Source organism: Lithobates pipiens, unplaced genomic scaffold (genome assembly GCF_037356315.1).
Source record: "Lithobates pipiens isolate NorthernLeopardFrog02 unplaced genomic scaffold, aLitPip1_a1.2 Scaffold_18, whole genome shotgun sequence".
In the NCBI taxonomy this organism is placed as follows: Eukaryota; Metazoa; Chordata; class Amphibia; order Anura; family Ranidae; genus Lithobates; species Lithobates pipiens.
In genome coordinates this window covers 376,746,330-376,890,508 of record NW_027507758.1, presented here as the reverse complement: position 1 = coordinate 376,890,508, position 144,179 = coordinate 376,746,330, and the positions used below count along the sequence as shown (strand labels likewise).

The 144,179-nt window shown below is 43.8% G+C and overlaps 1 protein-coding gene across 4 annotated transcripts; it reads left to right on the top strand.

The window, feature by feature from the left end:
• Positions 1–35,963: 35,963 nt before the first annotated feature.
• Positions 35,964–141,761, top strand: EIF4G1 (eukaryotic translation initiation factor 4 gamma 1). 4 transcript variants are annotated; one of them, XM_077487753.1, is made up of 33 exons: positions 36,055–36,075; positions 65,819–65,972; positions 82,315–82,411; positions 93,849–93,929; positions 100,624–100,644; positions 102,834–103,004; positions 103,096–103,192; positions 104,052–104,149; positions 106,580–106,672; positions 107,513–107,582; positions 108,261–109,127; positions 110,170–110,258; positions 111,148–111,328; positions 112,961–113,094; positions 113,176–113,295; positions 113,582–113,755; positions 114,054–114,251; positions 117,614–117,760; positions 117,872–118,108; positions 119,388–119,492; positions 119,690–119,950; positions 120,051–120,150; positions 120,233–120,329; positions 124,343–124,587; positions 124,699–124,826; positions 124,917–125,089; positions 126,468–126,593; positions 126,684–126,765; positions 126,855–126,953; positions 135,607–135,744; positions 135,840–135,921; positions 139,350–139,490; positions 140,376–141,761. In XM_077487753.1, the coding sequence occupies exons 2-33, from the start codon at positions 65,869–65,871 to the stop codon at positions 140,564–140,566; spliced, it is 4,947 nt and encodes a 1,648-aa protein (XP_077343879.1). In that variant the 5' UTR covers positions 36,055–36,075; positions 65,819–65,868; the 3' UTR covers positions 140,567–141,761. The 4 variants fall into 4 exon arrangements, with proteins under 4 accessions (XP_077343881.1, XP_077343879.1, XP_077343878.1 ...); XM_077487752.1 differs by having other exon boundaries at positions 36,056–36,075; positions 104,049–104,149; XM_077487755.1 differs by lacking the exon at positions 65,819–65,972 and having other exon boundaries at positions 35,964–36,075; positions 104,049–104,149.
• The last annotated feature ends 2,418 nt before the right edge of the window (positions 141,762–144,179 follow it).

The following is a 144,179-nucleotide window of genomic DNA, read 5'->3' as shown; positions in this document are numbered from 1 at the left end:
GTAAGGGAGAGTTGAAGTATCTAGGGATAAAATTGACCCCACAGAGACAAGGTCTCTATGAGGCAAATTACATCCCGCTTCTAAATAAAATTAAAAAAATAATGAATAACATGAGGTATAAAGCAGTATCCTGGATGGGTAGAGTAAATGTAATAAAAATGATTATCCTCCCTATTATAAATTATACATTTCAAATGATTCCTGTTCCGATCCCAATGTGTTTCTTTAGGAAATTAAAAACGTTAATGATGACTTTTGTATGGCCCCCTGAAACGAGCGCGTATACCATATAAAGTCTTAGTAAAGGGAAAAGACAAGGGGGAGTAGCATTACCAGATGCTAAGAAATATTACGAGGCAATAATAGTAGCTAGAGTTGTAGATTGGATATATAACCAGAAGGAAAAGGGTTGGGTAAACTTGGAAATGAGACTGAGTGGAGTCCCGCTAGAAAAAATGGTATGGATACCATCTGATCAGCGGAATTTAGGAGAAAACACGAGTAGTTTAACGAGACACACATTAAGAGTATGGGATAGTATTAATAGGGCGCATAAATGGACTCACAATTCACCGTTAATGTCACTTTTGGACACAGATTATTTTTTACCAGGGAAAGAGGAACGTTTATATTTTAGTAGATGGGCAAGTAAAGAGGAAATAAAATTAGGAGAAATTATTAAAGGAAATAGGTTGTACACGTATATGGAACTCATACAAGAGTGGGGACAAAAACCATTGGATAAATGGAGGTATACTCAAATCTCACATTTTGCACAGAGTTTACCAGGCCCACTGCGGGGATTAGAGTCTTTGAGACCTTTGGAGAATTTACTGAAGGACAATAAGTGTTTGGTTGGAAAAGTATCAAAAATTTATAAAATATTAAGACAAGAAAATGACTTAGAATTTCTGAGATTTATAGGGAAATGGGAAGAAGATTTAGGGGCACTAAGGAATGATGAACATAGGATAAAAATATGTAAGCTCACCCACACATTAACAAGAGAAGTCCGTATGATAGAGATGTCGTATAAATTACTATCAAGATGGTATATGACTCCAAAAAGCATGCAGAGGTTTACAGGGGCACGGCAGGCATTGTGTTGGAGGGAGTGTTCGGAAGAGGGCTCCCTCTCACATATATGGTGGAGTTGCCCCAAAATATCCCCGTTCTGGGATAAAATTGTAGAAATTATAAACCTGGTGGCACAAAAGAAATTAAAGAAAAACCCCTGGACATGTCTCTTTCACGACACCGAACTAGGAGTAATACAATATAGGAATACGATAGTCCCACACCTCCTCAATGCCGCCAAGATATTGATTCCTCGTTATTGGAAATCTAAACAAATCCCAAGAATTACGGAATGGGTTCAGAGGGTTGAACAAACGAGGAAAATGGAGGAATCATTACATAAACTACAAAACACAGAGGAAAAAGATCATGGGGAGTGGCAACACTGGCTGGCATTGTTGGAGAGGGAGGACTGTCGCGAAATGTTTGAGGGTTAAGGGGACAGAGAGGGAGAGGACAGGGTTTTTTTTTTTTTTTTTGTTTTTTTTTGGGGGGGGGGAGGGGGGGTAAAAGAAATTTAGGGAGTGTAAGTAATTGTCAGTAGTGTACTTATATGTGAATAAATGTATAATTGTTTATTAAATGAGAAAGATAAAGGAAAGGTAAAAGAAAAATTTTGCCACAATGATGTCAAAAGGATTTAGCGGAGACATGAACAGTGAGTTGATTATACTCCGCAAGGATAAAGTATTGGACTGAGATGGCAATAAAAAAAATAAAATAAAAAAAATAATAATATTTTAAAGAAAAAAAATTACCTTTGGTAACACTTTATTATACATAATATCCAATCGGGTTATATTATAATGGGTGCCAAGTCATCGTGAAAGCAGTGGAATCAGAACAGTAGGGCTGATTTATTATGGCAAATAGACTGCGCACTGTTCAAGTGCAGATGCTCCAGAAAATAGTAAATAGGGTGAAGCTTCACTTAGCAAAGCATACACAATCACATGCAAGGAAAATAAAAAACAGCAAGCATTTTTGCGTGCACATGATTGGATGATGGAACTCAACAGAGCCATCCCCTTAGTGATGTAGCACCCTGTAGCTTGGGCAGGGAGCTCCTCACAAATTTACTTGCCAGGAGTAGTTACATAGTTAGTAAGGTTGAATAAAGACACCAGTCCATCCAGTCAGGGCCGGTACAAGGCAGGGGCGGAAGAGGCGGATGCCCTGGGTGGTACGATCTTCTATAGGAGGGGGGGCTTAGGTGAAGTCCTGTGTCATTATACACACTAGCCAGTGCCGCTGTATCCAAAAATGTGTCTGTAAGTGTGCCAAGTGCGCTCCTGCATCTGGCACAACAAGCCCTGGCTTCACCTCCCTTCCATGTCAGCTTCACTGTTCACACCCCCTACGTAGGAGCCTCGTAGTCCTGGCCAGCGGCGTGAGGAGGCAGGGTGGGAGGACTCAGGGGAGCACAGAGAGCTGTGACTGCGCTGCAACCTAGAGGAGTCGAGGAGCCTGGCTCTAGCTGGAAGTGGAGGGCAGTGTGGGTGGGAGGTGGGCATCTCCGAGCGGTGATCCTGATCCCCTTCAGCAGCGGTAACTCCACCGCTAGCTGCCGCACAGGCAAGTTTAGAAATTGGCTCCTCCTCAGCTCTGACAGGACAACATGAGGAGGAACATCAGAAGATGGGCATCACAGAGCAATGTGCTGCACTGCATCTGAGGTCTGCGTGGAAAGCTGATGCCAAGCTGAGGGAAGGGAGAGCTGCACTGAGGACACAAGGGGAGGAATGAGAGTATTTGTAGGGAGAACATGATTTCTTCTAGGTGGGATTGATGTGGGGGAGGGGTGTATTTGTGCTAGGAAGGGAATTCTGGGGGTGTTCTGCTGGGATGGGGAATTTGAGGGGTGCTGGGATAAGATTTTTTGTAGTAGGGGTACAGGGAGAACATGAAAACTCCAGGTAGGTAGTGTCATGGTTGGGATTTGAACCAGCAACCCTTTTTACTGCTAGGTGAGAGTGCTAAGCACTACACCACTGTGCCGCCCTGGTTATCCTGGTTGATTGATAGAAATCCACTGATTTCTCCCTAAGTCTGGCCTTGTTGCACTTTTCTCTTCTACCACTAGGTGGCCGGGTACTTGATACAAGATATGAGAAGGGCAACCCAAGGTCAGGTTATGGGTATATGGGGTATCTCAGTCAATGGGCAGAGGTTTCCTTGAATTCCTTGGAATGCTGGGAGCACCTATATATTTGGGTGGAGTCAGGTGATCTACATTCTGTGCCACCTGGATGGCTGTCTGAGTGGACTAGTGTCATGTGCCCCGGGCTGCTAGGCCAGAGATTGGGCCTCTCCCGGGGTATATGGTGACCAGGCTGTGTGAGGGCCTATCCAGAAGTAAGAGGGCAGCACTGGGTTGGGATTGCAACTTGCAGTCCAAGCAAAAAGGGATGGTTCTGCCAGCGGAGAACCTGTCGTTGTCAGAGGCTGTCGCCACTAAGGGACCAACCACCTTTACCGGGTACCACAGTGAGCAACTGAAGCAGGTACAGGAGCAGTATTCTCACCGAATGGACATGGTGGAGAATCGGAAAACTTCAGGTGGTGATCAAGTCAGGGACCCAACCAGCAAAGGTGACACTTGCAGAGCAGCCTTGTGTGTCAAGCCAGGGACCGAGCCGGTCAGAAGGGGTGAAGCTTGAGAAGTATCTGGAGTGCCAAGCTAGGGATCCAGCAGGAAGAGTGGGTGACGCTTGAGGGAGATACCACTGCAAAGATTGGAGGAGCTCAAGGGATTCAGAGACAGTGAATCAGAGGGTCTAGTGAGAAACTGGGAGCTCAGTGTTGAAGAACTACAAGAAGCAGTTGTACTGAAGCTGAAGGAACTGTTACATTTGAGTTAGGAACTGTTAAAGACTGTTGCCATAGGAGACAGCATTCCTGCATGTGCAGATGTGACGCCTTGCTGGGGGCCTTTCTCTGCATGGCTGTCCTCTTATTGAAGTCTCTGAGTCTGCCACTTGAATCTACAACTACTTAAGGGTGTCCTGACTCTTTCTCCCAAAAATACAAAAAGGACTGTTAAGAGAAATAAAGCCTCTTTTACAAGAAGTATCTGGCGCCCAATGACTTTCACCATCTTTGCACCCACTATGCCTCACAACCCACTACATATTGAAGGATGTCAGCTATCTTTGGACATATAGATCCTCATTAGACTGGAAGAGGCTAAAGACTTTGCAAGGGCAGTTGTTCCAGAGCTTAGTAAATGTAGCAAAGTACAAAGTCTATTTGCCTTTAGTAAATTAGCCCCAGCATCTATGCAGGAATCTAATTTATAGTGCATTTGGTTAACTTAACTTGCATAGAGAATAGTTAGAAATGTTTAGAGGCTTATTCAGAAGCAATTTAATACCTATAAGTTTACAGCACGGAGGAAATAGAGCACAAAACACAGCAGAGCAGAAAACACAGGAGATGTACTCTCACGTTGCCCTTTAGCAAGGACAGATTTGTCACAGCCTAGGGCACCATTGCAGCTTAGTTTTTCTTGTGGGAGCTAGGACACTGAAGAGTAGTAGTAGGGGCCCTGTGTTGGAAAATTGTATTCCAGAACCAGGCATTGCTTGAATGGGCATAACTGGGAGTCATTCGAAATCAATGTATCTACTAAGCTGTACAGCTTTGCAGCCTTACACAGAACTCCTGTCATTAGGGAAGCCTATTGAAGTGTGAAGGCAAACCTATTATATTATATGACCAGGGAGACAGAATGAAAGGGAAGTAAGTGCCCTTCTCCACACGTCACTTTAATGTGTGTGTGTGTGTGTGTGTGTGTGTGTATGTGTGTTTTGAGGAGAGTAGCACAAAGTAGCTGGCCTAGCCTTAAAAAATTATAATTCTGACTCGTTATGGGGATAAATATATTGTGTTAATGCTAGTGACAGACTGAACATAGGAACCCACTTTGGAGCTTTCAGGGACAACTACGACTATTTACCTCTCTGTAACTGGTCAATTTGCTCAGACTTTCTCCTATGCTTCCAGTCTAAAAGGCATTGTTACAGAAAGTGTTCTCTCATAGTTTCATAGTTTCATAGTTAGTAAGGTTGAATAAAGGCACCAGTCCATCCAGTTCAACCTGAGTGAGCATCTACAATTGCCCCTATCCCTGTACATTGCACACTCATATTGGTCCCTACCCTCAAGAAGCCCACAATCCAAGGTCCCCATTCATGTACTAGGGCCAATTTTGGACGTAAGCCAATTAACCTACTTGCATGTCTCCTTCTACTAATAAATAGCCTGTTGGACGTAGATCGGCCGGTGTCTTCTGAGCTGTAGATGTGGTATCTGCAGCACACTCCTTTAAGGCAGAATCCCTTCCAGCAATAAGAAGCAATTGACAGCTTTCTCCTCATAAAGAAAAGTGAAGGTTTTACTGTAGGTCTCACGCAGGCTGTAGTTGAAACTTTTAGGTTGAAGGATCCATTTGTTCCTTCTTCCAACAAGGCAGCTGCTCTGGGCTCCTAAAATCTAAACGTTGTGCGAAGGTTTTCCTTTTTTATCCTGAGTTTAATGATCACTTGTGCAAGGAGTGGAGGCAACCTGTATTTTTCCTTGACGTATTTACCCATTTGTGGAAAATTTGCCCCCAAAAAAAGAGCTATGCCCCCCTCCCCCATTTCTCTCCTGAACTGTCATTCCCATCAAAATGCCCCTTCTTTCCAAGGATCCAACAGATAATATATCAGAATCCTATTCCAGATCCATGTATTTGATTACTGTTTCCTTTATGCATCATGTACTGGCTTTGATTTTGTTGTTGCAAATCTCTGAAACAGGACCTGATCAAGAAGAATACACTGCACTGCAAATCGGCCATGCGTATGGTGCAGGCACTCAAACACTTGTATGCTGCATCACTGGATTCCAGCTATCAGCGGTCTGATGTCTCAAATTATCACAACCTCTGTCTTGAAGAAGTGTTATATAGCTTGAATTCACATCAGCTAATAAAGTATCTAGAAAAGGCCATACTTCAATAAAAGTCAGTCTTTTTAGTGCTACCTTGAATGACAACATCCAAAAATATAGTAGAGGAAGGAGAACTCATTCTTTGTCTTGCAAACCCAAGACCCCTCAATGCATGAGTGCACAATCATTTTCAGAATTTAAGCAGTTCTTTTATTCGCAAGAAATTTCATACAAAGTGACTCATACCTCTAAATTGGTCACCTTGTGTGGCTCCAGCAGCCTAGGCAAGCTAAAAATTCTAAGTCAAATCCACCTCAGCATGAAAACCAACCCCACCTGGTGATCATAAAGTGGGGAGCATCTTAACCATCACAGACTGTGGGCTCTTGCACATCTCAGATGCTTGGGTATAACTGGTAGTGGCCATGAACTAATGGATGGAGTTCAAGTCCATACCTCCCAAAAAAAGAAATAAAAAATCTTCTTTAAATCCCCCTATTTGCTTGTGGAGTTCTGTAGACCTCTTACAAGCCATAAAAGGCTTGGTGTCACAGGGTCATTGTTTTCAATTTTTGCTCAGGTTTGAGAACTATTCAAGGGCATCTATTCATGTTCCCAAGAGGAGTTGAATTCATTCAGTCTTGGTTGAAAAGGCCCTAAGTGCTTCTGTGAGGTCTTATAGGTTCTGTATGAAGTTGGTTTGCTTGATGGTTGTCTCACTCTCGCTGAGCGGCTCGCTGAGAGGCTGAACCAGGTGTCAGTCCAGGGATCTGGCGGATGTGGTTATGATGAGCCTGGACTGACAGCAGTGATGTCAGCAGAGAGCAGACTTCAGCCCGCTTTCTTCTGAAAACGGGTCACAGGAGTGCAAAACGAACTGCACTCCTGCGATCCATAGGAGAACTACAGCCAAACAAGCTTTGGGTGGACTTCTCCTTTAACCTCCCTGGCGGTAATCCCAAGTGTAGCTCAAGGTTCATTTTCATTACCATTAGCAGTAACCCCAGAGGCACTCTCCCCAGGAACCTGCGATGTTCCCCCACTGTGTCCCCTGCCGGATCCTCTGTCTGATGCTCTGTGTTCCGGGTTCCGTTGCCTGCGAGCGTTGCGAGGCATGGGGGCATAGCCTGGTGGCAAATTCAGAAAGTACAAAAAACATAACACATACAGTACACTGTAATCTTACAGATTACATTACTGTATCAAATCATTTCACCTCCATTTTGTCCCTAGTGCTTTGTCCAGTGCCCTGCCTGCACTTTTATATTATATATACTGTTCTTTCTGCCTGGAAACTTGAGAATGTCCATGGCAACCAAAAAGTGCCCCTTTATGTCAAAAGCTGTTTTAGACCAGCTAGGAAACAGCGATAGTAAATTAGAACACTTGCAGAATTGAGCGATAGGGATTAGTGGGGAAATTAATGTTATTATTATTTATAGTTATTTATTTTAGTTATTTATTATTAGAATTTATGATTTGTGTTTTAAAAGTTATCATACCCATGATGTCTACTAGACGTTTGTTTGGACAGATTTAAGTGAGTTACTCCTAAGAATTACAGATCTACAATAAAACGCCCAATTTCTATGCAAAACAATATACTGCTTTGAGATTCAAAAATCTGACATATTCATACTGCCAGGGAGGCTACGACAAACAAAATTACTCTTATGCTAATCATACAGTATAGAACAGAGGCAAAGTACTCATAGACTCTGTGCCATCCCTGAGCAATGAATGAGAAGGGTGGGCAACAACTAGGCAAACAGAACATCCACCTGGTAGAACCTTGAGACCATATGAACAGAGGACCAGGTCTGGTGGAATATTCACATACTGTAAAAGCATACAAGGAGATTTGGCTTTGAAAATTTAAGCTCTAGCAATCAGATTTCTAATCCCTTTCAGGATGGGGGACTTGTAAGCAGGGAATTAGCGTGAATTAGTGCTAAAGCGGTATTCACTATAGTGCTGGTGACAAAATACTCCCAAAATCTAATTTATTATAGTTTCCTGAAACTAAATAGGGCCCAAATCCTTACTCTGCTAAAAGCTGGAGAATTGCACATGGAAATAATGTTTAGAGTATGATATAATTGCCTAAATATTACTGAAATATGTGGTATATTATTTAAAGATAATCTGCTTTTAAACTGTGTGAAAAAGTAATTTCTACACTGGAATATCTTTAAACGTCTGAGAAAAGATAAATTCTCAGTTTTTGTACAACTAGGTGCCATCACAACTGAGCATGCTCAGATCTACAAATAGCTCTCATTTTAGCTCCAGTGTCTTTTTTACCAGGCGCTATAGTAAATACCAAAATTAGCACTTGGCTAAAATGCGTTTTTGAGAATAGAAATCTGTGCTATTATAGTCGAATACAAGATTCAGCCATTGATTCTAATGGTACAATAAATAAATACTTTTAAAGCGGAGGTTCACACAAAAATGTAACCTCTACTTTTCGGAACCCTTCCCCCCTCCAGTGTCACATTTGGCACCTTTCAGGGAGAAACGGGGTGCAGATATAATACAGGTATCTGCACCCACTTCCTGGCCCCTTCACGTCATGCCTCTTCATGTCCCCCCCCAGCCCCCCCCCCCCCCTGCGCTGTGTTCTGAGAACCACAGGTCCCAGAACACAGCGGGACCAGTTAGGATGTGCAGAGCGTCTCGGGCATGCGCAGTAGGGAAACGTGAAGCGAAGCCGCATTGCTTCACATCCTGATTCCCTCACCGAGGATGACGGCGGCAGCAGCTGAGAGCCGAATGATTGATCGGCTTCGGCTGCTGACATCGCGGGCACCCTGGACAGGTGAGTGTCCATTTATTACAAATTAGCAGCTGCAGTATTTGTAGCTGCTGGCTTTTAATATTTTTATTTTTTTGAGCAGATCCCCGCTTTAATGTTGAAATGAAATGTCTCTTTCTCTGATCTAAATGTTCCTTGCAACAATGTTGCTGCTTCTATTTTGTTTTAAAGAATACTAGAATGTGTAATGTTTTGATGTTTCGGTAAAATAGATTTTTCTTTATCACTTTCACTTGTTACTCTCCATATAACAACAATCTTTATCCACACTCACACAGGTGTCTTTACAATCCACAAACAATACCATTGCTGATGCAAATGTAACCACTTCAATACCAGGCCCTTATACACCTTCCTGCCCAAGCCAAATTTCATCTTTCAATGACGGGCACTGATATGGCTGCACTGATGGACACCGATTAAGTGGCACTAATGGACGGATGAGATGGCACCAATGAGTTGGCACTGATAGGTGGCACTGGTATACGGCACTGATGGGCACTCGTAGGCAGCATTGATGGGTGCTTATTGGGTGGCACTGATAGGTGGCATGGATGGGCACTGATACATGGGTACTGATGGGCACGGATGGGCACTGATAGGTGGCACTGATGGACATTGATGGGTGGCATTGCTGGGCATCATTCATTTTTGTGCCATAGAGGTGCCAGTCAGTGCCCATTTGTGGATACTGATTGGCATATATTTGGCATTGATTTTCACATGTGGATGGCCATGGGGGATGTACCTGGCCATCCACATGTTAGGAGCTATCCTGGTGGTCCTAGTAGCTTCCCTGGTGGTCTAGTGTGGGCATCCGAGGGGAGGCTGCACTGATAAACAATCAGCGTAGACCCCCCCTCCGTCAGGAGAGCCGCCAATCGGCTCTCCTCTACTTACGTCTGTCAGATGCGAGTGGGGAAAAGCCGATCACCGGCTCTTCCTGTTTACAACATGATCAGCCGTGATTGGACACCGCTGATCACGTTGTAATTAACCTCCACTGGAGGCTCTTTACCAAGCTCGGTGTAGCGGTGTGTCAGACTGGCACACCGCACCACCGATCGCCGTGATGCGCACCCCCGGTGGCTGTTATGCTGCAGGGCGTCATATGACTCCCAGTCAGGATAACTAAACCACTGCCCGGCCGTCATTCTGCTATAGGCCAGGCGGGAAGTGGTTAAAATTTGTAAAAAAAAATTGTGCTTTTTATTATTTCCAAATAATCATAATTTGAGCCCAAAAAATGTGATATGTGTAAAAAATAGATAATCAAAATGTAATTCCCAAAAATTTGAGAATAATATCACTATTCACTGCTAATATACTATACACTCATCCACAAAGAACCACCAAATATCACAGAAAAAATCAAGAATAACTCTTGTGTAATGTAATTCTATCACCTGTATGTCTAAAGAAATGCAGTATTAGGCTGGGTTCACACCGCTGCGGGGGGAGAACCGGATGTGATTCGCACAGCAAATCACATCCGATCTCCGTAGCACTGCGAGTTCAGCCATACAGATAGTATGGCTGAACTCGCAGCTGTCCCGCAGCAAACTCGCACAGGACCCTTTTTTGGGTCCGCAACGGAATCGGATCGCATGGGGGTTCACACCATGCGATCCGATTCCTGTGCGAGTCGGCAGATCGCACTGCGATATGCCGACGGATCTGGGGGTGTCATTAACATAACATTGACACCCCCAGCCGTCCGCATAGGGCAGTGTGAACTGCCGGCGGGAGGTGAGCGATGCGGGAAAACGCCGCGGATTCGCGGCGTTCCCGCATCGCAATAGTGTGAACCTAGCCTTAATGTGTATTTATGTGTAGGAGATTCTCACATGTGTCAGCTCTGTGGTTTAGAGGTTAGAACTTCTGCTGAGTGTCTGGGTTCAAATCCCAAACATGCTGCTTCATGTAGAGAAGTTGTCTCACCGGTGTGCTGAGCAACACCAAAAGACCCGGAAGACCACAGAAAACAACTGTGGTGGATGACCGAAGAATTCTTTCCCTGGTGAATAAAACACACTTCACAACAGTTGGCCAGATCAAGAACACTCTCCAGGAGGTAGGTGTATGCAGGGCCGTCTTTAATTTGGATTGGTCCCTGGGCAAACATTTTCTTGCCCCCCCCCCCTCCATTCTGAGGCATACAAAAAATAGCAGGTAGACTCAAAATCAATTTACTGCAGCAGATCACGCAGTGATTGCAATTGTTTGCCAGAGGTTACAGCCTATCCTTACTGCTCGCTGGCTGGTTGCTAGAGGTTACAACACATAATTTTTGCTTGCCGATTGGTTGCTAGAGGTTAATGCACATCATTACCACTTACTGATTGGCTACTAGAAAAAGCAGATCACTACTGTTTGCTGATTGGTTGCTACAGGTTAATGCACATCATTACCTCTCACTGAGCAGTGGAGCAATCCTAAATAATTGAGCAAGTAAAGGGGCACATTAATACACACACATACTACAGGAGAGTGTAAGAGAGTGCAGACATATTACAGGAGAGGTTCAGAGACTGCAGACATACTGCAGGAGACAATCAGAGACTGGGGACATACTACAAGAGACAATCAGAGACTGCGGACATACTGCAGGAGATTACCAAAGACTGGGGACATACTGCAGGAGACAATCAGAGACTGGCGACATACTGCAGGAGACAATCAGAGACTGTGGAAATACTACAGGAGACAATAAGAGACTGTGGAAATACTACAGGAGACAATAAGAGACTGCGGACATACTGCAGGAGACAATCAAAGACTGCGGACATACTGCAGGAGACAATCAAAGACTGCGGACATACTGCAGGAGACAATCAGAGACTGGCGATATACTGCAGGAGACAATCAGAGACTGGCGACATACTGCAGGAGACAATCAGAGACTGGCGACATACTGCAGGAGACAATCAAAGACTGCGGACATACTGCAGGAGACAATCAGAGACTGGCGACATACTGCAGGAGACAATCAGAGACTGGCAACATACTGCAGGAGACAATCAGAGACTGGCGACATACTGCAGGAGACAATCAGAGACTGGCGACATACTGCAGGAGACAATCAAAGACAGCGGACATACTGCAGGAGACAATAAGAGACTGCGGACATACTGCAGGAGACAATCAGAGACTGCGGACATACTGCAGGAGACAATCAGAGACTGCGGACATACTGCAGGAGACAATCAGAGACTGCAGACATACTGCGGGAGACAATCAGAGACTGCGGACATACTGAGGGAGACAATCAGAGACTGCGGACATACTGCAGGAGACAATCAGAGACTGCGGACATACTGCAGGAGACAATCAGAGACTGCAGACATACTGCGGGAGACAATCAGAGACTGCGGACATACTGAGGGAGACAATCAGAGACTGCGGACATACCGCAGGAGACAATCAGAGACTGCGGACATACTGCAGGAGACAATCAGAGACTGCGGACATGCTACAGGAGATGGTCAGAGAATTTTCAGCAATGCACAGCTTGACAGTTGAATAACACAGCTCAAGGTTTAAGCAGTCAGGCATTTTATGGGTGCAAGGACATACCTGGGCAGCCAAACTCACTACATACATTTAGAGGGATTCCATTCTCTGCTCTCACTACAACAGCTGGGGGCTCCACTGATGCTTTGTAGGGGGGCCCCGTTACCTCTGAATTGGGGCCCCAATTAAGGTTTTGCAGAGTGCACAGAGGACAAGAGGACTGGAGGCTGTATTCCCGCGCTAGCCAGCTGAGAGGGGGCAGGGCCGGGAGCTCCACTGATGCTCTGACCCCGCCCCCGTGCAGCCTGTATGCTCGGAACAGAGCGGCTGTAGTGAGAGCCAGTGCTCGGAGTGGAAGCGTCAGTGGAGCTTCCCGGCCCCGCCCCCTCTATACTGGCTGGGGAATACAGAGGTCCGGGGGTGGGGCCGGGAGCTCCACTGACGCTCCCACTCCGAGCACTGGCTCTCACTACAGCCGCTCTGTTCCGAGCATACAGGCTGCATGGGGGCGGGGTCAGAGCCTCAGTGGAGCTCCCGGCCCCCCCCCCCCCTCTCAGCTGGCTAGCACAGGAATACAGCCTCCCGTGTCCTCCCGTGTCCTCTGTACACTCTGCAAAAGCTTCATCGGGGGCCACAATTCGCGGGTAGCAGACAAAGCCCCCCTACAAACATTGGGCCCATGGCAGGTGCCCCATTTTCCCTGTGCTAAAGACGGCCCTGGGTGTATGTGTGTCAAAGTCAACAATCAAGAGAAGACTTCACCAGAGTGAATATGGAGGGTTCACCTCAAGATGTAAACTATTGGTGAGCCTCAAAAACAGGAAGGCCAGATTAGAGTTTGCCAAACAACATCTAAAAAATCCTTCACAGTTCTGGAACATCCTATGGACAGATGAGACCAAGATCAACTTGTACCAGAGTGATTGGAAGAGAAGAGTATGGAGAAGGAAAGAAACTGCTCATGATCCAAAGCATACCACCTCATCAGTGAAGCATGGTGGTGGTAGTGTCATGGCATGGGCATGTGTGGCTGCCAATGGAACTGGTTCTCTTGTATTTATTGATGATGTGACTGCTGACAAAAGCAGCAGGATGAATTCTGAAGTGTTTCGGGCAATATTATCTGCTCATATACAGCAAAATGATTCAGGACCCATTGGATGGCGCTTCACAGTTCAGATGGACAATGACCCAAAGCATACTGCAAAAGCAACCAAAGAGTTTTTAAGGGAAAGAAGTGGAACGTTATGCAATGGCCAAGTCAATCACCTGACCTGAATCCGATTGAGCATGCATTTCACTTGCTGAAGACAAAATTTAAGGGAAAATGCCCCAAGAACAAGCAGGAACTGAAGACAGTTGCAGTAGAGGCCTAGAAGAGCATCACCAGGGATGAAACCCAACGTCTGGTGATGTCTATGCGTTCCAGACTTCAGGCTGTAATTGACTGCAAAGTATTTGCAACCAAGCATTAAAAAGTGAAAGTTTGATGGATGATTTTAATCTGTCCCATTACTTTTGGTCCCTTAAAAAGTGGGAGGCACATATACAAATTGTTGTAATTCCTACACCGTTCACCTTATTTGGATGTAAATACCCTCAAATTAAAGCTGAAAGTTTGCAATTAAAGCACATCTTGTTTCATTTCAAATCCATTGTGGTGGTGTATAGAGCCAAAAAGATTAGAATTGTGTCATATTCCCAATATTTATGGACCTGACTGTAACAGCTGTGGAGAATTGCACAGCTGGTGGATAGGCAGTGTTGTATGTGTCAGCTCTGGCTCACATTGGTGCGATTTAACATGTCAAATCAGTGGCAATTGCACCTTTCTAATTGGTGTGATCAATTCTAATTGATAGTGCAGAAACCTGCACAGATGACTCTGATATTGCCCCATAGTTGGGACTGACATGTGGGAATGAAATTGTGTGAGTTCAGCTGAACGTTTTCCTCCCGCTGTCAGTGTGAACCAGGGCTCAAACTGGGCCTTTGTCTTTGTAATTCACCTTCTGCTATCCCAGGCGCACAATTTCTTATTGAACTGCCTTCAGTTTACCTTCAAATATCATATGTAGGAATACAGATTTGCATCTCTGCAAATAAACAAAAATATTAATCGTGGTTGCGATCAAAAGATTGTGGTTTCACCTTCTGACCTGCAAATGAGTCATTGAAATCACCCGGAAGTTCCTGTGCTGGTCAGGATCTCCATCTAGGTGGACATGATGAGGTCCCGCTTTAGCAAAGAGGAGGTGCTGCTGATTTGCCGGGTAAGTGTAGGCTATGTACTTGTGCTTACTCAATGTGGAGGTGGATGTGGTAGTTAGATATGGTGTGGGTGGGGTTCATTGATTTGTTTGGCATCACCACACCACACCACCTGTCCCATGTGCACACATCTCTTCTGCATCTGCTGTGTCCTTCCGCACCATTGGTTACCCTCTAATAAAAAAAATCCGCTCTTCTTCTGTGGTGGTCTTCCTCCGCTGTGTTGTCACCCGCTGTGTAGCATCTCTTACATAGCCATGGAGCGGACTCTCCGGATGACATTATCGGATGGCCACAGAAGAGCGGCTTTTTTTGTTAGCGGGTAACCGACTTCCGGAAGAACACAACAGGAGAGACAACTTGGGGACAAGACAGCTCTGGGAGAAGAAACATCAAACACTAGTAGTAAATGTATTTTCTATGTATGATTGTGCTACGCCCAATAGGCTAGTGGTCAGCAGTTCTACCTTGAAAAACTCAGGCTTTGAAGGACTCATGGGTTCAAATCCCACAGAGAGATACTAAAAGATTGAATTGATGAAAAAAGGCAAATGACTATTAGCCAAAGCAGCATATGCTGAAAATAGGTGACTGTCTATTAGCGAACGCACTTTAATTTGGCTGATTCTATTATATTAACTCTTCAAATGAATGCAATGTTATGTAAGTATTCCATAATATTATGGTGTGAAATTCCAAATACCACACACTAGCTAACGGCAGTTTACATTTCTTTGTTTATTTTAATTCGCTTGTGCACTGAAAAAATAAACACAGCTGGTGGATGCTAGGTTGGCTGGTACCGTAAGTGCTGTGGAGACATCTGAGCAGACCACTAAGCCATTGTGCGAAGTACAAGACCTGCATAATAGTGTAGTATGACTAAAGTGGTTGTAAACCCTTACAAACCACTTTGACCTACAGGTAAGCCTAGATTAAGGCTTACCTGTAGGTCCAAGAAATATCTCCTAAACCTATACGGTTTAGGAGATATTTACCCAAAGACAGCCACCGCTGTCTACGGTGCATGCGCCGTAGACAGCGGCACGCAGGTGCACTGGGCAGGCCGCAGATCGCGGCGATATGCCACGAGTGTCGGCTCCCGTTTGCATGCGCGGGAGTGACGTCATCGTGGCTCTGGCTAATCACAGCGCCGGAGCAGCGAGACCTGGAAGTCGCTCCGGGATACATGGCAGCGGCGAAGAGGAAAACGGAGGACCGCTTTGGGGGCTTCTTTCTCAGGTAAGTTATTCATAATGAGCTAGTATGCTATGCATACTAGCTCATTATGCCTTTGCCTTACAGGGTAAGTTTTTTATTTTTTATTTTTTTTGCCTTTACTTCCTCTTTAAAGAACATAATTACCACTTTATAGTCACCTAAATAAAAAAATTAAAAATTAAAAAACATGAAAAAAACAACATACACCAAATAGGTAACCTAAATGTTTATACATGTAACTTTACAGAATAGCAGACATTACTATGTAATAATCATTCATAACTGCATTCGTTAGCAAAAGAAGGAAAAAAACTAGGTATACTAATTGCAATATACATCAATAGATGCACACGAGGTCGAGCACATCTCACATAAAAATGTTTCTTTCACATACATGGATCATGGATACAGTGCAGTGCTATATAATAACTTAGTAGAAATTGGCATTTGCATGCGGAATCACTAATTACCGCTGATTTAAAATTTACTAGTGCTTGTTCGCCACTAATAGTGCTCTTTTTCGCACATTCGCCTGCTGAATTTTTAATTAGCTAAAATGGGTGCTATTATTTACAATAGTGCCCAGTACTTCCTGGTACTATAGTAAATAACCCCCCAGGGTGTCCCTTGTGAGGAGCTGAGAACAGAACAAATATGGAATACACCTGTTTGATATAAACTGTAGCTTTGAGGAAGACTCTAATGACACTAACTACATCCAGGCAATAAAGAGAGATTACTTTAGGATGCTTTGGAGTAGGGCATAAGGTAGGGGGACTGATATGTCATCATTTAGGTGGAAAACCAAGCTACTTTTCAGCAGAGTATTTCTAATGGGATACCGCTGATGGGTTCAAAGGATGATTTCTGCAGGGCTGAGAGAACCAAGTTGAGATGCCAAGGAGGGATTGATACAAGATACACCTTGAAACATTTTTTTTAAAAGGGAGATAGAGGCCAGAGGTCTTTGAAGGCGAAAGGGCAAGTTTAAGATCAGTCCTTTCAGAGTGCTTAAATGAGAAGTAAGGTTTTGAAGATTCTTTCCCCTTTTTTTACTTACCTAGCTGGATGCAGCACCGGTCCGATGCTGCATCTGTCCCCTGCCACCTCTGCACTGAGAACCGAATGATCGAACACCGCAGATGTCTATCCAAGATCCCCAAGCGGGGAGCTGCTGACTGTCAATCAGCAGCTCTCCTCTCTGCTCCTCCATGCTCAGTGGAGCGCTGAGCTGTGGAGGGGCAGGGAATGGCTGTCTTAGGCTCTCAGAGGCTGAGAAAGGCATCACTTCACTGATTCCAGTGATGTCAGCTGAGGGCAGACTTCAGACCGATTTCTGCTGAAAACGGGTCACAGGAGTGCAAAATGAATTGCACTCCTGTGACCCATAGGCATGCACAACCTATTAAATTATGGTGTGCACCCCAAAGTTCAAACACACATGCGAGTGTGTTTGTGTCTATATATGGCCCTGGCACATTGATCTCCCTGCTGGCACAGTGAAAGAGGAGTGTGTAAACACTTCTCTTATAGCAGAGCCTGTAAGAGGGAGATCTTTCCCATCTCCCCGCTGCTACACAGAGTGATAATGCTAATGCACACTAGGTGATTAGGGTGTGCCCAGGCACACCCGGCACACCCTGTGTGCACGCCTATGACCATAGGAGAAGCCCAGTAAAACGAGCTCAGGCTGGACTTCTCCTTTAAGGCTAAGTTTGGGTCAAGACCTGTTTGTAGAAGTCTGAGTGTATGTGTGTAGCAGGCCCTTCTGGGTTAGTTTGGTGCTAAAAGAATCACTGATTTGCTCTCTTGCTCTATCTCTTTGAGCAGACGAGGCAGAATTAGCACTTGAGGGAAGGCCTATATTAGACCGAGCTGAGATCAGAGAATTATTAAAATGCACTATTCCTGTAGTAATGGCTTTGTGTATAAGTGGGTGCTGAAGCGACCACCAGCTGGAACCGTGAATAGTCAGAGTGAGAAATGTCAACAGCACACCATGAATCACCAGAACGGGTCCAAAGCTTTATTCAGTGTTGACATCGTTACAGCAAATAGCAAAGTTTCAGAGCCTTGCAGGACCCCTTCATCAGGCATTTGTCATACCATACATACAGTATCTCGCAAAAATGAGTACACCCCTCACATTTTTGTAAATATTTTATTATATCTTTTCATGTGACAACATTGAAGAAATTACACTTTGTTACAATGTAAAGTAGTGAGTGTACAGCTTGTATAACAGTGTAAATTAGCTGTCCCCTCAAAATAACTCAACACACAGCAATTAATGTCTAAAACGCTGGCAACAAAAGTGAATACACCCTAAGTGAAAATGTACAAATTGGGCCAAAAGTGTCAATATTATGTGTGGCCACCATTATTTTCCAGCACTGCCTTAACTCCCTTGGGCATGGAGTTCACCAGAGCTTCACAGGTTGCCACTGGAGTCCTATTCCACTCCTCCATGACGACATCACGAAGTCGATGGATGTTAGAGACCTTGTGCTCTCCCACCTTCTGTTTGAGCATACCCCACAGATACTCAATAATTTTTAGGTCTGGAGATATGCTTGGCCAGTCCATCACCTTTACCATCAGCTTCTTTAGCAAGACAGTGGTTGTCTTGGAGGTGTGTTTGGGGTCATTATCATGTTGGAATAAGGCCCTCTGGCCCAGTCTCTGGAGGGAGGGGCTCATGCTCTGCTTCAGTATGTCACAGTACGTGTTGACATCCATGGTTCCCTCAATTAACTATAGCTCCCCAGTCCCGGCAGCACTAATGCAGCAACAGACCATGACACTCCCACCACCACGCTTGACTGTAGGCAAGACACACTTGTCTTTGTACTCCTCACCTGGCCACCACACATGCTTGACACCATCTGAACCAAATAAATTTATCTTGGTCTCATCAGACCACAGGACATGGTTCCGGTAATCCATGTCCTTAGTCTGCTTGTCTTCAGCAAACTGTTTGTGGACTTTCTTGTGCATCATCTTTTCAAAGAGGCTTCCTTCTGGGATGACAGCCATGCAGACCAATTTGATTCAGTGTGCAAGGCCTATCCTGAATGGAACCTGTCCTGTTAAATCGCTGTATGGTCTTGGCCACCATGCTGCAGCTCAGTTTCAGGGTCTTGGCAATCTTCTCATAGCTTAGGCCATCTTTATGTACAGTAACAATTGTTTTTTTCATATCCTTAGAGAGTTCTTTGTCATGTGGTGCCATGTTGAACTTACAGTGACCAGTATGAGTGAGAGCGATAACACCAAATTTACCACACCTGCTCAGCATTCACACCTGAGACCTTGTAACGCCAACAAGTCACATGACACCGGGGAGGAAAAATTGAAAATGTATCACAATTTAAGTTGTACACTCACTACATTGTAGCAAAGTGTAATTTCTTCAGTGTTGTCACATGAAAAGATATAATACAATATTTACAAAAATTTGAGGGGTATACTCACTTTTGTGATATACTGTACATCCATCCATCTACATTTGGCCGGCCTATAATTTATCATAGTATGAGGTTTAATCAAGATCAACTAGTGGCCCCCGAAGCCCTCTGATGTGGCCCGCGATCTCCTGTTCTGGGATGGTGGGTTGGCAAACCCAAATCGCGGGTTGCTGACCCACCATCCCAGAGCATCAGTGTTGTGACTGAAGCCAGCGGTAAAGGAAGCAAGCGGCTGCGAAAGAGAGCTGCATAAACCAATGCTTCCTGTATAGTGTTGGCTCCTGTCAGAGGTGGAGTGATACCAAATGCACTGGGACAGCAGCAACAGGTAATACCTGAATGGAAGATTGTTATTAAAGGGAAGTTTATTACTAAAATCACAGTGTATATTTGGGCATATCTGTTCTGCAGTGGTTACTGGGCTGCTTTCATACTGATCCGCAGGTGCAGCGCAGTGTGCCTGCGGGTTAACTGCACTGAGCCATAAGCATCTGTTATACCCTGCATGTGTGATGTGCTTTTGGAAAGTGCACCACAGCTACAGGATATAATAGAATTCTATGGCAAAGTGCAGCTAACTTGCAGGAAAGCCACAGGTGCACTGCATTGCACCTACAGTGTGGGTAGGGTTGCCACCTTTTCTTAAAGCAAAACCCGAACACTTTTGCCGCGCACAGCAATTTTTTGTAGTACACGCTATTGGATTGTAAAATACCTTGGGTTACCCAAAGAGAGTAGTAATGAGGTGTGCTACGGAGAACAGTGGTTGTGGTCAAATTGCATTAACAGTGGGGGGGGGGGGGGGGGGGACTTAAAGGGGCATGGTTAAATAAAACAAAAGCATTAGTGTACCCATAAAATATGATTCGCTTTAATAAAAGAAATGGCAGTTAAAATATGAAAATATTTAAAAGTGGACACTGTCAGCCAGTAGAGCAGTGTACGGTGTCAGAAGATCAGTGGATGGCGTCAGCAGAGCAGAGGACTGGGCAGTGGTTGGTGTCAGTAAAGCAATGGATGGTGTCAGTAGAGCAGTGGATGGTGTCAGCTGTGGATGCAGTGGATGGTTCAGTAGAGCAGTGGACGATGTGGATGGTGTCAGTAGAGCAGTGAACAGTGTCAGTAGGGCAGTGGACAGTGTCAGTAGGGCAGTGGATGCCGTCAGTAGGGCAGTGGACGGTGTCAGTAGAGCAGTGGATGGTGTCAGTAGGGCAGTGGACGCAGTGGATGGTGTCAGTAGAGCAGTGGATGGTGTCAGTAGAGCAGGGACGATGTGGATGGTGTCAGTAGAGCAGTGAATGGTGTCAGTAGAGCAGTGAATGGTGTCAGTAGAGCAGTGGACAATGTCAGTAGAGCAGTGGATGGTGTCAGTAGGGCAGTAGATGGTGTCAGTAGGGCAGTGGACGCAGTGGATGGTGTCAGTAGAGCAGTGGATGGTGTCAGTAGAGCAGGGACGATGTGGATGGTGTCAGTAGAGCAGTGAATGGTGTCAGTAGAGCAGTGGACAATGTCAATAGAGCAGTGGATGGTGTCAGTAGGGCAGTTGATGGTGTCAGTAGGGCAGTGGATGGTGTCAGTAGAGAAGTTGATGGTGTCAGTAGAGAAGTGGATGGTGTCAGTAGAGAAGTGGATGGTGTCAGTAGAGCAGTGGATGGTGTCAGTTGGGCAGTGGATGGTGTCAGTAGAGAAGTGGATGGTGTCAGTAGGGCAGTGGACGGTGTCAGTTGGGTAGTGGACGGTGTCAGTAAGGCAGTGGACAGTGTCAGTAGAGCAGTGGACGGTGTCAGTAGGGCAGTGGACGTGTCAGTAGGGCAGAGGAGGGTATCAGTAGGGAAGTGAACGGTGTCAGTAGAGCAGTGGATGGTGTCACCCAGAACTGTATATATGGATGATGTATGGGGGGGTGGAGAACTGTATATATGGAGGGTGTATGGGGGGGACTGTATATACAGATAAAACTGTATATATGGATGGTGTATGAGGGAGGAGGACTGTATATATGGGGGAGGACTGTATATATGGAGGGTGTATGGGGGGGTGACTGTATATATGGGGGGACTATATATATGGATGGTGTATGAGGGAGAGCACTGTATATATGGATGGTGTAAGGGGGGCTGTATATATGGATGGTCTATGGGGGGAACTGTATATATGGGGGGGGGAGAACTGTATATATGGACAGTGTATGAGGGGGAGGACTGTATATATGGATGGTGTATGGGGGGGCTGTATATATGGATGGTGTATGGGGGGAACTGTATATATGGGGGGGACTGTATATATGGATGGTGTATGAGGAGGAAAGAGAGAGAACTATATGGATGGATGGTATATGGGAGGGGGCGGCAGAACTGTATGTATAGTGTATGGTGCAGGGGGGGGGGGGTGTATGTATGTATAGTGTATGGTGGTGGGGGTGAGGGGAGAGGTGAGAGTTCTTTGAAATCCTGACATGGCAAAAACTCACCTTACAAGCTGGGCTCCAGTCCCAGCGCGATCTATGTACACATTCCATCAGAGCAGCAGGGAATAGGAAGGCTCCGCCCACCTCCTTGTCCCTTCTGCAGGTAGCCAAAGGATTTGAGGAGAGCACCATGGAGGCTCTGCATCTGCCTCTGTGTCCCAACTCCCATCCCACACTCAGACAGCTGAGCAGCAGAAATCAAGCAGCAATGTGGCGCTACGGACTCGAACTCGAGGAGACACTGCACAGTTCGGCACAGGGAGCCACTGGCGGGTCGGAAATAAAGGCGGACAGAGACCCGAGCACATGCTTCAAAACCCGTGCTGTCCGGGTGAATCCCGGACAGGTGGTAACCCTAGGTGTGGGTAAACCACAGAGCATCAGTGTGAAAGCAGCCTTAAGCCTCTTTCACACAATCATTCTGACCCATTGGACCCTCCATTCACCTCTATGAAGCGGCAAATGTGAATGGACTTGTGTCCATTCCTACCTCCAATCTGATCCGCTAAAAAAAACAGAAGGGGTTTCATTCCCTTCTGTCTGGGTGGATCGGAGTGCCCGTAGAGTAGAGTGGGCTGTTTCTGTGTCCATTCTGCATATGCAGAGTGAGCACACCTGCCTTAAGCCTTTAAGCATGTGTAAGGTCATTGTAGCTGTATTTACTAAAAAGTTGAAGTGGACCTATAAAGAATATTACAATTCTCCATAAATGAATTACTGACATGTCACAGTACACTGCCAAAGTACCAGAAAAGCTGTACCCTTTATCATTACAAAGTTGTTTATAAGTTCCAGTCAAGAGAATGCTGTAGGCAGGAAGAAGCATTTACTTTCCCTTTGGTGATCAGACTGTAACATTGTAACTGTGTAGAAAGTCAGAAATAAGAGGCTGATCTGGGTAACATAAAAGTAGCACCCTGCTGTTTAGGCAGGGTTGCTAGTAAATTTAGTTTGCCTGGCGGTAGTTGTCCTGGTTGATTGTTAGTAGATCCACTAATTCCGCTCTAGTTCTGGACTTGCTGCACCTTCTCTCTTCTGTTGCTAGGTGGCGTTATACTGGTGACATTGGCTAGACAAGGGTTTAGCAAGGTCAGGTTATGAATGGATGGAGTGTCTCAGCCAATTGGCGTAGGTTTCTTTAGTTCTTTTGCCTGCTGGGAGAGCCTATTTGGGTGGAGTCAAGTGATCGGGGTTCTGTGCCACCCGGACGTCTCTCTGGGTGGACGTGTGTTATGTTGCGCCCGGGCTGCTATTCCTGAGGCCTATCCAAGCCAAGCCTGAGGCCTATCCTGCGGACATCTGGCTGCTATGCTGTCTGAGGGCCTATCCAGAAGCAGTAGAAGCAGCGCAGGAGCAGACAAGAAGTCTCCTGCGTGCATGCACAGGAGTGATGACATTGCGGTTCCGGCAACTCACAGCGCTGGTGACTGCAATACCCGGAGGACACGCCGAGGGAAATTATCAGCTCCCTCGGCATGGACCGAGATCACCTGCCGACGACTCATTCTAAGGTAAGTATTTCATAATATGCCTTTTGCCTTACAGGTTAAAAAAAATCTGCAAATTTACTACCGCTTTAAATCACACTTGTTTAATAATAAAAGTAAATAGAACAAAACGAATAAGTGCCATCTGTCCTCAGTGCCACATATTGCCATCTGTCATCAGTGCCACATATTAGTGCCATCTGTCATCAGTGCCACGTATCAGTGCCATTTGTCATCAGTGCCACCTGTCAGTGTCACGTGCCATCTGTTGTCAGTGTCACATGTCAGCAATGCCACTTATCAGTGCCATCTGTCATCAGTGTCACGCGTCATCGGTGCCACGTATTAGTGCCATCTGTCATCAGTGCCACGTATTAGTGCCACATGTCATCAGTGCCACGTATTAGTGCCACGTGTCATCAGTGTCACGTATAAGTGCCATCTGTCATCAGTGCCACATATTAGTGCCATCTGTCATCAGTGCCACGTATAAGTGTCATCATTGCCATGTATCAGTGCCATCTGTCGTCATGTGTCATTGTCCTGGTGCTCCAGGGCATTCAAAAGTGTAATAGGTAGTCAACAAGTTAGATGTGTAATTTATGCTCCTAGAACACCTGATGGCGCTCCCTGCATGTTGGGCCTCTCTATGTGGCCAGGCTGTGAAAAAGTCCCACACATGTGGTATTGAAATACTCAGGAGGAGTAGCAGAATTTTTTTGGGGGTGTCATTTGTGGTATACACATGCCATGTGAGAGAAATAACCTATTACAATGACAATTTTGTGGAAAAAAATTAAAAAAAAATGAAAAATCTTAATTTTGCAAAGAATTGTGGGAAAAAAAATGACAACATCAAAAAGCTCACTATGCCTCTTACTAAATACCTTGGAATGTCTACTTTTCAAAAAAGGGGTCATTGGGGGGTATTTGTACTTTACTGACTTGTCTCAAGAAGCGAGATAGGCCACCAGTACATCAGATGTGATCAATTTTGTGCGATTCGCACCACAGCTTGTAGACTCTCTAAGTTTCACAAAGACCAAATAATATCCACTAATTTGGGTTATTTTTACCAAAGATATGTAGCAGTATAAATTGTGGCCAAAATTTATGAAGAAAAATTAATAATTTGCATAATCCTGACTAGGAACTAGGATGAAAGTCAAATTTCACAATCATATGGCTGATGTGGAGGCAAACTACCGTCAGGTAGTGCACAGGACCTTGGCTACCTTCTGGAAGCATGTCTTACTACATTGTGGTGATCAGGAGAGAACCTCAGCACGGAGCCAATCAAAAGAGGGGTTGTGCCTCTGTAACCAAGGATAACCAATAACCAGTGGAAACTTAGGTGAGGAAATAACTTGAATTGAATTATCTCATGGTGAAGAGCTCTTGCGGCCATGGACAACAGAACCATCTCATGAGTCACATGGGCAGGCTGTAGGGGTCTCCCCTCAATGGCAAATGACGTGTCACGCAGCTGTAGCAGAATCAAGTGCTTTGATACAAAAGCAGCATCAATGAACAGGCCTGCAGCCCCAGAGTTGATTAGAGCCTGTATCTCGATGGACGACTCAGCCCAAGAAAGGGTGACTGAAACCAGGGGCTTATCCTTCTGAATAACTGGGGACGAAACAACACCACCTAAGGTCTGTCTGTGACAGGACCTCAAGGTTCGGGCGTTCCCGGGACGGGTAGGACAAGACTTCAAAAAGTGACCTGCCTGGCCACAATAAAGGCACAATCTCTCCCTCCTCCTAAAGGTTCTCTCATCCGCAGAGAGACACGTGAAGCCCAAGTGCATGGGTTAATCTTCACTGACCGACTCGGTACCAGGAGGCATGGGAGGTGAGGGAGGCACGGGTGGGACTGCAAAGCTTGGAGGCAAACATACAGGAGGCTTCCACAAGCGCTCCTTAAAAGAGAGTCTTTCTCTGAGTCTGGAGTCAATGGGGATGACAAACGTGATCAACTTCTCCAGCTCAATGGGTATATCTCAGGCTGCTATCTCATCCTTGATGGAATCTGAGAGACCATGAGAAAAAGCAGCCATGAGGGCCTCATTGTTCCAAGCAACCTCTGCTGCCAGAGTACGGAATTCAATGGCGTAGTCGGTAACAGTTCTCGCACTGTTTGATGGACATGAGGCACTTGGCAGCAGAAACAGAGCATGTGGGAACGTCAAATACCTTTTAAAGGAGGCCACAAACTCAGGGTAACTCGAGACAACAGTTTTTTGCATCTCCCATAGAGGGTTTGCCCAGACCAAGGCTCTCTCAGAAAGCAAAGATATCACGAACCCTACTTTGCTTCTGTCCATGGGAAACGCCTGTCACGGGTGTCAGGGCTGGCTTAGCCCATCCTCCTCTGGGCTGGCCGCTCAGCTGATGGCTAATTGCCAGCTCTCTTCTCTTTCCACAGTTACCAGCTGTTCCCGATGATGCACGTCTGACCTGCCTATTTAAAGCCTTCCTGCTCACTTTTCCATTTGCCTTCGCGTTGGTCACATCACAAGGAACCATCTCCTGCTGTTTGTTTCAAGATTGGCTTGCTGACATCCCACCTGGCTTCTTATCCTCCTTGCGGCTGCTCTCCTACGATCCCTGACTTCTGGCCTGGCTGATTACCTGATCTGGTTTATGAACTTTGGACTGGCTGACTACCCGATCTGGCTACAGGACTCTGGCTATGCTTGACTACGCTTTTTTCTATTTACCTTTTTATTTTTATTAATAAACAAGTGTGATTTGATTGTACTTCTGTCTCAGTCTGTTTCATGATTTCTGACACTGGGGCAGCATATCAAAGTATCTTAACCTGGTTGAGAAACCATCTGCATTGAACTGGATTGCCCCCAAATCGCTGGGGAAGCAGAGCAAAACCAGACGTACCTCTTATAGAGGTAATACTCGAGGCGGCTGCCTGCACAGAGACTGGTGCAACAGCAGGGACGGCCTGCAACTCAGGTTGTACTGGAGCAGCCACAGTGGGAGATCTCATGTGAGCATGTACGACTCAGGAGTGTTTGTAACGCCATGGCAAACTGGTCCATGCAGTGATCCTACTCATCCAATCTGGAAAAAATATTACCAACAAGTGGATTGACTGTATCTTCTGAATTCATAGCCTTCACCTACTGTCAGAAACCATTAAATCAGGTCGAGACAGAAGTACAGTTAAATCACACTTGTTTAATAATAAAAGTAAATAGAACAAAACATAGTCAAAACATAGCCAGAGTTCAAGAACCCGGAACGGATAGTCAGACAAGCCAAACGTCAGGGAGCCGGAGATGAGCATAGTAAAACAGCAAGCAGGATCTGGAGCCAGAAGGGATGTCAACCAAGCAAGTCTTTTAACAGGAATGCAGGAGAGCGTCTCTGTGATGTTGACTAAGGCAAAGGCAGAGATCCTCTGGGCTGGATGGCTTAAGTAGGCAGTACTGATTAGCAGGATATCATCAATAGCTGAGTAACTGTGGAGAGATAGGAGCTGGCAATTAGCTGACAGCTGAGCAGCAAGCTCAGAGAAGGAAGGGCTGAGCCCAGCCCTACCACATAGGAAACAGACCTACCTATACAGAAGTGGTGTCCAGCTGGAGGCTTTCCACTCTATAGCTGTCTACTTATAGAAGACTCAGAGTCTACCAATTAGCCTTGCATCTACTTAAGGGTGTCCTAGCCCTAACCCTCTCTCCCACAGTTCTTGTTCAAGAGACAATAAATCTCTTTGCATTCAAAAAGTGTCTGGCGCCCATCACTTCAGCTTGTATTACACCCACAATGCCTTGTAACCCACTCTACCAAGAAGGATGTCATCTCTCCTTGATTCTGGAGGTCCGGGACCTTGCTACATAAAGTATGTGCAAAAATAGCCAAGAACAGCCGAGGTACCAGAATTTATAAGAATGTTTAATCTCTGTGCAAACATCTCAGTATAGGAAATTGGTGCTAACTCTGGATAATGTCTGTACAAAGATGGTGCTGGCCTTTTGTAAAGAGGGAGTACTGTGATCTCTGTAAAAGGTAATAAACACATATATGTGTTAGACTTACAAAGTACTTGCACTTAAGATGTATGATTTGATGCTAAGCCCACTTTAAAGTAACATTAAATGATATCCTTATTCTCCTTATATTATTCAAAAAACATCAATAACTTAAAGTGGTTGTAATGGTAGAAGATTTTTTCACTTTAAAGCGGTTGTATAGTCTTAATTCGAACTTTTACCTACAGGTAAGCCTATAATAAGGCTTACCTGTAGGTAAGAAAATAAAATATCTCCTAAACCTGTAAGGTTTAGGAGATGTTCCCCTTGCAATGAGCCGCTGACTGCAGCGGCGCATGCGCACAGGGGATTCTTGGCTGGAAGCCCGGCAGACGCTGGACCCTGCCGGAAAGAAATCTCCTGCGCGCATGCACGGGAGTGACGATATCGCGGCTCCGGCCACTCACAGCGCCGGAGCCGCAATATCCGGAAGACATGCCTAGGGAACATGTCAGCTTCCTCGGAGTGTATCGGGTGAGATGTTGGGGGCTCGTTCTAAGGTAAGTATTTCATAATGAGCTAGTATGCGGTGCATACTAGCTCATTATGCCTTTTAGGTGTGAAAAAAAAACAAAAAAAAACATTTCAGTGGGTTTACTACCGCTTTAATGCATTCTCTACATTAACCACTTTCAGACCGGACCATTTTGCTGGTAAATGACCAGAGGTCTTTTTACACTTTGGCACTGCGCTGCTTTAACTGGTAATTGCGCGGTCATGCAATGTTGTACCCAAACAAAATTTGCGTCCTTTTCTTCCCACAAATAGAGCTTTCTTTTGATGGTATTTGATTGCCTCTGCGATTTTTATTTTTTGCGATATAAACGTAAAAAGACCGCAAATTTTGAAAAAAAATGATATTTTCTACTTTTTGTTATTAGAAAAATCCAATAAACTCAATTTTAGTCATACATTTAGGCCAAAATGTATTCAGCCACATGTCTTTGGTAAAAAAAAAGTCAATAATTGTATATTTATTGGTTTGCGCAAAAGTTGTCACATCTACAAACTAAGGTACGTTTTCTGGAATTTACGCAGCTTTTAGTTTACGACTGCCTATCTCATTTCTTGAGGTGCTAAAATGACAGGGCAGTACAAAACCCCCCCAAATGACCCCATTTTGGAAAGTAGACCCCCTAAGGAAATTGATAAGAGGCATGTTGAGCCCATTGAATATTTTATTTTTTTGCCTCAAGCGATTGAATAATGACAAAAAAAAAATTTTTTTTTTTTTTTTACACAAAGTTGTCACTAAATGATATATTGCTCACACATGCTATGGGCGTATGTGAAATGACACCCCAAAATAAATTCTGCTGCTTCTCCTGAGTACGGGGATACCACATATGTGGGACTTTTTGGGAGCCTAGCCGCGTACAGGGCCCCGAAAACCAAGCACCGCCTTCAGGCTTTCTAAGGGCGTCAATTTTTGATTTCACGCCTCACTACCTATTACAGTTTTGAAGGCCATAAAATGCCAAGATGGCACAAAACCCCCACAAATGACCCCATTTTAGAAAGTAGACACCCCAAGCTATTTGCTGAGAGGCATGTTGAGTCCATGGAATATTTTATATTTTGCCACAAGTTGCGGGAAAATTACAAACTTTTTTTTTTTTTTTTTTTTTTTCACAAAGTTGTCACTAAATGATATATTGCTCATGCATGCCATGGGCATATGTGAAATGACACCCCAAAATAAATTCTGCTGCTTCTCCTGAGTACGGGGATACCACATATGTGGGACTTTTTGGGAGCCTAGCCGCGTACGGGGCCCCGAAAACCAAGCACCGCCTTCAGGCTTTCTAAGGGCGTAATTTTTTGAGTTCACTTCTCACTACCTATTACAGTTTTGAAGGCCATAAAATGCCAAGATGGCACAAAACCCCCACAAATGACCCCATTTTAGAAAGTAGACACCCCAAGCTATTTGCTGAGAGGCATGTTGAGTCCATGGAATATTTTATATTTTGCCACAAGTTGCGGGAAAATTACAAACTTTTTTTTTTTTTCACAAAGTTGTCACTAAATGATATATTGCTCACGCATGCCATGGGCATATGTGAAATGACACCCCAAAATAAATTCTGCTGCTTCTCCTGAGTACGGGGATACCACATATGTGGGACTTTTTGGGAGCCTAGCCGCGTACGGGGCCCCAAAAACCAAGCACCGCCTTCAGGCTTTCTAAGGGCGTTACAGTTTTGAAGGCCATAAAATGCCAAGATGGCACAAACCCCCCCCCCCCAAATGACCCCATTTTAGAAAGTAGACACCCCTAAATTTAGGGGTACACTAGTGAGACTAGGTAATAAATGGCGGGTGCCCTGAAACTATAAAAAAATAACTAACCAACCAGCGTCACCTGTAACAGTTATATGGTGATCACTGGTGAAAGGGTTAACTAGGGGGCAATCAGGGGGCTTTATGCGGTAGTATATGGGGGTCCCTGGCGCTATAAAAAGCTGCGGCGAACCTAAATACCTACCTGCCTAACTAGCGTCACCTGTGACACTAATACAGCGATCAGAAAAACGATCGCTTATTAGGCTGGGTTCACACTGGAGCGATGCGGGAACGCCACGAATGCGCGGCGGGTTCCCGCATCGCATGCCTCCCGGCGGCAGTTCACACTGCCCTATGCGAACTGCTGGGAGTGTCAGTGAAATGTTAATGACACCCCCAGATCAGTTCGCATATCGCAGTGCGATCTGCAAACTTGGATCGCATGGTGTGAACACCCATGCGATCCGATTCTGCTGCGGACCAAAAAAAGGGTCCCGTGCGAGTTTGCGGCGGGTGCGACACGAATTCAGCCATACTATCTGTATAGCTGAACTCGAATCGCACAGAGATCGGATGTGATTTGCACTGCAGTGCGGTGCGAATCACATCCGTTCTCATAAACCGCTGCAATGTGAACCCAGCCTTAGTGACACTGGCGACGGGGGGTGATCACGGGGTTAAACCTTTATTGGGGGGGTTAGGGGGGTACCTTAGAACTAAAGGGGGCTAACCCTAACTGCCCTAACAGTTATTAGTCACAAATGACACCTGCCGGGTGATCAGGGGGTTAAACCTTTATTAGGTAATAAATGGCGGGTGCCCTGAAACTATAAAAAAATAACTAACCAACCAGCGTCACCTGTAACAGTTATATGGTGATCACTGGTGAAAGGGTTAACTAGGGGGCAATCAGGGGGCTTTATGCGGTAGTATATGGGGGTCCCTAGCGCTATAAAAAGCTGCGGCGAACCTAAATACCTACCTGCCTAACTAGCGTCACCTGTGACACTAATACGGCGATCAGAAAAATGATCGCTTATTAGGCTGGGTTCACACTGGAGCGATGCGGAAACGCCGCGAATCCGCGGCGGGTTCCCGCATCGCATGCCTCCCGGCGGCAGTTCACACTGCCCTATGCGAACTGCTGGGAGTGTCAGTGAAATGTTACTGACACCCCCAGATCAGTTCGCATATCGCAGTGCGATCTGCAAACTCGGATCGCATGGTGTGAACACCCATGCGATCCGATTCTGCTGCGGGCCAAAAAAAGGGTCCCGTGCGAATTTGCGGCGGGTGCGGCGGGTGTGGCGGGTGCGGCGGGTGCGGCGAATGGCTGAACTCGAATCGCACAGAGATCGGATGTGATTTGCACTGCAGTGCGGTGCGAATCACATTCGTTCTCATAAACCGCTGCAATGTGAACCCAGCCTTAGTGACACTGGCGACGGGGGGTGATCACGGGGTTAAACCTTTATTGGGGGGGTTAGGGGGGTACATTAGAACTAAAGGGGGCTAACCCTAACTGCCCTAACAGTTATTACAGTCACAAATGACACCAATGCAAAAAAAAAAAAAAAAAAAAAAAAAATGACATTGGTGTCACTGTGACTGGGGGGCAGGGGTAATTGGGGGGGTGATCGGGGGGTAAAGGGGGGGTGTGAGTGTGCCTGGCATGTTCTACTGTGTGTGGGATGTGTTGGTGCAACTCACTGATCCGCTCTCCTCCGTGTCGGAACGAAAAATACCGACACGGAGGAGAGAATACATCACTTCCTCTCCTGTGTTTACATTACAGGAGAGGAAGTGATGTCACCGGGGATTTCCATTCGTCGGGAGCGATCGCGAGGGGGTGGCCATGAATGAATGGCCGTCCCCTCGTCCGGGATCGCTCCCGAACGAAAACCGACCGCCGCAGGCACCGGGCGGGGGCCCGATCGGGCCCCCGACCCGCGGGAGGCAAAGGACGTACATGTATGTGCTTATGCCTGCCCGTGCCATTCTGATGACGTACATCGGCGTGCGGCGGTCGGCAAGTGGTTAAGGAAAAAAAAAACCTTCTCTAATCAGGATTCCGCCCAAAGTCTGCAGCATTTCCCCTTAGATCATGATCCCCAGCGTTCCCCTTACACTGTAAGGGTCCTTTCACACCCCGTGGATATCCGCTTCCATAGCGAGATCGCCGGAGTGATCTCCGCTGAGCAGGCAGAGGATAGGTCCGTTTCTGCACACTGCGCAGGGACGGACCTGTCACAGCGCCGCTCTCCCCTATGGGAGGTCGTGTGACGACGGACCTCAGTGTCCGTCGTCACCCGATCCGATGACGGATGGAAAAATTGCTTTTTCCTCCGTCACACTTTTTCAAATCGTAGCGGCTCGGATTTCAGCGGACATTCAGGTCCGCCTGAAAAACTGACAGGTGGACCTGAACGGAATAGTCTGTGTGAAAGGACCCTAAGGGGGAATCCTGCATACTCTGGTCTAAGGGGGAACTCTGTGCTGGGTTATATTAACTTGACCTTCATATAAATGGAGAAATATTTTTTTTTGCCTTTTTTGATACCTTAAACACATTGCTAATTGCACTGGTTACGTGTCTGTAGCTTAAATATTTATATCCGCCCTGTTTTGCTCTGAAAATTGTCATTTTATGTACTTTTTTGAATTGACAGTAAAAAATGTTTGCTGTCAGTAAATTTCATGAGTTTTGTCAGTAAAAAATTGGTATTGTCAAAATTTTCGAGGTCCTGTCGGGAGTTTGGCAACGCTGGCAGACATGCCTCAAGGCTTCCTGGAGAAGAGAAGTCAAAATTTCCTGCCAGTGTCCTACTGAGTGCAGGATGAGGTCAGGAACAGTCAAACTAAATCAAAGAAAATTCCCAGCTCAATTTACCAACCAGCCTGCAACCAAACAAATTATCCTAACAGTATGCATTAAGACAGGTTTAGTTTGCACGCATTTTCAAATACATGCATAAGCTGCAGAGCCAATTCAGATGGCTCTGACCAGTATTATCTGCAGTCCTAACTCATGCATTACAATGGATAGGCAGAGAACATGTGAGCCTAGATCAGTGATGGCGAACCTTGGCACCCCAGATGTTTTGGAACTACATTTCCCATGATGCTCATGCACTCTGCAGTGCAGTTGAGCATTATGGGAAATGTAGTTCCAAAACATCTGGGGTGCCAAGGTTCACCATCACTGGCCTAGATTGACATGCTCCTGTTAGACAGGATAATTCAGCTGATGGCTGGTTGGTCGGCAAGTTGAGCTGGGAATTTTCTTTGGTTTTTGTTTGACATGCATCACCCTTCCATGTGCGTTTTGCTATGAAGGCCAGTTACATGTACGGGGCACAGCAGGGGGTCCAGTGGCTCCCTGTTCACCATTTCAGGTCTGAATTTTTGCCTGAATTTGGGCCTAAAACAGAGCCAAAGATGCAAAGGACCCTTTTGCTATGAGCTCTGCAGCTGCCCCGGAGATGTGTGAAACGGCTTTATTGAGAGCTGGTCACATTCTCCTGTCATGCAAATTGGATGTGGAAAAACCCACATCCAGTTCACATAAGTGTGAACCCAGCCTTAGGACTGCAGATAATACTGGGGTGCTGTGAAGTGGCTCTGCAGCTCATGCATGTATTTGCAAATGTGTGCAAACTAAACCTGTTTTTAACGCGTACTGTAAGCCCTTGTACACACAGTCGGACATTCCGACAACCAAATCCGTCAGATTTTGTCCGAAACTTGCATACACACGGTCGGACACAGTTGTCAGAAAATCCGATCGTTCAGAACATGATGACGTAATTTCATTACGACGGGACTACCATCAGGCTAGTAGCCAATAGCTTTGGTGTAGGAATTTGATCTGAGCATGCGTGGCACTTTGTCCGATCGGAATTCTCTACACATGATCGGACAAGGTCCGATCGGATCATGTTGTCGGAAAATTTTATAGCCAAGCTGGAAAACTTGGTCCGTCGGATATTCCGATGGAAACAGTCCAATGGAGATCGGACATTTTCCGTCTGAATGTCCGACCGTGTGTACAAGGGCTTAGACAGGATAATTTGGTTGGTTGCAAGCTGGCAGGTAAGTTGAGCTGGGAATTTTCTTTGGTTTTGTTTGAAATGTGTCACCCTTCCATGTGCTCCTTGCTGCAAAGGCCAGTTATAAGTTGGGGCAGTGGCCATTTGTACTGAGGACAGGCACCCCCATAGATAGTGCTTGCCATGTCTGAGCAGAGGCCAACTCTGTGCCCTACAGGAGGCTCTTCTCCCCTGGCCAGCCCCAGCTCCCCCCTGCAGTCCCTGAACGGTCATTTCAGGAACCCGGAGTCAATGGAGCAGGTGCGGTCCAGCCAACCTGCTCAGTGAGTACCAGGAGAGGAGCTTTAACCTGGAATGGGGTATGGTAGGAGGCAGGGAAGAGGTACAGTGAAAGGGGGCCAAATCACTGCACCATGGGCCTCTGGATTGTCTCTTCTTTACTTCAGACTTTCTGCTATGTGCAGGGCCCTTTGCATGTGCAGTGGAGGTGGAACTTCAAGGGTGACTACCTTGACCAGTGCACTACTTTGCTTCTGGGTTGTATTTGCCCTCAGGGCCAAAAGTTGCCTGTCAACCCCTGAGTATTATTACATGCAGTGTAATGTGCAACAGCATCTGTTATCACATGCAGTGTCATATGGAACAGCATCTGTTATCACATGCAGCGTCACATGGAACAGCATCTGTTATCACATGCAGTGTCACATGAAACAGCATCTATTATCACATGCAGTGTCATGTGTAGCAGCCCACTATTCCCCAACTTCTTGTACATGGTATAGCCCACTATTCTCCAACTCCTTGTAACATAGTATAGCCCACTATTCCCCAACTCCTTGTAACATGATATAGCCCACTATTCCCCAACTCCTTGTAACGTGGTATAACCCACTATTCCCCAACTCCTTGAAACGTGGTATAACCCACTATTCCCCAACTTCTTGAAACGTGGTATAATCCACTATTCCCCAACTCCTTGAAACGTGGTATTCCCCAACTCCTTGTAACGTGGTATAACCCACTATTCCCCTAACTCCTTGTAACGTGGTATAACCCACTATTCCCCCAACTCCTTGTAACGTGGTATAACCCACCATTCCCCCAACTCCTTGTAACATATTATAGCCCACTATTCCCTGACTCTTTGTAACATGGTATAGCCCACTATTCCCCAACTCCTTGTAACATGGTATAGCCCACTATTCCCCAACTCCTTGTAACGTGGTATTCCCCAACTCCTTATAACATGGTATAGCCCACTATTCCCCAACTCCTTGTAACACGGTATAGCCCACTATTCCCCAACTCCTTGTAACGTGGTATAACCTGCTATTCCCCAACTCCTTGTAACGTGGTATTCCCCAACTCCTTGTAACACGGTATAGCCCACTATTCCCCCAACTCCTTGTAACGTGGTATAACCCGCTATTCCCCAACTCCTTGTAACATGGTATAACCCGCTATTCCCCAACTCCTTGTAACGTGGTATAACCCACTATTCCCCCAACTCCTTGTAACGTGGTATAACCCACTATTCCCCCAACTCCTTGTAACATATTATAGCCCACTATTCCCCCAACTCCTTGTAACATATTATAGCCCACTATTCCCCCAACTCCTTGTAACATGCATACCTCCCAACATTTTGAGATAGGAATGAGGGACACCTACTACGAAATGTATATGTAGGCATAGGACTTAGCCCGTCACACCCCCTTAAAGGAGAATTAACTAAAAATAAGGTTAATTAAATCCACAAGTGCTTTTTTACCATTACTGTTCCTTTATATTGGCTTTTAAAATATACAAATGCAGCAATTTAGAATTTGGGTGAAAGGTTTATTACTTGAAACACTTTTTGAAAGATAAAAAGTGAATTTTATATACAACTATATAGATCAGACCAAAGTGAGGAACAAATGAGGAAGAAAAAGGGATATTGCTCCAAATAAGGGACAATCCCTCGAAATTAAGAACAGTTGGGCACTATGAACATGGTATAACCCACTATTCCCCAACTCCTTGTAATATAGTATAGCCCACTTTCTCTGTCTTTATCCCTGACCTTCGGACCCATGACAGGGACCCTGTGTCTCCAGTACAGAATCACGAAGCCACTGCACGTACACAGCACAGGAAATCACTAAGCACCATCTGCATCTAATAAGCCTACATGCCGCCCATCCTCCCGCACAGCCCTATGTACATATCACATGCCCCTAACCCCGCCAATCCTCTGCACTCGCCGGTTGCACAGCCCCCACGTGACATCAGCGTGGAAGCAGACGCAGCTCTTAGCGAGGCTCAGCCTTTTCCGCTTTTCTACGTCACGTGTTCGGAATGTGCGCTTGCGTAGTACGTCGCCGGGATCCGGAAATGGGCTATCTGGCTGGTGCGGCTGCGCCCGGCTGCGCGGACTAAGGAGAGCAGGTGAGACTCGGCGGGGCCCGGCTACGAATCCGATACCATCCTCTACTGTAGCCGTTTTCTCCGGCGCCTGGCACTCATCCGCATGGTACACGGAGGCATGTGTGCCCGCTCCGGCCTTATACGTGTATTCCTTTAGCCGGCTGGCTGAGCTCTGTCGCCCAGGCCCTCTCCCCCCCACCCCCCTCCTCCTCCGGCTGCCTAGCCCTTGGCCGGTCGGCAGAAGTCGCTGCCCTGACAAGCGGTGGGCTGAGAGTGGTATCCGGAGGGGGAAGGGAGGCACTGTGTGAGGAGCAGAGGGTGGCATGTGCCACGTATGGCAGAGCCCAGCGTGAGAATGAATGACATCACACGTCTGCACTGACATCATATGTGTCCCAGCACATGTATACAGTCTATAGCGCCTAGAGTGTGTCAGGAGACCAGGCCAGTGCCCGCCCCCCCACAGGGTGACATTCACCTGCATAGTGGGGGAAGGGGGAGCTCCTGCCATGTGACGTCACTGGGGTGAGGGGGGGATGGTGGGGTCTGTGTGCATCCCATTCATCCCATCCATCGGAGGGCACAATGACCCGCCTGTCACCCGGCGTGTACTTTGTTCCCTTTTCTACAAGTGGGATGATCATGAGCCGGTCCAGTCACATGTGACCTGCACACCGGCAGGGGATGTGTCCCTGTACACCCAGCACACGTGTGTACAGGCCTGTACATGACATGTGGGCAGGATACTTATTGAGGCCCTGTGCCACTCTGGTCACAGCATCCTCATTGCCCAAAACTCATCCAATTTTTTTTTTTTTTTTTTTTCACGAGCAATGAAAATCTATTAAGCGGTTAAAATAAAGCTGGTGCAGAGGTGGGAGAATGGAGCCTTTTGTGTCTGTCGTCAGTGATCAAGGTTGGCCTGTGCTTTGTGGCTGGGGGTATTTCTATTATTTTCCCTCTTGCCACCCTCGTTTTCAGGCCCCCTTTTTTTTTTTTTTTTTTTTTTTTTTTGGCAAAGTTCCTTGTTAGCTTAGATTTCATCACTTGCTGCCTTCACATGTTACAGACGAGCTGCAGTTGCTAACTCAGCCCTGTGACTAAGGAAGTTCTGCTGGGGCTTGGCTGCTAATACTAGTCATTTTACTACATATGGGAACATTGGCATTTGTCAAGTCATTATTCTGTGTTCTTCCCTTTCTCTTCTCCCCCCCCCCCCCACACAATCATGCATCGTCATCACACTTTGCACCAGTCATGCCACCAGCTGTTGTATTTTCAGTAACAATTCTACTGATGCACACATGGAAAAATAACTTTTGTTTCTTAATGTGTGCAATTAGTGGAAGCTGTTGTTCTTATCACTGTGTAAGATTGAGCTATTTGCATAGGACAATGTTTCCCAATGTCCGGTACCCCATGTAAGTCATGTTTTGTGGAAAAAAAAAATGGCTTCCATAAATATGACATTAATTTAAAGCACAACTCCATGCGAAAATGTTTTCCCATGCAGTGGGGCTGTACCCGGACTGCACAGATCAACTGCTCCTTTTTGTCTCAGTCAAGGGTCTCCAAACTATGGTTCTTCCGGAACTACAATTCCCATTGTGCCTAGTCTTGTCTGAGAATGTCAGTTTTACAATGCCTCATGTAGTACCATAACAGCTGAAGGGCCATGGTTTAGGGGGCTGAGGAACTGAGATATACTTGCAGACTGCCCTGTGGCTCCTAATCCCCCCCCCCCCCGCCTTGTGCTGTGGACTGTTCCTCATGGCATGCCCATAGACCTGCTCTGGACACGAGAATGTCAAGAACAGTCCACTGCTGGATCGCGTGGGAGTGCATTTCCAGGTGCCTTGAAGGATCAGGTAAGTATAAGCTTTTTTCGATTTCCCCTTAGACCAAGGGTTTACAAACTGGCGTTCCAATTGTTCAGTAACTACTATTCCCATCGTACTTAGTCATGTCTGTGAATGTCAGTTTTACATGGCCTTATGGAATGTGTAGTTCCGCAACAGCTGGAGGGCTGTAGTTTGGGCATCCATGCCCTAGACAAGGGAGTCTCCAAACTTAATACACGAAGGACCAGTTTACTGCCCGTCATATTTTAGGGGGGCTGGTCTATGGCCAGGGGGTACAGAATTTTATTTTTTTTCTGGAATCGGTGAGTGTAAACAGTAGTGCAGCTCTGCATAGAAACCAATTGGGTTTTGGAGTAAAACTATTGGGGGGGAAAAGCAAAAATTATTTTTGATATACTGCAGTTTCAGTAGCATTAAAGTGGAGGTAAACCCATCATTTTTTTAAGTTTAAAAAAGTTACATTCCCAGCCTGCCAGGAAGGTTAACTGTCACATTGGTTGTGCGCTCAACCAAGCTGTCAAACCATCCAATGGCCGGTGTCTTAACTGATCACATGTGCAGCACCATGGCAGTTGAAGATCAAACGGAGCCCAAGATGGCAGCTTCCTTCACTGAAAAAAATAGGAGGGTTTACTTCCACTTTAAAGGATAAGTTCACCTTTTTTATTACATGTTACATCTGTATTCGGGGTGTATAACATATTACTACTGCAGCATCTCTGTGCCCTCACTCCCACCTCAAGTCCCAACTGTGACAGCAAGCTGGGGATCTTCTCCCCCTGCTGACTGTCGCAATAAAAAAAAGTCACGGCTGCACAAGGCTCCCCCAGCCTGGCTGCATCCTTCATTTAGAGCTCCGTGGATGTGAAACTACAAGTACCGATAGCCTTTGTGAAGGCTGTCAGCTTGTAGTTCTCAATGAACTACCAGAGCACTGTTGAGGTAGTTCATTGACGTGGACCCTGGCAGCAGATCTATTGATTTCTCTAATACCCTTAAAGTGGTAGCCAAAATCAAAAAAGCATTATATTGTAGCTTACCAATCGTATGTGTTGACTGTATCAGTTTTCTTTGGCATTTTCCCCTTTTTTTTTTTTTTTTTTTTCACCTGGTAACCTGGCCAGTAACACACCACCTGTACAAGACACAATTCTGGAGGAATGAACACAGGAGGCACGGCAGCATTGTCTGTCAGGAGGGGAGTGTTAAATGTATTAGCAGATTTAGATACAATAAAGCCAAACTCCAGCTCACACTTTAGAAGCAGTTACCAGAAACAGTTTGTTTCCTTTTGGAGTAAAGATTTTATGCAAAAGTTGACGGCCCACCGTCAAATGAAGGAGGGGCGGTGCAGCTCTCATTCTGGGAGGACGTCATATGACGGCCCCCCAGAATGGCCGCTATTGCATGGGGCATGCAGTAAGCTGATTGTGGCTGCGCTTTGTTGCTAGGACACAGCGTGACCCCCAATCTCTTTAAAGAGCTGAGGCTCTTTAACCATGTGATTGGCTGTGTCCAGTCACATGTAAAGGCGGAAGTGCCACAAATCGGCTTGCCTCGCCTCACACTGACAGTTTGTGTGGCGAGCAGTGCCAATCAGCGCAGAGGAGACCTGGACAGGTAATCAGGGCACTGGACATCAGTGACCTGATTACAGGAAAGCCCCAGCAGTGCCACCAGTCGGTGCCCATAAGTGATGCTAGTTAATGCCTGCCCATCAGTGCGGCATATTAGTGCTGCCTCATTGGCACACATCAGTGAAGGAGAAAAATTACTTATTTACAAAATTTAATTTGTGGGCCTTTATTTTCTTTCACAAAAAAATCCCAGCAGTCAATGAATACCACCAAAAGATAGTTCTATTTGTGCGAAGAAAAAGATAAAAAATTTGGGTACAGTGTTGCATGACCGCATTTGTCATTCCAAGTGTGACCACGCTGAAAGCTAAAAAATGGCCTGGGCTGAAAGGTGGTGAAAGTGCCAAATATTGAGGTGGTTAAAATGTAACTGAACGTACTGGTTTAACAGTTTCCTGAAGCTGTTACATTCAAGGCATGCCACAAACAATGGTCAGTTTCTTGCGCTCTCCATCAAACTGTTAACCAACCACTTGCTTACTGGGCACTTAAACCCCCTTCCTGCCCAGACCAATTTTCAGCGCTGACACACTTTGACAATTGCATGGTCATACAATACTTTACCCAAATATATTTTTTTTTCACACAAATGAAGCTTTCTTTTGGTGGTATTTAATCCACCAAATTTTAATTTTTGTCAAACAAAAAAAGATGGAAAATTTTTAAAAAAAAAAAAACCTCATATTTTGTTATAAAATTTTGCAAACAAGTCATTTTTTTCTCCTTTTGATGTGCGCTGATGAGGTAGCACTGGTAGGTGGCACTGGCAGGTGGCACAGATGAGCTGGTGGCAGCTCTCCTTGATTGGGATCAATGTCCCTCTCAGCCGCCAGTGATTGGCTTTTTTTAAAAATTTCTCCTTGCACTGTCAGCGCGAGGAGAAAAAAAAAATAGCCGATTACCGGCTTTGTTTACATCACATGATCGGCTGTCAATGGCTGACAGCTGATTACGTGGTAAGGGTCGGGATCTCATAGACTCACTGATCGCAGGGCAAGGGAGGACCTCAACAGATGTACTCCCGGCAAAGTGGGTCCATGCTGTAGCTGTCATTCGACTATAGCGCAGATCTGAAGCAGTTAAACTATCAAAAGGCTGGTGTTGTGACTAATCGCATATGTAGAACCATTCTTGAAGGATAAGTTTACCTTTTGAACATGTTACGCCCATATTTAGGGTGTAATATGTTCAGCACACCCTTCCTTCCCTATGACCACAATCAGGGGTTCCTCCCCCTACAGCTGTTACATTTTATTTATTAATATTTTAATAAATAGTATGAAGGGGCTGTTCAGGATTGAGCCTCCAGATGTTCCACCATAGGAAGCACCTTCCTATAGGGGTGCGTAGAGAAGAGGGGCCTAAAGCACTGGCGGGTGATCCCACAAGAGGAAGTTCGGTTACTCTGAGCATTACCCTTGCAGAGAGCAGGTAAGTATAACCTGTTTAACAAAACCAAAAAAACCTGAGCCTTTCTAGTCGCATTAAGCAGTTTTATTAAAAAAAAAAAAAGTTTAATCTCTTTAACGCAGGACTGCTTTTTTTTTTTTTTTTTTTTAGTTTTGATTTTTTTTCAGGACCGCGCCGGTCCTGAGGAGCTGCGAGCATGAGTTTCTAGGCGAGGCCGCGGCTTCTGCCTAGTCCGCGGCATCCGGTCTCGCGGACTAGGCTGACGCCGCGGCCTCGCCTAAAAACTCATGCCAGCAGCGCGGTGTCAGCGCCGGTCCTGGCGAAAAAAAAAACGGTTTTGCTGAAATTTTAAATCGATTTGACCTCTCAGCTCGATTCAAGATTTCAATTTTTTTCCCCAGCCCTAGGTGAGGGGGCGATGCACGTACTGTTACAGTTTTTTGTTTTTTTTGTAAAGGCATTTAAAAAAGTTATACTTTCCTGTTCTGTACATTGGTTTTGCACAGGGCAGCCCTGATCCTCCTCTTTCTTGGGTCCCCCACTGACGCTCTCTGCCCTCCCCCCTACTGAGTGTCACCATAGCAAGCTGCTTACTATGTGCGCACTTGTGCATGCTCACTCAAGCTCTATTTGTATGAAAAAAATGATAAAACATTTCATATGGGTAGAACGTCACTATTGTCATTCCAAGTGCGACAGCGCTGAAAATTGGTTAAAGGCAAAACTTTGTTTTGGATAGTGGAGAAGGATTAGAACACTTTTCAGTTTTTATTGCTTCATGTGCCACTGTTGGAGGAGATTCACTCTCTATTTTGTCTTGTTTTATTATTGAAAGTAAAAAAAAAACCCCACATTTTGGGCTGTCTCTTGAAAAGTTATAGAGGGGGGAAAACATCCAATGGGGACACTAGTTCTGGTGACCTGGGAGTCCTCAAGGAATTACCTTAATTTGCATGGATTTCCTCTCGCTTCCTGTATGGCTATAAAACAGGAAGTGAGGGGGAAATCTCAGTAATGCGAGGAAAAATATCTGAAAGGGATTATAATCCTTCCTTGCTCTATCCAAAATGTTAATTTCTGCCTATAGTGAAATGTTTAGGCTTCACAGTCACTTTAACCACTTTCAGACATTTTGCTGGGCAAAGATCAGACCACTTTCTGCGATTCGGCACTGCGTCACTTTAACTGACAGTTGTGCGTCGTAGCTCCCAAACAAAATTAATGTGTCCCCCCCCCCCCCCCCCAGAAATAGAGCTTTCTTTTGGTGTTATTTGATCACCCCTGCGGTTTTTATTTTTTGCGCTATAAACAAAAATAGAGCGACAATTTTGAAAAAAACGCATTACTTTTTGCTATAATTTATATCCCCCAAAAATAGATAAAAAAAACATTTTTTTTTTCCTCAGCTTAGACCGATATGTATTCTTCTACATATTTTTTTTTTTTTTTTTTTCAGCTGCTGAGTATTTGGAAAGGGTCAGACTTTTTAACGCAAAATGGTGCGTTTTTTGGTTCAATCTACTTTAACGGAGAAGCTGCAGTAAAGCATGTAATGTGTTTTTGCAGCAATTTGTGTGTGTATATATATATGTATATATATATCTGCCCAACAACAAATTGGCCAAAAAAAAGCATTAAAAAAATGCAAACATGCATATTGCAGCAAAATCACGTTTGAAAAAATCAAAATGCACAGCAAAAAGCACTGCAGAAACAGATCAAAAGTAAACTGCATAGGTGTGCACCATGCCTTATGCTGGCCACATGGATCAATTTTTAGACGAGAATATTCAGACAAAAAATCTTTGTACATTTGCTGAATGAAGGAATGTTGTTTGAAAATGTCACTTGCTTTTAACATTTGTTTTTTTTTTTTAATTTAATTTCTTAACAAAAAACATACACTGTCTGAAACTTCCTTTGACCAAGAAGTTTTCTATTATTTCTAAATTTTCTCGTCACTGTGGTTGAAAACGGACATTGATTTGACCCCACTAACGATTAGAAAATCGAACGGACGTTCTTAAAATTACTTCCAGAATTTCCGGGAGGCCGTCATATGATCACCGAGTCATCGAGACTCTGGTGTTCACAGATCCGAGTAAGGGGCCGGTCCCAGCCCCTTACCACGTGATCACCTGTCAGCCAATGACAGCTGATCATGTGTGCAAACAAAAGCTCAGTAATTTTATTTTTATTTTTTCTCCTCACGCTGTCAGCCGATCATCGGCTTATGTGCAAGGGACATCTGGCTTATCTGTGCCTATCAGTACCTACTGCCACCTCTCAGTGCCGCCTATCAGAGCTGCACGATTCTGGCTAAAATGAGAATCTCAAATTTTATTTATTTTTTCTTAGAAGCGTAACATCTTTCACATTAAAACAAAGAAAAAAAATTGGGCTAACTTTACTATATATTTTTTTTTCATTGAAGTGTAGTTTTTCCCAAAAAACTGCGTTTTGAAGGACCGCTGGGCAAATACTAAAAATATTAAATAAAATATTGCAGCAACACATTTTATTCCCTAGCGTCTCTGATAAAAATATATGTTTTGGGGGGGGTTCCAAGTAATTTTCTAGCAAGTGTCTGAAAAAAGGTTTAGACTTTAAGTGGTTAAACTTCGTACATTTACACGTTGTGACTGCCTGGATTTTTTTTTCTTTACACACAAGTTTCCATTTGATCTAAGAAGGAAGTTACAATGTTTAATTTTAAAAACTTGGCCTACTGTTTTCTTTTAACAGCTGAGTCCACTTGTTATGTGAAAGAATCGGCAAACTCTGCAATAGAGATCGTCAGAGGGGTTGAATTGATATCACGATTTTTTAAACTATTGTGCCGCTCTACCTGTCGGTGCCCATCAGTGCCGCCCTATTGGTGCTCATCAGCGTACATCAATGGAGAAAAATTACCTGTTTGCAAAATTTTATAACAAAATATACATTTTTTTTTTTAAAAAAAAATTTTTAATTTAATTCGGTCTTTTTAAATTTTTAACAAAAGCTAAAAATCGCAGAGGTGATCAAATATCACCAAAAGAAAGCTCTATTTGTGGTGGGGGGAATGATAAAAATGTCATTTGGGTACGGTGTTGTATGACCGCGCAATTGCCATCCAATGCGCGACAGCGCTGAAAGCTGAAAATTGGTCTGGACAGGAGGGGGGTTTAAGTGCCCAGTAAGCAAGTGGCTAAATAAAAACTGATCTGAGTCTGATATTTACCTGATTCAACTTCTGTCTGCTGTTCTTAGAGTGGATTAGAGATTTTTCTCCCTAACCATATACAGGCATACCCCACTTTTAAGTACACAATGGGGTTTATTTACTAAAGCTGGAATGTGCAAAATCATGCTCACTTCTGCATAGAAACCAATGAACTTCCAGATTTTATTACCAAAGCTTAATTGAACAAGCTGGGGTTAGAAGCTCATTGGTTTCTATGCAGAAGTGAGCCTGATTTTGAACTTTCCAGCTTTAGTAAATAAACCCCATTGTGTATTTAAAAGTGGGGTATGCCTGTAGTTGGTTATTTATATTTACCACTGCATAGAGATATTTAACCGCTTCGCGCCCGCCCTATAGCCGAAATACGGCTACAGAGAGGACGCTATCTGCCGGGAGGCCGTCCCTGGACGTCCTCCTGTTTACTTCCGCACGGAGTGCGCATCTGCTATTCACTGCACAATTAGAGAAATGTAATAACTTCCTGTTCACAGCTATAAAGACTTGGAATTTTTGCCGCCATACCAGAAAATGAGGGAAAAATCTCACAAATGGTGGCTTACATTTGTAACTGCTGTAAGTTATCAATTGCATTCACATCTGTTTCCACCATGTAATCGTATAATCAAAATTCAGTTGTATTCATTAGCAAAGTTTTAAGTAATGCTGATTCATGCAAAACTATTTTCTTCTGCCTTGGCCAATCGACTCGATTTTGTTAAATCCAAAAACAAACCTTTATATTACAGTTTACCAATTCTTGGATATGATGGCTGTATTGGTTTTCTTCTAAAGGCTGGTAATCCAGTCAGCAAGTCTGTCTTTCACAGCAAAGGCTCTCCAGAAGATTGGCTGAGACCACCCACTTGGCTTTCTTCTTTTAGGCTGCATTCACACATGATGGTAGGCCAAATCGACGAGATTCTGCCTTGCAATTTCAAATGGCTGCAAGACGCAGGACACTTTTGCAATGCCATTACTTCAAATGGCACACCAGTCACGCTGTGATTTTGTTGTGAGGTAAATTGCGATGCAGACTCAACGCATGACGCTTATTGCTCAAACAAGGAACGCAAGCTTCTTTTGGGAGACAGCATCACACATTGCAATTTACCACAGCAAAATCACAGCGCATTTGGGGGGTTATTAGAAGTAATGGCATTGCAAACTCGTCCTGCGTTTTGCAGTCATTTGAAATTGTGGGGTGTAATCACGGCAATTCTGCCCTTGATCATGTTTGAATGCAGTCTTGGGCTTTCTTTACTTTTTCAAGTGGTGATCTTGCTAGTAAGGCTGTTTTTCAAAGGAACAAGCTGTCCTGTATATGTAGCAGTTAGAGGTGTTTGAGACTATCTACCACTGATAGGGGTGCTTGGTTGCTTATGGTGATCATCTTTTATTCGTTTATGTAAAAGATGTATACCAAAAAGGGGAAAAAAAAAAAAAACCTGTTACTGTAAATGCTAGGGATTAGAGCTGCATGATTCTGGCCAAAATGAGAATCACAATTATATTTTTTTTGCTTGGCATAAAAGGATAACGATTCTCATGACGTAAAATCTTTCACATTATAGAAAAAGGGCTGACTTTACTGGTTTGTGTGTGTGTGTGTGTGTGTGTGTGTGTTTTTTTTTTTTTATTTTATTATTTTTTTTTTTTCTTCAAAATTGCATTTGAGAGAGCGCTGCGCAAATACAGTGTGACATAAAATATTGCAACAACCACCATTTTATTCTCTAGGGTGTTTACTAAAAAAAAAATTGTTTGGGGGTTCCAAGTAAGTTTCTAGCAAAAAAAAAAAAAAGTTATTTTAACTTGAAACCAACAAATGTCAGAAAAAGGTTTAGGCTCGGTTCACACAGGGGCGGCGCGACTTGCAAAACTACATCTGTATAGAAGTCAATGCAAGTCACCTGAAGTCGCCCCAAAGTAGTACAGGAACCTTTTTTTCTAAGTCGGAGCGACTTGTGTCGCTCCTATTGGAACGGTTCCATAGTACAGAACGGAGCGCGACTTGTCAGGCGGCGAAGTCTCCTGGACAAGTCGCCCCTGTGTGAACTGAGCCTAAGTGTTTAAGCGGTTAAACTTTTTTCACTTGCACATCTATTCCATTGACAAATTGTTACAATGTTTTTTTACTTAAGTTCAACTGATAAAGAATGTTTTGATTCTTGGCAGACATCCCAGTTTTTCTTTCTTTTGAAGGCAGAAATAATTGTGAAACACTTAGTTGTGCAGCTCTACTAGGGATGCATGGATACCGGTATCAGTGCCGATACCGTGTATTGTCACGAGTACTCCCACTTGTGAAAAATGCTCCGGAAACTGCTACTTTGTGTTCACGCGAATACAAAATGGGTTGAAATCGCACTGCAAAGAATCGCATGTGATTTGAACAGGAATGCGGTGTGTTTCCTGTCTCTCACATTAGGTTTCCTCCACTGTGTGTGTATACAAGTATAGAAAGGGAAGCGCCATCTAGTGGGCACTTTATGAAACATATTTTAACTCCCCTTAACTACTTGCCGACCGTGTCATGCAGATATACTGTGGCACAATGGCTCTCCTCTGGGAAATCCCATATGGGTATGTCTTACCAGACGCACATTTAGTTTGGGTTCAGCGTTGCACAACCGTGCAATTAAGTGGCGCCGTTCCAAATTATAAAGAGTGCTCTGGTCAGGAAAGGGGTAAAATCTTAAGGGGTCGAAGAGGTTAAAGTACATATCTGCTCAAACCCAACTCTGCATAGTGTCCCTATCCTGCCCATAGAAAACCACAGCTACTGGAGGAGATGTTTGGGCTGTCTGCCCTCAAGCTGACATTGCTTCTAGCCTATACCTACAGGGGTCCCGGAACTTCTCCAGCCCTGTAAGCACCTCCAGAGGCCATGGTTTTCTATCATTGACAGGGCGGGGACACTGCAGATTTGGATTTGAGCAGATATGTGCGTTATAACATTTTTAATGAACTGACCACTAGATGGTGCTTGCCTTACTGGATACACACACGCAGTGGGGTAAATCGTATGCTATTCAAGCAGGTATTGCACCACGTTCCTGTTCAAATTTGCATGTTTTTTTTTTTTGCAGTGCAATTTGTGGCCATTCATTTTGTACTGACGCAAATAGCACTGCAAAGTACCAGGACTTGGTATCGGCGAGTACTTGACCAAAACTATAAGTACTTGCCGATTTGGGGAAAAAAAAACACGGTGGATCCCTAGTAACTGCTTGTGTGAGCTGGAGTTTGGCTCAAATAGTGTATTTAGATCTGTCACTACATCGAATACTCCCCTTCCCCCAGACTTAACGTGTAATTTCACCTTTACAGAAAAATCTGTAAGGTGAGCTTACACAGGACCCCCTCCAAACCCACTGACCTGGACTGCGGCAATCTCCCGTTCTAAGCCCCGATATATACGTGTCAGGAGTCCGGGGCTTAGAAATCCCCTTGGCATACATGTGTCTTCGCCATAGCTGACATGACGAGATTTGCAGCTGCTGATTTTGTTGGCGCCACCCATGTATCGGTACTGACCAATTGAATGCTCCGAAACATTCCTGACGAGGTATGTTTTGGACCTTCAGGTTGGGTTTTTTTTTTTTTAAGCCCCGCGGCTTAGAATGGGAGATTGCCGTGGTCCAGGTCAGTGGCACGGGGGGGGGGGGGGGGGGGTTGCGGGTGAGGAGGGGGTCCTGTGGAAGGTCGGGTCACCTTAGATTTTTCTGTAAACGTGAACTTGCCCTTTAACAATGTTGCTGTCCAAAGGTGTCTCTCTTGCTCCTTCTTCCAGAGTGTAGGCACACTAATACAGAAGGCGTGTAACTGGCCAGATCACCAGGTGAAAAGGGGAGCGACGCCTAAAAAATGAAACCGCATGCCGCACTGCATCTAATGATTGGTACAGTACATTACTGCATGAACGTAAACCCTTTCACTGCCAGGCCCTGCTCTCTACTCCTAACTTCAGGTGGCCAGATACATTTTGCAAATATTTAACTTTTTTAAATTTATGCATAAAGCTTTCAGAGTTGGTAAAATACCCCAAACCATTCATTTTCTAAAAGCACCGGACCAATAGAATACAATTATGGTTCTACAGATTTTGAAGCTCCTGTAACAGTTACACAATTTTTTAATAAAAAGGATATTTTCAATAAAAATGCACTAAAATCATTATTAGTGCACAACATAACTTGCAAAGATTACCACTAAAACGGTATTGATTTAAAGCGGGAGTCCACCGGGACTCCGCGTTTTTTTTTTTTTTTTTAAAAGCCAGCAGCTACAAATACTGCAGCTGCTGACTTTTAAATAGTGACACTTACCTGTCCAGCGCGCCCGCGATGTCGGCACCCGAAGCCGATCGTTTGCTCGGCTGCCGGGTCCCGCCACCATCTTGGGTATGGGAATCAGGAAATGGAGCCTTTCGGCTTCATTTCCCGGTTCCCTACTGCGCATGCGCGAGCCGCGCGGCGCAATCCGGACGGTCCCCGCTGCCTCTGGGAGCTGTGTGTTTCCCAGCAGGCAGCGGGGCACTTGCTGAAGGGGGCGGGCGCTTGCGGAACGGGGGCGTAACCTACGCCCGTTCCGCAGAGAGCTAGCCCGGAAGTGGGTGCAGTTACCTGGATTATCCAGGTAACTGCACCCCCCTCCCCCCTGAAAGATGCCGATTGTGGCGCCGGAGGGGGGGGGGATTCCGATGAGCGGAGGTCCATTTTAGGGTGGACCTCCGCTTTAATGGTACGCAAATTTGTAAGTAAGCAACTTGCATGTAAAATCTGGAGGTTGTGGCAACCCCTGATCTGCAGTGCTGTGTGCACTGTTGGCGTGTAGGCTTGCATTTTGTCCGCTATGCAACAAATTGCTACTATGCCCAAAGTTGAAAAATCGAATATTTAAAAACCAAGTGTTAATTATTTTTATTTTTTTTGCACAGTACAGACCAGTGCACAAAATGCACACCATAATACACACCATGACATACTCCCACTGATTTGAACGAGTCCTTAGTATGTTGCTGCATTGCAACAACACATGTAACACAGTATGTGTAGTACATATGTGTGTTATGTTCGTGTGTCTGTTGGGAAGGAGGGGGGGTAGTAGAATGGGTTAGAATTCCTTCAAATGGATGCAAAGGGCTGTTCTTGGGGCAATCTGTGCCTGCTGATCTCAAAATGCCCCCTCTTTCTATTACCACAGCCTGTCGGAAGGTGTTGTTGCACAGGATTGATTTATTCGGGATGGAGTGCAGTAAACCTTTTCTCATGTTTCCTGTCTGAACACAGTGGTGCTCAGTAGTGGTCACTCCAATGTTAATATAACTAGGAAAAGTATATGGCAGGGCTTGACAAATTTGCTTGCCGAGTCATTGGATGTGATTGATAGCAGCGCGAGACAATGGCTGCACTGCTTTCAATCCATCCACTGTAACCAATCAACGGCCAGGCTGAGCGGCGAAGAGGATGTCGGGGGAGAGCGTGGGACTTTCGAGGGGTCAGGTAAGTAAAACGGGGGGGCCGTATTGACGGATGTTTTTTTTTCACCTTTAATATATAGAGTGCATTAAGGTGAAAAAACACGTACCTTTACAACCCCTTTTAAGCTTTGACAATAAAACCTGGAAGCTTATTGTTTCATTGCAGAGCTGCACCAGATTGTGTTAACCAGTTTTAGCAAATCTCACCCCAGATGTTTTATGAAATATCGGGGGTGTGTGTTTTTTTTTTTTTTTCCAGAATATCACATTGCAGAACAAAATAAAACCTATAAATGACTTGTACTTACCCTGCTGATCCCAAGAGGTGAGCAATTTTAAGTAATTTATGGCTTTTATTTTATTCAATTTATTATTGAAAAATCAGATGGCTGCCTCGTTCAGTTACAATGCTACTGAATGAATGCTTTCTCACTAGGTAATTTCAATGCCTGTCCCTTTTAAAACTTATGTGAAGATGATACTTAGAAGTTGGGGCTAAAAATTTTAGTCTGTTGTAATCGTGTCTGTCTGAGCTAAACTACTCCCCTCCCTGCTTGTCTCCAGTACCGTGTATGGGGACTAGCAGGGAGGAGAGGCGAACCACAAAGCACACAGATTGGCTAATACCTTTCTGCGCAGCAGCGGATCTACTGGAGGAAGGGGCAGAGAATACGAGGAGGTATTAGCTTTGCTGCAATTATTGTTGAGCCCTGATGTATGGCATGTTTAATATAGCTTTTGTTTGAAAATAAACACAGAAGCGCTCTGTGCTGAGCATTCCTGTGTTAAGTGTTGGTAAGTGCGGGGCTGTGGCCCTGTGTCCTCAATCTTCTCTCCTAACTCAAAAGTCGGTCAGGCTGCCGTTGATTTTGTGCAATCCGCTGCTCATGGCTGTACACAAAAACCTGGAATTTCCAGTAGAAGAAATACTCCTGCTTCACACTGTGTGGCTCCTTGAAGACATGCAAATGAAGCCTTATTTCTGTCGGAGATTATGGGAAATGACATGAGCAAAAGAAATTGGATATACCGGTGAAACAATTTTCTGTGTCGCGTGTAGACCAGAATGCAGTGTGATATTAAACCACAGCTGGTTTTTTTTTATTTTTTTTATTTTTTTTTTATTGTAACAGCAGGTGCAGGGAGAAGATTTATAGTAATGTTGGACCTTAAAATTTCAAAAGGTGAACTTGTCCTTTAACCACTTCAGCTCCAGGACTTTTATGTCATATTTTGTTTACATGTAAAACTGTATTTTTACAAATTTTTTTTTAGAAAATTAGTTGGAACTCCCAAACAGTTTTTAAAGCAGAGGCCCTAGAGAATAAATTGCTTTTTTTTTTTTTTTTTTTTTACACGGTATTTGCGCAACTTTTTTCCCCAATACTTAAAAAAAATGCACAAAAACACAATACGTAACAATTATTTGTAAAATATAAAAGCTGTTATGCCAAGGAAATGGATGGCAAACATGTTGCACTTTAAAACTGTGCACGCCCATGCAACAGCAACAAATGACATACATTTTACTATCCATAGGCAACACTTTAAAAGCCTTTACAGGTTACCACTTTAGATTTACAGAGGAGGTTTCGTAGGGTTGCACAAATACTAGTATCGTTATTGGGGCTGATACAGAGTATTTGCCGGAGTACTTGTACTCGGGCAAATGCTCCTGATGCTTCACACGAATACCATAGCATCATGGAAGTCAGTAGGGGGGAGAGGCGGAGCGGATCGCAAGTCCTTGCAGTGGAAGGCAAGCTGGCTGGGGCAGGGATGTGGGTCGCAGCCGCCAGTCGGAAACAGTGACATGGGCTGACAGAATCGTTAACGGAAGTGACGGCCTGTGTCTCCGTCAGACTGTACACTGCAACGCTCATCTTGGTACACCCTGCACTCGGCCTCAGTAAGCCTGCAGTCACAAGGCGGCAGTGGACATCCTGTTGCACCCAGCCCATATAGCTCACTAATTATGTGGGCTGGGTGTAACAAGATGGCCGCTGCTGCATCCTGACTAGGCTTACTGAGGCAGAGTGCAGGGTGTATCAAGATGGGCTCTTGTATAGTTACTCTCTTTATCATCAACTTATTTTTTTTTTTTTTAATGCCAGGCTGCCAGCAATTAGTGCCACTGCCTGCCAATCAGTTCCACCCATCGGTGCCCATAAATGCCAGCTATCAGTGCCCATCAGTCAGTGCCACCTATCAGTTCTGCAAATCGGTGCACCTCAGTAAGTCCACCTTTTAGTGCCAGCCATCAGTGCCTGTATTGTATATCTGTATTGTGCTTTGAAAATGGTCACTTGACATTAAAGTATTGGCGAGTACTTGGAACAAAGTTATTGGTATTTGTACTCGGTCTTAACCACTTACAGACCGGACCATTTTGTTGGTCAAAGACCAGACCCCTTTTTGCGATTCGGCACTGCGTCGGTTTAACTGACAACGTGCGACGTAGCTCCCAAACAAAATTGACGTCCTTTTTTTTTTTTTCCCACAAATAGAGCTTTCTTTTGGTATTTGATCACCCCTGTGGTTTTTATTTTTTGCGCTATAAACAAAAATAGAGCGACAATTTTGAAAAAAACGCATAATTTTTTACTTTTAGTTATAAATATCCCCCAAAAATATATAAAAAAACATTTTTTTTCCCTCAGTTTAGGCTGATACATATTCTTCTAAATATTTTTGGTAAAAAAAATCGCCATAAGCGATTATTGATTGGTTTGCGCAAAAGTTAGTGTTTACAAAATAGGGATAGTTTTATGGCATTTTTATTATTAATTTTTTTTTTTTACTAGTAATAGCGGTGATCAGCGATTTTTATTGTGACTGCGACATTGTGGCGGACACATCCGACATTTTTGACACATTTTTGGGACTTTTGTAATTTCTACAGTAATCACTGCTATATAAATGCAGTGATTCCTGTGTAAATGACACTGGCAGTGAAGGGGTTAACCAGTGGGTGGCAGTGTAGGTGTATTTTGCTAACTGGGGGGGGTTGGGCTTTCATTTAGTGAACACTGATCTCTGCTCCAATCACATGGAGCAGAGATCAGCGTCACTAGTTGCTAGGCAGAATGGAGAAATGCTGTTTACACGGCATTTCCTCCATTCAGCTGTCCCGTGAGACGATCGCGGCGATCGAGTCCGCGGGACCCGCAACCGGACTCACGGGGGTCCCGACCGGCACAAGAACGTGCCGCCGGCGGCGCGCTCGCGATGGCAGTGCGGCATTAAAGATTGGACGTACCTGTACGCCAATATGCCTGCCCGTGCCATTCTGCTGACGTACATCGGCGTGCGCTGGTCGGGAACCGGTTAAAGTGGTATCGGTGCAACCCTAAGGTCTACTGCTAGAATTACTGCCGGTGATCTGACATTCCAGAGATACCTCACGTATGGGGTGATCACTGTGTGTGTGTGGGACTGACGCACACGTTCACCCTTGTGCACTAGCACAGGGGCACTTTAAATAAAATTTTTTTTTTTTTGCTAATACACTTTTAACCTACTTTTGTAAATGTAAACATCCTTTGTGACAGCAATACGCATGTGACAGGTACTCATTATGGAGGTATCTAGGGGTCTATAAGACCCCAAATCACTTTTCTGTCCTTGAAACCCAAATCGGTGTGTTTTAATACATTCGGTTTTCATCTGGTTATACTGGAAGTGATGTTGCTATCACGAACAGCTGATCCCAGCTTTGCTTGGCTGTGTGGCCAGACGGTGGGATGGGAGAATATGTCCCCTCCTGCTTCTTATAATGGCAGTCAAGTGGCTAACCACTTTGACTGCTATTTACAAGAGAGCTGACCCCTGGCTCTGAAAACTGGTATCGGGATGATGGCTGCAGGCATAATCCTGGTATAACCACCAAAAGTCCAGTGATGTATGGGTACATCGCTGGTCGTTTAAGTTTTTAATGACTGAGATAAAATATTGCCAACTCTAAGATTGCATTATAGGAAATTCAGATGACGCCCCCCCCCCCCCCCCCCCCAGGCTTGTATTGTGAGGAGGAGTTTTAAAGCACAGCCATTATTTAGCATCTCAAAGCAGAAAGCAATTGTGTGCAAATTGTTACTGGACTGGAGACAAGGTTTTGAATGCATTTACTGACCATAATAATCAAATTCAAGGGGTATGGAACATGTACCAGTCGTAATGCACATATTCAGCGTCCACTTTTCTGCCCTGTTGAGCCAGCTTTGGGATTGCCTCCTTATCAATTTTAATGGAAAGGAGAAAGGCTGCAGTTATCGAGGCAAGGATAATATCTTGACTTTCTTAAAAGTTCAGATATGCATGTAACTTGTGCACTTTTCTTTGTGCACCTAGCTGATAAGGAATACCTCTATAGTAAGCTGGAGAACTATCCTTCCACGAATGTGGCATGAATTGCAACAGATACCTAAGTGAACTTCTTGCATGCAGTGTATACTCTTGGAATCTTTGAGATGCTCTAGTGCAACAGCATGATGTAATAATAATAAAAATCTTCTGGACAGGAGCTAAATCACCCTGGGTCATCCAATGGCAGAAGGGAGAAATATTGAAAATGCCGTTTTATTTCTGTGGGAAGTCAAACTCCAAGGTATATTTTGCCATAATGTGCAAGTTTCCAATGCATACTTGCAGTTTATGGCACGGGCCCCTACAGCCGCAGTGCCCCTTTAGCCTAGGTTCGCACTGATGTGGGTTTGAAATCGTGGGAATTCAACTGCTGGCAATAGCTGCCAATTTGACATGTCAAATTGCATGCCGAATTGTCCCAGTGTGAACGTGGGCTCAAAGTGCAAGTTCACTTCCAGAACGATTTCCCAAAAAGCCTCCTTCCAATTGTATATTCTCTGACTAGTGCATATTAGCTCTGTTCTGCTTAAAGCGGTTCTCCACCCTAAAGTGGAAGTTATGCTCATGTGATCCCCCCCCCCCCTCCGGTGCCACAATCGGCACCTTTCAGGGGGAGGGGGGTGCAGTTACCTGGATAATCCAGGTATCTGCACCCACTTCCGGGACAGACCGCCGCAGATGCCAGCCGCCCCCCCCCCCCCCATTGTGTTCTGGGAAACACAGTTCCCAGGACACAGCGGGGACCAGCAGAGATGCGCAGCGCGACTCGCGCATGCACAGTAGGGAACCTGGCAGTGAAGCCGCAACGCGTCACTTCCTGATTCCCTGACAGAGGATGGCGGCGGGGGCAGCAGAGAGACTAGCGATTGCTCGTAGTCTCCCACCGACAACGCTGGACCCTGGGACAGGTAAGTGTGAATTTATTAAGTCAGCAGCTGCAATATTTGTAGCTGCTGGCTTTTAATATTTTTTTTAAAGGTGCAGAACCGCTTTAAACTGCTCGCTTGCGCGCACTCCCTGTTTCAGCTGCGCTCAGTAGTGGTGGCTCAATGCAGATGAAACTCCACACCTGAGCTCAGTTAGAGGGAAGGGCTAGGTGCACAGTTTAAGCTCAGTCTTCTGAGCAGCCACATTACTGTAACGTTCAGTCCTTGAAAAACTCATAAATGAGGGGGGATAAGGGTGCACCATTTACAATGGGAGGAGCGCTATTATGTACTATTCAGAGAGTATAGAATTGCTTAGGGGGATTTTTGGAAAGTCTTCCTAAAGGATAGACAAACCAAAGAACAAAAGTGTGTGTGTGTGTGTGTGTGTTTTTATGTATATCTATATCACTTTTCAGCTAATACCGGTACTCGTGAATCTTGCTAGAAATGCAGTGTCCTTGTTACGCCCTCTTGAGTTGCACTGAAGAATATCTTTCTCCTAGCCATCTTCTGTGGACTCCCAATTGCCCTGCCTCCCCATGTAGTTAAGATGGACTATACATGTCTATCTTATCTGGAGAGCAGACTAGGCTCCATGAGAACCATGGCTCCCTCCATAGATGCAGTGGAGCAGTGACATTGCCACCCAGTATGTATATTTGCAAGGTTACCAGGAGAAAATAAGAGACGCTCATGGTTTCGCAGTCTTAGATGCACTTTAATTTCAATGAAGAAATGCTAACCCTCTACTTTCCAGGCTCAAAGCTTCCAAACGCTACATCACTAACCTGGCACAGGTTTAGAAATCGGGCAGATATCATTATATCTATAATGAACCTGTTGTGTAGGTGACAATATATTTGGAGTATTAAGAGTAAATATAGCAGTTCTCTTGTAGAAAATGGCAAGCGGAGTATCACATTTAAAACACCTTTCTGTAGTATAGATGCTATTATACCAGATTCAGATTTCTGTTTCTCAACTTCAGTTTCTGCAAGGACTTCATGTGTTCAGAACTTGCCTCATTCTATAGAAATCCCATGCGCATCCATGAGACTGTCACCAGAAAATGGGTTAGGCTGCTGGTTCTTTTATGGCTGCTAGTTACTGTTTCATTTGAGTATCATCTATTATGATAGTCTGTTTCCGAGGACAGGAAGTGACTCCCCTTCCCATTGTTCTTGAAAACATCTACCTTCCCCTCTTGGTACAAGTGTTTTTGTAAGTCTTTTCTAAATCTTTCCAAGGGCTCTTGATGAAGCCATTCTTGGTATACAGTGTGAAATAGTTTATACTGTTTTGAATAAAGTACATAATGGTTAGAACCTCTGTCAGGATTTTTGCCTCCACATGTGTGTCCACTGACTATACTGGAATGTGTCAAACAAAGCTATCTAAACTCAGGCAGCAATACAAACGGGTTGTAACCATTCTCCACCCAACAGTGTGCCCTAATTCTCTATATCCTTAATGTGTTACAGGAGCTAGAAAAATATCCAGTCTGACAAAAGCAGTGAGTATCAAAACTTAGACCCCTTTCACACTGAGGCAGTTTTCAGATGTTTTAGCGATAAATTGTGCCTGAAAACTCCCTTGCCACCCAAGTGTGAAGGCCCAAGTGCTTTCACACTGGGGCGGTGCGCTTGCGAGACGTTAAAAAAAAAAAAGTCCTGCAAGCAGCATCTTTTGTGGGGGTTTGGAAGTGCTGTATACAGCGCCCCCAAAACGCCCCTGCCCGTTGCAATGAATGCAACGCAACACAGGCATTTTTTAACCCCCTTCTTCCGCTAGCAGGGGTTAAAGGCACTCGGCTAGAAGGCCAAAAAGTGTTGCTTAAATGTCGCTAAAATGAGCGATGCTTTAGCACAGCCAAATGAAAATGGTCTTTGGGGGGGGGGGCAGGGGGCAAGCAGTCGCAAGAGGGCTCACCCCAGGTTTCCCAATGAGTACCCTTTATATCTGTGCGATTTAAAAGTAGTTACTGCACTTCTTTGGTCTGACTTTCATGCGACCTGAGGGCCATAGACTTCAATGTAAACCCTTGAAAGTCACACCTGTATTTTATATATATATATATATATATATGTATATATGTATATATGTATATATGTATATATGTGTATATGTGTATATGTGTATATGTGTATATATATATATGTATATATGTGTATATATATATATATATATATATATGTATATGTGTGTGTGCAATGTTTTAGAGCACAATCACATGGATCAAAGATGAAGTGACACTCCCAAATTGCATCAGTCACATTAAGTTGCAATGGAAATTGCACGTTTTTAAAGTCGCACAATTCGAACAGTTAATGTGTAAGCTGTACTAAGTTGATCAATCATCTTGGGTACAACCAGCCTGCCAGATTCTCTTGCGATTCACTGTCTTCAATCAGCGGAGATGGCACCCTTCCCCCTCTGCTGAGAGAAGACAATGGCCCAGCAGGAGGGACTCCTGCATAAACACAGTCTGGGGGGGAATCCAGCTAATTTCTCAAGGTTGCAGGAAAGAAATTTGCTCTGTGTATGGCCTGCTTAAATGTGATTGTGGAATTAAAGTATGGCTGCTTTCACACAGAGGTGCTTTCCAGGTGCTATAGCACTAAAAAATAGCACCTGCATAGCGCCTTTAAAGAGCCTCTTCTCTCACTCCAGTGTGAATGCCTGAGTGCTTTCACACTGGAGCGGTGCGCTGGCAGGATGCCAAAAAAGTCCTGCATCTTTGCAGTGGTGTATACACTGCTCCTAAAGCGCCCCTGCCCATTGAAATCAATGGTCGGCGCCGCCAGCATAGCGGTGCTTTGCGGGTGGTCTTAACCCTATTTTGGTCGGTAGCAGGGGTTAAAACCTCTGGAAGAACGATGGTAAATTGCCACACTTTAACTCCAACGCCCCAGTGTGAAAGTAGCCTTAATGTGATGAAATAATCCCCGGGGGGGCAGGCAGGCTGTTCTCCCAGCCTAAACAGGAAACTGACGATGCTGGAATGAATGTGCCTAACATGGTCAGTTTGAAATGGGAAAATAGGGAGACTGGCAGGACCATATATTTCACACAAATGAAGCATACGTACATGGTACAACAGACATGTCATGAATATGAAATATTGGGGTAACAAACCATTTTTAGGGTAGGGTTACACCGATATTAGTATTTGTGCCGATACCAAGCATTTGTACAAGTACTTATGCAAATGCTCCGATGCTTGACCCTATACCTCGGCAGTCAGGGATGATCGGTGCAGCGGTGGGTGGAAAGCACCAATCTCCCTGTATAGCGTTCAATAAAGCATCTGACAGCTGCTTCTCCCCTCACCATTGCATCGATCATCCCTAACTGTCCTCTGGTCCCTCTCGGTGGCCTCCGTGCTCCGCCAGCTCCTTCATGCAGGAGCCTCTGTCTCTCTTGTCCATTCACCTTTAGTGCAGCTGAGGCTGCAGAGAAAGGAACTGGGAAATCTGTCCCCCCAGTCCCTTTTTTCTGTCTCAAAGGGGAGATGTCAGGAGTCTATTTAGACCCATAATATCATACCAAAGCCCACCAACAGGTTGATAAATAATAAAAAATGTAATAAAAAAATTACTGACAAAGTCCACTGTCACATGACATAAAAGTATCAGTGAGTACGTGAAAAAAAATTCAGTACTTGGTCTTTAAAGTGGTTGTAAACCCTTACAACCAACTTTGACCTACAGGCAAGCCTAGCTTAAAGCGGAGGTCCACCCTAAAGTGGACCTTCCGCTCATTGGAATCCCCCCCCCCCCCCCCTCCGGCGCCACAATTGGCACCTTTCAGGGGGGGAGGGGGGTGCAGGTACCTGTACAGTACAGGTATCTGCACCCACTTCCGGCATAGCTATCTGTGGAAAGGGGCGTAGATTACGCCCCTTTCCGAAAGTCCCCCCGCTGCCTGCTGGGAAAAATACGGATCCCAGAGGCAGCGGGACCATCCTTATTGCGCAGCGCGACTCGCGCATGCGCAGTAGGGAACCGGGAAATGAAGCCGAAAGGCTCCACTTCCTGATTCCCATACCCAAGATGGCGGCGGCAGCACCCGAGAGACTATCGAGAGATCGGCTTCGGGTGCCGACATCATGGGCGCGCGGGGCGGGTAAAGTTCCTTATTTTAAAAGTCAACAGCTGCAGTATTTGTAGCTGCTGGCTTTTAAAAAAAATAATAAAATAAAAAAACGGTGGAACTCCGGCGGACTCCCGCTTTAAGGCTTACCTGTAGGTCCAAGAAATATCTCCAAAACCTACACGGTTTAGGAGATATTTGCGAAAAACAGGCACTGCTGTCTACGGCGCATGTGCCGTAGACAGCGGTGCACTGAGCGCTCCGAAGTTAGCGGCGATATGCCGCGAGTTCCCGCGCAAATGCGCGGGAGTAACGTCATCGCGGCTCCGATGAATGACAGCGCCGGAGCAGCGAGACCCACCAAGAAGATGGAGGCTCCAGACTACAGGGGACAGCGGTGACTTCGCTGGCTCCTGTGTCAGGTAAGTGACACACATAATGGACTTCTATGCGATGCATAGTAGTCCACTATGTTTTACCCTTGCAGGGAATCATCCTCTTTAAAGTGGTATCAGTGCAACCCTAGTTTAGGGTTGGGCAGTGTATTCTATATTTTGACCTTGTAACTTGCTCTAGAAGACCAGTTCTTGCAGTCATTTGTTGCCAATTAACCATTGCTCTACAAAAAAAAAACATGAACAAGAACAATTTTCCCTCTATATAATGTCTCCTGTTTGTTGATGTTACTTATGTGGCTTTAGCCTAAAATTATACATGTGACAAATTTAGATAAAGTGCATCATAAAAAAGTGCTGGCTAGCACTGACTCTGCAAGGAGTGTGGATCCTGTTTGCTCTGCGCCACCGCGCACACTGGGACTTTGGGCTGTGGAGGACTTGAGAAAAGAAGGCACGTTTTATTCTTTGATACGATCTCTAAGGATAATTATATCAACAACTCGCTGATCACATCAATGTTCAGTGAGCTGTAGAAATGAAAATTATTTCGGGGGTTCCCAAAGATCTCAAATATTTAAGTTTTTCCAAGGTGAAAAGGGGCGAGAAACCCTGATTTAATATAGCCTAACAATTCTTAGGTGTGTGTGTGTTGTGTTTTTTTTTTTTTCCCCTGATGATCCTGCCTGGAGTTAGTGTATTTAAATCTGCTAGTGCACCTTACACTCCACTCCTCTTAGATTAAGGCTACTTTCACACTGGGGCGCTAAAAATAGTACCTGTGAAGGGCTTCTTTTGTTGGTGTGCTTTCAGGACGGTAAAAGTCCTGCAAGCTGCATCTTTGCAGCGCTGTAGGAGCGGTGTACACACTGCTCCTAAAGCGCCCCTGCCCATTGAAAACAATGGGGCAGAGATGGCAAACCAGTGACGCTTTGCGGGCTGTTAACTCTTTTTCGGCCATAGCGGGGGTTAAAAACCACACCGCTTAACCTCTGACGCCCACCTGCCCCAGTGTGAAAGTAGTCTTAGCCCCTGTACACACGGTCGGACATTCTGCCAACCAAATCCATTGGATTTTGCCAGTCGGATCTTGTCCGAAACTGTTGCATACACACGGTCGGACTACGTTGTCGAAAAATCCGATCATTCAGAACGTGATGACGTAATTTAGTTACGATGGGACTACATTCAGGCTAGTAGACAATAGCTTTGATGTAGGAATTTGATCTGAGCATGCGTGGCACTTGGTCCGATCAAAATTCTCTACACATGATCGGAGTATGTCCGATCGAACCAGTTGGTCGGAAAATATTTCCAACATGTTGGAAAATTTGGTCCGACGGAGATTCGGACGGAATCAGTCCGATGCATACCACACAGTCGGATTATCCGACGACACGGTCCGATAAGATGCATTCCGATGGATTCTCCGACCGTGTGTACAAGGCTTAACACTGCTGCTGTCTAAAGGTGTCTCTTGCTCCTTCATCCAGAGGCACTGTAATACAGGAGGCATGTTAGTGGCAGAATGACCAGGTGAAAACCGTCTAAAAAAAAAAAAAAAAAAAAAAAAAAAATGCAACCATCACATCTAATTGGCAATCTGTTAATATTTGGTTTTGGGTTTAATCCCGCATTCACCATTTATTGGGCTTTAAAGCGGTATTGAACCCAAAAAAAATGAATCAATTGCAGCTTACCAATCATTCGATGTGGTGGCTGCATTCATTATCCTCTTTTAGACCCCCCACCTTTTTTTTTTTTTTTTCACCTAGTGACCTGGTCAGTAAACCACCACTTGTTTTTAGTGCCCCCACTCTGGATGAATAAGTACAGGGGGGACAGCAGCTCTGTCTGGAGGGGCATTTCACATGATTTAGATACCCTAACAAATTGAAGCCAAACTACAGCAAACGTTTCAGTTACAGCAACAGGTTTTTTTTTTTTTTTTTTTTTGAGAGTTTGTGTAAGCACCCCTGTCAGTGGTAAATGGTTTGTCTCAACATTCTAACTGCTGAATTTGCAGGAGAGCTTGTTCTGTTGAAAAACAGACTTGGATCACCAGGCAAAAATAAAGGATCGAAAGCTTCTTCAAAAAAAGTGGCAATGACATTCAGCTTGGCAAGCTGCAATATAATGCTCACTTTTGTGTTTAATACCACTTTTAATGCTGGGAGGTGGAACAGCTTCTTAATCTCGTCACTGCAGATAACATGATTGATTGGGAACACTTTTGGAGACAGCTTGGTCATTGTGTTGAAGCCCACCTTTCCTTTTGCATCATATATGTGGTGTTTGGTCAAGAAGAGGTTAAAATATGACCGACCAAGTAGTGTTTTCTTGTAGCATGGGGAAGGGTTAGTACCTCTGTTAACCACTTCAGATCCGCGCTATTGCCAAATGACGGCATTAGCGCGGACCTACATTTCCGGGACTACGTCTATTGACGTCGTCCCGGTTACGAGCGGCCTGCGCGCCCCCTGAGGCGCGCTCTGTGACCGGCGAGTCCGTGAGACTCGCCTGATCACCGATCCGTGTAAGGGGTCGATCCCGACCCCTTATCACGTGATCAGCTGTCAGCCAATGACAGCTGATCATGTGATAGAACGGAGCCGGTAATCGGCTATTATTCCTCCTCGCGCTGACAGCGCGAGGAGAGGAAAAAAAAGCAGATCACCGGCGCCCGTGATCGGGACATCAGTCCCGATCACGGCCATCAATACAAGGGACCACCTGCCACCTGCCCGTGCCCACCTGCCTCCCGCAGTGCCATCCTGAAGTAAAATAAAAGCAAAAGTAAGTGCCCCCCGTCAGTGCCCATAGTGCCACCCACTGTGCCACCCACTGTGCCACCAAGGTGCTGCACCCCAGTGCCGCCCAGCAGTGCCGCCCAGCAGTGCCGCCCAGCAGTGCCGCCCAGCAGTGCCGCCCATCAGTGCCGCCCATCAGTGCCGCCCATCAGTGCCACCTATCAGTGCCACCTATCAGTGCCACCTATCAGTGCCACCTATCAGAGCCACCTATCAGAGCCACCTATCAGAGCCACCTATCAGAGCCACCTATCAGAGCCCATCAGTCCCATCTATCTGTGGTACCTATCAGTGCCCATCCGTGCCATCTTATCTGTGCCCATCTTTGCCCATCAGTGCCGCCTATTAGTGCCGCCTTAACTATGCCCATCAGTGCCCACCAATGCAGCCCATCAGTGCCCACCAATGCAGCCTATCAGTGCCGCCTATTCAGCGCACTTCAATGAAGGAGAAAAATGACCCGTTTGCAAAATTTTATAACAAACTATTAAAACATGATTTTTTTTTTTTTTTGCATCTTTTTTTGTTTAGCAAAAAATAAAACTCCGAGCTGTAACTAAATACCACCAAAAGAAAGCTCTATTTGTGGGAAAAAAATGATAAAAATTTCATTTGGGTACAGTGTTGTATGACCGCGTAATTGTCACTCAAAGTGCATCAGCGCTGAAAGCTGAAAATTGGTCTGGGACTGAGGGGGGTTTAAGTGCCCAGTAAGCAAGTGGTTAAGAGATCCCCTCACTTCAACTTGCTAATGGGAGAATTATCAGGGCTAGTTGGATCAGCTAGATGTCCAACTACAGACATATCTTACATTTTTGTTTTGCATAGCATGACCAGTCCAATAGGGGAGTTTCCCCTGCACTTCCTGTCACTCTGACAGTAAAGGAAAATCTCCTGGTTCAGTACAATGAAAGCAACATAGACATGTTTTTAGAAGAGGAGGGAAAGGATGGCACTAGAAATCACCAAAATCATGTGTTCAGTTTCAAGTAAAAAGATGTTTCAGCAGCATTTCAAAAAAAATAATTTTAGTTGATGGGAAAGACCAAATTTGGGCTTTAGTGTCTTTAAGGTTTCAATGTGCTTTTTAAATGGTTTCTGAGAGTTGCGGACGCTCCATTCAACTTTACTGGACCTATTTTCCTGCCAAAAATGGACCCTCATTAGTGGAGAACATCACATGTGAGATATTGAAATTTAATTTTTATTCCCAGTTTAATATTTCCTCCCCGTTTGTTGGCAAGTTACTAGCATTTTAGTGGACAGATTGGACCTTACACATACACATTATATTGCCTACTTTGCAGGGAATCTATTAAAATAATATGGGGGAATTGAGATGAGCTTTTCATATGGGTCCCAATAGGATAGTTTTTCTATTTTGCCATCCTAGCTACTATGCCCTGGATCTTCCACACATGTTTTAGGGTGGCCTTCCACTTTAACACTAAAATCTCTCTAAATCTACAGACATCCACAATCTAAGGGTCCTTTCACACGGGGCGGATCAGTTCTGATCCGCCCCGTGGATGTCCGTTTGCTCAGCGGGGATCACTCCGCCGATCCCCGCTGAGCAGGGAGATGACAGGTCTGTCTCCGCACACTGTGCAGGGACGGACCTGTCACAGCGCCGCTCTCCCCTATGGGAGATCGGATGACGACGGACCGCAGTGCCCGTCGTCATCCGATCCGATCCGCAGACGGATGGAAAAATAGCTTTTTCCTCCGTCACACTTTTTCGGATCGGAGCGGGTCGGATGTCAGCGGACATGTCACCGCTGACATCCGACGCTCCATAGAGCTCTATGGAGCACCCGTTCAGGTCCGCCTGAAAAACTGACAGGCGGGCCTGAACGGGACGTTGGTGTGAAAGGGGCCTAAGACTTGACCTATCTAGCCCTGAAAAGAAGAAATCGCTAGAAATTTTTTTGCAGCTGCTGTGTCGCTCTCACGATGAGCTGCCAGTGGTGGCTTCTCTGGAGGCGGGTGCAGAAGAGGCATCAGACAACGGAAGTCCCATAGTAAGGTTATGGGTGACATCCCTTCCCATTCATTTCACAGCCATTGTTGGCTGTGTCCTCTGCAGAGCTTCCGCCGCTGGAGATCGTATTGGATCTGCTTCAATAAGGTATGTATAGCGATTTCTTTACAGAGAGATAGGTTAGTCTTAGATCATGGATGGCTTTAGATTTACAGATTTTAGGATGGCCTTTCACTTTAATGCGCAGCGCCACTTTTTTTGAGAAAAAAAAATAAAGTGCAATATGTACATTACAAGGATTTTAACACACTTTGTTGCAGATTCCTACCTTTTGTTGTTCTGAAGAAATTCCTGTTTTTCCGTGCCCCTGTTATCAGTGGCTCTAATGAGAGTAGTTTCAAGTATCTAGCCGCTGCTAGGTCTGCATCTCTTTAGATGTGTTACTATTGGAAATATCTCACCAAAAATGACATTTGTTGCAGGGTATGCCTGAAACCTGACTTGTATCTTAGTGCAGACTTCTGGGAAAACTGATGAGCCAATCATACAAGCAGGAAATTGTTTCTGGGGAGTGAAAAATACACACTGTGTACAGAACATCTCCAGGTAGCCATATTGCATTACATTTTTAGAAAATTACACTGTTGCAGATTGAAAATGAAAGGTATTTTATAATGACCAATTACAATGTGACTTATTTTTTTCGTTCTTTGCTTTTTTTTTTTTTTTTTAGCATTTATAGATTTTGCACAAAAGTTAGTGTCTACAAAATGGGGGATAGTTTTATTGCAATTTTATTTATTTTTACTAGTAATGGTGGCGATCAGCGCTCCCGATTACAGGGAGCTGTGATCAGTGACAGTGTCACTAGGCAGAACGGGGAAATGCTTGTTTACATCAGCATTTCCCTGTTCTTCCTCTCCTTGAGATGATCATGGGTGTCCCCATGGACATCAAGTCCGTGGGACTCGCGACCACACTCACAGTGGGCTCCCGCAAACCGCAGAGGTACGCAAATCTGCCTGCATGTCCCCTTCTGCCAACGTATATCGGTGTTGGCCAGTCGGCAAGCAGATGAACCACACTCACTATATTGAGGACAGAACTGACTGGCACAGCCAGCAGCAGGGAAGCAGCCATTGGAGGTGACCCTTATGTACATTTCTAGATGACTTCAAGCTATCGCAGAATGATAGCACCTCTGTGACCAGCCAGTAGTTAATAAAAAAACCTTTAGGCCTCGTTACCACCATATGTGCATAAAAACTGATGGAAAAAACGCACAGATTTGACTTGCATGGGCTAGTAACTCCATGCGCAGATCACTGTGTAATTTTTAAGTAGGTCTTCAAGGATACCAAGAAATCCATTGATTTCTGTGTGCCCTGTTCACACCAGAACAATGCTGTCGCATGAGGTGTGGTTTGTTTTTTGTTTTTTTGTTTGTTTTTTTTCTGTGCAGATAACTGCATACACATTGCATATTTCTGCACACCAATCATCCACATGTGATACCAGTGTTGTGGTGTTGAACAGGGCACATAGAGAACTATTGTTTTCTTTGTGTCCTTGCAGAGACAACTGCAGAAAACCTCCTGTCTATACATGGTATGAACAAGGTCTAAATGGATGAATCAGACTTTGCTTTGGGCTGGAACCAAGTCAGAGGCATTCCCTTCATCAGAAATGGCAACGCAGAGAGAGCTCCACTGCAGACTTTTTTTTACAGGTAAAGTGTATTTCTATCCAAAACTTTATTTTTTTTTATTATTGGGCATGTGTTAGAACCTTTATCAGGATTTGATCTCCATAGTTAGACTTGCCTTCTTTGTCCTGTGCCCAATTTCACTGAGACATAGGTTTTATTTTTAGTTGTCACCAGAGCAGGAGGTGGAGGGAATTTTTCCAGTGGGGGACACACATTCAGCTAAAAACTGACGAAGAGAGGAATTGCTCTCATTTTGTTGAGTTTTTTGCTAATTTCTGTTGCATCTCTGAAAGCAGACACTAAATTATAAACTGGTTTTAACCCTTTAAAGGGTATCTGGTAGCTGACCCATATGCTTATCAGCACATGCCTCGTCTTGACACATTTTTTTTTTTTTTTTCTTCCCCTCTATAGGCTGCCCTGGGCCTCTGCAGTTCTACATTCTGCTAGCTATAGATTGATCACACTCATCCCATTATGCCTGCAGGAGCTGTCACCAGCAGATGGGGAATGTGTCATTGTGTATCTGGTTTGGGGTTTCTTCCTCCCAAGTGTTTGCTGGTGCGAGTCACCATAGTTTTGAGACGGAGAGGTTCAATCTGTTTAGCATTACTGAAAGTGCAGTCTAGAATCTAGAACTAGTCTAGGAATGTCTGCTTTCTTCAGAGGTTTTTCGAAAGGCTATTTGCTGACAGAATTCATTTAAACCGCATGGCAGACACCCCCCCAAAGAACTATATAATGGTGGCAGCGTTCTCTTTGGTAAAACCAGTGGCCTAAAGAATACATTCACCTTTGGGAACATCCTACATGTTCTACCTGTTTTAGAGGTGTAAAAAACAAAAAACAAATGTTAATCTACTAATGTATGCCCAGTTTTACTCCCTAGGATGGTCTGTTGGACCCCTTTCACATGGAGGGCGCTTTGCAGGCTCTACAGCGCTAAAAATGGTGCCTGCCCTAAAAGAGCCGCTGCTATCTCTCCAATGTGAAAGCACCGAGGGCTTTCACACTGAAGCGGTGCACTGGCAGGACACTCAAAGTCCTACTAGCAGCATCTTTGGAGCGGTTGAAATCGGGCAGCACAGCTATACCGCTGTCGCAGCAGCGCTTTGCAGTGGTTTTAACCTTTTCTTGGCCACTAGTGAGGGGGGGGGGGCGGAAGTAGGTGGCATAGGTTATGCTCATCCTGGTACAAACTGGTAACAACCCTTTGATTTTTGACCACTTTTATATTCTACTATGTTATAATGTGTTTGGGGGGAGGGGGGGGGGTTTATTTTTTATTTCAAATTTTGGTTTTCTAGCATCACTAACTATAGGTAGCTAAATAGTCGTGGGAACACTAGCTTATTATACCAGTCTCATCACCTACGCCTGTAAAGTAGCATCCCCCAACATGGCAGTACCTTAATCTGTCGAAAAAGTAGTTTGCTGTAAACTATCTGCATTCACACCCTGAGTGTAGTGTTTTTGAGCTTTTTTTCCCCCCCCTCTGCTTTTGTGCAATTGTTGATGCTTTTTATACAGCACTTTTGAACGTTTGGCTTTTTTTAATTAGCCAATATAGAAAACTATCTTCGTTTTTGTTGCTAAGTTTTTTTTTTTTTTTTGTAGCTTTTTTTATCAGCTATTTTACGTATTTTCTTATTCCTGTTATAGTGTTTTATATTTGTTCGGAGTAGGGATTTAATAATACCTCTAATGATAAATGTAAAATGAATACACCAATAAAAGTAATCATTAATGCAATAAATTTAATAAAAAGATGAATCCCTAACCTTTAAAAAAATTAAATTACTAATACCCAACTTTTTTATGTTCAGGTTTGGGTATTTTATGATTTTTAGTTGTGTACTCATTCTGTGTGTGCATGTGTGTGTGCAAAAATGCACAACAAAGTGTGCTGTTTGTTTCCATTCATTTCAATGGGAACAAAGAGCACATTTGCCCATTTTGAGCTACAAAAAAAACTCAACTTTTTTTTTTTTTTTTTTTTTTCCCCCCAGCTTTAGGCTGGGTTCACACTGCTGCGGGGGGAGATCCGGATGTGATTCGCACAGCAAATCACATCCGATCTCCGTAGCACTGCGAGTTCAGCCATACAGATAGTATGGCTGAACTCGCAGCTGTCCCGCAGCAAACTCGCACAGGACCCTTTTTTGGGTCCGCAACGGAATCGGATCGCATGGGGGTTCACACCATGCGATCCGATTCCTGTGCGAGTCGGCAGATCGCACTGCGATATGCCGACGGATCTGGGGGTGTCATTAACATAACATTGACACCCCCAGCCGTCCGCATAGGGCAGTGTGAACTGCCGGCGGGAGGTATGCGATGCGGGAAAACGCCGCGGATTCGCGGCGTTCCCGCATCGCAATAGTGTGAACCTAGCCTCAGGCGACTTGGAGTGGAGATGTGAACCATCTCCATAGAGGGAAAAAAAAAAACAATTTTCTTTCTCTAGCTTTTTTGGAGCTTCAAGCTACAAAATGTTGAGGTGTGAATCTGGCTTAAGAATTCTAAATTTTGTTTTCATAGTAATAAGTGCTTATGATGTACATATAGTATATACGTTTTTGTTTTTTTTTCTCCATTTAACTTTTTATGTTGTCATTCAGTGTAATCAATGTTCCCTTTTGGGAGTTATTGATCTGCAACCTTAAGTTATAGTACAGTAACTTACATTTAACTTGTAGGCAATCCAAATTATTAATACAAGTGTGCCCAATAATAGTGTGTATGAGAAGGAGTTTAGTATTGCTCTGGTGGGGGGGGGGGGGGGGGGGAGGGAGGGAATACCTAATCAGCAGGTTTAACAAGGACTGAAGGCTCTCCTTTAACTGTTTGTTTTTTTGGGAGGGGGTTGAGCCATCTGTGCATATCCTGCTGCCCTTTTGAGATGCAATGAACTTACCCCAACAATGCATACTAACAAATGTTATCAGGCTGGGAGACTCTCTTGCTGGCTGTTTTGGGGGAGGGGATTGACCTGTGCCAGCTTTCATATGTGTGAGATCCCTTCATTATACAGTAAGTTGAGTTTGGAAAGCCACATCAGATCTGCATGCTTCTAATGTAAGTGTTATATTTTTCTGCTTATTTATGGCACACTGTAGAAAGTTCATTAACTTTTGTTGCATTGCTGGTTTGCTTAAGCTATAGGCTAAAGAAATGGTGGTTGAGTTAGGGCCTAAGCCTTTTATTTGGCTTTTGTTGTAATTTCTTGAATACTGTGTGATTTCAAGCTTAATATTTCAATGTTTAACTTTGTGTTTAGTCAACCTTTTTGCATTTTTGGTTTTGTTTAAGCACAGCTCAGTTGGTTAAGGTGGCATTTTTTTAAGATGTGTATATTCCCAATGTATTTTTGGTGGTTCACTTTTTTGCAAACGCAATATTAGATTTTTTTATTTGAAGTTTAAATGTTAAGCATGTGTGATTGAATATGCCATAGACTTCTAAGTAGTAGACTATAGTGTTCTGTGCAGATAAGGTAAAGGGTACAACAATAGCCAAAGATTGGATTTTGAAACCATATAGTACGAAAACGTTTTATTTTCATAGCATCTGTATAAAGGCCTTTTCACCCCAGATGCTTTCAGGTGTGTTAATCAAATCCTGAACACATGCACAGCAAAATCAATGTTTTCAAGTCGCCTTAGTTCATACCCACTGTGTTCAGTGTATTTTTCCTTAAAGTACAGCAACATGCTTTATTTTATTTTTTGCATGGAATGTGTGTAAACGCATTGGGAAGCACATAATTGTGAGGGGTTTAAAAAAAAAAAAAAGCTCCTATTTTAGTTTGGCTTCCCTGGTGATCCATACTCCTCAGTCCACTTCCCGGTTTAGATAATGTGTGGTGTGTGCAGGAGCTGTGTATGTTCCTGTGCATATCTAGAGATGGCTGGGAAAAATCCTGGGGTAGGTGTTGAGGCCTAAGGAAGAGGCAGGAAGTGACCTCAAAGCCAATGCTATATAATACTGCTTTTAAAAATTGGCATGTTTATAGGTAATCAGACCTTTAAAATCTTGATGCAAGTCAAGGCAGGTCGTTGCATAGAAAAGGGCTTGCAAAAAAGTACAGTATGTGTGCAATATAATTAGCCAAGAACCAACAGTTGGGTCTAGAGGGACCTGAAGGTAAAGTAAAACTTTAGTCAGAAAATTTAAATAATGCTAGATCAATTCATGCTGGCCCCTTTTGTAGGTATAGCTATGTACAACTAAAAGTGCCTATACTGTTTAATCCAGGCCAATTCTGACATGTCTCTCAGACATGTAAAATTCATCTTTTTGCAAGAAAATGACATAGAACCTCCAAACATTTTTTTTTTTTTTTTTTCAAAGACCCTAGAGAATACAATGGCGGTTGTTTCAACTTTTTACCTCACATGGTATTTGTGCAGCAATTTTTCGAACAGTTTATTTTTTGGGGGCATGGGGGAAATGTCATGCTTTAAAAAAAAAATCAAACCCATTAAAGTTAGCCCAATTTTTTTTGCATAATGTGAAAGACGAAGTTGTGCCGAGTAAATGGACACCTAACATGTCACGCTTCAAAATTGCTCACACTCGTGGAATGGTGCCAAACTTTGGTACTTAAAAATCCCCATAGGCGACACTTTAAATTTTGTTTTACTGGTTACATTTTTTGAAGTGGGGGGGGGGGGGGGTGTCTAGGGCTAGAATTATTGCTCTCGCGTATCAACGTTTATGGTGATACCTCACGTGTGTTTTGAACACTGTTTTCATATGTGGGGACTTCATATGCGTTTGCTTCTGCGTGCAAGCACGGGTACAAGGGCGTTTTTTTATTAAAAAAAATAAAATAAAAAAAATAAATAAAAAAAATGATCACTTTTATTCCTATTACAAATAAACATCCCTTGTAATGGGAATATGTCTTTACAGTGAGATATGGGCTTAATAAGACCCCACATCTCACCTCTAGGCTGGGAAGCCTGAAATCAAACAAATAAAATAAACAATCTTGGCTTCTCAGCCGTGGCGGTGCCGTTCGTTTGATTGCAGAGGCCAGGTGTGACATCACAACATTGCACTTGGCTTCCGAACGATCATAGACTCCAGAGACCATCTGGTCCACCAGAAATCTTTATGGTAAACATCCGAGGTTGGTGGATTCTGTCTCCAACTCGCCAATGGAAGCGGTAAGTCGGTAGAAACACAGGAGGGGGACGTCCCCTCTTGCCGCCCATAAGACCGATCAAGTGGTGGAACAGCTGCTATGATCGAGTAGGGAATCTCTGGCTAAAAAAGACTATCTGATGCCTGTAGCTACAGGCATCATTCAGATATTACCTGCACAAAATCAAGGACATATGATGTACCTTGGGCGGGAAGAGGTTAAAACCCAGTAAGTCTAGGTTTCCACTTTTATTAAAAAATCTGATTTTAATGCAGCTTGAAGCAATGCCTGTGTATTCTTGAGGTCCTCAAGTTGCATCAAAGTCGGACCAAAGTAGTGCATGGACTACTTTGAAGTCGCTGCGACTTGAATTTGCACAGATATATAAATGGTACTCGTTGGAAATAATGGGGCATGACTTGTAATGCGACTTGGCAGTCCCAAATCTCATGACATGTCACACTAGTGGAAACGTAGCCTTATACACGGTCTCCCCTCCCTATGCACATGTTCAGTTGCTCTCCATTTTTAGGTACTTCTAAATTTGTAGAGGCAAATTTACTGACTGTTCAAAGATTTACTGCTGTTCAGGTGCTCTTGGCTTCAGCAAAATGGCAGCCTCCAGCAACAAACAGTAAAATTACCGGAGGCAATTTACAGCACACATTTTGGTAGCATAATTAATGTGGAATGTATGTTCCTTGCTAAAGAACATTTTATAAATGTATATAATTTTTTTTTATCAAGTTGTTTTGATTAAGGTTCTGCTTTACTATTATGTAATGCTTTTTTATTTAGTTTTTTTGTGCTCTGTGGAAACCCATTGAAGGATATAGAGATTACATATATGATGGTAGAACATAGTTTTATTTACGTTACTTTGGACAAGCCTTCATATCTAATGTGGAGGTGTCCTGGACATCAGGCATGAATTGGGATGTTTACTATGATGAAAATTATTTACAGGTTTGGGCACCCCTCCTCCTCCTCCTTTTTGGTTGCAGTGCTGATTTTACATTTCACAGGGTCTTCCTTTCGCCTTCCTGCTGAGAGCTGCCTAAATGCTTCCCTCTGCTGCTATCTCTTTAACACCTATTTGGCAACACACTGCAGCTGGATTTTTGCTATACAGGAGATTGTGAGAAGATTACAGAAACCATTTCACTACATTTTCATACATATAAGGATTCTTTTAGTTCTATTTGCCTGTAGGGCTGCTTTAATGCTATTATGTGTATTTCATCCCAGTGGTAGCTCAGGACATGAATTGCCAATCTGCTTTATTTAAGCAGATGTACACTTTGCTTCCATACTTGTGATTTCATGGAGCAAGAGCACGGTTTCCTTCCAAATCGGTTGTATAGTGACTACACTGAATAAGGCAAAGTACATGTAAATTCTTAAAGTGGTATTACACACAAAAATGTAATATATTGCAGCTTATCAATAGAAGGGATGGCTGCATTAGGTTTCTTTAGGGCTTTTTTTTTTATTTATTTTTTTTTTTACCTGATAAACTGGTCAGTAATACACCTCTTGTATTGGAGTGCCTACAATCTGGATGAAGGAGCACAGGGGCAGATTTGGACATCAGCATTGTCTGTCTGGGAGGAGGGATCATTAGATGTGCTAGCAGGTTTAGAACAGTGTTTCTCAACTCCAGTCCAAGGCACCCCAACAGGTCATGTTTTCAGGCTTCCATTTTTTTTTTTTTTTTTTGCACAGGTGATTTGATCTGTTTCACTGCCTTAGTAATCATACCACGGCCATTTCATCTGAGGGAAATCCTGAAAACACGACCTGTTGGGGTGCCTTGAGGACTCGAGTTGAGAAACGCTGGTTTAGATAACTGGAATTTAGATTCAATTTGTCAGTGTAATATGTTTATAAGCAGTTACGTCAACAGTTTTTTTTTTTTTTTTTTTTTTTAATTCCTTTTGGGGAAAGTTTTTCATGAATAAAAGCTAATCATTGTAAGCACCTATGTCAGTGTTGAATAGTTTGGTTTGTCTCAAGCCTCAGCTTGTTGTGTTGAAAATCAACAGACTTACTGGCTGAATCACTAAGTGAAAAGAGCCTAAGAAAAGGAATGCAGCCATCACATCTAAAGATTGGCATGCTGCAATATGTTTGCTTAATACTGCTTTAAAGGAAGTCTGTCTGGGTGGAAAAACTTCCTAAAATGCTAGCTGCCTGGCCATCTTGCTGAGCATTTCAGTACTCAATGACCTTGAACTGGCATGTAGATTGAGTTCTGACTACACTAGCTGCATGCTTGTTCAGGTCAGTGAATCGATTTTGAAGCCAGAAAAAAGTTGGTAGCATTTTCATAATGAGGTCAGCAGTAGCAGCTCCCATAATTCTTTGATTTACTTTTTTACCAGTGAACTCTTCCTTGGTGAAATATGGAGATTGCAAACATTAATAATTTTTATTTTTTTGTCATTGATCAGGAAACTGTGTGCAAATCTGGAAAAAAAAGTATAGCCAGGCATCCTTATTTGCATTCCTATGACTCGGTAACTCAGGTGATGATCTGGGTAACTAGGATCTATGGAATGAAGTCAGCAGTGACGACCTTTATATTTATCCTATGGCTGTTTTTTTTCTGTAAAGTAAAACTTCAGTTCTGTTGAATGAGTGATTTATATGCGAACAGTCACGATTAGCTTCAGGAGTGGTCAGCTTCCTTTTTTTGCTTTCAGCGGGGCTTGTGCTTGCAGCTAAATCGCTGGGAACCCCTGCTGGGTCTCTCGCATGTAACAAAGAGCCACATTCACAAATGTGAATGGAGCTTTAAAGCAGAAGTCCTGCAGGGAGCCCCTGCTTTTTTTTACAGTCAGCAGCTACAAATACTGTAGCTGCTGACTTTTAAAATAAGGACACTTGCCTGTCCAGAGTGCCTGTGATGTCGGCACCCGAGGCCAGACTGTCCCTCGGTCCTCGGATGCTGTCACCATCTTGGGTAAGGGAATCGGGCAAATTAAGCCTTGTGGCCTCACTTCCCGTTTCCCTACTGCACATGCGCGAGTCGCGCTGCACAATCAGAACAGTCCCTGCTGTGTCTGTGACCCGTGTGTGTCCCAGCAGACAGCGCAGTGGGAAGGAAAGAGGTGTAGACTCCCACGGGAGTCTATGCCAGGAAGTTTGTGCAAATACCTGTCTTAGACAGGTATCTTCACCCCCAGGTATCTTCTGGGGTTGTCCCCAGAAAAGTAGTAGAGGAGAACTTCCAATGGGGACTCTAGTTCTGGTGACCTGGGCGTCTCCAAAAGATTCCCCTAATTTGCAGGGATTTCCTCTCTTCCTGTTTGGCCATGGGACAGGAAGTGAAGGAAAATCTCTGCAATGGGGGGACAATGGCAAAAAAATATCTAGAAGGGGTTATAACCCCCCTCCTTATTCTATTCAAATTTTTTACCTATAGTTCTACTCTGAGATTCATATCTTTATTTTAGCAGTTTTAAACATGAGCCGAAAAAGGAGGGACAGGACCTAATTCATGCTGGGGGTTGTTAAAACATATTTCTCTATCTCTCTCTATTGTAGTTGCAAAACGGTTCTCCAAAAGTTCCTGGATCTGTTCACATGTGGTGGCAACAATTTCATGACCTCAAAATATTTTCTTTAGGGACATGGGTGTTCTGCATGCCTTTGCAATATTCAAGTCGTCAACATTAAAAATGTGTACATGCTAAGGTGAAGGGTAGGGCATTGACATGTACTGTAAATTCAGACAAAACTACACACCAGTGATGGTGCACCACAAAAAAAGCTTTATTTTTTTATTTTTTTTTGCTCCTAATAAGCCATATCTAAAATGAATGGTTATAGCAAAACAAAATGCTATAGTGTAGTGAAGTCTTTATAATGCATTTGGTTGCTTGCTGTTCCTGCCCATAGTATGTGTGGGGCCTTGGTCTTTGGTTGGATGTGGCTGCATGTTCATTTTTGGTAATGCAGCATTAATAGAATGGTATTAAAACAAGTAAATAAGATTGGTAAGCATATGCTTTATAGTGTACATCCAGAAGAATGTGCAAATGGGAAAATCCTGTGAAGTCTGCCGTGTACAAGCTGAGATGTATTCGGTTTTGTCAGAATTACTTTTTTTAATCAACTTTGTGTAGATGTTAACATGTGTTTTTGTTTAACAATGCCAGCTGTTCAGCCTAAACAAATGCTATATTACCATATGTATGTCTAGGTGAGTTTTATTATCTAACTGAACAGTGGATTTCTCCTCTGTGATGCCTCCTTGATTAAAGTTCAGACCCCCTCCTGTCCAAGTTATTAGCAAGTAGTCCTGCTCATTTTACTCATCTTTGCATTAGAATGCATTATGTTTACCTCTTTGTAACCCTGTCTCCCAGTGCAAAATCTCTTGGGAAAACCCAGAAGATTAGCATGCAGATATTGGGTGTAAATTAAGGTAGAGATCTATGCTAATTGTTTTTCGTGTTTTTTTTTTTTTTTGTCAGATTTTTTTTTTTTTACTTGGACTGGATGCATTGTGTGCATGAAGCAGTCTCTGAATACATAATCTATATTCTTTGCTTTCCGGATAAAGATGTTTTTTAGCCTGGGTCTCGTGCACACCCTAATGAAATTTAGACAGGACTTTTGTGGCAGAAAGCAAGAAGAAAGATCTGTCTGTGTTCATAGATATGTGGGTCAGTAAACGAATGCTAATTGCACATTCCCCCGCCTGCAGGCAAAATACACTGCTCTTTAGCAGATGCCCAGGTGTGCCATTAATTCTTACTGGCTCCCCCATGCTTTGGAAAAACTTTTTTTTTTTTTTTTTCTTTTGCCCCATGTAGTTTTCGTGCGGCTGTGTTTTGAAAAACCGAGATGGGGACATTTCACCTCTGGTTTAGCAGCCCATTCGTAGGGGAAAAAGGTCCACAACCAGTTGGTAGGCCTAGCAGGCATTGCAGGGCAATGTCCATTTTAGAGGTTCACTGAATGGGAAATTTTTGGTACTGAAAATTCAGAATGCACTTGGCCAAAACCAAAAATGTCAATTTAAAAAAAATATATAATTTGACTTTTAAGTAACCTCTTGCCGACCGCCTCACTGTAAATATACGTTATTATTTTGGCATTAAATACTGAGGTTATGGCAGCAGCTAATGGCCATAACTCTGTATTTTATTTACAGCTAGCAGCCAGCTTCTTTATTTTATTTATTTTCCAAGGTGTAAAAGATCAGGTGTCTTCTTGACCACAGATCTCTCAACAATGAGGGCCTGTCATGCTTATTTATATTGCAAGGTATGTTTACATCCCGCCTGTATATGTAAACTGTGTTCATACCACACAATTGAGGTATCACTGAGATTGTTAGAGCAAGAGCAATAATTGTAGCACAAGACCTCCTTTGTAACTCCAAACGGGTAACCTGTAAAAAAATTTAAAGCGTTGTCTATGGACTTTTTTTTTTTTTTTTCTTTCTGGTACCAGTTTCCCACCATTCTACGAGCGTACACAATTTTAAAGCATGGCATGTTAGATTTCTATTTACTTAGCGTATCATCTTTCACATTTATACAAAAATTTACTGATTTTAACTTGTAAGCGACAAATGTCAGAAAAAAGACCTGGTCTTTAAAGTGATTAATATCATGAATTTAATTTAAAAAAAAAGCCTCCCTTTTAAATTCTGTTTGTTTTCACATCGTCCCTTGCGCTTCCATTGTGAGGTTAAAAAAAATCTTGCTTGCTGCATTTTTGGTCAGTCAAAAAATCCACCTCCCCGTCAAAATCCATTTGAAAATGCACCAACGTACCCGTGTTACCTTTTTTTTTTTTTTTTTTTTTTTTTTTTTTTTTAATGCGTTTTTGTCACATGACCTACCTATGAAAAACACACTAAGCATGGTAAACGGCACCTTTTTCTTATTGGCAATATGCAGAGAACCCCATTTTTCGGCCAATATGTTTCTGCTGCTGACGTTTCGGTGCATCGCTGGTCCATTTATGCGTTGGGCGTTCAAATGGCCGCACAATTATTTACATGCAAAATGAGACGGCGGGCAATTTTTTCTTTAGGTTTTTGCAGCTTGGTGCTATGGGGGAATGAATAGTGACCACATTGCACCTGTGTGGATGGGCCCATAGCCCTACAATACTTCTACATTCAGGTCAGGTCCAGATATGAAACTGCACAGTACAGATCTGAACTGTTTTCTGCTCCCTTGCGCGTGAGCCCATTCTGTTGTCAAAATGTATTGCCACAATCCTAAACCTATTTGGGCTTCCTACTAGATAATCTAAAATTAAGGCATTCAGGCTCCACACACTAAAAGCTATAAAAAAAATCCTGAAAAATGCTTAGTGTTTTTGTGACAGCTTTTAGCAGCAGTTAGAAGCTTTCACTTTTTATTTTTTATTTTCTTGCTACCAAATCGCTCCCAAAAACATATTACAATTTTTCTGCTAGAAACAAACTTTAAAATGCTTCTAGACTAAAATAGTATGCATGAACACATAGGATAATGCTATTTGCTTCTAGAAGCAGAAAAAAAAAATACTCCAAGGCTGCACCCAGGTGTGTGTGTGTGTGTGTGTGTTTTTTTTTTTTTTTTTTTTAAGGTCTGCATTTGGCTTTTATTTTTGATCTTGTGTGTTTTTTATGATGGTGTGATTTCAGAGGTGCCTTTCTTGAACAAAATTGTGATAGAACATGTGTGTTTATGGAATGTTCTGTATTGATAAATGAGAGAGCCTCTGGTTTGAAACTTGTTCTTGCTGCTCTTTACATACGCATACAGTTAGGTACAGCTTTGAATACTTTGTTAATCAGCAGCTTTTGTTCCCCTAACAAAGTTGTCACCGCCGGTCCTTGTTCGGACACAAGGTCAATAGCCCAGTCCTCGAATTCCTTTGTTTGTGTTAGCAGCAGGTAACAGAAGATATGCAGACGGTGGGACTTTGCTTTTCCCCTTTTGAATAGTGGGTGTGAACTCGTGTGGCCTAGAACTGTAGGTTATTTGAGTTGTAAAATATTAGTGTAGTATGCACATTGTATGTGAATTGTATGCTTTTCCCAGGGTGTTTGTTGTATCAGAGTCCCTGTGTAAAATTACTCTCATCTTTCTCTATACATTTCTATACAGGACATAAAGAACGCATACATCAATTCATTATGCTTCACTGTATAATTTTTTTTTTTTCTTTAAAGTGCCTATAATCCAAATAAGAGAAATTTAGTGGCATTACACCCAAAAGCTAACCATTTATTATATTGCAGCTTACCAGTTTTTAGATCTTATAGCTACATTAGTTTCCCTTTTTTAGGTACTGGAAATATCTCCTAAACCTGTGCGATATTTACCATATATGCTTGCGTTGACGTCATCAGCGCATGCTCTCTGAAAAAGGGGCACGATTGTGCCGTTTCTAAAGGGGCCGTGACTGGCGGCTTCCAATGCTCATGCGTGACATCACGTGGCTCCGGCCAATCACCGAGCCGGAGTCCACGGCCCCAGAAGAAAGAGGGGTGAAGATGGATGTGGCCACCATCGGGGGACATCACGAGCTTTGTTTGCAGTTATGTGCAACATAATGGGTCCATTATGCTTTAACTTTACAGGAGGAATAAAGAGGAGGTAAAACCCATCAGGGATGAAAAGCAGGATCTCTATTCTTAATGATCTTGCAGCTAAATTTTATAAAGTGTGAGCTGCAGCTGGCTTCAATGTGTTAGTATATTTAAATCTGTTAAATGCATAACCCCCCCCCCCCCAGTACACATCCAGACTGACAATGCTGCTGTGTCTCCTGTGCTCATTTATCCAGATTTGTCTCGCTAATACAAAAGAGGCATGTTACAAGCCAGATCATCAGAGGAAAAAGCCAAAGAAATAAACACATGCAGCCGCGACATCTAATGATTGATATGCTGCAATAGAATACATTGTTGGTTTTGGGTTTAATACCGCTTTAATATATTGTAGCTCATCAGTCCGTAGCCTGAAAATAGAAAGTCAAAGCAGCCACCACATTGAAATACATTTTCTGCAATTGCAGAAAAATATATTTTGGTCCTGATAGAAATCGGGCATTCTTATAATTTCCTTGTGCCTTGAACAATATCAACTTTCCAAGTCATCTTCTGTGAACGGCACAACCTCAACTCCGTGTACGTTCCAGCACACTGTGTACCAGGATGACTGCAGTCCTGCGCATGCGTGGGAGTGACATCTTGCCCTGAACATTGATCAGCACCTGGAGGAAGCCCAGGAAATTATGCCAGGACCAGCAAGGGACTAAACCGATTTAAGTTTCCAAAAATGGTTACATTCAGGGCATGATGTGATTGGTGACGGTCACAATTGCCAGTTTGCTTATGTTGGTTTGACCATCAAATGGTAGCAAAAATGCTTTTGGTGAGTGGTAATTTTTACTCAGGGCAGATAGAGAATGCACCACCTCATGTGAACGAGGCCTAAATGCTTACATTAAAACCAGTTTGGTTTTGAAGTTTTGTCTTTTCAAACAGGCTTCCAGAGGATGTTGTCAACGGTGGTGATCTATATTGGTACCTTCCCAGATGCTGTTAGAACTGTGTAGCATTTTAGTCTTTCGTATAAGACTTGCGGGTTGACTACATTTGTGGAATGTTTCCTCTGTATGTGTTTGGATATACTCACAATGTGTCGGCAGCTGTATATGTTCCCAGCCACGCAATATAGCTGATTATCCTTCCCCCCCCCTCCTTTCCATTTCTGTTCACTTCTTGAATTAGAATTCCAGGGTAAACCTAATGTTAAAATATGCTCCGGCCCCTTTCACATGGGATGGATCCGTAATGATCTGCCCCGTGATGATCTGCTTGATCAGCGGGGATCGCTCCGTCTATCCTCGCTGAGTTGGCGGATGACAGGGCGGTCCCTGCACAGTGTGCAGGGACCGCCCTGTCAGCTCTCCGCTCTCCTCTATGGGGGATCGGATGAACACGGACAGTCTGTCTGTGTTTGTCCGATCCACTCTGCAGACGGATAAAAAACTAGGATTTTCCTCCGTCTGCAGAATCGGACCATAGGAATGCATGTCCGTATTTCATCCTCAAACGGATGGATGAAATTAGGACATACAGTCCGCATGTGTGAAAGAAGCCTTACCTGTGTAAGGATGTACTTTGTTGAGAGAGGGGGTTGTTCTTAGGTGTGTGTGTGTGTGTATATATACACACACACACACACACACACACCCCTCCCTAAGAACAACCCCCTCTCTCAACAAAGTACATCCTTACACGTATGTGTGTGTGTGTGGAGTGACGTCATCGCGGCTCCGGCAAATCGCAGCGCTGGAGCAGCGAGACCCAGAACTCGCTCTGGGATACATGGCAGCGGCAAAGAGGAAGACTGAGGACCGATTCGGGGGCTTCGTTGTCAGGTAAGTTATTCATAATGAGCTAGTATGCTATGCATACTAGTTCATTATGCCTTTGCCTTACAGGGTGTGTTTTTTTTATTTATTTTTTTATTATTTTTTATTTTTTTCCTCCTTTTTAAAGTGGATGTAAACCCAATTCATGAAATTAGAGCTGGGCACATATATCTGCAGTGTTTTATCTCTCTTTAAAGCACTTGTCCTGAAGTGTCTGACAAGTTCTCCTTCAACTGAGATAAAACCAGCCAGAGTTTTGTGTTGGGAAGATGCTATAAATTAGCAGAAAGCTAAACTATTCAACAGTTCTGAAAGTCTCTACCTATGAGAAGGGGGGTGCTTTTCCTCCAATCAACTCACTTGGCTGTATGCCCAGGCTTCACTCCAGTGCTGAACAGGAAGAGAAAATCTCTAACACAATGTGCACTTTCTAAAGAATATATACCGTATATACTCGAGTATAAGCCGAGATTTTCAGCCCCTTTTTTTAGGCTGGAATGGCCGCCGTCTGTCGGAGGAGAGGTGCGGCATGGCACACAGAGGCTGCAGAAGGCAAAGAGGCTGCAGATTGGCACAGGTAGGCTGCGAGGGACACAGGGAGGGACGGGACACAGGGAGGGACGGGACACAGGGAGGTATGCAGCTGCAGATGGGCATTGTGGACCCTCTTTTCCACTCTTTTAAGCTGTAACAGTAGCTGCTGCATGTCTCACCCTCGGCTTATACACGAGTCAATAAGTTTTCCCAGGTTTTTTTTGTGGTAAATTAGGGGCCTCGGCTTGTATTCGGATCGACCTATACTCGAGTATATACGGTAATGCTGAAGACAGCAGATGTTCATGTAAAACTCGTAGGGAGATTTCTTTCATCCCTGTGTATCATCTCACACATACCCAGTGAAGTGTACATATGCTTTATAGATAACTGCTGGGAGGTCATATCTTACCGGTAAGCATTCTCAGTACTACAATTCCCTAGAACATCTCCCACCCTACATGTCTGCAATTGCATAATACTGAGACTTGACTCCCACAGCCTCCTGTGTGTGACATTGATATGGACCAGTTTTCATGTGTACTTTGGATCACTTTTGCTTGATACTATTTTACACTTTGGTTTTTGGACTGTGTAGGAGGTATGTACAGAGTTGCCATAGATATTCTCAGGGACACTTTAGGGCAACATTCAACTGCAGTTCATAAAAATATATTGTACTTTATTCCCTGTTTGTATGTAATGTGCATACTTTTACTTTTTTTTTTATATTCCTGGTGAACCAGTATTTAAAGGCATGCAGTAAACTTCATGGCACTGCTGTTTCGCATGGTTTAAAGTTTTTTATTTCCAACATTGCAGCAGGATGAGCTAAACAAAGGTTGTAATACTGTAAGTGTGGTTCAGAATTCAAAAATGTGCTATGCTTTCAGGTTGAGAACTGGGCCCCATCTCCTTCAACATTATATATTGCTCTGCTCGATTTGCCTATTGCTATGATGGGCAGCTGCTCGGCTAATAAGTGTGGCATAGGAGGGAGGACCACATTTTCAACCTGGAACTATGGTCAGTCTCTTCATTCTAGGACACTTTGTGATTCAGGTATCCCGATCACTGAATAGCCAAGTTGTATTTTTTTTGCCGAACTGGGGGCTTTCACTTGAGGGGATTTCCCAATTCCTTAAAAAAAAAAAAAAAAAAAAAAAAATCCAGGGCCACCTAGGGCTTTTAAAACAGTATGGTGTCATTTCATGTTCGTTTTAACACAACCGCGGGCTTCAATGTTTGATGTTAAATATGTATATATTTTCTTAATAGACCTTACGGGGGACCCTATGCAGCAGCACATGAGATGAGCAAAGCTACTCAGCCTATAGGAGGACCCCCTACTGCCCCTTCCCCTGGACTCCCACAGGTATATATCCGTTTTTTACAAATGCTACCAAAAAAGTGTGGTGTGTGTTTTTTTTTTTTTATATATATATCTATATATCTACATATCTATATATCTCTATCTATCTATCAGTTATCATTGGAAAGCGCTTCACATTCTGGTGACAAGCCAGGATTAGAGCGTAGGTCTTCTCAGTGGAAAAGCTGAGAGCCGTAATAACCAAACGGCATTTCTAGCCCTCCCCATTATATGTGAAGCTAAAGAAATTCTGGTTGCAGTATTTGTTTTTGTCCTTGGCAAGAAGTGGGGTGGGGCTTATTTAGTGGCCTTTTAGCTATGCACCAGGGACCTAGCAAACCACTTTCCTGATGTAAATGATATACACATAATCGCATAATCTTAATCTCACAGTGCTAGACTAAGGTGATATTCAAAAACCCTGGAATAAAGACTACCTTTATGTGGTTGGACACTGGTAAAGCTTTTGTGGATAACCCCACCCCACACTGAGTTCTGTGGGTTTTTTTTTTTTTTTTTCTAGTGTTCTAAGGTCATGGATCTTTGCCCCTTTTTTGGAAGAAATCCCTCTTAGCTTAACTATTTTTTATTTCGTTTCCGATTCTCCATTCAACAGAATTATTGCATCCAGATTGGTGCAACCTTGGTAAAATTTTGGGAGCCATACCAAGGCTGTAATATTACTTTGGCGGGTTCCAGCTCCCAATTCCTCCTGACGCACTGCAGTGCCGAAAGGGAGATCGCCCCCCCCCCCCCCCCCCCCCAAAAAAAATCACAGGTCCCAGATGCTTGCCCGGCCAGTCACATCATGGCTAGTGCAGCGCGTGACTGGCCGTGGAGCCATAGCCAGGCACCCACAGTGACAATGCTGGCGCCGCAGAGAGGGGGAGACTAGCGGGGCTTCGTTAACCCGCATCGCTGGACCCTGGGACAGGCAAGTGTCTGATTTATTAAAAGCCAGCAGCTGTAGTATTTGTAGCTGCTGACTTCTATTTTCTCTTTTTCGTTCATTGACGGACACAGCATCTTCATCTTGACCTTAGGGTTATATCGCCCCTGTAGGAGAGGACTAGGCAGAAAGTGTTAGACAGCAACACTTGCACTGTACCGCCCAGGGGCCGGTCCTACTGGCTATAACCCATCACACTGCATCCAGCAACTGTTTTTTTTTTTTTTTTTTTTTTTTTTTTTTTTTCTGCTTAGTGTGGAAGGAGCTGGCTCCTGGTGGGACTATTTGTCCTGGGAATTTTTTTATTTTTTCTGCATTTTTGTGTCCTGTGATCTACAATCAACAGCCAGGCTGGGTGACAGGCTGGATAATATAGATACTGGTAGTCTCCCCAGCCTGGCCATTGAGCGTGAGCAGGCCCTAGCCACGCGCTGGGTTGGCCACGACATGCCCAGTCTGATCCAGGGGTGGCTGGTGAGCTGTATGCTCCGGGGCACACATATGACAGGGCTGTGTGCCGTGGCCGACAGCCACCCCGTACTGCTCAGGTGATGGGCCTGTCTGTGGAATGCGCCCAGCAGTCCCTCCAGGAGGGGGGTGGATCGACTACGGGGGGGGGGGTCTCACTCTCCCTTCTCTCCCTGTTCCTTCCCTCCTCCCCATTCGGTGGGCCGCTATGTTACTGGGCACATGGGGATATGGTGCGTGTACCTGGCCGGGGGGGGGGGCTGCGCTTGGGGGTCCGCTTGTTCTCTTCCCTATTTCTGGGCCATGTTGGGGTGTGTTTGCTGTGTTTGACATGCCATTTTTCTGTAGCTGTAGCCAGTTTTTGCCTTTCAACCATTTTCTGGAAGTTTGGCCATTTTTCTTGGCGCCTTCAGACATTTTTTGCTGGGGTGGCCATTTTCTAGTAGCCTCAGGTAGTTTTGCCTCTAGCGCTGGGTACTTGTTGCCTTCTAGAACAGCGTGCTTTTCACACAGACACCACATGGATGACACGGGAGAGCAGACAGCAGCAGCACAGCACAGTACCTGGGTCAGGGTGGTGAGTCCTGTGGGGGGGGGGGGGGCCCTCAATCTGTGGCAGCTAGGAGGGTGGACATTTTGTGTATCTTGCCTTAGGTCCCTAAGTGGTGACAGGCGAGTGTGGGTCAGCATGGCGTCGGAAGCTGGCACTTCTTCCCCAGACATCCCTGTTATTGCAAGTGGTTCTCCTGCACCTGTGTTGCCTATGGACACTGTCGGCGGTCCTGGAGGCTTTTGTTTCCAGGGTGAAAGCGGCCTGCGGGTGCAAGGGGGGGTGAAAAAACACCCCACCCCCCCACTGTCTTCTGGTGAAAGCTCTGATTCAGACTCGGGGAGGGGCGAGTGACAGGCGGCCCCTGTTCTGGCATATCAGAGGATGCACACCAGGACCGTTCCGACAGTGAGGATGACTGTGTGTCCAGGCCAGCGCAGGAAAAGGTGCTTGTAGGAGCACTTATTACAGCGGTGCAGGATACCCTAAAGATGGAGGATACAGCGAGGGCATCTACAGAGGTGTCAGTTCCTCGAGCCGGCCCACACGGCTAAGGTGTTTCCTTACCCAACTTATTTTGATAAGTTTATTTACAAGGAGTGGGGAAAACCGCAGCAGGCCTTTCCAGTCCCGAAACACATTGGCGGCATGTTACCCCTTTGAGGAGAGTTTCCTAAAGAAATGGACATCTCCTCCGATTGTAGACCAGTATCCAGGTTAAATAAGGTAACCACGATGCCGGTGGAAAGGAGGACTCCTGCTTTCAAGGACCCTTCCAACAGAAGGGCCAAGGCGGTTGTCCAGTCCATGTTTACGGTGGAGGGGTCAGCATTGTGCCCTATATTAGCCACGACCCTTGTGTCACAGACTCTTATTGAATGGGTTAAATTGTTGCACTGTGAGTTGGAGAAGCAACAGGCTTCCCCAGTCTGTGTAGAGCTGGTGGACCAGTTGGTGCAGGGCCTTGGCTATGTCTGTGATGCGACCTTGGATACGGTACCCTTGCTCTCTAGAGCCTCGGTATCAGCAGTAGTGCTAAGTCTCCTGATTTGGCTGAAATGTTTGTCTGCGGACCAGGCATCCAAGAAAGCCCTGGCGGACTTGCCCTTCAAGGGAGAGAGGCTATTTGGAGCCTTGCTGGATGACATTAAGAATGTTACTGGGGGTAAGAGTATATTGCTCCCACAGTCCAGAAAAGGTAAGGAGCAACGCTGTAGGCAAGGGCCCTCCTTTTCCGCTCAGAAGCAGATTTTTTTCATCCCCCCCGGTAGGCAGGTAAGCGTTCCCATTCCAACAAGGTGCCTGCTGAGGGACAACGGTGTCCCTGGTTTCACAAGCCTGCAAGAAAATCTGTTACCGCATGAAGGTTTGCCCCGCCTCCACCCCCCCCCCCCTTCACTCGCCTTTCGGGAGTTTGCTGCCCAGTGGACCTCCCTACTTTCCGTCCAGTCCTGGCCCTCAACAGCTTTGTGAAGGTACAAAGGTTCAGGATGGAATCAGTTTGCTCAGTGGTCACTGCACACCATCAGGGGGATTTTCTGGCCTCCCTGGACACCAAGGACGCATACTTGCATGTCCCCCCCCCCCCCCCCATATGCATCAAGCATCAGAGGTTTCTGCGATTTGTGGTCGGGGACGAGCACTACCAATTTGTAGCTCTCCCTTTTGGCCTGGTGTCAGCACCGAGGGTCTTCACCAAGGTGCTAGCCCCAATTTTGGCTTTGCTAAGGCAGCAGGGGGGGGGGGTTAGTTACCTGGACAACCTCCTTCCTTCTGAGAGCAGCTTCCGCCTCAGAATTAAGAGAGGATGTAACAATCGCTATGAAAACTCTGCGGGAGTTTGGTTGGGTACTGAACCTACAGAAGTCGGTGTTGGTGCCAACTCAACGCCTGGAGTACCTGGGCCTGCTTCTTGACTCCTCGGGGGCTAGAGTCTTTCTCCCTTTGGACAAGCTGCAGACTCTTCAAGCTGCGGTGAAGTGGTTGGGGTCCCACAGGTGGTCGTCGCTGCGTTTTTTGCATGCGAGTTCTGAGTGTCATGGTAGCCATTTTCGAGGCAGTATTGTATGCTCAATTTTACACAAGTTATGCAAAAAGGAGATCCTGTCAAAATGGGACAAATCTCTGTTGTCAAATTCCGGAGCCAGCTAGTCAGGAATTCCCTACTCTGGTGGCTGAGGTCGCTGCCCTTCGGTCTGGGAAGTCGTTCCTTCCTCTTCATTGAACGGTGATCACAACAGACGCCAGCCTAACTGGTTGGGGTGGAATTTGGGGCATACAATCAGCCCAGGGTCGTGGACCCAGAAAGAATCCCGCCTGCCGATCAACCTGCTGGAATTTTGGACATAGGTGGTCTGCTTGCGAGTTTTCTAAGTCGTCAGATGCTGGACCAAGGGAATGGTCGCTACATCCGGATGTATTTTGGCTCCTTTGCCTAAGGTGAGGCACGCCAGATGTGAATCTCCTGGCTTCTCGACTCAATTGGAAGGTACAGAGGTTTGTGGCCAGGTCAAAAGATCCCTGGGCAGATGCGTTGGTGGCTTCATGGGGGCATTATCGGCTGATTTGTTCTTTTTTTTTTTTTTTTTTTTCCCCACTCAAACTTCTACCACGTCTGCTTCGCAGAGTAGAGGCCAAGGGGATTCCAGTAATTCTGATTGCCCAAGATTGGCCTTGGCGTCCGTGGTAGGCCGACATAATACGAATGGTGGCGGGTGTTCCTTGGCGGCTGCCAATGCAAGAGGACCTTCTTTCACAAGGTCCAATACTTCATCCTGCTTTAGTCACTGGCTTTAACGGCATGGCTGTTTGAAAACAAGGTGCTAAAGGACCGAGGTCTGTCGGATTCGGTAATATCCACTATGCTGAGGGCACGGAAGGCATCTTCTCGGAAGATTTATCAATGTACGTGGAAGCCCTACATCTCCATGTGAGGAGACGGGGTGCGGTCCGCACACATACTCTATTTCCAGGATCCTGCTGTTTTTGCAGCGCGGAGCGGATCCGAATCTTGCCTTAAGCACCATCAATGGCCAGATATCAGCTTTGGCTGTCCTTCTGCTTCTTCTTCTGCTTCTTCTTCTTCTTCTCGACCCCTTGGTGACTCATTCATTGGTGAGTAAGTTTGTTCAGGGGGTTAAACATGTGGCCTCTCCGGTTCAACCACCGCTGCCTCCATGGGATTTGAATCTGGTGCTCTTGGTGCTTCAGAAACTGCCGTTTGAAAACATTAGGGAGAGCCCCTTATTGACCCTCTCTCAGAAAGTAGTCTTTCTAGTGGCTATTACACCTGCCAGGAGGGTTTGAGTTGGCGGCCTTGTCTTGCAAGTCTCTCTACTTGATCCTCCACAAGGATAAAGTGGTGCTGCGTCCGTAGCCTTAGTTTCTGCCAAACAGAAAAAAGGAGGATATGCCCCTAGGGACTTTTGTAGGTGGGGTTAATAAACGTAGTCGGATGCAATATTGTAAAAATACAATTTTTATTAATACATCATCAAAATAGAAACAAAACAGAGAGATATTCAAAAATATATACAAACTAGAAAATTTTGCAATGTATATGCAGAGACCCTTGCAGGATGTATATGAAAAAGACCCCAGACTTTAAGAAAAAAAAAATCAGGACGTTATCCAATATACTCCTAATATCCAACATGTTTCGGATCAAACGTTCAATATAAAATTCCTTCAGGGATCTCAAGAGAACTGCAATATCTACCAAACATGAACAATATTAATTATATGAAATGGAATGATGACATGCAACGTAAAGTATTTAATAGGCGTTTTAGGGCGCAAAACTGTAATTAAAAGCAGGCGGATCGTCTGGGTCCCAGCATCCAGATAGTACTTGGTTTAATTTCCCAAAGGACAGAAACTAGTTTCACGTTGTTTTGAAGAAGGCTTAATAAACGATCGTATTTAGATGCAGTGTCCTAGACTAGGAAATAAGCAGTGTGCTGCAAGGATTTTTGGCTCGTGCATCATTGAAACTTGGGGCTGCCATGTCCACAAGGAGCAGGTCTTAGAGGGGCTTGAATTCCCTACACAAATGGATATCACTGGAGGGATTTATCTCAAATAAATGTGCCACAGCCTTACAGGTAATGTAAAATCTTATACTACTGAATTAACAATACCATTGAGTTAGGAATGTAGTATCAAAACAAAAACAAAGGCTTACCAGTATTGTGCTACAAAGTAGCAACACAGGGTGATGCACAGATTTTGTTGGAATGAGCCATAAAGTGAAACATAAAGTAATGCCCTCCAGTGGATTCCAAGCAGGACGGGGGATGGGAAATGGTAACCAATCGGCCCCGAAATCTGCTCAGATGGGCGGAGACCTGCCCCTCAGGCATAGCGGCACAGCCCGTCGCTGAAACAGTGTCGGCAAAGGCTGTGCCACAGCCTCGAGAAAGATCCAGCGTCAAAGCGGCGCAATGACGTCAGAACGCCGCCGACATGCGGGGGATACCAGCCGCAAAGTCACTCCTCTCGAGCGCACACACCCCTAAATGCAGATGGTGGCCCCACAGAACGGAAGACATGGCCGGAAGTAGTCCCGAGGGGGACACGGCAAAGATTGAAAAATTAGCACAAGGCTGTCTTAAAGAGGAAATCGCCATGGAAACTGGGTCGAATCATAATTATATTTAAAGTAATTTAGCATAACAGTGCAAATATGTCCTTAATGTAACAACTCTGGATGCTATGACCATGGAGACCACCTGTACGAAGAGAGAGAAGAAAAATCTGATGAATTTATATAAATATGAAAAAGTAAATAAGCGTCAGAAGAAAAAAAAGTTTCTGCCAAAGGTTGTTTCTGCCCTTCATCTAAATGAGGACATTGTGCTTTCGTCCTTATGTTCTCAGCCGTCACACCCCAAAGAGGTGGCTTTGCATTCCTTGGGGCTCTGCAGGTGCATCTGCTTATGGCTCCTTTTCGGAGGTCGGACTCGCTGTTTGTATCGGTGGCTGGTCCGAAGAAAGGACTGGCGATCTCATCTGCCATGTCTTGGTGGATCAGACAGATTGTGGTTCAGGCTTATGCTATAAGGGGGCGGGTGCCTCCCTTTCCTGTCACGGCACATTCTACCAGGGTAATTGGTGCCTCTTGGGCTTTCCGACATCAAGCATCCGTTACCCAGGTGTGTGAGGTGGCGACCTGGTCATCCGTTCACTTTCACAAAATTTTACAAGGTTGATGTGAGCGCATCTTCAGTTGCTTGCTTCGGCTGCAAGGTTTTGCAGGCGGCTGTTTAAAGTTGCAACTCCTCTGTTGAGCTCTGGCTGTTTTGGGCGGAGGAGTTTTCTTGCTGTTCCCACCGTGTGTGTGTGTGTGTGTGTGTGTGTGTGTGTGTGTGTGTGTTTGTTTTTACACTGCTTGGAGACATCTCTAAGGTCAATAATCAAGATGCTGTTCGTCAGTGAACGAAAGAAAATAGGAGTTTTGTACTCAACGAAAAATCCTTTTCCTCTTGTAGTTCATTGATGGACACAGCACCCATCCCTCCTATTTGTACTGCTTTTGATGAACTGAGCTGCTGGATGCAGTGAGGGGTTATAGCCAGTAGGACCACCCCCTGGGTGGATCTGTCTGATCCACCCAGTGTTGCTGTTTTTAACACTTTCTGCCTAGCTTTCCTAAAGGGGCGATATAACCCTAAGGTCAAGGTGAAGATGCTGTTTCCGTCAGCGAACGTCCAGAGAAGGATTTTACGGTGAGTACAAAAATCCAAATTTTTTATTTTTTTTTGTGAAATTGATGTTGATGGTGCTGCACAATTCCTAAGCAAGTGCACTCCAAATCAATAAAACGATATTTGCATCAATTCAATCAATATAACAAAAGATCTCAAGTGCACCAATATAAAACAAGTGATGGTGGCTAAAAAATAAAGCCCCATTGGGTGGAGATCAATATATTCATAGTCCAATTAAGCGATATGTTTTTCTGTGTGGGGTAGACCCTGTGCTTCCACCAAACACCTCGATTCTCACAGAACGCTCACCTTATTCCCATATGACAAGAGCCTAGAAGTAAGGTTCCAGCTATATATGGTCTGGCCTTCTGTGGGTGTTCCTACCAGGAAAGCTCTAAAGTCCCGTTCTTCAAGGGCTTCTACTTCCTGAAAAGATAGAGGGCCTCAACTCCCTACCCATACTTTTTCCTTTTAAATGAACCAAAATCTGCTCAAGGTTAATCCAATCTGGAGAACACCCTGAACTATCTTTTGTCCCAAGAATTAGTCATTCCAGTACCTCCTTTGAAGGACCTGTTCTAAGGATTCTATTCAAACCTGTTCACTGCAGAAATCCGACGTGGATATTTGTCCTATTCTGAACACATTTCTAAAACATGTACCTGTCAAAGCTTTCTATGAATTTACCAAGATAAGACGAACTGTATGCATCCAAGATGCCTATCTAAATATTCCCTTTTATCCACCACTTTTTATTTTTTAGCACTTTGCAGTAGGAGACAAACCTTTCCAGTTCATTGCACTGTCATTTGGCGGCTTCTCTGCTGTGTTCACCGGGAGACCCTGTTTGGGGCAGCAAGAGACCTGCTCAGCCGTGGGGTGGTAGCGCCTGTTCCAGAACCGGAAAGGTTTCAGGGATTCTACTCCAATCCTATCACAAGGTCTGATACTCCATCCTGCTTTACCGTCGCTGGTTTTAATGGCATGGCTGTTGAAAGCCAGGTGCTAAGGAACCGAGGTCTGTCTGACTCAGTAATTTCCACTGTGCTGAGGGCACGAAAGTCTTCTCGGAAGATATACCACCGTACATGGAAGGCTTATATCTCCATGTGTGAGGAGATGGGGTGGTGTTCGCACACCTATTCAGTTTCCAGGATCTTGCTGTTCTTACAGCGAGCAGTAGACCAGAAGCTGTCCTTGAGCACCATCAAGGGACAGATATCAGCCTTGGCTGTTTTTTTATTTTTTTTATTTATTTTTTTTTCTCTCTCATTGAGTACTTTTTGTGCAAGGGGTTTGGCATGTAGTCCCCTCCGGTGGGTCCGCCCTTACCTCTGTGGGATCTGAACCTGGTGCTATCGGTGCTTCAAAAACCGCCCTTTGAGAACATCAGGGAAATTCTCTTGTTGACTTTCTCAGAAAGTAGTCTTTCTAGTGTTAATTACATCTGCCAGGAGGGTTTCTGAGCTGGCAGCCTTGTCTTGCAAGTCGCCCTATCTGGTTATCCACAAGGATAAGGTGGTGCATCTGCAACCTTTTTTTGCTGACGGTGGTTTCTGCTTTCCATCTCAATGAAGATATTGTGCTACCATCTGTGTCCGAAAAACACACCCTAAGGAGGTGGCCCTCCATTCCCTGGACGTGGTCCGGGCTTTAAGGGTTTATCTGTCTGGCATGGCTCCCTTCTGGAAGTCACTCTGTTCGTTTTGGTAGCTGGTCCAAAAAAAGGGCTGGCGGTCTTGTCAACCACCATTTCCTGGTGGATCAGACAGATTGTGGTCCAGGCTTACGCCTTGAAGGGGCAGGTGCCCCCTTATCCTGTCATGGCCCATTCCACCAGGGCAATTTTGGCATCTTGGGCTTTTCGACATCAAGTGTCAGTCTCCCAGGTGTGTAAGGCGGCTACTTGGTCGTCCGTTCACACATTCACATAGTTCTACAAAGTTGATGTAAGCACATCTGCTGATGCTTGCTTTGGCTGCAAAGTTTTGCAGGCGGCCGTATAATCTTTGCAATTTACACTTTCTTCTTGTCGGAGAAAGTTACGTTTTTGTTTGTCTATGCATCGGATGCATATGTTGGCCGCAAGTTCTGATGCGGTTGGTTCAGAAGGTGGCTACTCCGTTGGGGAGCACCTCTGGTTGGGGGTGAAATTATGTTTGCTGTTCCCACCCCTCATTATGACACTGCTTGGACGTCCCTATGGTCAGGATTAATGGAGCTGTGTCAGTCAATGAACAAAAGAGAAAATTAGGATTTTTGTACTCGCCGTAAAATCCTTTTCTCTGAAGTTCATTGACTAACACAGCACCACCCCTCCTATTACTTTACGTTATACTGCTTGTTGATGTACTGAGCTGCAGGAAGCAGGCTGAGGGGTTATTGCCAGAGGGACCTCCCCCTTGGCGGAACTGTACAGTTCTGTTTTTCACATGAATTGCATGTTCTGCCTAGTCCTCTCCTGAAGGGGACATAACCTTACGGTCAAGATTAATGAAGCTGTGTTCGTCAACTAACTTCAGAGAAGGATTTTACGGTGAGTACAAAAATCCTATATATTTTTTTTCTTTCTGGTTTAAGCACAGGCACTTAAATCCCAGAGAATACTCTGCGCCTCACATTTTGCCCTTTCTACAACCAGGGCTTGACCAGTCCAAATGCTGGACTCAGGAGTGTGCCCGCATGGTAGCGCCGCCCCCCCCCCCCCCCCCCAGGGAGAACGCTTCTCCTAGGGGCTATCTGATGTGGGGAGGAGCCGAGAAAGCTCCCCGGGGGACCCCAGAAATGGAAGATTGGGGCCACTCTATGCAAAACTAACTGCACTTTTTTTTTTTTTTTTTTTTCATTTTGAAGCTTTACAATAGATTAAAGTATTCTTTAAGAGTTGCAGATTCCCACTTTTTTATTTTTACTCTGATGAAAAAGCAGTTTAAGTCAATCTGCCGAGTGAATCTGAATCGGCTGATGCACTTTCAGTATTCGAATGAGAAAAGTTGCATGGTCTGCATGCCTTTTTAGATGTAAATAACCTTTTTTGGGAGAATCTTTTCGCCACAAATTTCTCTTTGAATATCTCTGAACGGGGAAGGGTTATGGAGGGGTGCTCAGGAGAGCATGTTCTCAAAGCTTTTCCAATGTCAATAACCTGAAGGTACCAGCCTATAACTCGGGGTCTATGAATATCAAACCTGTATCCTGTACTCTACAGGCAAGTCAAATTCCTTTTTTGTTTTAAATGTTATAAATGCTGCTGCAGGTTGGACACTCCCTGTGGATTAAATGGCAGACTTTCTTCAAATGTTTTACTTATTTCAGGTGTCACTTGACATTCGGCTACCCGCTGGAGTGCGTGAAGCCACCATATGCATTCCAACACTAAGACCACTTTGCCACAGGGCCCCTCGTGGGCTCACCACGCTTCGGGCACGGCCTTGCTTCATTGTGCATAATTATAATCTAACTCTGTGTCCACTTGGATGGTGGGACTTGAACCTGGACTCAGGGGTGTGGCCATGAAATTCTGCGTAAGCGTAGATCTCCAGTGTTGGAACGCATATGGTGGCGTGCATGCGCAGTCTAGCGGGTAGCCAAATGTGATGGGTCGCCATATGTGACTAAAAACAGGCAGTGTGTTCGGACATGGGTGGAATGGCACATGTGCTAGTCGTTCATTGGTTGATGGCTCTCTCATAGTTGTGATACTTTGACTTTAGATCCTCAGATGGTTCATTGATTACTAATTTACTTTTTGCTTTTTATTCTCAGCAATTCCCCACACCTACGGCCCCTGTGGTGTTTGGGCCTCCACAGACCCCACAAATGAATACACAATCACAGCCCCGACAGGTAGGAGATCTAAAGCATTTGCCCAAGATAATTAAAATACCGGTAATTGTTTAAGAACATTTTGGAACGCAGCAAAGGGGCTTGTACTTGCACCAATGTTTTGGTGTTTGCAGGAAAGTCCATCAAAGATTGGCTTGAGAGTAGAATATATTTGATTTATGGAAGAACTTTGTCATTCATATGAGTATAGGTTTGGAATATTTTTAGAAATGTGGAATGATTGGTTTAAATTTTAAAAGATCAAACATATGCAAAAAACGATGGGAGCAAAAAGAAAGGGAAAGATAAAGTGGGTGGATACATTCTGAGAATAGAAGAGGGGTGGTAATCCTGAATATGTGTAGTTGGGTTTGTTGTTTCTGGAGGGTGGAAACAAAAATATCATATGGGTAGGAAGTGTGGTGATTTTGCAGATATTGTATAATGAAGAAAATGTAGTAATATCTGTTTGTGTGTGTTTGCTTGTTTTTTTTTATTTTTATTTTTTTATAGCCTACACCTGGTAAAAGTGCTGGTTTCTTACACATGATTGTGCTGCTTGAGTGTATAAATTAGTATGGTTAGCAATACACACTGTGACCATCTGAATGTGTAATGCATATGGTCCCCATGTATTCTAATTGGGTTATCATAAACCAACAAATGGTTGTGCTAAATGTACTTTCATGCTCTTTTATAAAATTACTTGCTGCACAAAGTGTGTTCTTTTGAAATGAACAATCACATTTCATTTACTGTGTAAAGATTTTTATTCTTCACCAGTATTCATTTTTCTGGCTTCTAAGGTAGTTTTTATCTTCCTAAAAATTAGACATTTGGCAGGTTCTAATAATTTTAGGGTATCTTTATAGCTACAGTATGTGCTAGCTGTATCAGTATGTTCTATAGATATAGAGAGGGGGGGGGGGGGGGGGGTGTGCCAGAAAAAGGTTTAGTCTTTAAGAGGTTAAACCTTTTTTTTTTTTTTTTTTTTTTTTTTTTTAAAGAATTGATAGATAGATGGAGGTGTGTGTGTGTGTGTGTGTGTATATATATATATATATATATATATATATATGTGTGTGTATATATATATATATATATATATATATAATGCTGTAAGTTAAGAATGCTTATAGAAGTGCTAATCGTTTATTTTTATCCATTAGCAAAATGAACATTTTGGTGTGGATCACCCTTTGCATTCTAAACAGCATCAATCCTAGATGCATTTGCACAAGGTTTTTGAAAAATCAGCAGTTAGGCTGTTCTAAACATCTTGTAGGCTCCCTCAAATTCTTCTGTCTAAACCCCCCCCCCCAATGAAATCCCAGACAGACCTTATGTTGTATTCAGGGCTCTGTGGGGGCCAAACCATTACTTCCAGGACTCCTTGTTCTTTACATTGGAGATAGTTCTTAATGGCTGGCTGTATGTTTTAAAGGTTGTTATCCTGCTACAGAATAAATTTGGGGCCAATCACATGCCTCCTTAATGGTATAGCATTAGGGGTACTGTATTTATCGGCGTATAACACACACCCCAAGTTTAGGAGGGAATTTAAAAGAAAAAAGAAAACTTTTAGAAGGGAAGTTTAACCACTTGCCGACCGCCTCACGCCGATGTACGTCGGCAGAATGGCACGGGCAGGCATAAGCACGTAGATGTACGTGATTTGCCTCCCGCGGGTCGGGGGCCCGATCGGGCCCCCGCCCGGTGCCTGCGGCGGTCGGTTTTCGTTCGGGAGCGATCCCGGACGAGGGGACGGCCATTCATTCATGGCCACCCCCTCGCGATCGCTCCCGACGAATGGAAATCCCCGGTGACATCACTTCCTCTCCTGTAATGTAAACACAGGAGAGGAAGTGATGTATTCTCTCCTCCGTGTCGGTATTTTTCGTTCCGACACGGAGGAGAGCGGATCAGTGAGTTGCACCAACACATCCCACACACAGTAGAACATGCCAGGCACACTCACACCCCCCCTTTACCCCCCGATCACCCCCCCAATTACCCCTGCCCCCCAGTCACAGTGACACCAATGTCATTTTTTTTTTTTTTTTTTGCATTGGTGTCATTTGTGACTGTAATAACTGTTAGGGCAGTTAGGGTTAGCCCCCTTTAGTTCTAATGTACCCCCCTAACCCCCCCAATAAAGGTTTAACCCCGTGATCACCCCCCGTCGCCAGTGTCACTAAGGCTGGGTTCACATTGCAGCGGTTTATGAGAACGAATGTGATTCGCACCGCACTGCAGTGCAAATCACATCCGATCTCTGTGCGATTCGAGTTCAGCCATTCGCCACACCCGCCGCACCCGCCGCAAATTCGCACGGGACCCTTTTTTTGGCCCGCAGCAGAATCGGATCGCATGGGTGTTCACACCATGCGATCCGAGTTTGCAGATCGCACTGCGATATGCGAACTGATCTGGGGGTGTCAGTAACATTTCACTGACACTCCCAGCAGTTCGCATAGGGCAGTGTGAACTGCCGCCGGGAGGCATGCGATGCGGGAACCCGCCGCGGATTCGCGGCGTTTCCGCATCGCTCCAGTGTGAACCCAGCCTAATAAGCGATCATTTTTCTGATCGCCGTATTAGTGTCACAGGTGACGCTAGTTAGGCAGGTAGGTATTTAGGTTCGCCGCAGCTTTTTATAGCGCTAGGGACCCCCATATACTACCGCATAAAGCCCCCTGATTGCCCCCTAGTTAACCCTTTCACCAGTGATCACCATATAACTGTTACAGGTGACGCTGGTTGGTTAGTTATTTTTTTATAGTTTCAGGGCACCCGCCATTTATTACCTAATAAAGGTTTAACCCCCTGATCACCCGGCAGGTGTCATTTGTGACTAATAACTGTTAGGGCAGTTAGGGTTAGCCCCCTTTAGTTCTAAGGTACCCCCCTAACCCCCCCAATAAAGGTTTAACCCCGTGATCACCCCCCGTCGCCAGTGTCACTAAGGCTGGGTTCACATTGCAGCGGTTTATGAGAACGGATGTGATTCGCACCGCACTGCAGTGCAAATCACATCCGATCTCTGTGCGATTCGAGTTCAGCTATACAGATAGTATGGCTGAATTCGTGTCGCACCCGCCGCAAACTCGCACGGGACCCTTTTTTGGTCCGCAGCAGAATCGGATCGCATGGGTGTTCACACCATGCGATCCAAGTTTGCAGATCGCACTGCGATATGCGAACTGATCTGGGGGTGTCATTAACATTTCACTGACACTCCCAGCAGTTCGCATAGGGCAGTGTGAACTGCCGCCGGGAGGCATGCGATGCGGGAACCCGCCGCGCATTCGTGGCGTTCCCGCATCGCTCCAGTGTGAACCCAGCCTAATAAGCGATCGTTTTTCTGATCGCTGTATTAGTGTCACAGGTGACGCTAGTTAGGCAGGTAGGTATTTAGGTTCGCCGCAGCTTTTTATAGCGCCAGGGACCCCCATATACTACCGCATAAAGCCCCCTGATTGCCCCCTAGTTAACCCTTTCACCAGTGATCACCATATAACTGTTACAGGTGACGCTGGTTGGTTAGTTATTTTTTTATAGTTTCAGGGCACCCGCCATTTATTACCTAGTCTCACTAGTGTACCCCTAAATTTAGGGGTGTCTACTTTCTAAAATGGGGTCATTTGGGGGGGGGGGTTTGTGCCATCTTGGCATTTTATGGCCTTCAAAACTGTAACGCCCTTAGAAAGCCTGAAGGCGGTGCTTGGTTTTTGGGGCCCCGTACGCGGCTAGGCTCCCAAAAAGTCCCACATATGTGGTATCCCCGTACTCAGGAGAAGCAGCAGAATTTATTTTGGGGTGTCATTTCACATATGCCCATGGCATGCGTGAGCAATATATCATTTAGTGACAACTTTGTGAAAAAAAAAAAAAGTTTGTAATTTTCCCGCAACTTGTGGCAAAATATAAAATATTCCATGGACTCAACATGCCTCTCAGCAAATAGCTTGGGGTGTCTACTTTCTAAAATGGGGTCATTTGTGGGGGTTTTGTGCCATCTTGGCATTTTATGGCCTTCAAAACTGTAATAGGTAGTGAGAAGTGAACTCAAAAAATTACGCCCTTAGAAAGCCTGAAGGCGGTGCTTGGTTTTCGGGGCCCCGTACGCGGCTAGGCTCCCAAAAAGTCCCACATATGTGGTATCCCCGTACTCAGGAGAAGCAGCAGAATTTATTTTGGGGTGTCATTTCACATATGCCCATGGCATGCATGAGCAATATATCATTTAGTGACAACTTTGTGAAAAAAAAAAAAAAAAAAAAAAAGTTTGTAATTTTCCCGCAACTTGTGGCAAAATATAAAATATTCCATGGACTCAACATGCCTCTCAGCAAATAGCTTGGGGTGTCTACTTTCTAAAATGGGGTCATTTGTGGGGGTTTTGTGCCATCTTGGCATTTTATGGCCTTCAAAACTGTAATAGGTAGTGAGGCGTGAAATCAAAAATTTACGCCCTTAGAAAGCCTGAAGGCGGTGCTTGGTTTTCGGGGCCCTGTACGCGGCTAGGCTCCCAAAAAGTCCCACATATGTGGTATCCCCGTACTCAGGAGAAGCAGCAGAATTTATTTTGGGGTGTCATTTCACATACGCCCATAGCATGTGTGAGCAATATATCATTTAGTGACAACTTTGTGAAAAAAAAAAAATTTTTTTTTTGTCATTATTCAATCGCTTGAGGCAAAAAAATAAAATATTCAATGGGCTCAACATGCCTCTTATCAATTTCCTTAGGGGGTCTACTTTCCAAAATGGGGTCATTTGGGGGGGTTTTGTACTGCCCTGTCATTTTAGCACCTCAAGAAATGAGATAGGCAGTCGTAAACTAAAAGCTGCGTAAATTCCAGAAAACGTACCTTAGTTTGTAGATGTGACAACTTTTGCGCAAACCAATAAATATACAATTATTGACTTTTTTTTTACCAAAGACATGTGGCTGAATACATTTTGTCCTAAATGTATGACTAAAATTGAGTTTATTGGATTTTTCTAATAACAAAAAGTAGAAAATATCATTTTTTTTCAAAATTTGCGGTCTTTTTACGTTTATATCGCAAAAAATAAAAATCGCAGAGGCAATCAAATACCATCAAAAGAAAGCTCTATTTGTGGGAAGAAAAGGACGCAAATTTTGTTTGGGTACAACATTGCATGACCGCGCAATTACCAGTTAAAGCAGCGCAGTGCCAAAGTGTAAAAAGACCTCTGGTCATTTACCAGCAAAATGGTCCGGTCTGAAAGTGGTTAAGGAAAAAAAAACTTACATTTAAATGCCCATTAATGCAGCCTTGCCAGCCACTTGCAGCCTTGTCAGTGTCTTTGCCGGCTTGCTGTTTAAAAATGGCACCGCCAAGAGAGCGCGGATGTCCTGTGTATCTCGGTGGCACTCGGTAGCTCTCAGCCGTTCTCGTCAGCTTTGGGCTTTCCGAAAGCTGCAGAGTGTGGCCAAGAAGCTTAGAAACGGCGGGGGATTGGTGTAGAACACGCACCCACAATTTTCCCCTGATTTTAAGGGGGGAAAAAAGTGTTATACGCCGATAAATAAGGTAATTATCTGCCTGTATTTCACAGCCTTGAAGACGCCATTGATTCCAACCAAATCTCCAACTCCATTTGCAGAAATGCAACTCCAAACTAGCAAGGAACTCCTTCCTTCACTGCTGCCTGCAGAGACACACATGATTGTACCGCTTTCCGGCCCTTCTGTGAACCAACTGGCTCCTGCTACAGCCAAATATTTCAGTATTCACTATCAGTCCAAAGCACCTGTTGCCATTTTTCTGCACCCCAGTTCCTATGTTTCCATGCATGGAGTTGGAGATTTGGTCAGAATATGTGGCATTCTCAATGCTGAGAAATACAGGCATATATTTATCATGCCATGCCATCAATGTGTGTGGTCCTAAATTTGTTGTGCAGCAGGACAACGACCCCAAACTTACAGCCAATGTCATTACAAGCTGCCATGGTTTGGACCCCACAGAGCCCTGATCTCAGCATAGTCTGTCAGATCACACTAAGACAAAAGAATTTGAGGTGTTGTACATCCACAGAAGATCTGTGGTTCTCAAAGATGTTTGGAACAACCTAGCTGCTGAGTTCCTTCAAAAGCTGTGCAAATGTACCTAAAATGATTGCTAGGTAAAGGTGGTTGATTTGCACTTGCTCTTCTGTTCATTTATGTTCCATTTTGGTATTGATAAATATAAACTATTAACACTTATTTCTATGAAGTCGCCTTAATTTACAGTTTATATATAATTGAGTTTAGCGTCTTGGTTTTTATTGCTGGAAACTTCTGTTTCCTGGCCTGAAATTGTCCAGAATTTTTTTGCTTCTCTGCTTGGAAAGAGAAAAGGGTAAGGAGACCAGAATTAAAAACTGAAACCTATTTGGTTGTATTAAATGGCTAATTTTTTCCCTACTATATTAGTAGTTTTCCCAACGCCGTAGAATTGGATTGTGAAATATGGTGATATAAATGTTGATGTTACGTGTCCTTACACCTACAATGTGTGTAATTCTGACCCTTCCACTGAGCTGTTAACTGAGAATTTTCTGTTCTGGCGCCATATGTTCCATTAACAAGGCTACGTTCTTGCTCATTTATTCGTCTATATTGATGAACCCCTCTTGTGTAATTTTTCACATTTGTCTCCTTCCACTCTCTACTTCTTGTTTCTGCTGCTTCTAACAGGCAGGATTCAGATCAATTCAGGTAACCCTTCACATTGTTTTACTATACATTAATTGCTGGTCAGAAGTGGAAAATATGTATTGCTATGTAGTATGGCAATACAGGCCACATGGGATAAGGGTGACCTGTCATGAAAGATGTGTAGTGTTGTTGCAGACATTTAGCTAGTTGATTGGATGTCTGTGGCCTTAGTGCGGAGTCGTGGTGGAAGTGAAGCGATCAATTTAAAAAAAAAAAATTTTATGGCTTGGCGACACTCGGCATTTTCTGAAACCTCTCTGGCGGCTCATGTTTTGGCATGTTTCCAATAAGGAAATTTTTGTCCAAAGGGAAAAAATCTTTTTATCAGCTTGTACAGAAATTCCCACAGAAATCTGTGTAAGAAAGATATATATACTTAGATTAGAAGTTCACCCTAACACTAAAATCTATAAATCTAACGGCATCCACCAATCTAAGACTTGCCTATCTAGCCCTGTAAAGAAGAAATCGCTATACTTTTTTCTATTTTTATTTTTTTATAAGCCAGTCTTGTTTGGTCAGCGACAGCTTCTCTGTGGAGGCGCGTGCAGACGAGACAGACAACAGAAGCCCCTTTGTAAGTCTATGGGTGAAGTCATTTCCCACTCGTTTCTCAGCAGTTGTCGGCTGTCTCTTCTGCAGAGCTTCTGCCACTGAAGACGGACTGGCTTCAAAAAAGGTAAGTAATGCTATTTCTTTACAGGGCTAGATAGGTTAGTCTTGGATCGTGGATGTCTGTAGATTTAGAGATTTTAGTGTTGGGGTGAACTTCTACCTTTTTAACTATTTTCAGGCTGGTCCTTTCATGTGATCTCATGTCAACTGCAGGGGAGAGGAAATGGCTGGAATGACTGAACAGTGATGTCACCCATTGACCTACTACGGGGGAACCCATTGTCGGTGCTCCCTCTCCCCTGAAGCTGCTGCTAGTTGACATAAGAGAGCCAATCGCATGACCGAACTTGAGGTGCCTGAAAATAGGTAAATATACAGATGGATCTTCCACAGAATAGTTGGTAATAGAAGTCAGAAGGGGGTGGGAGCATTTTAGGATTAGTTAGCCTGGAATTTCACTTTAAGCTTACTATTTAGGTCCCTTTCATACTGGCGGAGTCTGCCAGTAGTTCTGCCTGCTTAGCAGAGGATCTCCACTGATCCCTGCTGACCAGGCGGATGACAGGTTCATGTCTGCTCCGCTTCCTTAGAGCAGATATAGATAGAGCCTGCTGTCCTCTATGGGCTGTCGGATGAACACAGACCACCTGTTTCCATCTGACCCGCCAGATAGGTGAGGAATGGATCCCTAGCCATCTGCTTTTAGAGAACAGGATTGGATTGAATGTCAGCGGGTGTCAGTAAACACATGCCCGCTGACATCTTGCTCCATAGAGGGCAATGGATAGTCTGATCAGGTCCACCTGAAAAACTGACGGGCAGACCCGATCGGTCCATCAGTGTGAAAGGAGTCTTAGCGCTATGCTTTTTCTCACCTTTCTCTTGCAGTGGGGTGGTTCAAGGTGCCTGGAGCCTTTTCAAATGATTAAAGTTCTTCACATGGCCAAAAAGTTTTTTTTTTACCAAACTGTAGTAATATATAAACAGATGAAATTTTGTTTTCCACAGTGTGAATCCTCATTGGTTCATATGGAATACAGCTCCTTGCATGCTGCTTTTATAAAATAAGCCAGGCTGTGTTGGTGGACACCTTTTCCTCCTTTTTTTTGGTGATGCCTTGCCTCTAGCTACTATCAACTGTGACTTCTATTCTTGTGTCTTCTGAACTTTAGTAATCATGCCTCCTGTTGGTGCCAGAAATAGGGAAAAAACACACAAATTGAATGTGTGTGTGTGTATATATATATATATACAGCACAAAAAGGACTGAAGGATATACGTATAGGTGTATATATTTGTGTGTGAATGATATAATAATCTAAATCTCATACAGGATTATTCATATGGTTATACGCATGCCATTGGACACTGGCATTATCTGAAATGGTAGTACTGTTCCCCTGGACTTCCCTTAATATTGGTTCAGCTATCTAGGAGTAAGAACAGATTGGTTTACCATCATTCATATACAATTTTAGTAGAGGTCTCGGGTTTGGTATGAGCATTTAAATTGTACAGCTAATTTGGAGTTTTGTAGAGTTTAATTTTTACCAATTGTCATCCTCCCACTTCAGCATTATTACCAGAGCAGGACCCAACCTCCTAGCAACGCTACCAGAGTCCAGAGTACTTCTTCGGCTCGTGCAGTGCCTCCTGCCCATGTGTATCCCGCTGGTTCTCAAGTGATGATGATTCCCTCACAGTTATCCTATCCTTCCCAGGGCTACTATATACAAGGTGGACAGGTAAGTAGCAGCAACACCCAAAATAAGGTTATTGGCTAGATTTAGTTCCTCACTTAAAGAATGTTTTATATTGCATCTGTTTCATTTGCAGGGTCGCTCTTACGTTATGCCCACACAGCAGTACCCTGTGCAACCTGGCACTGCTGGCTTTTTTCCTAGTGCTAGTCCCTCAGAGTTTGGCACATATGGTGAGTGAGACCATGTGTGGTGATTTTTGTGTGTTGTTTTTTTTGTTTTTTCCTAGTACATAGTCATTAATGTAATTAGCTATTATGCATTTAATCTTTGGGGTATGGTTTTTGAGGGCTAGCCACCACTTTTTTTTTTTTTTTTTTTTGTTTGTCATAGACACTGTAACTGTACAATCTTTCTTTCTAGTTGCTCTCCACACCTCCCCCTTGACAATGTTTATATGATCAGGACTTGACTATATTTAGTTCAGTGTAGCTGTGATATAGCGAAGAAGCTCTGTATGAGTGGGGGCAGCAGTGATTTGCAGAGTCGGCTTGTAAGTTTTAACTGTAGATTAAGGGGTTTTGGGTTCAGAAAAGGAAATGGTATGGAGGTAATCTTATTAAAGCTAGCAGTTTTTGAAATTGTATACCAAGATCAGTTATGTCTGAACTCCCAGCCTTTAAGGGTTGCATGCCGGCCTGGATTTTGGAATAGACAGTCTTTATGTGAAAAACATGCTTTACTTCACTGCTGTTAAATTTAGAACTGCAAAAAGTATGCAAGTATCCGAGGGCTTAATAACCAGATTTGGCTATCTTTAGTTTAGAGAGTGGTGGTAGGTGGGGATTTAAGAGTTATACATGACTTATCTAGATTAAGCAGGGACATTTATTCTGCCTGCAAATTAGAAAACTGCTCTAGAAGGTGTGTGTGTGTGTGTGTGTGTGTGTGTGTGTGTGTGTGTGTGTGTGTGTGTGTGTGTGTGTGTGTGTTATATATATATATATATATATATATATATATATATATATAATCTCCTTTTATTTATTTTTTCCTTCTTCCTTGGGGTGACTTTCTGCTTTTATTTAGCAGGAGCATATTATCCTGCCCAGCAACAGTTTCCTCCAGGGGTGCCCGGAGCCCAAGTCATGATAAACCAGGCAATTCCTCCAAAGCGAGAACGAAAGACTGTAAGTTGAAGATTTACAGATTTAATTATGTATTTTTTTTTCCCCTTACCGCTTTTTCTTTATTTTTTTCTTTGCGCCATTCACCACCTACTGCTCACTTTGTTCATTGCTTTGGCTTTTAGTGATGCTGTCATTCTGTTAAAATGTGTATATCAAGGGTCTGCAAGGAAAATTAAAATGCAGTTGCTCTTCAGTCTTCACCTCCTAGTAGAGGGAGTTTGGGGAGGGGAGTTGGCAGGCTCTGTAGTGGTGGGGAGGGATTGGTATGAGACTGGGTGGCAGATATTGAGGGAGAGGCGGGTGGAAGGCACTTTGAGGTGGGGAGCTGTGTAGTTTTTGTGTGGGTGGATAATTGGGCAACAGGTACTGGGGGGGGAGAAATGTGGATGAGGTGGGTGGTAGATTTCAACAGGAAGGGGTGATGTGGGTGGGAGGTTGGGTGAATGAGTGAGGTGGTACGCACTCTGCCCAGAGCATCGGTAAGGGACCCAAGAAAAGGAGGATAGGTGCTGCTTTGTGCACAACCATTGTTTTTTATTTTTTTAAAGGGTGGGGAAAAAGCCTTCTAATATTCCTTCAAAGTAGAAGTTCCTTTTGCGGGGGGGGGGGGGAGGAGAATCACAGCAGTCTGGGATGGGGAGGGGATCCGATGTAAGATCAACTTACAGATTTTCTATAAAGGTACGTTTAAGCTTGGCCTTGCATTATACAATTTTCTTGTTCAATTACCTTTTTAGATTTAACTTCAACTCTAGTGCAAATACCTGCCTGACTGCACACACATTGTAAAGTTAAGTGTTTCAGTTTGACCTCCCATATTGTATGGTTTTGGTAAATCTAAAGAAAAATTGTATAGTGTATGGCCAGCCTTACACTCTAAACAGAACAACAATGTAAGATTGAGTGGATATGACCATTCAGTGGAAATATAATTGGAATTCTAAAATTGCTAGTCCCCAGCTTTGACATGACTTGACTTGGGTGTAGCAGAGCCACGCATAGCAAGTCTTGTAAAAGTGGCCTCAGAATACAACTCAGGCCTGGGGAATTTATGAGGAAAGCTAATGCTAATTACAGCTGGAACGCCACCCATCTCAGACAAGCCTTATGCATTTGTGTTCAGATATCTGGCAGAGTGCTTCACATACCGCGTAAGATTATCTTTTTCGTTATCCTGCTTACTCTTTTGCAATTTAGACCCTTGCTCTCTGATATATTTTCTTATGACTTCATATGTTTCTCCTGTTCATTTTCTTTCTCCTATTTAATGTTCTTTCATTTTGTCTGCTTTCCCTTAACTTGCTTGGACTGTCTTCCTGACAATATTTTTAGATCATTATACACAGTCAATGAGGTGATTAGTATTGACACAGATATATAGGGAGCTGTGTGAAGTAATACCTAGCTTAGTCATGTGATGTATTTTCTCAGAAGTGCTTTGCTCTGTCAGTGCTTAGATTAACCTGGTAAAACATCTGCTCTGGGAACGCTGCTAAAGCTTCCTCTGTGGATTTCCTGCTGCCCTGTATGCACTGGTCTCCTGTGCCTGGGACTTAGAAATGTGGCTGCTATCCAGAGAGGTCTGTGGCTGCCTTTATCTTTTTAAAGTGCATGGCAGTGCAGTCTCCACGTGGCTGTCCCTGAGTCCTGGAAGGTTTTCTTATCTTTTTTGTGAACCTTTCTCCAGCTTGTAAAACTTGTGTGTGTAAGACGCTTTAGAAAATACGTTTTTATTTTTTGTTCTCGTAATTTTAAACTGTCAAAATTACATTTGAGGTAGGTGCATGATTTAAGTCGTTCTTGTGACCAAGCAGGGCTTTTATTATTATTTTTATATATAGTAGTATTATAATTATTATTGAACATGTGAAGAACTTATTTTCAACTGCAAACAGACTATATTTAAGGCCTCTTGCACACTGTATTGATGTATGAACATCAGATATTCCTGGCAGCTGTATATTTGTGCAAATGCGCACACAAGCGTAAAAATTCTAGCTTTTTTTAATTACGGAAGTGTGCCGTATGTGCGTATACAAATACTGACATAAAACTTTAATTTGTGTTTTGTTTTTTTGTTTTCCCCTGATCTATACGCAGCGATTCTTTATGTTCACAAGTACATTGAAAATGATGGTCTGCATTTATGTCAGTAAAAAAAACAGCCAGCTGTATGCCTGAAAACATTGTTTTTAGGCAGCAGTGTGCAGGAAACCTAAAAGTCTGCCCCGTTTTTGTGCACATAATGGATAGAAGGTTTTAAGCATGTAAAAACGCTACACCATCTTAGTCACAAGGTGTAACATGGGTTGAAATATGTGCAGAAGTCTCAGCATTTTTTGTGTGAATCATCTGCCTAATTATGGCCACCTTAAATAGAATACTCGACAGTCTACTTATGTAGTCTGATTTCTGGTGTTCATTCATTAGATAAGGATCAGAGATCCAAACCAAGGTGGTAAAGATATCACCGAGGAAATCTTGTCTGGAGGAAGAACTACATCAACGCCAACACCTCCTCAGGTAAAGCACTTTCTCACTATGTTGTAGCCTTATTTATTAGGATTGCAAATGTTTTCTGTTTTTGTAGGACCGCTGCTCTATTAGTACATTGTTCTTGATTGATTTCTGGTAGAGGTAAATCCATGTGTTGGCATCTTGTCTTTCGTGGATTCTTTTGGTGGGATGTGCTCACCCAGGAACAGAGTATGCATGTAAGGAATACAGTTCACATAAAGTATTACACTGTTATGCCTTGGGGTCGGGACCGTAAAGAAGAGCTTTGCCACTGTGATTTGAGGCCAATAAAACCTAGTGAGTGATGAAATCCACCTCTGCCATCCAAAAACTGAATTCTGTGGAATTTGGCTTTTTAGTTTTTAGGTAAACAAATGCACCAAATGTTGTTGAGTCGGGCAAATAAACAGCAGCTATTCTAGAATGAATGTTATAAGAATAAATGACATCTGCATATGTTTGGACTAAAATCAAGTGGTCTAGTAAATCTTGAAAATTTTGTGGGCACAGTAACCGAATGGAACAATGTGTCCCTGGATATTAAAAATTCACTATCCTTTGAGGCCTACACAATGTTTTTTCAGATAATTGCTTGGCAGCCTCGTTTTACAGAAATACTCTGGATTCCGGACCAGGTTTTTATTGTTTAGTTTGCTTAGCAAAATAACTTAGACTGTAAGGAATTGGTCGCATAGTAGTTATTTAGGTTTTATAGGTCATTCTGTAGTTGAATAAAAAATATATTGCTTGTATTCAGATGTACAGTTGTCGTTTTTACATATATTGCAAATATTCCTATTAAACAATCTAAACCATGTAGTTTTTTGTTTTTTTCCCCTTTTTTAGTCTGTAACTGGAGGCTCTGAAGTTCAGGCGAATGGAGAGAGTGTCCATGTGCCTATTGTAGTGCGTCCAGGTGAGAAGCATGCAAGTTTTTTGTTTTGGGATTTTGATTCTTGGGTATGGCATCCCCAGAGAGGTGTGTGGATTGATGTGTAGCTACTAATTGGTCACTTTTGAATGATCACGTTATTTCTGTTTTGAAAAGTTCTGTTCAGAAATATGCATGCATTTTGCATTCATTCCGTACGAGAGAGAAAAAAACTTCAAATAAAATAGGTTTGCAAAGTTTTCTCCCGCATTGGATCGTGCTACTCTACTTTTCAACAGACTATTTCAGAGTTGAATTAGGTCAATACATTTACATCCTGCCATTATTTTAAAAGTAAGGCTTTTTACAAATATCAGGAACGTGGCCTGACCTTTGTGAATGTCTGCAGTGTATGAACTTGCATTGCCTGCTTATGTAGTCTGTGTATAAAGGACACAGAGTTAACCACTTCCAGTTCAAGCTTTAGATCAATATAATCTTTGCTAAATAAATATACTTGTCCACCATTAGGTTTGTGAACTAGATTTCCAGATTATGTATTCACAGTAAACTATTACTGCTATATAGATGATGGATATACCTTCTATTAGGTGGGGTGTGCTGCTTGGTAAAGATGGTGTTTCTGTAGTAAAAGGCTTTTCTATTTCAACTGATTCCCACTATGAAAGTTTTGGCTTTAATTTCCGCTCTGTTACTTTCCAGATGACGGCTCAAAGAACACCCAAGTGCTGACAAAGACTTCTGAGAGTCCCTCCTCCTCTCCTCCTATAGAAACAGAATTGAATATGGCTTGTGAGCAAGACTTGACTCTTGATAACACTACACCTGAGGTACCTTTGTTAGCGCCTCTCATTACACAGGAAGTGCCCTTGATGGAAAATCCTTCATCTCAGGTAGAAATCCAGCCAGAGGTTCTTGCATCTGTTTTAGAGAACCCAGTCCTAATGGAAATTACCATTACAGAGACGGCTGTCAAACAAGCAGACCCTCTGCCAGAAGCTTCTGTTATACAGCCCCCTGAGGAGTCTGATCTATCTTCGTTATCTGATGTGTCGGTTTCACAGGATGCTGCTTTACAACAGGATTCCTCTTTAGTAGCTCCAGAAGCAGATTTTCAGGTACAGGCTCCCCCAACCCAAAGTTCACCTGAGCCTTGCCTTGATGAAACAAAGGAACCAGCTCCAGAGCCTGTAGAGGAATCCGATTCCCTTGAGGACACTTTGTCTACAACTGAAGTTCAAACAAATGGCCTCTCTGAAGAAGTGTCTGTGCCACCTGCACAGCTGGAGCCACCACCTGTTTGCCATTCTGAGCCCACAATGGATTCCCCCATTGCTCAGCCAGAAGAACTACTAACAAATGGTGAAGGGAGCCCTGCACTTCAAGAACTTGATGCAGATGAAATGGAGCAGGAAACTCATGTGAGCCCCATTGCTGAGCCTGAGGAGCAGACTGTAGCTGTTGCTGATCCTGCACCACAAGAGGAAGATGCTGGGAAGGAGCCTCCTGTGGAGTCAGAGCAAATTCCTGTCCAAGCTCCAAAACAAAGCTCAGATGTCCCTGTGCCAGGTAATGCAAGATCTGTTGAAAGATTTAAAGGGGTTGTAAACCCTCTACATATATACCCAGTGAAGTGACTGATAGTCACCCCTGAGTCCAGTTTTTTTGTTTGTTTTTTGCACCTAGTTGACCATTGGTGGAGTGAACCTCTGCTTCATTGTAAACTGGACAGTACTGCTTAAGAACCAACACCACAAGATGCCTGCTTTAAACCTTGGCAAAATTGCTTCCGTACCACTTTCCTCATTTTGTTTAGTTTTAGTTACTGTCGGATTTTGTGGGCAAGATCTGTCAACTGGTATTCCCTTGTTCAATGAGACTGCCTCGGTGGACGATGAGGGCGTTTTCATTGGACAGAGGTGATTGGTGCAAAACCACAGACAGGGCCAGTTAAACTAGATTATGAAGGGGCATGGAAGAAGAGTCTCTTATGACAAAATAGTGGACATCTTGTGGCGTCTGCTCTCATGCAAGATTTGTTACACAGTACAGTTCAAAAAAGATAGTGTGCTTTTTTTTTTTTTTTTTATAGTCAAACACCAATAGTTAAGTGTGCATTTAACAAGTACCACTCTCGTGGGAAGCAATTGGAATTTTTATTTATTAACTCCCAAGGCATGCATGCAAAAGATGTGTGCTATGTTTACTTATAATCCTGTTTTTATGCTGTGCCTGCTAGTAGCTTCCTGTGAGGTTGGCTCTGTAAGGTGCATTCTGGTTTGTATCTTCTTGTAGACAAAACATTTTTTTTTGGTGATTTTGTGATGCTAGGTTCATGTTTTGTTTGTGGTGTTGGCTTCTGATGCAAGCTGTATATTGGAAGCCTAAATGACTGCCCTATTGGTACCCTGGATAGTTACCTTCATTTATTAATGTGCCTTGTGGTTTGCTAATGTCAAATCACTTCAAGCTTTCACATCAGTAAGTTGAATTTGGTGTACTTTTTCATTAGTGTTTCTTCAAAGGTGCATTCTTAAGGTTGGTGGCTGTTTGTTCTTTATGGATTTGTATTACACTGTCTCATAGGTAACTTTTCACCTGTCTCCCACAGTTGCCATGTCGGTACCAAAAAAGAAAAGAAAAATAAAAGATTTAAATAAGAAAGATGCAGTTGGGGATCTGTTGGATGCATTTAAAGAGGTGAGTGATTGTGTATTGCAATACAAGAATAAGCTTCATAAGGAAATTGCAAGTTTTGATTTTTTTTTTTTATTTTATTATTTTTTACTGTGTGTGTGTGTGTGTGTGTGTGTCCCCCAAACGGTATTAATTGGGTTGTGTCCAGTACGATATATTGCTTCCACAAACCAGCTACCAAGAACTGAAATATCGGTTCTGGGTGGATTAACTGGTTAAGCAGTGGGGAACCATCTTTCTTGTCTAGTGGTATTAAACCCAAAGGCAAACCTTGCAAAACAAGCAAAACATTTTTTGCAGCTTACCAATTTATAAATGTGGTGGTTTAGTTTACTTTATTAGGCTTTCCCTTATTTTCACCTGATCTGGTCAGTCTGTTTTTCAACAGAACAAGCTACCCTGCAGATGTAGCAGGCAGGGGTAGGGAACCTCGGCTCTCCAGCTGTTTTGAAACTATAAATCCCATCATGCCTCTGCCTCTAGGAGACATGCCTGTGATTGTTAGGGTCTTGAAATGTCTCATGGGACTTGTAGTTTCAAAACAGCTGGAGAGCCAAGCTTCCCTACCCTTGGGGGTTGAGACAAACCATTAAACCCCCACAGGGATCCTTACAATGATGAGCTTTTCTTGATGTAAAATTTTAGGCGCTCTAATGCAAGGGGGTGTATTACTGGCCAAATCTCCAGGTAAAAGCCACCCACCCCCAGTAAGAACACTCAAGTGGCTGAACTGCAGCTATAATTCTTACAGTGCAGGGAATCAACATAATCAGATAAGTCCATATGACATCCTTGGGCGTGAAGTGACTAAAACATGGGGGTGGGATAGTTTTCTTAAATGGTTAGGGTAGTATGACATTTCTTATGTTACTATTTTATTTACCTCCTGTAGGCTGGAGATGGCTCCAGTGAAGCACCAGAATCTGCAGCTATCCCCCCACCTGTAGCACCAGAACCTGAGCAGACTCCTAATGTCCCAGCAGAAGAGCAGGATGAGACCTGGGAGGAAAAAGAAGATAAGTTGGATGCTGAAAATATTAAGCCAGGGGATCATAAGTATAAATACAAAGCGGGTAAGTCATTGGCACCTGTTGCCAACTTGTCAGCCCATCACTGATATTTTGGTTTTAGAACTTTTCAAATATTTTGTACAATCAGATGCTTGGATTAATTTTACTTTGTCACTTTGGACAGAATTTGGGGCAGAAGCTCAGCAGTGTAATAAAATATAGGGATATAAACACTTTAGACTGCCTCTTATCTGCTTTGCCTTGGAAACCATGTAGAATATGAGCGAATAGATAGGCGTTTGTGACTAGTCCTGGGGGGGCTTGTTCATATTTGAGTGCTTTGTTATAGACAGCTGTGCTCGGCACAGCTGACATGAACCAATAGTCTCTGTGAATGGGGCAGTTGTTTCTCAGCGGGTACTACACATCCTTTGGGGGGACCCCACTGTTGGCTTGTTTCCCAATTTGGATTCCATCAAACCATCACCTAGTCATTGCAGGAGCTTCCCCTACCTCCCGAGAGTTTGGGAGTTCTGACAACATAAGTATAGGGGACAACTTTTGAGAGTATTACTCTTGAATGCGCAGCCTGCATTGGAACAGTACATCAGCATCTAGATCTCCTTAAGCTGAGATCTCTACACCAAGAGGAGAGGCTTGTGCACTGGATTGTCAGCAAGCAGCTTATGTGCTGGGCTCCTGCTGTTGAGGATAGGGTACATATGGAGGCCTTTGTAAGACCTGGAAATGGATCCTTGCTGATCTGACGCTATTTGAGGAATTTTCTTCAGATCCCTACCTCAGTCCTGACCTTAGGTGAATGTATTTGGCAGTGTGGCTCAGGTTCCTTTCCCTACCGCCACAACTTTGGATGCTCTTCTAGACTGGAGGTTATCAAGAGATTCTTTGAAGCACGCTCTATGCTCTGGGGTAAGCAGGTCCTGCAGAGTTCCTCTGTCCGTTCCCAGAGACCCCTCCGGGTGTTAATGTGGGTGTTTTTTGACAATTCTCTTGTTTTGTTCCCTTGCACCAGTCTAGGATTGTGGTATTCCAATCATTCCAGCCTGCCTTACTAGGGGTACCTCTCGTACTCTATGTCCTTTTTTTCATTTGGGCTAAATTTAGGGTTAGTACTCCTTTAGTTCTACCAGTCCTGGGTTTTATTCTTATGGGATATTTAAGCAGTGATGATTCTTGCATTCATTAATGTGTGTGATTAGTTGCCTGGCCAGGCAACCTCATTTTTATTATAGAACCACCTTTCACAGAATGCTAAAGGTTAGGAATGTGATGGTTCCCCCCCAGATATGAATTCTTGGCCACATAGTAGATGAGAAGGCTGGGGAATAAATGTTCTATACATACCGTGAAATCTTTTGGAGTCCACTTATTGGAGTCCATTTAGGAACGCAGGTTTAACTTTTACCCTTGGTCCTAATTTTCCACAAAACCTAAGACGACCTGGGTAAACGATGGGTTATACAGGGGCTGGCTTTTTTGTTTTTGACTGTGTCACTGGTTGTATGACTCTGCATTCTGGTGTCCCTCAATAGCCTCCAAGCAATAAATTTTAAGGCAAGTTTAAAAAAAATAAAAAAAAAGCGCTGTCCTCAGTTGAGCTTACAAGGCCTATAATTTTTAGTAGTGCAACAGATGTGAATGGTTAGGTTCTGACTTCATGTATTATTCCTATAGAACAATGGAAGCCGTTAAGCCCTGAAGATAAGAAAAGCTATGACCGGGAGTTTTTGCTTGGCTTTCAGTTTATCGTGGCCAGTATGCAAAAACCAGAAGGTCTCCCTCAGATTACGGATGTAGTGCTGGATAAGGTGGGTATTTTTTAAAATCTCCTAATTTTGAGATAGAAGTTGTCACCTCTTTCTAATCACATTTTTCATGTTTTTCAAAAGGCCAACCATACTCCCCTTAGGCCTCTAGATCCAACGAGACTGACTGGCATGAACTGTGGGCCAGACTTCACCCCGCATTTCGCCAATCTTGGCAAGCCTACTATGGGAAATCGTGGACCAGTAAGTGGCTTCCCCCCCCCCCCCTTTCATTTTTGTTTAGTAGTTTAGATAAAACTTGTTGTCTTTTTGCTTAATCTGATGCTTGATTTGATTTCAGAATATAATTTCAACTATAATACAATGTCAACTAGCATCTTGGTAGCAATGCTGTTCAATGCATTTCCGTATCAAGCTAGCATGGAGTGTGCATTTTTTTTTTTATACTGCACAGTTGTTCTGAACATCTTTGTTGTAAAGTACCTGAACCCTTATGTGTTTTTTTTAATTTATTTTTTTTGTTCTGCAGCCAGCTGGAATGGGTCCTCGGCGATCTCAACAGGGACCACGAAAGGAGCCTCGGAAAATTATTGCAGCTGTGTCATTAAATGAGAATGTTCAGCTGAATAAAGCAGAGAAAGCATGGAAACCACTGAATAAAAGAGCAGGTGATGAAGATGATTCCGAATCTCTGAAGACACAGGTGAGTTGGTGTTAGTCTCCCTGGAGCAATTTAAGATTAGCTGTACTTTTTAGCAATTTTGTAAAGGTAAAATGTTAAATTGTTTTTGGAAACCTACTCTAACTCTTAAATTTAGCTTTATGCATTAAATCTGTATTTCCTCTAAACGATGTTCTTTGCTGTGCTTAAGCTTTTGCGAGGTTTGTTTTCAAGGAAGTTGTTATATGCAGATATTGTATGTTTTCAAATGTCTTGTTCAGTATTGCACACAGCAGTGCTAATGTTGTGTGTGTTTTTTTTTTTTTTTTTTTTTTTGCAGGAATTGTTCCGCAGAGTGCGCAGTATTCTCAACAAGCTGACACCGCAGATGTTTCAGCAACTTATGAAACAAGTAACTGATTTAGCCATAGATACAGAGGATCGACTAAAGGGTGTAATCGATTTGATATTTGAGAAAGCCATCTCTGAGCCAAACTTCTCTGTCGCTTATGCCAATATGTGCCGCTGCCTTATGGGGGTGAGTCTTTATTGTGGAATATGGGTTAGACACAATCTGATACAAATTTATCTTTAGGAAAAGGTTAAAATGTGGTAACTGCTATTCTGAGCCTTACGATGAAATGTTTTCTCAGTTTTTTTTTTTTTTTTTTTTTTGTGTAACGCATTCCATACAGTGTGTACTCAGGAACTTGGACTAATAAGAGTTATGGTTTGTTTTGTTTTTTAATAGAAAGCACAACAGAATCGTTTTGCCTTTTTGATGCACTCTTAATGAAACGCCAGGGTTTCTGAACACATTAGAGAGGAGTCCCTTCTGACTCATTTGGGAGATTGAAGATGTTGAGATGAATGACCTACCCTCCCTGGTCCTGTTGGAGACAGTGAGGTAGTTCACCTTCCAATAGTCTACTCCTGGGATAGGAACAGCCGAGGGGGGCTGGACAGTATTTCCCCACCACCACCTACATAAGATGATCAGACTTGATTCCACTGAGGTTTCCTCGTACCCCCTTGGTGGTTAATAAAGGCCTGAGCTGTGGCAATGTCTGAATGTACCCAGATTGGGTGATCCTGATGGTGGATTCATTGATTCAGAGCTTGAGTTGGAGGGGCCTTGATTGGCATTAAGTAACGGGAACAGCCTCAAATTAAACTACCATGCAATTCAAAACTGTCATCGAGAATCTTGCTGGGGGATGTCTTTTTGATCTTATGATTAAAGCATGAGATCTTGGAGAATATTGTTTTGGGGCTTTTTTTTTTTTGTCTGGGCTGTGTCCATTGGAAAGCAGACTTATGAAAGTTGATTACCCAACAGAAGGCTTTAAGCATCTGAATAGTCCTTTGGATATTTGCAAATAAGAGTAGAAGAATCCTTCAGAAAAGGGTCAAGGAAATGTTCCAACAAAAAGTCGGCAACATCTCAGAATCCGAAAGGTAAAAAATACATTTATTAATGTACAAAAAGTGTATGAAAACCAGCCAGTGAGCTCCTTGGCTGGTTTTTACCTACGTTTTGTATATTGGCCTTTACCCTGCACATTCTACCATGTTGCTGGCTTTTTGTTGGAATGTTATCTGGGGTTGGATTTGCAGGAGTTGCAGAGCGGAGCACCTTTTTGTTTACTGTTGGTCTGGGGGTTGCAGAGCTCCTCTTCCTGTTTATCTCCTCCTGCAAAACACAGGAAGCGCTGATGAAGAGGGTAAGTGGTAATATGTAGGATAAGCATCTTTGCGATCTCCAAAGTATTTTCCTGTCTGAGGGGCACATTCCACGCCAAACTTTGGAACATGAAGGTACTTGTTTAGGGCTTTTAGATCCAGCAATAGAACGAATACCCTTGTTAGGTTTTGGCACAGTGAACAGGTTTGAACGTGTCCTCCAGAGGAACTGGAATGACAAGCCCTGGGACAAGAAATGGTTAAGTGAAGAAAATGTCATCAGTGATGAAATTTTCTTCACTTTGATCATCCACGTTTTCCAGCCTATGGTCATTACAGCACCCAGCATTAATGAATAGCCAGTTTCTTAAATGTGTGCGTAGGGAATATTGCCCTTAGACTAAGAAATGGTTCATGGCTGTCTGCAGATCTGCCTGTCCTGGAGAAGATTAAGTTGGTTTGAGACAAGAACAAAATGTGGGAGTAAAGTTTTGTACATCTTTTGAAACCACTGATTGAGCTGGGACATCTGTCGCCTATAAAAAGGAAAACTATAACAGATGTACCCCAACTCTTAGGGGTTTCCTAAACTTTGATAGTGTCCAGTCACCTTAGGGTAGCAAACCCTGGGTCATAGACTATGATTATTCAGCCTGTGTCCTGTACGGTGTGATCAAAGATACCCTTTTCTTTTCTCACCTCAGACAATGCAAGCTCCAGTAAATTGAAACTTTAAAGGAGTTGTAAAGGCAGAAGGCTTTTTATCTTAATGCATTTTATGCATTAAGATAAAAAAAACCTGTGTAGCAGCCCCCCAAAATTACCTACCTGACCTTTCTCTCTCCGGCAATGTCCATGATCCCCTCAGCCATCCAGTACACTCCTGATTGGCTGTTGGTCAGTCGGCCAATTGGGAGAGGGGGCGGAGACAGGTCGGTGCTCCGTGTTTGGCTACAAGGAGCTCTGACTCAGCTTGGGTTGACAACCTGTAACAAGCTGCTGGCTGAGGGGCACTCGAGGGATGGACTAAGCAGCAAAGAGGGACCTGAGAAGAGGAAGATCTGGGCTGCTCTGTGCAAAACAAACTACACAGAGGAGGTAAGTATAACATGTTTGTAAAGGCTCGCTTTGTTAATAAAAAAAAAAAAAAATCACTAACACTTTTTTTATTTTTTTTATTTTTTTATAGCTTATACTTGGATCGTTTAGGAAATTTCCTTAAGGGCTGTTTCACACTTTGCTTACGGTAAAGCAATGCTAGTTTTAGTGGTGCTTTACCGTTTTAGAAGCGATTTGTCGGCTGGTAGTGGATCACATTTAACCCCGCTAGCTGCCGAATAAAGCGTTAAAAGCGCCACTGCCAAGGTGCTTTGCAGGTGCTTCGGGAACGCTGCCCATTGATTTCAGTGGGCAGGGGCACTTTAGGAGCGGTGTATACACTGCTCCTAAAGCACCCCAAAGATGCTGCTTGCAGGACTTTTCCTAAAGTACTGTCAGCACAGCGCCCCAGTGTGAAATCACTTGGGCTTTCACACTGGGGAGCATTAAGATATTCTTTACAGGTGCTATTTTTAGCGCTAAAATGCCTCCAGTGTGAAACTGGTCATAAGGATTTCACCTTTTTAGAACGTTGCATGTTAACTCTCCATGATAGCAGGTGGGTGATCATCCTCTCCCTGTACCCACTGTCACAATTCTAAAGCAGCATAGCCGTGCGGGGCTCTGCCCTCACTGCCGCATCATGAATTCAGTTGCCTGTAAAATAACTAAATACCATCATACGTCATGGCAGACTGCATATAGTTCTGAATAAACTGCGAGCAGGCTGATGAGTGCCCTTGTAGTTCATTCACAAGCCTGGCAGCTTTCAATCTGACATCCCGCCTGGAGGTAAAAGCTGCAGGGCTTGCCTACAGAAGCTTGACACTGCACCACAACGGGTGCAATGTGTTCTAGGCTTGTGCAGGAAAAAAAAAAAATATATATATATTTTTTTTTTAAAAGGTGAACTTTTCCTTTCAAAGAAAGCCTCAGTTACTTTACAACATATGCTTCACAATGGTCATTTTGATTGAAAACCTAGTTGAAGCTGGAATGATCCCTTCAATAATGTGATGTTTGGTAGGGATGTTGAATTATGAAACCGTTTGCATTCTTTAGAACAGAAATGTAGAGCATTGTTTTACTGTTTGATTCCTGACAATTTTTTTTTCTTAGCTGAAAGTCCCAACTACAGACAAGCCGGGAGTGACTGTGAACTTCCGCAAGCTGCTACTTAACCGCTGCCAGAAGGAGTTTGAAAAAGACAAGGATGACGATGAAGTGTTTGAAAAGAAGCAGAAGGAATTGGATGCTGCTACCATGGTAATTGTGCAGATTTGCATTAAAACTGTACAATTCTGTAGGATCTATATTTATACTACCCTTACTGTTACATTCAAAGCTAAAGTGCGTTTGTTTTTTTTTTACCTGCAGCCAGAAGAGAAGACGCGTCTAAATGATGAACTAGTGGCAGCGAAGGATATTGCTAGGCGCAGATCTCTAGGCAACATTAAATTCATTGGAGAACTTTTCAAATTGAAAATGCTGACTGAAGCCATCATGCACGATTGTGTAGTCAAGCTGTTAAAGAACCACGATGAGGAGTCTTTAGAGTGTCTTTGCCGATTGCTGTCTACAATTGGGAAAGACTTGGACTTTGACAAAGCCAAGGTTTGTATATTTTATCTAATATATTTATTGTACACACATTTATTTTAATTTTTTTTCAAAGTGATCGTTAACTGGCCATACAGATTATCCAGCAAAGTTTCTACAGATGGTAATGTGATTGGAGCTTGATCACATTTCCAAATGTCATACTGACCTTATGACAGAAATGTTATCACTTTCACTTGGAACTAAGGGACTTTCCCATCTTCACTCCACCACGCCTTTATATAATGGATATTGGCATTCTCTTTGGAGAAAACGTATTGGTTGCAGAGAATTTTAGTATAATGCTATAAGGAATGCTAAGTACTCTTGTTGCTACTTTTTTTTTTTTTTTCTTCCCATTTTTTTTGAGGGATACGGGATTCAGAGATTGGATTATACTTCTGCCTACAGGTGAATTTGCATAGTGGAAAGCAATACACAATGCCCAGCCGATATAAGACCTCCCACTCCATCATACTTTTGTTTTTTACTAAGATCTTAAGAGGGTTCTTTTTATTTATTTATTTTTTTTTTTCTCTGAGAACAGTTTATTTTTCCAAAAAAAAAAAAAAAAAAAATTGAATGCCCTAGAGGTCTTCAAAAACAGAAATTCCACATGGAAGGGACGCTTTGACAGACCTGGTGGTTTTCTATGTGGTCCGTCAGTGAGACATTCTGGCGCCTTTTTTTTTTTTTTTTTTTTTTTTTTTGTGCATCCACGCATACTTCTCTTTGCTCTGGAACACCCAACACTTTCAGTTTATGGCTTTGCCATTTGGGTTATCAAAACCCCAAGTGTTCAATAAAGTGCTGGCCCCTGTGCTCTCCTTGCTATATACCTAGGGCTTGCTCCCTGGGTTATCTTGACGCTATCCTGTCGGTAAGGTTGTCCCGATACTAGTATTGGGACCGGTACTGAGCATTTGCACGAGTACTTGTACTCTAACAAATGCTCCCTATGCCTGATCCGATACCTGGGAGAGAGGATTAAGCAACTGGAAGTCAGTGGGCAGAACGAAAGTGATGCTCCGTGTTGACGTCAGTGGTTGGACATCCTGACACCCATCTTGGTACACCCTGCACTCGGCTGCAGTAAGCCAGCAGCAGGCATCTTGTTACACCCAGCCTATATAGTTCGGGCTGAGTGTAACCTAATTTCAGTGAGGTTACATATACAGGTGAGCCATTTCATATGCTCATCGTAAGGGAGTTAACATGGGCTTGGTTTGCCCTTTTTTAATTGTCTGCTGTCGGCAGTCTTTCATAATTTTTCTTTTCTTTTTTCCATTAACAGCCTCGGATGGATCAGTATTTTAACCAAATGGATAAAATCATAAAAGAAAGAAAAACCTCTTCTCGTATACGTTTCATGCTTCAGGATGTCATTGATCTAAGAATGGTAAGAACACTATGGACGTTTTAAGAAATAATTGTAAGCCACCACTTTTATAGTGTCCCCTCTGACAAACATGTTTTTCTTTCTTTTTTTTTTTTTTTGTGATTGCATGACACCACTTATGGTTTGCAATTTTATGCATTTACTATTGGGGCAGTCCTTGCAGTGTTTTAATCATTTTCTTTCTCTTCCTCCATAAGTGCAATTGGGTGCCTCGTCGTGCAGACCAGGGACCTAAGACTATAGATCAGATTCATAAAGAGGCAGAATTGGAAAAGCAAAGGGAGCATGTCAAAGTTCAGCAACTAATGTCATCCAAACAACAAGACAAAAGGCGAGAGCCACCAGGACGTCCCACGGGTGGAAGAAATAATCCGCAATCGGATGATGGTTGGAACACTGTGCCCATAACCAAGGGAAGCCGTCCAATTGACACCAGTAGGATCTCTAAAATAACTAAGGTGGGTAATTGGCAGGTTTTATGACAATAATCTTTCTTTGTCAAACATATTATTTTGTAAGTCTTTTATTAATGATGGTTTTGCTTTTCTCCTTTTTTAGCTTGGTGCTATAGACTCTAATCAACTGTTGGCACCAGGTGGACGTTTAAGTTGGGGCAAAGGAAGTAGTGGAGGCTCTGGAACAAAGCCTGCTGAGTCAAGTAAGCTACTCCCTTTTTTTTTTTTTTGGTGTTGTAAATGGAGTTAGTTTTTGTAATTTTTCTCATGGACTTTATTTTTCAGCTCCGGAATCTGGGCGACCAAGCACACTTAATAGGTTTTCTGCTCTTCAGCAGTCTTCATCTGCCGAAAGTCAGGATGCCAGGCGGCCTGTTTCTAGGTATGTAGGGTTGGTCATACCCTGACTGTGCATGGCTAATTTTACTGGTTTCAATTTTAGATTAAAGGGTCGTGATAATAGCTCAGACTACCGATATGAGTGTCTCCTTTTTTTTTTTTTTTTTTTTTTTTTTTTTTTTTTTTTGTCTTGTATTTAAAGATTGATTTGATTTAGGAGGTTTAGCATAACATTACCAATTCATGAGGCCCGGGATACAAGATGCTGGTGGGTGATTCAACCTGCTGGCTGTCTGAGGCTGTACTGCGTTTATATAACAGTTCTTTTGTGACATTTTACGCTATTCACACATGTCTGTGTTTTAAGTTATATTCAGTGTGCTCCAACTGTGAAATTGGATGTGGCATTATCACCTTTGTGCAGAAGGCAATGGTTATGGAGGTGCCAGATGTGGTAGAGAGCAGTGGCGAAGGAGCTGCGGAAAGCAGCAGAGAGCATTGGTTGTGGGGATGGAAGTGGCAGCAAAGAACTGTGTCCTAGGAGGTATCAAAGGTTGTAGAGATGCAGTGGTCCAGGAGGTGTGGTAGGCAGCAGAGAGCATTGGTGGTTTTGTGGAGATGCAGAGACAGTGTGGGGATTGTTAAGGTGCAGTAACCGTGCAGTGCTTTTGGCAGTACAGGAGGCTTTTAGAGGGCATGATCTTCGAGCGGTAGCTGGCTGCTACACTGGAAGGCTAGAGAGAAGTTTGGTTTTATATCAATAGTTTGAGAGGGCTGCATACTCACAGGTCACCAGTTTTCCTCTACTTGTCACTTCCCCAGCAGTTCATCTTCCTAGCTGGTGAGAATGTTATCCCTTGAGAAGAAATGGTGAGCTGAAGGGTGACTTATGTGCTGTGCCAGGGCAAGATTTGTGCTTTAGTGTGACCTACATGAATGTGTGGTCAGGGGAGGGATTTGCCGTGCCGTGGAGGGATGATCAGCTGAGAGGAAGCATGGTGAGCTGCATTGATGGATGGAATGGTGTAGGGCTGAAACTAATTCATGAAATTAATCGATTTACTATTTAGATAATTGATCGGCCAGTAAACCTAATGGGGTTAAACTAAAATTGGCCCTTTTTATATTACAAAAGGGGCAAATCCCTACTGTAAATATTACTTTCACAGTTCTACAGTAAAAAATGAGCCCCTTACAGTAGTGATTACCCAATTATGTTACTAAATGTCTTACACCTGGTTCACATCTGTGTTTTGGTGCTTTTTTCAGAAATGCACTACAGTTCATTTACATGATTTCTTATGAAACGCATACCTTGGAGAAGCTGCAGAAAAGCATGTAATGTTTTTTTGCAGCAATTTGTGTCTTAATCTGCCCAACAACAAATTGACCAAAAAAAAAAATGCAAATCTTAGCAAAATCACGTGTGCAAAAATCTAAACGTACAGCAAAAAGCACTGCAAAAACAGATCAAAAGCAAACTGTAGGTGTGTACCGAGCCTTATGCTGGCCACACGGATCAAATTTCAGACGAGAATATTCAGGCGAAAAATCTTGGTACATTCGCTGAATGAAAGAATGTTTGAAATTTTCACTTTTTAACTTTCTGTTTTTAAAATGAATGTAATTTCTGAATGAAAACCTCAAAATTTTTAAAGTGGAGGGCCACCCTGAAAAAAAAAATACATTAAAAATTAGAAAAAAATTATAAAAAAAAAATTAACAATTTTTTTTTTTTAACTTATCAGAAATGCCTGTTGCTAGGCACATCATCCTAATCTGCCTCTTCCTCCTCCGCAGAGATCTTCTTCTTCTTTCTTCTCTCCTCCGCAGAGATCTTCTTCTTTCTTCTCTCCTCCGCAGAGATCTTCTTCTTTCTTCTCTCCTCCGCAGAGATCTTCTTCTTTCTTCTCTCCTCCGCAGAGATCTTCTTCTTTCTTCTCTCCTCCGCAGAGATCTTCTTCTTTCTTCTCTCCTCCGCAGAGATCTTCTTCTTTCTTCTCTCCTCCGCAGAGATCTTCTTCTTTCTTCTCTCCTCCGCAGAGATCTTCTTCTTTCTTCTCTCCTCCGCAGAGATCTTCTTCTTTCTTCTCTCCTCCGCAGAGATCTTCTTCTTTCTTCTCTCCTCCGCAGAGATCTTCTTCTTTCTTCTCTCCTCCGCAGAGATCTTCTTCTTTCTTCTCTCCTCCGCAGAGATCTTCTTCTTTCTTCTCTCCTCCGCAGAGATCTTCTTCTTTCTTCTCTCCTCCGCAGAGATCTTCTTCTTTCTTCTCTCCTCCGCAGAGATCTTCTTCTTTCTTCTCTCCTCCGCAGAGATCTTCTTCCTTCTTCTCTCCTCCGCAGAGATCTTCTTCCTTCTTCTCTCCTCCGCAGAGATCTTCTTCTTTCTTCTCTCCTCCGCAGAGATCTTCTTCTTTCTTCTCTCCTCCGCAGAGATCTTCTTCTTTCTTCTCTCCTCCGCAGAGATCTTCTTCCTTCTTCTCTCCTCCGCAGAGATCTTCTTCCTTCTTCTCTCCTCCGCAGAGATCTTCTTCCTTCTTCTCTCCTCCGCAGAGATCTTCTTCTTTCTTCTCTCCTCCGCAGAGATCTTCTTCTTTCTTCTCTCCTCCGCAGAGATCTTCTTCTTTCTTCTCTCCTCCGCAGAGATCTTCTTCCTTCTTCTCTCCTCCGCAGAGATCTTCTTCCTTCTTCTCTCCTCCGCAGAGATCTTCTTCCTTCTTCTCTCCTCCGCAGAGATCTTCTTCTTTCTTCTCTCCTCCTGCGGAGATCTTCTTCTTTCTTCTCTCCTCCTGCGGAGATCTTCTTCTTTCTTCTCTCCTCCTGCGGAGATCTTCTTCTTTCTTCTCTCCTCCTGCGGAGATCTTCTTCTTTCTTCTCTCCTCCTGCGGAGATCTTCTTCTTTCTTCTCTCCTCCTGCGGAGATCTTCTTCTTTCTTCTCTCCTCCTGCGGAGATCTTCTTCTTTCTTCTCTCCTCCTGCGGAGATCTTCTTCTTTCTTCTCTCCTCCTGCGGAGATCTTCTTCTTTCTTCTCTCCTCCGCGCGGTGTCTTCTGGGTAATGGGTCGCGTGTGTTCTGGGAGCTGTGTGTCCCAGAACACAGCGCGTCCCATTCACAAAGCGCTGCGCGACATGCGCAGTAGGAAACGGGCAGTGAAGTCGCAAGGCTCCACTGCCTGTTTCCCTTAGCCAAAATGGCGGCGCCGGGACCCGAGACCGAGGGATGGGTCAGCCTTGGGCGGCCGACATCACGGGCGCCCTGGACAGGTAAGTGTGCTTATTAAAAGTCAGCAGCTACAGTGTTTGCAGCTGCTGACTTTTACAAAAAATTTTTCTAAAACCGGCCCTCTTTAACCAAGAATTTATCTACGTCCAAATATTCCCATTGCTGTGGTTGAAAATTAACATCGCTTAGACCCCATTAATGATTAGAAAATCAAACAAACGTTCTTAAAATTTTTTTATTTTTTTTTTTGAAGGAGACATTGTTTTTTAAATAAAAAAATGTAGTCTGATATTTACCAGATCCACCCTTTTAATAGTGTATATACAGTATATCACTTCTGTTATTCTCAGAGTGGATTAGAGATTTTGCTCCCTTACCATATAGTTGGTTATTTATATTTACCCCTGCATAGAGAGATTTAAGAATAAACTGCCTTTTTATTTAAAACGTTACATATTTAGGTTATTAACCAATTAAAACAATAGGCCAACTAATCCATTATGAAAATAATTTAGTTGCAGCCCTAGAATGGTGCTGTTAGGGGCTGGCCAACGATTTCCATTTAGCACCCAGTTTTTCAACCCACATACCCTCAGATTACTTTTAATACTATAGGACTCATGAGCTCACGAGTGAGTTAATTTTTGGTATTGCTCAGGTTACAAATGTGTAATGTTGCCCATAACTGCTGGTGGGGTTAATGTGTATAGTTGGAGGACCTTCACTGATACACTAGGAACAGCTTGTTTCTAGATTCACTGAAAGTAATAAATGTAAATATCTACTACAAATCTGTTTGGTCTGATATACTGATCTAACTACTTCTTTTGCAGAGGTAGTTCAAGTCGTGAACGCTCTGAGAAAGATAGAAGCGAACGATTTGATAGACGAGACAGATTCGACAAAGCCGATCTCTTTGAGAGGTCTGACCGCTCAGAGCGGTCCCGGGCTGTACTCACAAAGAGAAGTTTTAGCAAGGAGACAGATGATCGCAGTCGAGAGAGAGGGGCACAAATTCCACAAGAAGCTGTGCGAAAAGTAGCTAGTATGACTGAACCCCGAGATCGCAGCAGAGAAAGTATGTATAACATTAAGAACTTTTCTTTTTTGTAATACTCGTGTGGCATATGTGCCCCTTGGTTGGTCCTGATTGTTGCAATAATCTCATTTGTCATGTCTTTCTGCTTAGTCAAGCGAGAAACTCCAGCACCAGTGGCTGTTACTGCTGCCTCCTCCAAACCTGCCTTGTCTGAGGAAGAGCTCGAAAAAAAATCTAGAGCAATCATAGAAGAGTTTTTACATATCAATGATACAAAGGTAAGGTGGTCATTGATGGAGATGGGTATGCCTATCCATCTGTGTGTTTTTTTTTGTTTTTTTCTCTTACACATTTTTGTATATCTGCAGGAGGCAGTCCAGTGTGTGCAGGAACTAAATAGCCCCTCACTGCTTTTCATTTTTGTACGGAATGGCATTGAGTCGACGTTGGAGAGGAGCACTATTGCCCGTGAACACATGGGGCAATTTCTGTCTACACTGGTGAAGTCTGGCACGCTACCAAGAGAACAGTATTACAAAGGGTAAGTACCAGTCCCTTAAGCATTAACTGTGACATACAACATTCCACATTAATACTGGAAATTGTATTTCTCATTCATTGGGGTGCAAAAGTTCAGGGTTATATTGATGTCTACATGAAGATTTGGACACTGGCAAACAAAAAAATATTGCCTAGCATAACTTCTACCTCCTGCATGCTTTTTTTCTTCGTTCTCTATATGCAGCTGTTCAGTGTTTCCTCGGCACTAGCTTTGGGCTTTACCCATGCCCTGCTGAATAGGACATTGCAGGATTAATCTGGAATGTGATCTTCAGGCACTTAGCTATGTATTGTGGTTCTTTAACTACCTGCATATACCGTTGACCCCAGAGCTTTCTCCAGGTTCATAGCCGTGGCACAGACTGAGATGTGGCTTTGGATGGCTGCTTGACCCTCTCCGGCAACTACCTGTTTTGGTTGTGACATAAGCTATGTCACCTCCACCTTGCAGTGCAACATGTCAGATCCTAGACACATAGGGAGCAAACCCACTGTCTCAGGTGCCTCCAGCTAACAACCTAAGGGTTTTGATGCTGCTTTCAGTGTACTGCCTGATAGTGGCATCTTGTCCTCTGCTTGAGTCTGTCATCTTTGAAGTCTTCCTTAACTCTGGCTGGCATTGCCCCTTTCTCGATTCTGTGCACAGTCTCTTGCAGAATCCTTATCTGATCTGCCAGCAGAATTAGTGGCTTATGGGCCATTTGCTAGCAAAGCTGATGCAGTGTAGCTTCCTTAAAGGGTATTTAGAGCACATGCATGGTTTGGGTTGTTAGTCTCCCTTCTCGTTTCCTGTACAAGTCTCCTGTCAGTGTGCGTAAGCTAGGCTCTTTGGTTAATGTTCAAAGTGCATGCAAACCAGATGCTTTTTTTTTCATGCTCGTTTCACAGCTGAATGACAGCATCCCTTTGGAACTCAACCCTTGGCAAGCATTTCACTTCAGGGAAAGGGTACCCATCCGCTTCAGCAGAAGGTGGCTAGGGCTTAGCCTAGAGTAGGCCAAAAGTAGTTTTTTCATTACACTCAGGCCTTCATCACCGAAGCCCAGTTCAAGCCTTTCTCCCAGATCTGTCTGTAAACCTTGGACTTCCAAGTCCCCCAGACCCTCAACTAAATCTTCAGCTTGAGGGAACACCCTCTTTTAAAAGTAGGGAGACATTTGTTAGCCTTTGCAAACAAGCTGAGTGATCAGAGGCATCTGATCACTTGGTTCTCACTGCAGGAGCGATGCTGCACCCACCTAAGGGAGTAGAAATGTTTATTTAGTCCGTACTACTTTTTTTTTATTTTTTTTTTTTTTTAGATTCACTTTCAAAACTGTAAAGTTTCTTCACTAATAACACCCTTTTCTTATTTGCAGAGTGTTGGAAGTACTTGAGGTAGGAGAAGATATGGAAATTGACATCCCTCACATATGGCTTTACTTGGCTGAGCTAATCAGTCCAGTCTTAATCGAAGGAGGAATTCCTATGGGGGAGTTGTTCAGGTAAAAATCAAATGGATCTGGGCATGTTGTGCAGTTAACCTTTCTGTTCATTTTTTCAGTATTTTTATTTTTTTTATATATATTTTTTAGAGATTTGACAAAGCCTTTAATACCAAATGGAAAGGCTGGCATCCTCCTAGCAGAAATCCTAGGCTTGCAGTGCAAAGGAATGGTGAGTGTTGGTCTTGTTAAGATACTTTCGAAGATTGGCTTGTGTTGGACTGTAAATGTGTGAACGGCTTTCTTTTTTTTTTATTGTAGTCTCATAAGAAAGCGGGTGCTCTCTGGCAAGAATCTGGGCTCAGCTGGAAGGAGTTCCTGTCAAAAGATCAGGATGTGAACAAGTTTATAAGTGAGCATGTAAGTACACGGGCTGTCATTTCATCAACAAAATTAAAATTAGAGCCACTTTTTTTTTTTTTTTTTGGGTTTCCTATTACTTCCTTGGTCTATAAGTCAGAGCTGTGGTTATGTCCACTTGGTCAACTCTAATAGGGCCCCAAGACGAGTCAGAATACAGTAACTTCTAGGCTATCATAGATCCATAGCCTCCTTTACTATCCGGTTCTTCAACAAACATGTTAACCCTATTCTATGCATGTTTAAACTGAAACTTGAATTCCAGGCAAATATAAAAGTAAATATTTAAGTTCTTGAATTTGACTTGATTTGTCTTTTTGTAATGGCTATGTACAAAAGCGTTTAAAACTAAAAAAAAAAGTTGCAGCACTTGGAAGTAATCTGGTATCTTCATTAACATTTGACAAGGGACACGATTGTCTAAAAGTCTGTTATCCAGTAAGCAAGGTGACCTAACAGTGTTGCTAGTCTACAATAGAGAAGTCAATTCCTCAAAACTGCTGGTAGATAAAACCATTCTGTATAAAGCTCCATACCCCACCTGTCACCCAACGGTTTGGAAATTAGCAGCTAGGATGCCATACCTTCACACCAACAGTTTCTCCAGAACTGTAGAAGTATAGTCTCCCTGCAAAAAAGGCAAGAGTGCTTGTGATTACCATTATTGGCTACAGAACCCTCATTCAGTTATAAATCTTCTGCACTGTGTTGAACAGCCCGTTAAGAATGCAATTTAAAGAACAATGCCATAAAAGTCTTTGCATCCAAAAGGTCAACATATCATTAAATTTTTTTAGAAAACTCCAGCTCGTTCTTTGAAAACAAATGTTTGTGGTAACCTGTGTGCTAACTACTATCCACACAGGCAGTTTTGTCATTGTTTTGGCTTTTGTCTAAATCTGTTGATGAGACGTGGTGTGTGTGTGTGTGGGTACGCTCTCTCGCTCGCGCTCTCTCATATGTCTGGTACCAAGGGAAACTAGAAACTTTGGAGCTTTCATCCCCCCACCCCCACCCTTAACTTACCTGAGCCCTCATTTAATCCAGCGCTATGCATGTGTGCAACTCTTCTATCCCCTCACTTTGGGTCTTGCTTTGGGTCTTGCTGGCTTTGCTAGGGCAGTCGAAACCAGTGAAGGGGGGGGGGGCCCAGTTTTGCTGTTCGTGTCAATGGATGCAGTAGTGTGGGCTCGGGTGCGAGCACGCACAAGTGCCCCCATGGAAGCCGCTACCCATGGGGGAACTGGATAGGGGAGGGCCCAGGAGTGCCAGCGGGGGCACCCGAAAAGAGGAGGCTCACAGCCGTTCTAATTCCATTGCACAGAGCAGGTAAGTATAGAGATGTTTGTTTAAAAAAAAAATGGACACAGCTCCTTTAATTCTTGACCATAGGGTTATCACACCACCATCAGGAGAGGACTAGGCAGAACATGTAAAGACTGCACAGCACCGCCCAGGGGATGGTCTCTCTGGCTATAACCCCTCACTCTGCTTGCTCTGAGGGGGACCATTGGTCCTAGGGAGTTTTTAATTTTTTTTTTTTTCTGCAATTTTGATCCTGTGATCTACAATCAACAATGGGTGACAGGCTGAATAATATAGATCCTTGTTACCCCAGCCATGGAATGTGAGCGCTGGGTCGGCCACAACATGCTCCTCCTGCTCCAGCGGCGGCCGGGGAGCTATATGCTCTGGGGCACACACACGACTGGGCTACTGCTGTCAGTGTGCCGTAGCCAAAAGTCAGTCCGTACTGCTTGGGTGATGGGTCTTTGGTGGAATGCATCCAGCAATCATGATAGGAGGGGTAATTACAGCTCCCCCTTCCTTGGCAGGATGGAGCAGCTGGGCATTCCCTGGGAGGTTGACTAGTGGGTCAGTCCCTCTCCCTTTCCTCTATCCCTCATTCCCTCCCCCCCCCTGCGGGGCTGCTGTATGACTGGGCATGATGTGCGGTGTATGTAGCTGGCCGGGGGGGACTGCACTTGCTGTCGGAGTCTAATTTATTTTTTTTCCTTTACTGTGAGATGCTTAGGCTATTTGCCACGAGGAAAGGCCGTGGACATTTTCCTCTAGCCTTCCGCAATGTATATGCTGTCAGCCATTTTCTAGAAGGTTCGGTAGCCATTTTCTTGTGTGGGGTTTTTTTTTCTTGTAGCCTCAGTGTGGTTTTACCTCTAGTGTTTGGCTGTGTACCTCAGAACAGCTCGTTTTTTACTCTGGGCACTTTGTGACTGACACAGGGCAGAATGGATGGTGACAGCACTCGGGTCAGGGTTGTAAGTCCTGCGCGGGGCCCCTCAGTCTGCGAGCAGCTAGGAGAGTGGGATTTTGTGTACTTTGCCTTCAGTCCCTAAGTTCTGGCAGGCGAGTAAGGGTCAGCATGGCATCAGAAGCTGGTGTTTCTTCCCCAGACATCCCTGCTATTGCAACCAGCTCACCTGCCCAAAATGCGGTGTCTGTCTACCCCTTTGAGGAGAACCTCCTAAAAAAAAAAAAAAATGGTTGTTTCCTCTGGTTGTTGACCCCCCGTTATCCAGGTTAAATAAAGTAACCACGATTCCGGTAGAAGGGACTCCTGCCTTCAAGGACCCTGCCAACAGGAGGGCCGAGGCAGTGGCCCGGTCCATGTTTACGGTGGTGGGGTCAGCTTTACGACCTGTGCTGACCACAGCCTTGGTGTCTCAGACTTATTGAATGGACGAAGTTGTTGCACCGTAAATTGGAGAAGAAACTGTATTCCCCAGTCTGCGTAGAGCTGGCAGATCGGTTGGTGCATGGCCTTAAGTATGTCTGATGTGACCCTGGATATGGCGCCTGATTTGGCTAAAATGCAGGTCTGCGGACCAGGCATCTTAAAAAAAAAAAAAAAAAAAAATCACTGGCAGATTTGCCTTTCCAAGGTGAGAGGCTATTTGGAGCTTCACTGGATGACATTATTGATGTTACCGGTGGGAAGAGCACATTGCAGGAAGGGTAAGGAGTCACGCTGTAGGTAAGGGCCCTATTTTTCCGCTCACACTGCTTTTTTGCCCGCCCGGGTCGGCAGGTATGCATTCCCAGTCCGGCAAAGCCCCTGCTGAAGGACAAAGGCGTCCCTGGTTTCGCAAACTGAACAAGTCTACAAGCAAAAAATGTTACCTCATGAAGGGTTGTCCCCACCCTCGGGTGGGGGGAGGTTGCCTTCGGGAGTTTGCATCTCGGTGGACCTCCCTACGGTCCGACCAATGGGTCTGCAAACTGGTTTCAACGGGATACAAGATCGTTTCTTTCTTGTCCACCAACAGATTTTTTTCCCTCCAACCTATATCTGCTTCCAGCTCATCGGGAAGCCCTGTTTGGGGCTGTAGAGGACCTGCTGTGCAGGGTGATAGTACCTGTACTGGCGCTGGAAAGGTTTCAGGGATTCTACTCCAATCTGTTTGTAGTCCCCAAAAAGGAAGGGGTATGTCCAATCCTGTACTTGAAGGCCCTCAACAGCTTTGTGAAAGTGCAAAGCTTCAGGATGGTTCGCTCCTTGGTCGCTGCACTCTGAGGGGGGGCTTCCTGGCATCCTTGTACCCATATGCCTCAGGCATCAGAGGTTTCTGCAGGGAAGAGCACTACCAGTTTGTGGCTCTCCCTTTTGGCCTGGCATCAGCACCCGAGTCTTTACCAAGATGTTTGCTCCAATTCTGGCGTTAAGGCAACGTGGGATTACAATCGTGTTACCTAGACCTCCTGAGAGCAGCTTCCACCTCCAGAATTAAGGTAGGATGTAGCAATCATTATACAGACTCTCCGGGAGTTTGGTTGGGTGCTGAACCCTAAAGAAGTCGGTGTTCGTGCCGACTAAACGCCTGGAGTACCTGGGCTTACTGCTGGACTCAGAAGCGAGAGTTTTTCTCCCTTCAGACAAGCTGCCGACTCTTCAAGCTGCGGGGAAGTTGTTGAACTGCAGGTGGCCGTTGCTGTGCTTCTGCATGCAAGTTCTGGGCCTCACGGTAGTCACTTTTTGAAGCGTTACCGTACGCTCAATTTCACACTAGAGTCCTGCAAAAGGAGATTTTGTCAAAATGGTACAAATCTCCGTTATCCCTGGATTGTCAAATTCGGGTGAGCCAGCTAGTCAGGGATTCCCTTCTCTGGTGGCTGAGGTCTCTCGCCCTTTGGTCCAGGAGATGGTCCTTTCCTCTCCATTGGACGGTGATCACAACGGACACCAGCCTGACCAGTTGGGGGTGAGTTTTGGGCGTAGTGTCAGCCCAGGGCCTCTTGTCGTGGGAAGAATCCCTTCTGCCGATCAATGTGCTCGAGCTTCGGGTGATCAGGCGGTGCCCCTCCACATGGTCAAGGAGGCTACAGGGGCATCCGGTCAGGATCCAGTCTGACAATGCCATGGAGGTGGCGTATGTCAACCAAGGAGAAACAAGGAGCTTGGCTGAAGCATGGAAGGTCGCTCACATCCTCCAGTGGGCAGAGTAGCAAGTGTCGGCCCTGTCAGCCATATACATTCCAGGCAGGCGGACTACCTAAATCGTCAGATGCTGGACCCAGGGGAATGGTTGTAGCATCCAGATGCATTCCGGCTCCTTTGCCTAAAGTGGGGCACACCAGATGTGGACCTCTTGGCCTCTCGGCTCAATCGGAAGGTGCAGAGGTTTGTGTCCAGGACAAGAGACCCCTGGGGGGCGCGTTGGTGGCTCCATGGGGTCATTATCAGCTTATTTATGCCCCCCCCCACTCAAACTTCTACCACGTCTGCTGCTCAGAGTGGAGGCCGGGGGGATTCCGGTGATTCTGATTGCCCCAGATTGGCCTTGGCATGCCGACCTAGTACGACTAATGGCAGATGTTCCTTGGCTGCCGATGCGAGAAGACCTATCGCAAGGTCCTCTACTTCATCCTGCTTTACCGTTGCTGGTTTTAACGGTATGGCTGTTGAAAACCAGGTACTAAGGGGCCGAGGTCTGTCAGACTCTGTAATTTCCACTATGCTGAGGGCACGAAAGTAATCTTCTCGAATGATTTAACATTGTACGTGGAAGGCTCACATTTCCATGTGTGAGGAGATGGGGTGGCGTCTGTGCACATACTCAGTTTCCAGGATCCTGCTATTTTTGCAGCGAGGAGTGGATCAGAAACTTGCCTTAAGCACCATCGTAGTCCCTCCGGTTCAACCACCGTTACCTCCATGGGGACTGAATCTGCTGCTATCGGTGCTTCAGAAACTTCCGCTTGAAAACATTAGGGAGATTCCCTTGTTAACTCTTTCTCAGCCTTTCTAGTGGCTATTACCTCTGCCAGGAGGGTTTGAGTTGGCGGACTTGTCATGGAAGTCATCCACAAGGATAAGGCGGTGCTACGTCCGCAGCCCTCTTTTCTTCCAAAGGTGGTTTTGGCGTTTCAGCTAAGTGAGGACATAGTGTTACCATCCCTCTGTCCTAAGCCGACGCCCCTGAAAGAAGTTGCCTTGCATTCCCTGGACATGGTCCGGGCTCTACGGGTGTATCTGCTCTGGCTACTTTCAGAAAGTCGCTCTGTCTCGGTGGCTGGTCCACAGAAAGGTCTGGCGGTCTAGTCGACCACCATTTCTCTGTGGATCAGACAAATTGTGGTTCAGGCCCTATGCCTTAAAGGGGCGGGTGCCCCCTTTTCCTTTCACAGCTCATTCCACCAGGGCAATTGGAACCTCCTTTCCGACAAGCATCTGTCTCCTAAGTGTGTAAGGCGGTGACTTGGTCATGCGTTCACACTTTCACTAATTTCTACAAAGTTGAAGTAAGCGCATCTTCAGATGGTGGTTTTGGCCGCAAGGTTTTTACAGGTGGCTGTGTAAGGTTGCAATTTACGCTTTCTTTAATTTACAAGTTTGTTGTGAACGCATCTTTTGATAAGTTGGCTGCAGGTTTTGATGGCAGCCATTTAAGATGGCAATTCCTCTGTTGTGTTCCTTTGGTTGTGGGTGAAGTTATGTTTCCACCCCTTGTTTTGACACTGCTTGCGGACATCCCTAAGGTCAAGAATTAAAGGAGCTGTCCATCAATGAACTAAAGAGAAAAAAGGGATTTTTGTACTTGCCGTAAAATCCTTTTCTCTGAAGTTCATTGAGGGACACGGCACCCACCTCTCCTATTTGTACTGATTTTTGACAAACTGAGCTGCAGGAAGTAGAGTGAAGGGTTATAGGCAGTGGGACCACACCCTGGGTGCGCTGTGCAGTCTTGCTGGATTTACATGTTCTGCCTGGTCCTCTCCTGAAGGTGGCATGATAACCCTAAGGTCAAGAATTAAAGGAGCTCTGTCTGTCAATGAACTTCAGAGAAAAGGATTTTACGGCGAGTACAAAAATCCAAATTTTTTGGTAGTGTCTTACAAGGTTTGGATGTCTGTTCATCTCCAATAAATTTTTACTAGCAATCTAACTAGTTTTTGGGTCCTCTTCAAGTCTGCTGCAGTTCTGTCAGGTGAGGCTGGCTGAGGCCTCCGTGTCCTGGGCTTTCTGCTGCTGCCAAGGTACTGAAACAATCTGCCCTTAATGGCTCTAAGTGTTCTTGACACCATCTGCAGTAGAGTCTGCCTGTGATCCTCCTGAGCCCATACAGTCCTCTCCTGAAGAGGTTGATATTGTGCTGTCCGCTAGTCATTTTCAAGGGGTTTTCTCAAACCTGATTCATGCAATATCCTGCATTTGAAGGAATCAGTCTGTTATTCAGGCTTGGGTTCTTTGGATCTCATTCGGCTGCTAAGACCTACTCAATACTCCCGCTGTTTGAGTTGTGCTTTTTGAAGACTGGAAACTCCCATAAGGATCCTGGGCTGATCCTAAAAGTGTACTGGAGCTCATAAATCTGTGTTCTCTTCCCACCATAGATGCACCAATTAGCCATGTTAACAAGCACAAGTGTTATCACCTTTTTGGATTTTACGGACCATACAATCCTTTCCTCCAGATCCCAGTTTGATTTTACTGGAGTGGCTCTCCACTGTGTTTTGATGGTGACCTTATCCTGTCAAACTGTCAGAATCAATGGGCCCTTTTTAATTGGAACCCCTCCCATGACTAGAACAGGTTATTTGGTTATGGAGTGATCGGAACAAATTCCTTGAGTCTTGTGCTTCAGTTGTAATGGTTTGTTGCAGGCATCTAAACTTATGTTTGCATGGGACTTGTTTTAAGCAGTTACCCTTCGTTGTACTGACTTTTGACACACTGATTTGCAATGACATCTGACACCAAGGCACAGAACAATTTATTCGCAAGAGATCTGTAAAATGGTCAAAGGAACCTCCCTCTTCTACTGCAGTCATTGCAGGTAGGTGCTAAAAGCCTGTTTTCTTATTTAAACCACAGGGGTCTGTGGGAAAACCAGGCAGATTTCACTTGCAGAGACTTCAGTTTTACATCCGTTTCAATTCGTTTTTATGGACTTTGACATCAGTTTTCATGCGCATCAGTTATGTGTCCTATTCAAACTAATGTTGGTTTTCAGGGTTTTTTTTTTTTTTTTTTGTTCTGTGCAGTAAATTGCATACATGTTGCAGATTCCTGCTCAGAAAAAAAACACACATTGTGGTGTGAACAGTGCACATAGAGACCCATTGTTTTCTTTGGGCCCTTGCAAAACGTGTGCACAAAAAAATTTAATCTCTGCACCATGGTGTGAACGAGCCCTTTAGAGATCTTCGACCTTTTGATAGTCTCTTAAATGTTATGGTCTAGTTCAGCCTTTCAGCAAGGGTGCCTTGAGGTTTCTTTAGGGGTGCTTTGACAAAATGCCTAAAAATTACCCAAATACTGTATACAAGGCAGTGTTTGTGGATGAAGAAGTTTGCCTTTTAGTTGCACAATGAAAACTTGTGACTTTGGCAACTAGAATATTCTTATGGTACACAGAGTCCTAATAACCAATAGTGCCATCAGTTGATATGGCGGATGTCAGTTGCCTGCATAGCATCCTTGTTTGACCCCTCCCTTGCCCTCTCCATCAGCTTTGGGGTCACATTAGCTGAATGATGGAGAAAAACGTAGGGAGAAGAGAAACATCGGTTTGCTAGTCAGTGCCAGTTTTCAGACTTGTATTCACTTCTATGTTGCGTGTCCTTTGTGTTTTGCCGTGTTATGTAAAACTATCAGAATATTTTTTACACTTTAGAATGGGGTGCCTCGAGACTGACCATTTTTAAAGGGTGTCTTGACTGTAAAAAGGTTGAAAAGCACTGGTCTAGTTCATGGCTGTTGTGCCCCCCCCCCCAGTCAGGCTGCTCTGGGGCATCCCAATTGTAATAGAATTCCAGTACTGTACTCCAAGATATGGAATTTACAGTCAAGTCAAAATTCCCATTTTATATTTACCTTATTGTCATATCCATTGAGGGCTCCCTGCCCTCTGTATTTTCTCTGGCCCTGTTTATTGGTTTCTCACAAAATTGAGGCATCCTGGGTAGAGGAGGTGTCTTATGGGTGACTGGCTTACTGTTTTTCTGTTTGCCAGGGTCTCAACCTGCTGTAGTCAACATAACTCAACTGTAATATAATTTCTGTGTCCCTCAATGGACTGCAAGAAACATTTACAGTAAAAACAAATCTTGGTTTTCTCTTACAACTTTTTGATTAACACTGGGAAAAAAAAAAAAATTAAGCCACAAACTAAACTTTGCTTTTTCTGTGTAGAAACTGGAGTACACCCTGGGTGATGAGACGGAAACACCTAGCAAGGAAGATCTTTCACCAGCAGAGCTAGAAAAAGTCCTTACGAGACTATTGAAAGAGAATAACAGTAGCAACCAGAAGATATTTGATTGGATTGAAGTAAGAATACAAAATTACTTTAGTTTTTTTTTTTTTGTAGCCAGCATCAAACTTTGTTCAATTCTAATATCCACTTTTTTTCTGTTTACCAACAGGCCAACCTTACTGATCAACAGTTGGCATCCAACGCATTTGTCCGGACACTAATGAGTACCGTGTGCCACTCTGCCATTATCTGTAAGTTTGAAAAGGTTTTCATTTTGTGTGTATATATGTGTGTGTATACATATACATACACACAAATTAAATGAATGTACTATGTAATTTTGGTGTGCACGTTTACAAAAAAATTTTCTTTGAGCTTTCCTTTCTTGCATTTTAATTTTATTAAATGTTTCACCTCTATTTAGGGTTTAGCCTGTTACTATACATCACCCCCTGTGATAGCAGGCAGGGGTTCTGCTCTGTCCACTCACTGACACATTTAAAAAAAAAAAAAAAAGCACGGCTGTGTGAGCTTCAGCCTGGGCAGCTGTATCATTTATTCAGATTTGCGAATAAATGAACTAAAAGTCCCATCTGCCACTGTTGTAGATTGCTTGTAGTTCTCAGTGAACTACTAGGGTGCTCATCAGCTCCTTCATAGTTCACCGACACTTTCTGCAGTTGAGTAACTGCCTGCTCATATGGAGGCCCTTGTACTGTGATTCAGAACAAAAGCAGCTTTAACTGATTGGCTGTGATGCTAGGTGGGAGCACAGCAAATTTTTAAGGGCAACATTTTAACAACTGTTGGTTAATTTGCTACACGGTGTATTACAGTGTAAGAGCGCTTACATTGTGAAAAAAAAGGAGTGACACACAATCCTCGTTTGTGCAGTGTTATGATTCAGAAATATTGGCAGTCATTTTTTCTCCTTTAAGTTTTTAAAGCATTTTTTCTGGGTAGAATGTGAAAAATTTAAGTGGTTATAAAGAGGTTTTTTTTTTTTTTTTTTTTAATTATTATACTAACCTACTCTGTGAAATGGTTTTGCACACAGTAGCCTGGATCCTCCTCTTGTCGGGTCCCTCTGGTGCTCCTAGCTCTTCCCTCCTGTTGAGTGCCCCCACAGCAAGGAGACATGGAGCTGCGGCCTGCCCCACTTTTCTCTTCTCATTGGCTGGCTGACTTTGACAGCAGCAGGAGCCAATGGTGCCACGCTGCTGTCTCAGCCAATGAGGCGGGGAGTCCCAGGCAGCCAAGACACTGCTGCAACATCGCTGGATCTATATACGTGAGGCTCAGATATTAGGGGGGCTGAGTGGCGGGTTTTTTTTTTTTTTTTTTTTTAATCTTAAAGTGGTCGTTAACCCAATGAAGTGAATAACTTCAGGCAATACACAAATATGAAAAATCCTCCTACATAAGTTTCACTTGTTTATCTGCAGTCTTCTCTTTTGTACAGTCCTTCAAAAGTGCAGATTTTAGATAAAATCCTTCTGCATTTTTCAGTATCAGAGGAGGGAATGGAGATCTGAGACACTGTTAGGGTTTATTTACTAAAGCTAGAGAGGGCAATATTAGTCACAATGCTACAGATAAACCAATCATTTTCCAGGTTTTATTGCTAAAACTTAAACAAGCTCAGGTTAAAAACGGATTGGCTTCTCTGCAGAATTGTCACTAATTTTGCCCTCTTTAGCTTTAGTAAATCATGTGTAAGGGCTGATTGCAGGAAAGGAACATCTCCCCCCCCCCCCTTTCTAGAGCAGGGGTGTCAAGCTGGTGGCCCTCCAGCTGTTGCAGAACTAAAGGTCCCATTATACCTCTGCCTGTGGGAGTCATGCTTGTAACTCTCAGCCTTGCAATACCTCATGAGACTTGTAGGTCTGCAACACCTGTGACCTAGAGTTGTGATAAGTAAACACTACAGATATACAGCATCTCACAAAAGTGAGTGCACCCCTCACATTTTTGTAAATATTTTATTCCTTTTCATGTGACACTGAAGAAATTACATTTTGCTACAGTGTTAAGTGAGTGTACAAGCGTGTATAACAGTGTAAATTTGCTGTCCCCTCAAAATAACTCGAGACAGCCATTGATTTCAAAACTGCCGGCATCCAAAGTGAGTACACCCCTAAGTGAAAATGTCCAAATTGGGCCCAAAGTGTCAATATTAATCTGGCCACCATACTTTCCAGCACTACCTTAACCCTCTTGGGCATGGAGTTCATTAGAGCTTCACAGGGTGCCACTAGAGTCCTCTTCCACTCCTCCATGATGACATCGTAGAACTGGTGAATGTTGGAGACCTTGCGCTTTTCCACCTTCTGTTTTGAGGATGCCCCACAGATGCTCAATAGGATTTAGGCCTAGAAACATGCTTGGCCAGTTCATCACCTTTTACCTTCAGCTTCTTTAGCAAGGCAGTGGTCATCTTGGAGATGGTTTTTGGGATTATGTTGGAATACTACCCTGAGACCAAGTCTCCGAAGGGAAGGGGGATCATGCTCTGCTTCAGTCTGTCACAGTACATGTTGGCATTCATGGTTCCCTCGGTGAACTGTAGCTCCCCACTGGCAGCAGCACTCATGCAGCCCCAGACCATGACACTCCCACCACCATGCTTGACTGTAGGCAAGACACACTTGTCTTTTTGTACTCTTCACCTGGTTGCCACCACACACGCTTGACACCATCTGAACCGTATATCTTGGTCTCATCAGACCACAGGACATGGTTCCAGTAATCCATGTCTTTAGTCTGCTTGTTTTTAGCAAACTGTTTTGCGGCATTTCTTGTGCATCATCTTTACAAGAGGCTTCCTTCTGGGACGACAGCCATGCAGACCAATATGATGCAGTGTTGCGGAATATGGTCTGAGCACTGACAGGCTGACCCCCCCACCCCTTCAACCTCTGCAGCAATGCTGGCAGCACTCATACGTCTATTTCCCAAAAACAACCTCTGGATATGATGCTGAGCACGTGCACTCATCATCTTTGGTTGACCATGGCAGGGCCTGTTCTGAGTGGAACCTGTCCTGTTAAACCGCTGTATGGTCTTGGCCACCATGCTGCAGCTCAGTTTCAGGGCCTTTTCAGTCTTATAGCCTAGGCCATCTTTATGTAGCGTAACAAATTATTTTTTTTTTTTTTCCCTTAGTTCCTCAGACTTCTTTGCCATGAGTTGCCATGTTAAACTTCCAGTGACCAGTATGAGGGGGTGAGAGCAATAACACCAAATTTTACATCTGCTCCCTTGTAACACTGAGTCACATGACACAGGGGAGGGAAATGGCTGATTGGGCCCTATTTGGGCATTTTCACTTAAAGGTGTACTTTTGCCAATGCTTTAGACCTTAATGGCGGTGTTGCGTTTATTTTGCAGGGAGAGCAAATTTACACTGTTATACAAGCTGTACTCTCAATACTTTGTAGCAAAGTGTAATTTCTTCAGTGTTGTCACATGAAAAGATGTAATAAAATTACAAAAATTTGAGGGGTGTACTCACTTTTGTGAGATGCTGTATGTTCAGATTTCATGATTGAGGTTTACAACCACTTTAACTCTATTTACATTATGCTGATATGTATGTATATCAAAATTCTTGCAACCATACATTCCTTTTTAAGTTTAACCTTTTAACTTCATTTTTTTTTTTTCACCCCTCCCACAGTTGACAATCCCTATAGAGTTGATGTTGCTGTGATTCACAACAGAGCGAAGTTACTTCATAAATACCTAAATAGCGAAGCAAAGGAGTTGCAGGCATTATATTCTCTACAAGCACTAGTTGTTAAACTAGATCAACCTCCAAGTAAGTGTCAATCTGATTTGTTCTAGCTATACAGTCATTAGCGATTGTCTGTATGCAAATGTATAGTAGGTGTTAGGCCTCATTTACATTTGCACAATCAAACCTGTGATTAAATGTCCTTAGACAATATTTCTAAGCGCATATAAAAATGCATGTAATGATTTTTCACGTGCCATTCACACTAGGTATTTGAGTGAGTTTAGGTGCGATCCATTTAGCTGCATTTTGAGAAATGTGTTCCCACGATCTGATTAACAATGCCAGACTTGCCAAAATCTAAAAGCAGAGGCATTTTTTTATTTTTATCTAGGTAACATAATTATTAAACATGATTGTCGGTGTGAATGAGACCTTGGAGCTATATATTTGCTGGTGTCCTTGATATTTCTTGCTAGTATTTTAGAAACATCATTTATGTATGTATGTATATTAGAATGCATTTGATATTTTTATATTAAAACGAAAAACAATTTCAAACTTTTGGTATACTGTTCACTTATTCAAAGAAGCCTAACTCCAGGATCTAGTGAACTTTGTTTGGACCAAGCTGGTCCAAACTATTTTCTTACCAACATGCTGCAGCTGTCAGCACTGTGTGAACGGTATGTAGCCTTAGCTAAAGTATTGAGAGCTTTGTTTTAGCAGCAGGAGTGGGACTTCCAGCCCTGTTCCAGGAGAAAAATTGAGTCGAGCTGAGTGCAGTTCAGCTTTTCATAGGAAGATTTGTATTTTCTGAATGAATACAAATCTTCCTATGAGTGACTGAGGTGGAGAGGCGGGAGGATGTCACGATCTCAGCAGTGATCAGCCCAACTCAGTTTCTGGAAAGCACAATTCACAATATTTGGAACTGACCATATATTTTTTTTTTTCTTTCTCCTGCAGATTTGCTGCGAATGTTTTTTGATGCCCTGTATGATGAAGATGTGATAAAAGAGGAACCGTTCTACAAGTGGGAATCCAGCAAGGACCCAGCAGAGCAGCAGGGAAAAGGAGTCGCTCTAAAATCTGTCACAGCCTTCTTTACATGGCTGCGGGAAGCAGAAGATGAATCCGATACCGATCACAAGGACTGAAACAAATTTGCCCATATGCTTGCTCTTGGTTTTCACTGGGGCTTCCATTTTTTTCCCCTTCATTCCCCTGCTGACTTTTTAACAGAAATACATAAATCCCAATGATTTTGCATTTGCGAGAGAGTTTTGACTCCTTGAGTAATGAAGACTGGCAGAGGGTAGGAGGTAGCCTGACACAAAGCATTGAAAGGCAGAAAGCCTGCCATGTGTGGGCTATTGAAAGAGAATGTTGGCACATGGGGTGTACACAAGCTTTTGTTTTTTTTTTGTGTTTTTTTTTTTTTTTTTTTTTTTTCCTTTTGAGGGTTTTTTTTTTTTTTTTCCATGCAACAATTTCTGGGTTTTCACTATAATTAAAAAAAAAAAAAAAAAAAATTTTACATGAGGTATTTTGGGACTGCTGAAGGATGAGTGGAAAGCTGTGCCCTACCTTTAACCCCCAACCTTCCCCCTGCCCTCCATTACACAGGTTGGGGCACATGCACAATTTTCACTTGTGGAAATATGATTTTTTAAAAGGGCGTGTGAAGCCTACATGCTTCAGTGGGACGGAGCACCTGAGCTTCTCTACTGCTCTTTATGGCTGAAATATAGATATATAAATATATATATAAATATATATAATTATTACAAATTCTTTTGATTTGAAGTGGCAACAAGCTATTTTCAGATCATGCTCCTCTATCCATCTTCATGATGGAGTTCAGGACACCGGCGAATGTGTTTCTTTGCGTTTCGTTCTTCTTCTTTTTTTTTTTTTTTTTTTTTTTTTTTCTGTGTTGTGTGTTTTTTTTTTTTTTTTTTTTTTTTTTTAACAATCCGATGAACTTCTAATTGATCTGTAATGATCGAAACAGATGGATGCTTGATTACCAACAGCTGAATTTTTTTTTTTTTTTTTTTTTTTAAACTCCCCTCTTCCTTGGAGTTAGAAATTTATTTTATTTCAATTGCAATCACCATGTGTTGGAAAGAGGCATCTCTCAACCCTAGCAAATTCTGTATTTATAGAGAAAGCAAAGCCTTTTGGTTATTTGTCCTTCCAAAAAATTTTGGAGGTTCTTGTAATTATTAAACCAAGAAAGAATGAAATTTGTAAATACTTTTTGCTTTCTTTATTAAGTATTTAAATGATTCTGACTTAAAATCCCACCAAAACCTCTTTTCACAGAAACTGGAATAAATAAGAACCTTATATGATGTGTCTTGTTTTCTGTGTCCACAAAATTGGCTGTAACGTCCCCCATCTGTATCAACAACAAGGCTGGGGATCAGTCTCCATATTGCTTACATCACAAGCTTAATCTTTTAATTGATGTATGCTGTAATTGTTTATGCTGGCAAGTATATGCTTCCAGAGATTATATACACTTGTAGAATTGTGAATAATATGAAAGATGTACAGGCTTGAAACTTGAACATTTAGCATTTTAAGTTGTGTTTTTTTTTTTTTTTTTTTTTTTTCCCCCAATCTCTATGATTAGGGTCATAAATTATGCTATTGTACCCAAGTAAAATGCAACCTAAAGCATCACAATTCCTCTTTGTTGTTAATAGCACCTACTAAACACAATTTCATCATACAATAAGTCTCCTAGTTTATAAACACGCTATGGTGTTATTTAAGATGGTGAAATAAAGTTGAGAATATCATTCTTACATGAGGGTTAAAGCTGAACCCCACTTGGCTATCTGCAATATTGTTGCCTCCAACAGTGTTAGGCTTGGTTCACATATGTCAATCGGATGCATTTTAAATTGCATCCCATTCGCATAACATGTGAACCAGAACGGCTTTCAATGGAGCCGGTTCACATAAATGCGGGTCATTTGTGGTGCAAGTTTTAAAAGGGTACTGTGCTTTTTTTCACACTTGAACCGATGAAGGGAAACTACATCGGACAATGCACCAGAATTGAATCCGCATATATGTGAACCCAGCCTTACTGCATTTTTGATTATATGGAATGGCTGATATAAAGACTGTTTAAAATATTATGAAATTAGGGCCTGCAATTCGTTCAGATCTACAGTTTGGCTCCAGCTGTTCCAGCCACCTTTTCATTTTTTATACTTATGCAGGTAAACATTCTGGTTCAAGGTCCACTCTAACAAAAGGTTATGTTTGTTTTGGGCAAGCCATAGTGATACGAATTGTGCATCAGCATATGTCCTGAGATTTTCAAAGCAGAGATTTCTCCACTCTAATTTATCTCTCATACCTTCCCATTTCATTCTAATAGAATAGTGTAGGAAAATAGAATACTAGGAGAAATTTGGGCTTTCTTTGCATATGTCTTTCTGAAAGGTAGTGATTTAGTTGTTCCGGTCCAGATCTAGAGTTCTGTGTTCACTTGGTCATGCTTGTTCCAGACCCGTAACGTGAGCGTATTAAAGCAAGGAGGTAGTAATTTGCATTTTCAGAAGTGACAGCCTCCATACTTCTCTCAGCAGAAAAAAGAGCAAAAGTTTTTTGATTGTAGCATATGCTGTATGTACATACCACATATATGCGTCTATAGATGGCAGAGGTTTTTTTTTTTATTTAATTTTTTTTTGCTCAAAGTGCGCTTCTAGCACAGGTACTGAGTCAATTACATTCACTTGCTCGGGCAGACTTATTTGTCCCGGAGCATAATAAGCCCACTCTAAGGAATAGCAGGGTGGGAAGGGTCAAAAGTGCAGTGGCAACCAGATTTTAGCTTAATGTATTCTCGTGTAACAGATTTCCTGGTTACTATGAATTGCTCCATTTGGCGCGTAAGGTTTTCTTCTAATTTGTTGCTTTAAGCAGACCTTTCATCAACATGCTAAATCTTCCTATCTTGTAGATCTCCTTCCAGCAAAATAAGAAATTTAAATTTTGAGGGGGGGAAAAAAAAGAATTAAAAAATAAAACACTTGCCTTATACCTGGCTTCTGACTAGTTTCCCTAGACCAGTGATGGCGTACCTTGGCACCCCAGATGTTTTGGAACTACATTTCCCTAGATGCTAAATTACACTGAGGGGTGCATGAGCAGTATGGCAAATGTAGTTTCAAAACAGCTGGGGTGCCAAGGTTCGCCATCACTGGCCTAGACAAAACAAATTCTGCTGAGCCTTATCCTAGCAAAGCTGAGGATTCCAAATCTCACAAGATGCGTCTGTATAGTGCCGGAGTGCCTCCTCACAAGATCTGGGATCTTTTGTTTTTCCTGAACCCCATGAGAATGCGCCGACATCACTGGTACACACCAAAAGCAGCTGGAAGCCTGTGGTAAAAAGCGTGAAATGGTACATGACACACAAGTTGATTTTTAGATCATGAGCTATATGCTGCTAACCTCAGGTGATTGGCAAAGGCTTTGCTGGAAACCACCCAGAATACCCATATAACTCTGCCCACTCTGTGAGGCTCCAGTTTTTTGCTAGTTTCCATTGGTATAGACCCCTTCTGCTATTGGAGAGACTTCTATATTTTACCAGTTTTCATTTGTTCTTTAGCTGACACTCAAAATCTGACTCCTTCTCTTATTGCTCAGTAGCAGTTTCCCTCGATGTACGTCTTACCCAGACATTCAATAGTGGGGCTGACCTTTTTAACGTATGTCTTAGGCACGGGATCCTAATTA

What these genes read in the sequence shown, in the direction of transcription:
- EIF4G1 (XM_077487752.1), top strand. Translation starts at nt 65,869, where the DNA reads ATGGATGAATCAGACTTTGCTTTGGGCTGGAACCAAGTCAGAGGCATT. An exon ending in CGGATGTAGTGCTGGATAAG is followed by an intron (nt 113,095 to 113,175) that starts GTGGGTATTTTT and finishes GTTTTTCAAAAG; the next exon opens with GCCAACCATACTCCCCTTAG. An exon ending in TACATATCAATGATACAAAG is followed by an intron (nt 124,827 to 124,916) that starts GTAAGGTGGTCA and finishes GTATATCTGCAG; the next exon opens with GAGGCAGTCCAGTGTGTGCA.